At 38.9% G+C, this 143,685-nt stretch overlaps 1 protein-coding gene and 3 non-coding genes across 6 annotated transcripts; 2 read left to right on the forward strand and 2 right to left on the reverse strand.

Annotated features, from left to right (window-relative positions):
• Window positions 1-37,396: 37,396 nt before the first annotated feature.
• WAPL (WAPL cohesin release factor) lies at window positions 37,397-114,674 on the reverse strand. Of its 3 annotated transcripts, none has more exons than XM_029245236.1 (19): window positions 114,214-114,666; window positions 111,013-111,533; window positions 88,699-89,739; window positions 85,413-85,513; window positions 61,657-61,752; window positions 60,343-60,495; window positions 59,931-60,067; window positions 59,105-59,216; window positions 56,696-56,923; window positions 53,457-53,568; window positions 52,982-53,079; window positions 52,193-52,269; window positions 49,244-49,419; window positions 48,426-48,541; window positions 47,887-48,051; window positions 44,444-44,651; window positions 43,602-43,690; window positions 40,056-40,151; window positions 37,397-39,727 (listed from the first exon to the last, which is right to left on the reverse strand). In XM_029245236.1, exons 2-19 carry the CDS (start codon window positions 111,509-111,511, stop codon window positions 39,662-39,664), a joined length of 3,570 nt encoding a protein of 1,189 aa, XP_029101069.1. In that variant the 5' UTR covers window positions 111,512-111,533; window positions 114,214-114,666; the 3' UTR covers window positions 37,397-39,661. The 3 variants fall into 3 exon arrangements, with proteins under 3 accessions (XP_029101069.1, XP_029101067.1, XP_029101068.1); XM_029245234.1 differs by having other exon boundaries at window positions 39,135-39,727; window positions 85,413-85,531; window positions 114,214-114,674; XM_029245235.1 differs by lacking the exon at window positions 114,214-114,666 and adding an exon at window positions 113,354-113,466 and having other exon boundaries at window positions 39,135-39,727; window positions 85,413-85,531.
• Window positions 45,988-46,091, forward strand: LOC114883498. Its single transcript, XR_003790596.1, has one exon. It is a non-coding gene; the product is annotated as a U6 spliceosomal RNA (small nuclear RNA).
• Window positions 77,001-77,073, reverse strand: TRNAG-UCC. Its single transcript has one exon. It is a non-coding gene; the product is annotated as a tRNA-Gly (tRNA).
• LOC114883486 lies at window positions 102,218-102,324 on the forward strand. Its single transcript, XR_003790584.1, has one exon. It is a non-coding gene; the product is annotated as a U6 spliceosomal RNA (small nuclear RNA).
• Window positions 114,675-143,685: the final 29,011 nt, after the last annotated feature.

Genomic DNA, 143,685 nt, shown 5'->3' on the forward strand with positions numbered 1-143,685 from the left:
CACAGGGAGGGTATTCTGGAGTGGAAGAAAAATTACAGTTTCTTGGCATGGATGGTGGTTACAAGGGTGTTGTTTTGTTTTGTTTTGAGGTATAGTTGATTTATAATATACTAGTTTCCCACGTAAAACATAGTGATTCAAAACTTTACAGGTATACTCCATTGAAAGTCATTTAAAATATTGGCTATATTCCTTGTCTTGCAAAATATGTCCTTGTAGCTTGCTTGCTTATTTATTTAGCTGTTATTTAAATCTCAAAATATTTATGCTAACTGAAAGCAGCCAGATACAGAAAGATGTCATTTATATAAAATGCAATGTTGGGCCTCTCTGATGGCACAGTGGTTAAGAATCCTCCTGCCAATGCAGAGGACATGGGTTAGATCCCTGGCCTGGGAAGATCCCACATACCACAGAGCAACTAAGCCTGTGCGCCACAACTACAGAGCCTGTGCTCTAGAGCCCGTGAGCCACAACTACTGAAGCCTATGTGCCTAGAATCCGTGCTCTGCAACAAGAGAAGCCACTGCAATGAGAAGCCCCCATACCGCAATGAAGAGTAGCCCCTGCTCGCCGCAACTAGAGAAAGCCTGCACACAGCAACGAAGACCCAAGACAGCCAAAGATAAAAACAAATAAATAGTTTTAAAAATGCAGTTATCGGCCTTCCCTGGTGGCGCAAGTGGTTGAGAGTCTGCCGGCCGATACAGGGGACACGGGTTCGTGCCCCGGTCCGGGAAGATCCCACATGCTGCGGAGCGGCTGGGCCCGTGAGCCATGGCCGCTGAGCCTGCGCGTCCGGAGCCTGTGCTCTGCAACGGGATAGGCCACAACAGTGAGAGGACCGCGTACCGCAAAAAAAAAAAAAAAATGCAGTTATCTTTTATTTATTTTTAACATCTTTATTGGAGCATAATTGCTTTACAATGGTGTGTCAGTTTCTGCTGTATAGCAGAGTGAATCAGCTGTACATATACATATATCCCCATTTCTCCTCCCTCTTTTTTTTTTTTCTCTCCTCCCTCTTGCATCTCCCTCCCACCCTCCCTATCCCACCCTTCTAGGTGGACACAAAGCACCCAGCTGATCTCCCTGTGCTATGCGGCTGCTTCCCACTAGCTATCTATTTTACGTTTGGTAGTGTATATATGTCCATGCCACTCTCTCACTTTGTCACAGCTTACCCTTGCCCCTCCCCATGTCCTCAAGTCCATTCTCTACGTCTGTGTCTTTATTACTGTCCTGCCCCTAGGTTCTTCAGAACCATTTTTTTTAATTCCATATATATGTGTTAGCTTTTCTCTTTCTGACTTCACTCTGTATGAAAGTCTCTAGGTCCATCCACCTCACTACAAATGACTCAATTTCATTTCTTTTTATGGCTGAGTAATATTCCATTGTGTATATGTGCCACATCTTCTTTATCCATTCATCTGTCGATGGACACTTAGGTTGCTTCCATGTCCTGGCTATTGTAAATACAGCTGCAATGAACATTTTGGTACATGACTCTTTTTGAATTATAGTTTTCTCAGGGTATATGCCCAGTAGTGGGATTGCTGGGTCATATGGTAATTCTATTTTTAGTTTTTTAAGGAACCTCCATACTGTTCTCCATAATGGCTGTATCAATTTACATTCCCACCAGCAGTGCAAGAGGGTTCCCTTTTCTCCACACCCTCTCCAGCATTTATTGTTTGTAGATTTTTTGATGATGGCCATTCTGACCGGTGTGAGGTGATACCTCATTGTAGTTTTCTGTTTTTTTTTTTTTTAAAGGAAGATGTTAGGGGTAGGAGTTTATTAAATAATTTTTTTATTTTTGCTGTGTTGGGTCTTCGTTTCTGGGTGAGGGCTTTCTCTAGTTGTGGCAAGCAGGGGCCACTCTTCATCGCGGTGTGCAGGCCTCTTATTGTCGAAGACTCTCTTGCTGCGGAGCACAGGCTCTAGACGCGCAGGCTCAGTAGTTGTGGCTCACCAGCCTATTTGCTCCGTGGCATGTGGGATCCTCCCAGACCAGGTCTCGAACCCGTGTCCCCTGCATTAGCAGGCAGATTCTCAACCACTGCGCCACCAGGGAAACCCTGTAGTTTTGATTTGCATTTCTCCAATGATTAGTGACGTTGAGCATCCTTTCATGTGTTTGTTGGCAATCTGTATATCTTCTTTGGAGAAATGTCTATTTGGGTCTTCTGCCCAATTTTGGATTGGGTTGTTTTTTTGATATTGAGCTGCATGAGCTGCTTGTATATTTTGCAGATTAATCCTTTGTCAATTGCTTCATTTGAAAATATTTTCTCCCATTCTGAGAGTTGTCTTTTCGTCTGGCTTATGGTTTCCTTTGCTGTGCAAAAGGTTTGAAGTTTCATTAAGTTCCATTTGTTTATTTTTCTTTTCATTTCCATTTCTCTAGGAGGTGGGTCAAAAGGATCTTGCTGTGATTTATGTTATAGAGTGTTCTGCCTATGTTTTCCTCTAAGAGTTTGACAGTGTCTGGCCTTACATTTAGGTCTTGAATCCACTTTGAGTTTATTTTTGTGTATGGTGTCAGGGAGTGTTCTAATTTCATTCTTTTACATGTACCTGTCCAGTTTTCCCAGCACCACTTATGGAAGAGGCTGTCTTTTTTCCATTGTATACTATTGCCTCCTTTATCAGAAATAAGGTGACCATATGTGTGTGGGTTTATCTCTGGGCTTTCTATCCTGTTCCATTGATCTGTATTTCTGTTTTTGTGCTAGTACCATACTGTCTTGATTACTGTAGCTTTGTAGTATAGTCTGAGGTCAGGGATCCCGATTCCTCCACTCTGTTTTTCTTTCTCAAGATTGCTTTCTCTATTCAGGGTCCTTTGTGGTTCCATACAAATTGTGAAATTTTTTGTTCTAGTTCTGTGAAAAATGCCATTGGTAGTTTGATAGTTATTGCATTGAAGTTGTAGATTGCTTTGGGTAGTATACTCATTTTCACAATATTGATTCTTCCAATCCAAGAACATGGTATTTCTCTCCATCTGTTTGTATCATCTTTAATTTCTTTCATCAGTGTCTTATGGTTTTCTACATACAGGTCTTTGGCCTCCTTAGGTAGGTTTATTCCTAGGTATTTTATTCTTTTTGTTGCAATGGTAAATGGGAGTGTTTCCTTAATTTCTGTTTCAGAGTTTTCATCATTAGTGTATAGGAATGCAAGAGTTTTCGGTGCATTAATTTTGTATCCTGCAACTTTACCAAATTCATGGATTAGCTCTAGTAGTTTTCTGGTAGCGTCTTTAGGATTTTCTATGCATAGTGTCATGTCATCTGCAGAGAGTGACAGTTTTACTTTTTTTCCGATTTGTATTCCTTTTATTTCTTTTTCTTCTCTGATTGCTATGGCTAAAACTTCCAAAACTATGTTGAATAATAGTGGTGAGAGTGGACAACCTTGTCTTGTTCCTGATCTTAGAGGAAATGTTTTCAGTTTTTCACCATTGAGGACGATGTTGGCTGTGGATTTCTCATCTATGGCCTGTATTATTTTGAGGTAAGTTCCCTCAATGCCTACTTTCTGGAGGGTTTTTATCATAAATGGGTGTTGAATTTTGGCAAAAGCTTTTTCTCCATCTATTGAGATGATATGGTTTTTCTCCTTCAGTTTGTTAATATGGTTTATCACATTGATAGATTTGTGTATATTGAAGAATCCTTGCATTCCTGGAATAAACCCCACTTGATCATGGTGTATGATCCTTTTAATGTGCTGTTGTATTCTGTTTGCTCGTATTTTGTTGAGGATTTTTGCATCTATGTTCATCAGTGATATTGGCCTGTAGTTTTCTTTCTTTGTGACATCTTTGTCTGGTTTTGGTATCAGGGTGATTGTGGCCTTGTAGAATGAGTTTGGGAGTGTTCCTCCCTCTGCTATATTTTGGAAGAGTTTGAGAAGCATAGGTGTTAGCTCTTCTCTAAATGTTTGATAGGATTCGCCTGTGAAGCCATCTGGTCCTGGGCTTTTACTTATTTATTTTTTTTGCGATACGCGGGCCTCTCACTGTTGTGGCCTCTCTCGTTGCGGAGCACAGTCTCTGGCCGCGCAGGCTCAGTGGCCATGGCTCGTGGGCCCAGCCGCTCCGCGGCATGTGGGATCTTCCCGGCCCGGGGCACGAGCCCGTGTCCCCTGCATCAGCACGCAGACTCTCAACCACTGTGCCACCAGGGAAGCCCTGGTCCTGGGCTTTTATTTGCTGGAAGATTTTTCATCAGAGTCTCAATTTCAGTGCTTGTGATTGGTCTGTTTATATTTTCTGTTTCTTCCTGGTTCAGTCTCGGAAGGTTGTGCTTTTCTAAGAATTTGTCCGTTTCTTCCAGGTTGTCCATTTTATTGGCATATTGTTGCTTGTAGTAATCTCTCATGATCCTTTGTATTTCTGCAGTGTCAGTTGTTACTTCTCCTTTTTCATTTCTAATTCTATTGATTTGAGTCTTCTCCCTTTTTTTCTTGATGAGTCTGGCTAATGGTTTATCAATTTTGTTTATCTCCTCAAAGAACCAGCTTTTAGTTTTATTGATCTTAGCTATCATTTCCTTCATTTCTTTTTCATTTATTTCTGATCCAGTCTTTATGGTGTCTTTCCTTCTGCTAACTTTGGGGTTTTTTTGTTCTTTCTCTAATTGCTTTAGTTGCAAGGTTAGGTTGTTTATTCGAGAAGTTTCCTGTTTCTTAAGGTAGGATTGTATTGCTATAAACTTCCCTCTTAGAACTGCTTTTTCTGCATCCCATAGGTTTTGGGTCATCGTGTTTTCATTGTCATTTGTTTCTAGGTATTTTTTTATTTACTCTTTGATTTCTTCAGTGATCTCTTGGTTATTTAGTAGTGTATTGTTTAGCCTCCATGTGTTTGTATTTTTTACAGATTTTGTCCTGTAATTGATATCTAGTCTCACAGCATTGTGATCGGAAAAGATACTTGATATGATTTCAGTTTTCTTAAATTTACCAAGGCTTGATTTGTGACCCAAGATATGATGTATCCTGGAGAATGTTTCATGAGCACTTGAGAAAATTGTGTATTCTGTTGTTTTTGGATGGAATGTCCTATAAATATCATTAAGTCCATCTTGTTTAATGTATCATTTAAGGCTTGTGTTTCCTTATTTATTTTCATTTTGGATGATCTGTCCATTGGTGAAAGTGGGGTGTTAAAGTCCCCTACTATGATTGTGTTACTGTCAATTTCCCTTTCTATGGCTGTTAGCATTTGCCTTATGTATTGAGGGGCTGCTATGTTGGGTGCATAAATAGTTAACAATTGTTATATCTTCTTCTTGGATTGATCCCTTGATCATTATGTAGTGTCCTTTTTTGTGTCTTGTAATAGTCTTTACTTTTAACTCTATGTTGTCTGATATGAGAACTGCTACTCCAGCTTTGTTTTGATTTCCATTTGCATGGAATATATTTTTCTATCCCCTCACTTTCAGTCTGTATGTGTCTCTAGGTCTGAAGTGGGTGTCTTGTAGACAGCATATATACAGGTCTTGTTTTTGTGTCCATTCAGCCAGTCTATGTCTTTGGTTGGAGCATTTAATCCATTTACATTCAAGGTAGTTATCGATATGTATGTTCCTATTACCATTTTCTTAATTGTTTTGGGTTTGTTATTGTGTTTTCCTTTTCTTGTGTTTCCTGCTTAGAGAAGTTCCTTTAGCATTTGTTGTAGAGCTGGTTTGGTGGTGCTGAATTCTCTTAGCTATTGCTTGCCTGTAAAGATTTTAATTTCTCTATCAAATCTGAATGAGATCCTTGCTGGGTAGAGTAATCTTGGTTGTAGGTTTTTCCCTTTCATCACTTTAAAATATGTCCTGCCACTCCCTTCTGGCTTGCAGAGTTTCTGCTGAAAGATTAGCGGTTAACCTTATGGAGATTTCCTTGTGTGTTAATTGTTGCTTTTCCTTGCTGCTTTTACTATTTTTTTCTTTGTATTTAATTTTTGATAGTTTGATTAATATGTGTCTTGGTGTGTTTCTCCTTGGATTTATCCTGTATGGGGCTCTCTGTGCTTCCCAGACTTGATTGACTATTTCCTTTCCCATATTAGGGAAGTTTTCAACTATAATCTCTTTAAATATTTTCTCAGTCCCTTTCTTTCTTCTTCTGGGACTGCTATAATTCAAATGTTGGTGTGTTTAATGTTGTCCCATAAGTCTCTCAGATTGTCCTCAATTCTTTTCATTGTTTTATCTTTATTCTGCTCTGTGGTAGTTATTTCCACTATTTTATCTTCCAGGTCACTTATCCGTTCTTCTGCCTCAATTATTCTGCTATTGATTCCTTCTAGAGAATTTCAAATTTCATTTATTGTGTTGTTCAACATTGTTTGTTTGCTCTTTAGTTCTTCCAGGTCTTTGTTAAATGTTTCTTGTATTTTCTCCATTCTATTTTCAAGATTTTGGACCATCTTTCCTATCATTACTCTGAATTCTTTTTCAGGTACATTGCCTATTTCCTCTTCATTTGTTTGGTTTGGTGGGTTTTTACCTTGCTCCTTCATCTTCTGTGTGTTTCTGTGTCTTCTCATTTTGCTTAATTTACTTTGTTTGGGGTCTCCTTTTGCAGGCTGCAGGTTCGTAGTTCCCTTTGTTTTTGGTGTCTGCTCCCAGTGGGTAAGGTTGGTTCAGTGGGTTTTATAGGCTTCCTGGTGGAGGGGACTTGTGCCTATGTTCTGGTGGATGAGGCTGGATCTTGTCTTTCTGGTGGGCAGGACCACTTCCGGTGGTGTGTTTTGGGGTGTCTGTGAACTTATGAGTTGAGGCAGCCTCCCTGCTAATTGGTGGGGTTGTGTTCCTGTCTTGCTAGTTGCTTGGCATAGGGTGTCCAGCACTGTAGCTTGCTGGTTGTTGAGTGGAGCTGGGTCTTAGCATTGAGATGGAGATCTCTGGGAGAGCTTTTGCCGTTTGATAATACATGAGGCAGGGAGGTCTCTGGTGGACCAGTGTCCTGAACTCTGCTCTCCCACCTCAGAGGCTCAGGTCTGATACCCAGCCAGAGCACCAAGTCCCTGTCAGCCACACAGCTCAGAAGAAAAGGGAGGAAAAAAGAAAGAAAGAAAATATAAATAAGTATAATAAAATAAAGTTATTAAAATAGAAAAAAATATTCAAAAGTAGTTAAAAAAAAAAAAAGGAAGAGAGCAACCAAACCAGAAAACAAATCCATGAATGATAACAAGCACTAAAAACTATACTAAAAAAAAAAAAAAAAAAAGGACTGTTAGAACCCTAGAACAAATGGCAAAAGCAAAGCTATATGGACAAAATCACACAAAGAAGCATGCACATACACACAAAAAGAGAAAAAGGAAAAAAATATATATTTTTTTTTAAAAAAAAAGGAAGAGAGCAACCAAATCAATAAACAAATCTACCAATGACAATAAGCTCTAAATATTAAACCAAGATAAACATAAAACCAGAAACAAATTAGATACAGAAAGCAAACCCCAAGTCTACAGTTGCTCCCAAAGTCCACCGCCTCAATTTTGGGATGATTTGTTGTCTATTCAGGTATTCCACAGATGCAGGGTACATCAAGGTGATTGTGGAGATTTAGTCCACTGCTCCTGAGGCTTTTGGGAAGTCTGAGGTCTTCTGCCAGCATTCAGTAAGTGTTCTGTAGGAGTTGTTCCACATGTAGATGTAGTTTTGGTGTATTTGTGGGGAGGAACGTGATCTCCACATCTTACTCCTCTGCCATCTTGAAGGCGCCCCCTGCAATGTTACCTTTAGTGGAAAAAAATCAGATTAGCGGTTGCCTAGGGATGGGAGGGAGGGAGGTGTGAATTACAGAGGGGCATGAGAAAATTTTGGGGGGTGATGGGTATTTTTTTTATCTTCTTTAAGCTGATGCTTTTCTGGGTATTTATGTCAAAACTCAGTGAACTGTACACTTTAAATATGTGCAGTATTTTGTATCTCATTTGTACATCTGTGAATCTGTGAATAAAGCAGCACAGAGCGAATGGTTATTAGCAGTGTTTCCTGGTCTTTTCCACAGCCCCTGGTGCTATGGAAAGTCCATCCTCCTGGTCCCACTTCTGAGTCCTCCATGAAGCACCAGGATAATTGTGCTTTCAGCAAGGGTCCCGGGAATTCTCATGCTTAGGCAAGTGGAGAAGCACTGGTATGAAGTGAGTGGTAACTGAGAAGGAGGTTTCCCTCATGTTGACCAAACCATCATCAGGTGAAGCCAAAGGAAACTACTACCAGTAACAGCCAGGGGAATACACATCTTTGACTTCCTAGTGTTTCACACAAGTACATGATGTTAACACCCATATAACAAGGGTTTCTCTCCAGCTTCTCCTTGAAGGAACTTCCCCAGCCCCCCAGCCTCTTCTCTCATTGGATTAATTGGGAGAAAGCTAAACTGATGCGTGCAATGACTCTCCATGAGAATCCATGTTATTGCAATCCCACTACTGGGCATATACCCTGAGAAAACCATAATTCAAAAAGAGTCATGTACCAAAATGTTCATTGCAGCTCGATTTACAATAGCCCAGAGATGGAAACAACCTAAGTGTCCATCATTGGATGAATGGATAAAGAAGATGTGGCACATATATACAGTGGAATATTACTCAGCCATAAAAAGAAACGAAATTGAGCTATTTGTAATGAGGTGGATAGACCTAGAGTCTGTCATACAGAGTGAAGTGAGTCAGAAAGAGAAAGACAAATACTGTATGCTAACACATATATATGGAATTTAAGGAAAAAAATGTCATGAATAACCTAGGGGTAAGACAGCAATAAAGACACAGACCTACTAGAGAATGGACTTGAGGATATGGGGAGCAGGAAGGGTAAGCTGTGACAAAGCGAGAGAGAGGCATGGACATATATACACTACCAAACGTAAGGTAGATAGCTAGTGGGAAGCAGCCACATAGCACAGGGAGATCAGCTTGGTGCTTTGTGACCGTCTGGAGGGGTGGGATAGGGAGGGTGGGAGGGAGGGAGACGCAAGCGGAAAGAGATATGGGAACATATGTATATGTGTAACTGATTCACTTTGTTATAAAGCAGAAACTAACACACGATTGTAAAGCAATTATACTCCAATAAAGATGTAAAAAAAAAAAAGAAGGTCTGTGCTTAGCATTTCATCTTCAAGGGTATTTGCTGGTTTCTGTGGAGAAGAGGTACATTTAATGTTAGGTAATGCATGTTACAGTTTTTTAATATTTATATAAAAGTAGTGATATGATTGGAAGTCATTAAAAATGCTCTTTTTCTTATTACTTGGTCAGGGACGTCTTTTGAGATTCAGTGAGCACTGCAATTCCTCATATATGACTTTTTTGTTATACCGTTTATCAGTTTTTCTATTTTTTTCTTCATTTGTTGTATGCTTTGTATGTAACTGATTTTAACTCTTTGTCTTAGCTATGTTTAAAAGATATTCTTCCACCTATCACTTACTATAACCTTGTTTCTGGTCTCTTTTTTCCTTTATGGCAGCTGTGTTTCTTTTTTTTTTTTCAATAAAGACTTGAACTTTTTATTTAGCAAGATTGAAATTACACAAAGCATGCATTCAACCTAAGAATTGAAAGCAAAATTTTAAACATTGGAAATGGAGGAGAAATTTAATATGGAAAGCCTAAAAAAACCAATTGGAAAGCAAACCTCATGCTTGATGGATACAACTAAATGCTGGTTCTTGGCAAAGGAAAGTATTGTTTCTATTTGGACATAGATGAACCCTGTCAAGACAATAAAAAATTAGTTTATTATAAGACAAAGAATACTCTACCAAAAAAGGAATTATAAATAAGGTAATGAACAGCTTCATAACTGTATACCTGACATGTTAGGCTATGTGGATAATTTTATGGAAAACAAAGGTGACTAAAATTAATCTAGAAAGGACTGAGACTTCAAACAGACCACTTTCTTAAAAGAATTTTAAAAGTTGGTCACAAGTTCACCTAGAGATGGACTGAAAGCTGATTATTTTGAGCTTTTGGAAAGTTTGCAATTATTTGACAAAGGTAGCTTTACCCTAGCCCTGGCACCCATACAAATCCCCACAACAAAACTGGGGTCTTGATTAAGTGAAAAACATAAATGTAAAAATTCCTAACAACATATAGTTTATTTTATACATAGTAGTTTGTGTCTCTTAATCCTTTTCACCATCTTGTCCCTCCCCCGTCTCCCCACTAGTAACAGCTAGTTTGTTCTCTATATGAGTGAGTCTGTTTGTGTTTTGTTATATACATTCGTTTGTTTCATTTTTTTAGATCCCACATAGAAGTGATAACATACGGTATTTGTCTTTCTCTGTCTGACTTATTTTACTAAGCATAATATCTTCCAGGTGTATCCATACTGTTGCAAATGGCAAAATTTCATTCTTTTTTATGGCTGAGTAGCATTCCATTATATATATACTTACATATATATTTATATATTTTTTACATATATATTTTATCCATTAATCTCTTGCTGGACACTTAGATTGCTTCCATATCTTAGCTATTGTAAATAATGCTGCTATAAACATTGGGATGCATATATCTTTTCACATTGGTGTTTTTGTTTTCTACAAGAGTTTCCTTTTCTACATATCCTTGCCAACATTTGTTATTTATTGTCCTTTTGATGATAGCCATTTGGCAGGTGGGCAGTAAGATCTCATTGTGGTTTTGATTTGCATTTCTCTGAGGATTAACAATTTTGAACATCTTTTCATATGCCTGTTGACCACCTGTATGTCTTCTTTGGAAAAATGTCTATTCATATCTTCTATGTACTTTTTAATTGGGTTTTTTGGTTTCTTGACCTTAAATTGTATGAGGTGTTTATATATGTTGGGTATTAACCCCTTATTGGTCATATCATTTGCAAATATTTTCTCCAGTTCAGTAATCTGTCTTTTTATTTTGTAGATGGTTTCCTTTGCTGTGCAAAAGCTTTTAAGTTTAATTAGCTCCCATTTATTTTTGCTTTTGTTTCCTTTGCCTTAGGAGACAAATAAAAAAAAAATTGCTACAATTTAGGTCAAAGAGTGTTCTGCCTGCTTTCTTCTAGGAGTTTTATGGTCTCTGATCTTACAGTTAGGTCTTTAATTCATTTTGAGTGTATTTTTGTATATGGTATGAGAAAATGTTCTAATCATTCTTTTACATGTAGCTGTCCAGTTTTCCCAGTGCCTCTTTTGTCGTAGATTAACTGACCATATATTCATGAGTTTATTTCTGGACAGTCTATTCTGTTCCATTGATCTATGTGTCTGTTTTTGTGCCCGTACCATACTGTTTTGATTACTGTAGTTTTGTAGTATAGTCTAAAGTCTGGGAGCATGATACCTCCGTTTCTGTTCTTCTCTCTTGAGATCGCTTTGGATATTTGGGCTCTTTGTTTCCATAAATTTTAGAAGTATTTGTTCTAGTTCTCTGTTTTGATGTTTTGATAGGGATTGGATTGAATCTGTAGGTTGACTTGAGTAGTATGATCATTTTTACAATATTAATTCTACATTCTTACAATCCATGAACACAGTATATCTTTCTATCTGTTTGTGTGGTCTTCAGTTTTTTTCATCAGTGTCTTATAGTTTTCTGAGTAGAGGTCTTTTACCTCCTTATATTTATTCCTAGATATTTTATTCTTTTTGATGTGATGGCAAATGGGATTGTTCTCTTAATTTCTCTGATAGTTTGTTCTTAGTGTACAGAAATGCAACAGATTTCTGGATATTAATTTTGTATCTTGAAAGTTTACTGAATTGATTGATGAGCTCTAGTAGTATTTTGGTGGCATCTTTAGGATTTTCTATGTATAGCATCATGTCATCTGCAAACAGTAACAGGTTTATTTCTTCCATTCCATTTTAGATTCCTTTAATTCTTTTTCTTGTGTGATTGCTATGGCTAGGATTTCTCATACTATGTTGAATAAAAGTGGCAAGAGTTGGCATCCTTGTTACTGATCTTAGAGGAAATGTTTTCAGCTTTTTACTGTTAAGTATGATATTAGCTGTGGGCTTATCATATATGGCTTTTATTATGTTTAGGTATGTTCCCTCTATGCCTACTTTCTGGAGAGTTTTTATCATAAGTGGATGTTGAATTTTGTCAAAAGCTTTTTCTGAATCTGTTGAAATGAATGTATGATTTTAATTCTTCAGTTTGTTAATGTGGTATATATCACATTCATTTGCAGGTATTGAACCATACAAGGTTATTCTTTTCGTAATCATTCACTAACCTTCCCATTTGTTTTGTGTCATTTTCTATACATTGGATATTTGATACAGAGTAAGAACTTCTAACTCCAACACCCAAGGCTACAGCCCACAGAGGCAGAGTCTGTCAGGTAGAAAAAAGGAAGGCTCCAGGGATCTCTAGTTAAGGCAAGGTTGGGAAATGGGTCCCCTGCTACCCATACTGGAGACTCACTGCAGGGAGCGCTGTAGGCACACTGGAATCAAGGAAAGGACTGCAGTTTTTTGACCTAACTCCTGGGAAGCCCAGAGGCCTCTCCAGTCCAACTCAGAACCGGAGAGCAGACAGTGAAGAGGGCGTCGGGGCTCTGAGCTCCGCAGCTGGTTGACGTAAGCCCCAGGGTTGGACAGGCAGGCCTGGGCACGTGGCCCTGAGCACCCAGAGAACTGGCCTGCAGCCAGGCACAGGAGGGTGGAAATGTGCAGTTCACTGAGCCCCAGCCAACAATCTGGTCCAGGAGGAGGCGGCCCACCGCCCCCACCACCCCACGGCTGGCTGACTGCCAAGCTCTGCTTGTCCCGGTGGCTCCTTTGATTGGGCTGATGCCGATGGCAGTTGCCAACCTCTCGGACTTCCCCTGCAACCCGCTCAGGCGGACCCCAGCCTGACTTGGGCTCTGGACCTGTTTGCGCTGGTTGGGGTCAGCCTCGCCACCCCGCAAGTTCCCCCACACCCACATCTTCCAGGCTCGGAGGAAGGGCCAGTCGATCCAGAGAGGATGGTGGTGCAGGGACAGAGGAGGTCAAAATTGGAGCTGATGGGCTCCCCTAGGGACTGTGGGGAGTGGGAGAGGTGGATCTTCCCTTGACTGAAGGCTGGGAGCATGAGGCCATGGGTTTGAATGGGGGCCAAGGTGCCAGCACCTCCTAAGGCCCCCAGGGGAAGGAGCAGAGCAGGGTGAGGTCCGGGGAGGTGGTGCCTACGCCAGGATGTGTCACTCTGCCTACCTACTTACCCACGCAGTGACACCTGCGAATCCTGGCCCTGTGCCGCCGGCCCCAGGGTGCTGACGAGACCCCAGGAGAGGTCAGACAAGGACAAGGTTAGGCAGGCGTGGGGCCTAAGCTGGCTGTCAGCAGCTGCCAGCATCAGCCTCCTCTCCAGGTAGCCCTTGGGAGGCTTGCTCCTCCTGGGGCCTCTGATTGCACCCCTGGGTGAAGAGAGCTAAGTGGAGGGGACATCCAGCTGGCTGGGGTCAGCAGTGCAGTTTCCTCCGCAATCTAGCCAGTGGAGAGATGCACGCAGGGACTGGAGCCCTGGACTTGGAGTCCACCAAGGGCAATCTCCTGCCCTCCTTACTGCTCCTTGTCAGCTTTGAGCTGGTCTTGGGGGTAGAAGGGCGAGTCAGCCCGGCTCCACTGCCTTCGGGTGCTGACAGGAGGGAAGGACACACCAGTGTCTGCAGTGAGAACAGAGGGGGCAGTAGATGGAGCAGGGGAACCATAGGAGGGGAAGTGACAGATGGCACATGAGGCATGGGAATCACAGGACAGCCGGCAGAGGACTGATGCACACGTGCTCCTGAGGGCTGGTCACCACTACTGAGATGTGTCCTAAGTTCCCTGTGTGTCCATCCCTAAGGGACCTGAGAGGTTCCTTGTTCTATGCAGCCTGCAAAGACCTAAGGAGCATGGGCAGGGCAGATGGAGTAAAGCACAGGAGCAAAGGCTTCTGGGGACCAAAGTGTGAGCACACCAAGACCCAAAGTAAGTACAGTTCTGATCAGTTCGGGTCACTTGTAGCTGAGAGGAGAGAGGAGTTTGAGAGGTGATGAAAACAAACCATGGGAGTCCTTGAATGCCATGGGGAGATGCTCAGACTCCAGAGGGGATGGGCAGCCATGGCCAATTGCAAGGTTGGGCAAGGCAGATTCAGAGCTAGGTTGCAGACTGATGTATCTGGAAGCTGGGGAAATGATTCACCTAAGGGTGAGCCTAGAGACTGGTTTGGCACCAGCACAAGAGCCCTAGTGGGACATGAGAAGGACCTGAATGAGGTGGTGGAGATGGAAAAGCAGGGGGTCAGTGTGACAGATGCTGTGGAGGCCAGCATCACAAAGATTGATATGGAAGAGATATGGGTTAGGCTTATTTATTTAATCATGTGGACAAGCCCATTCAGGCTGCAAATAGTGGGGAAAGGGATGTCTTCTATAAGGTCCTTGTCTCTCCTTTCTGAGACTCTACCCTGTTCTCCACGGTTCCAGGTTTCTGTTCCCTGTGACTTCATTCTGCAGTGGTCCAGGGTTGCCATGGCACCAATTCTGACCTCTTATCTCTGTGACCTGAAAGTTCCAGTGCTGCACAGTTATGAACAGTTTGGGATCTTGACATGGGAATACTTGTCCAGCATTGAACTACGTGTGTGTTGGGTCATGTATCTACTCTTGGGTGGGGTCACCCAGGGCTGCCCCTTCTTGAGCTTTGGCAAAGCAGATTAGATCAGAAGTTGAATGACATGTCTAGTAGAAATGCTGAAGAGAAGCAATCAAAAGCAATAGCAGGGAAAGTCTATTCTTATTGAAATACGTTGCTGCATCTCACTGAAAGGAAAATATGAGAGGGAGCATTTGATGAAGTTCAACACCAGGTCTTAACTTTAAAAAAGTCTACATCAGAGATTGTTGTCAATGGGAAAATGTTAAAGTTCCTTTAAAACTAGAAATATGTAAAGGATGACCACAATCACCACCTCTATTCAATATTACATTGGTGATCCTAGCCAATGTAGTAAGAGAAGAAAAAGAAAATGTATAAAAAAATGGAAAGGTAGGGCTTCCCTAGTGGCTCAGTGGTTGAGAGTCTGCCTGCCAATGCAGGGGACGCAGGTTCGTGCCCCGGTCCGGGAAGATCCCACATACCGCGGAGCGGCTGGGCCCGTGAGCCATGGCCGCTGAGCCTGCGCATCCAGAGCCTGTGCTCCGCAACGGGAGAGGCCACAACAGTGAGAGGCCCGCGTACCGCAAAAAAAAAAGGAAAGGTAGAAACAAAATTGTCATTACACAAGTGATATCATTGTCTAATAGAAACCAAAGAAATCTATAGACAAACTATTATGTTAATAAAAACTTATCTAAAAATCAATCACACTTCTATACCTCAACAGTAGTTAGAATAAAATCTTAATAATAACGTATTTTCATTAGGAACAAAAAACCCACAAGATATCCATGGAAAAATCTTACACAAGATGTACAACACCAGTATGAAAAAAATTTCTTGTAATACATCAAAGACCTAAGTAAATACAGGAGTATACTATGTTCTTAGGAAAACTCAAGATTGAAAGAGGTTAATTTTTCCCAAAATGACTATTCATAGAGTCAATATATTTCTAAACAAAGCCACAATAGGGTCTTACGAGGAGCTTGACAAGCAGATTCTGAAATTTATCTGGAAAAGCAAAGGCCTAAGAAGAGTCAGTTAGCCAAGACATAGGGAGGAGGAGGATGAAGGACCTGCTTTACCAGGATCAATAATTATTATAAAGCAGAATAGACAGCCTAGAAAGCCTCAGGAGAATATGAAACCTTGATATATGACAAAGGTGATGATGAAGACTATATTAGTTTCCAGTGGCTGCTGCAACAAATTACCAAAGACTACGTGGCTTAAAGCAGCACAGATTGAATATCACATCATTCTGGAGGTCAGAATTCGAAAATGTGTCCACGGGGCTTTGTTCCTTTTAGAAAGAAGCTCTAGAGAAGAATGTATTGTTATTCCTTTTCCAATTTCTAAAGACGCCTGCATTCCTTGGCTTGTGACCCCTTCCTCTGTCTTCAGAGTATATAACTCCATCTCTGACCTCTGCTTCTGTCCTTGTATTTCTCTAAGTCTACTCCTCCCTCTTATGAAGATCCTTCTGATTACATTGGGTTCGCCTGCCCACGTAATCCAAGTTAATCTCCCATTCTCAAGATCCTTAACTTAATGAATACCTGCAAATTCCCTTTTGCTATAAAAGGTAACACATTCTCAGGTTCCAAGGATTAGGAAGGTAGACATCTTTGGGGAACCATTATTCACCCTACCACAAAGACCAATAGAGAATGAAGACATATCAAGCTAGGACAATTTGTTATTCATATGGAAAAAATGAAATTGATATTTGTAACACAGAAGTCAATTCCAAATCAAACACTTAAATGTGAAAGCAAAGTTTAATACTTTTAGAAGTTAATACAGATGAATGTCTTTATCAACTTGGGTAGAGAATAGTTTACTAAACAATATTTAAAAATTCTGGGAGTCCCCTGGTGGTCCAGTGGTTAGGACTGGGCACTTTCACTGCCATAGCCCCAGGTTCAATCCCTGGTCAGGGAACTAAGATCCTGCAAGCCACACGGTGCAGCCAAAAAAAATTTTTTTCTAATCATGAAAGAAAAGATTAATAATGCAACTACATTAAAATCAAAAACTTCTCTGTTAAAAGACACTATAAAGAAAGTGAAGAGTCAAGCCACAAACTGGGAGAACATATTCACAACATATATAACCAACAAAGGAATAGTATTGAGAATAAATAATTATAACAATCAATAAGGAAATGATAACCTAATAGAAAAATGGATTAAAGACCAGCGGTCCATAAATATGCTCCAGCTTATTAGTAATGAAGAAAGCGGAAGATGACAATGAGATACCATTTTATATCCACCAAATTAGAAAAATTTTTAAATCTGATAGTTCAAAGTGTTGGAGGAAATATGGAGCAATGGGGGCACCTTTAACTGCAGGTGGAAGTATAAATTGGTACAACCACTTTGGAAAACAATTCGACAGTATTTTGCAAAACAGAATATGACCACATTCTATGAGCTGTGTATTCCACTCCTTTGTATATACCCTAGAGAAACTCTTGCACAGGTGCACAAGAAGATATTTGCAAGATGGATCCTAACAGCATTCTTTGAAATAAAAAAAAAAAAATACTGAGAACAACATGGATGGGCTAATGCATAAATAAATTGTGGGGGAAAAAATCACGTAGAATGTTATCCAACTGTGAAAATGGATGATCTGCAACTACATGCAGAAATAAAGATGAATCTTGGAAACATAAAGTGAGTAGGAGGAAAAAAGAAAGCCTAAGAAGACAACACAGTATAAGGGACTATTTTTATAAATCTCAGAAACAGACAAGTGGAGCAACATGTTGTTTAGGGATACATCCATATTAGGTAACACTATTTTTAAAAGTATGTGAATGATAAATACAAAATTCAAGGCAGGAGTTATCTCTGAGGGAGTAGCAGGGAGGGAGTAGTTGACTTGAAGGTCAAGCTGCTCCAAAGTAGGGGTCATGTTCTAGATCAGAAATTTGGGGTGGGTTTGCAGGTATTCATTTTATTATTATTATAATTTACATATTCATCACATTTTTAAAAAGATAAGTCCTGGTTCATTAAAAGTAAATACTTAGGTTAAGCAAAAGATAGCACTAATAGGCAAGCCAGCAACTGGGAGAATAGATTCACAACACATCTATCTGACAAAAGAACACCTACATATCAATAAGAAAAGGAAAAACAACTCAGTTAAAAAATGGGCAAAAGATTTGAACAGACGCTTCATAAAGAGGCATCCAAATGGTCAATAAGCATTTGAAAAAGTGCTCAACCTCATCATTCATGTGGAAAATGCAAATTAAAACCTCAGTGAAATATCACTACATACCAGACAGGGTAGCTAAAATATAAAAGTCTGACAGTATTAAGTGCTAACAAGGACATGGAGCATGCTTCATTTTCAGAGGGAGAGTAAATCGTTTTATCCACTTCAGAAAACTGTTGGGCATTATCTACTAAAGCTAAACATATGCTCAACCCAATGAATCAGCAATTTCACTCCTAGGTATTTACCCAAGAGAAATGAGTGCATATGTCTACAAATATGTAGGAAAATGTTCATGACAGCCTTATTCATAATAGCCCCAGACTGGAAATGACCTTCATGTTCATCAACAAGGTATATAAATGTTGGTATATTTGTACAATAAAAACAAATTACTGATACAGCATGGATGAATTTTCGACGTTATGTGGAGCAAAAGGAGTCAAAGACACACATGCTGTGTATTTCCATATGTCTGAAGTTCAAGAACAGGTTAATTAATCTGTGATGATAGAAGTCAGAGTAGTGGTTACCTCATGGTACCTAGGAAATGCATGAGGGAACCTCTGGGATGATGGATGTTCTAGATCTGAGTGGTGGTTACATGATGTATACATATGCACATTTTATAGCATTGTACAATTAAGATTTGTGTAGTGTACTTTATATAGGTCATACCATTAAAAATTTTTTTTTCTAGTGTCCTCTTTCAACCAGGTTTCTCCTCCCCAGCATGCCCTGTATAAGAATTTTGGAACCTTTGATATTTTGCCTGAGGAAAGCCACTTGAATCACAGTGAGCAAAGACAGCAAAGAAACTGAGTATTATTAGGGGCACAATATGGCTCACAAGATAAACAAGAAACCAGCTGACACAGTTGAGAGGAATGTATTTTGTTGATGGAATGGAGATAAGTAGGACAGGAAAGCTGACTGCCCCATGAATTCATTTGTTTATTCAACAAATACTTTTTGAACTTCTGCCATGTGCAGACATAGTGCGAAGTTCTCCTCTAAGGATCAGGCCATCTTGTTTATCCCTTAGCAATAGAACTAGCTTCATCTTCCCCTTCATAGTTTGTTTCCCTCTGTACCTGCCTCATTCTGTCACCTTTTCACCCTCTTCTCTGTGTACTTTTTATGCTCCCGAGTTTAACTTGCTTGGATTCAACCTTGGGCTATGAATCTTTCCAACTTAGGCCGTTCCTAATAAGGGTCTGTCTCAGTCAGCTATAGCTGTGTCACAAAGTACACTCAAACTTGGTAGCTTAAAACAACAGTCCTTTCGTCAGTTATGATTCTGTGGGTCAGAAATTTGAGCTGGGCTCAGTGGGCATGGCTTCTTCTCCACATGGTGTCATCGGGAACGTCTCAACTAGGGCTTCCCTCTTCTTAACAATGCCTGCTCATGAGGCATTACTTTAATACATCATCTCCTTTCCCATTGAGGTCTTGTGAAACCTTCACATAATGGCTGCCACAATCCCTAAAACAAACATAAAATCACGCTAAACCAGGGCCCTAGGCTTTGCGTCAGCATCAGATGTCCACTGTGTGTCTAAGAAACCTTGGTTAAGGAGACACACAGAGGTATTATCCTTTCTGTAATTAGGAGACTAAGATTCTTTATTTTATTTCTTTCACGAAAGAAAACTTTACTTTGGGTGAACCCATGAGTGGACAGTTAACTCAGTCTCCTCTCTTGACGCTGTTCCCCAATACACCCAGCTTCTTCCTGGATATCTCATTCAGGCTACATCTTCAAAAAACCAAAGTATTAGTAAAAAATGTAGATGGAGCAAAACAGAAATAAATGTCAAATACTGCACAGATAAAATACATCAGTCAGTCTTCTAACCCAGCAGATTATTTCAGGAAACATCCATGGAGCTCAGCAGGACATAACTGCCCTTCAGAGCTTGCAGACACAGGGAGCATTGCTGGTACAGGACAGGCTTAGAGAATTGGGTTACAGCACTGAGTTAGCCCTTATCTGCTAACTGTGATCCTGGCCTTCTCCAGGCTGCAGTTCCTGCCAGTATGACAATTACTGAGGGAGTGCACAGGAAGCCCCTAGCACCATACATAGCACCTTGTAGATATTGGCTTTTACTGGGACTACTGGAGCAGCCCAGCCCTGCAAACAGCTGGCCATGTCCAACCACTTTATCGACTGTCATGGAACCAGGCCCTGGTAGGCTCTCCCCACTCGGCACTGCCTCTTCCAAAGGAGTTGTTCATTTTCCTACCACATGAGGCTATATACTCCTGTGGCTCACCCCTAGTGGGTCCAGCACTGGCGGGTCATTTTACCATGTAGAAGATTTGATTAAAACATCATTGTATTAATTTGATGTAGCATGTAACGGAGCTACACACTGCATGATAAATAACTCATTAACTTCCAAGCAAGCCCTAAAGTTAATTTTCATTGCTTTTTACCATCATACTGCCTTGAAAATTAAGAGTTAGCTTGTTCACACTTTATAAAGTCCTCAAGCATAGACTTAGAACCCCATAACTGAAACATCAGCTCTTCTGGAAGTATCTAAATATTGAAGGCTGTGCCAGGCACATCCTAGGTGCTCAGTAAAGGTTAGCAGTTTATATTAAAACGTCCCTCAAAATGTCATCCTAGGTTGGAGAGGCAAGGTGAGGTAGTCATTGGAAAATTAACAGGTGCTTTAAAAAGATGGTTTACTTTATTCCATTTTAGTTTCTCTTGAATGTGGTTTTGCTCTGTCACTCCAAAAACCCTAAAAATAAATGCTGTGTTTAATATTAGCCCACTTAAGCTATTTCTGCATGGCCATGGGAGATCGTGCAGTAATTCATGCTTACCGTCTCAGAAACGCTTCAGTGATGCAGAGGTTAAAGGCAGGAAGCGGTTTATGCAGTGTCTGGCATAGATATAGCGAATGCTCAGTGTAGGTGAATTATTTTTATGAAAACTGTGCTTACATTTTCACCTTGAATGACAGCAACAGAAAACAGAAAAAGCTGGAGCAGCAGTATGTGCTTAAGTAATGTCTGATTTGTACTGTCTTATTTTCCATGATGTGCTGGATGGCTAGAGTACTGACAACTACAGTACTAAAACCCTGAACGTTTATTTTTGTTTCAGTTTAGTCACCAAAAATTATTTGATGCTCCACATGGCTAATCATGCAAGAATTCACACTCAAGTACTTCAGAAACAGTTCCATGGTCTATAAAGGTTCAACTCAGGATGTGGGTTCCACCCTGAAGACAGTCCCAGCTACCATTCACTTTACTTTATAATTTAAGTTTTATCTCTGTCAAAGTAATATATGTATGTACCTTAAAAAGTCAGAAGTTTTACAATGAAGATGCTTACAATGAAATGTAACAGTTCCCTTGGCTTTCCTCCAACGCACCCTCATCCCCGTTCCCCAGAAGTACCCACATCCTGCTCTTTCAGCTGTTTCTTATGCCTGTTACTTCCTTATTTCTTTTTTTTAAGTTTTTTAAAAAAATATTTATTTATTTATTTGGCTGTGCCAGGTCTTAGTTGCAGCATGAGAACTCTTAGTTGCGGCATGCATGCGGGTTCTATTTTCCCGACCAGGGATCGAACCCGGGCCCCCTGTATTGGGGAGAGCAGAGTCTTAGCCACTGGACCACCAGGGAAGTCACACCTCCTTATTTCTAAACAATATGCTTGTACTGCTATTTCTTGGTATTTTCATCAACTAGCCACCCTGGAAGACTCAGATTCCCTCTCCTATGGCCCCCGCCCCATATTTACCCTTCCAACATATCTATATCACAAGTTTTGGTGAAATCAATATTCAATATTCATAATAACAATTGTGTAAATATTACTCCCAGATGAGCTATATATAATATACCTTGATTACATTTCTTTTCTTGTGTAACTTTGGTTACCTCTAAGTTAATAATTTGCTTAGTTTTCTAAGTACCTGTCTTTAATTCATCCCAAATTGCCAACTGACATATAAATTGCTTTTCAGCACATTCAAACTAATGAGGTATCCAGCAGCCTAATTTTTTTTTCTTAACTGTGTCCCTCCTGGAGTCCTACTGCTTCTAATTACTCTCTTCCTTAGGACTTTAAATGGTTTCTTCTTTGCTGTAAGAAATCAGAATTTATTTTAGAAATTGGATGAGAGAAAAATAAAAAGTTATTTTAAGCTAGTTTCATCAGGACCCTGAGCATTCAAACATGAATAAGCCATGCTTCCTGCCCTCAGTAAACTCAGCGTGGATGGGGGAACCCATGAAACAGAAAGATGCAGAGACCCTTGCAGGGGATACAATGAGAGGTCACCCCAGGTGGGACAGCGTGGGTGCTTACCTTTGGAATCAGGCAGTTGTGGGTTTGAATCCTGATTCTGCCCCCTGTGGGACCTCAGGTAACCAACCTGACCTCCCAGAGCCTCAATTTATTTCTCAATGAAATACAGATACCACTCACCCTTCCAGGATGTCGGAGAGATTATATCAGAGAAGAGACATGTGAAAGCACCGAGTACCACGTTGGACCCGTAGCAGTCACAAAAAACTCTCTAAATAGAATCCAAGCTTCACATACCTTAGGATTTGTGCCAACGTTAATTTCATATTGCAGTCATCCTCCCCAAAACCACCATACAAACTTTGGGCTTTTACAGTTTTGTAACTAGGGGAGTAAAAAGCTCAGTTTTACTGGAAGGTAAAACCTTTGTTTCAGTTCATCCCCATTTCAGAGCTCGACTCAAGTTTTGTGTGTCAGACATTCTGGCGGTGGTTGTGAGAAAAATCGCCCCAGTAAAAATTCTGATGTTTCATATTCTAAGAGAATTATAAGGTTTCAAATCAGCCATCAGGGAGTATTACTTGAAAGCTGAAAAGTGCGACTGCCCTATGGCGTCATCCTCAACTTGGCTCTTCATCGGAGGGTCAGGTTTCTGCTGCTCACAGGCCTGCTTTCCCTCCCAAAGTCTTAATCGTTTATCAGCAAATAGTGGTCCCATTCTCATCACATCCTTGAACAGAGTTGTTTTGAGTTGCTTCTGCTCTTGATGTTTTAAAACACTTTAAATACCTTAAACAGACTGTTATTTGGAAATCGACTCTGTTTTCAATAGTATTTGCTTTTTTCCAAGGATCAAGACGTTCATTAAAAAGATCTAAAAATCATTCCCAGTTTTGCATTAAGCTATTCATATGATGCTGGTTGAAATATACAGTACCTGTTAACCTCTCAAGGACTCTTAGTTGCATGTAACATGTTTATTATATTTACTGCCTACGTCTGGCACTAAATAATGATAACTTGCCCCCACAAAGCTCAAGTTTCCACTGAGCTATTAGGACTATTTGAACTAAGTTGAGGTGGTTTGCTGGGATGCTCTTGAATGTAACCAGATCACCATTTAGGCTCAATATTTAGAATCCTCTGCAGATAGCTACTAGGTAGCAGTGGCAAAAATACCAGCTTTATGTCTGTTCATTTGATTTTCTGGCCTTTCAAATTTATTTTTAATACATATGAAATGAATAAATATGTTCTTATTTAAAAGAAATCCAAATCGATACCGATTAAACAAAGTTCACCCTGACATCTCCCCTCACCTCATCTTCCAACATAAAAATCATTGTTATCAGTTTGATAAGTAGCCTTCCAGAATTTTTCTGTCTGTGCACTCATAAGCATATCTAGATATCATATAAATATGTACTCTAGCTGATTCTGATGCACTGTACGTATTACTGTGCAACTTAAATATCCCCCTAACAATATGACTGAGATCGTGTCAGTAGAAGAATGATCTTTCTTCCCACAGATGTATGCTATTTCAGAGATTTGCCTATGTAACGTTTATGACGCATAATCCTTTTTAAAGTTTCACTGTTGGGGCTTCCCTAGTGGTGCAGTGGTTAAGAATCCACCAGCCAATGCAGGGGACACAGGTCGGAGCCCTGGTCCGGGAAGATCCCACATGCTGTGGAGCAGCTAAGCCCGTATGCCGCAACTACTGAGCCTGCGTGCTAGAGCCAGTGAGCCACAGCTACTGAAGCCCACGAGCCTAGAGCCTGTGCTCCGCAACAAGAAAAGCCACCCTGGTTTTCCCTGGTGGCGCAGTGGTTGAGAGTCCGCCTGCCGATGCAGGGGACACGGGTTCGTGCTCCGGTCCGGGAAGATCCCACATGCCGCGGAGCGGCTGGGCCCGTGAGTCATGGCCGCTGAGCCTGCGCGTCCGGAGCTTGCGCTCGGCAACGGGAGAGGCCACAGCAGTGAGAGGCCCGCGTACCGCAAAAAAAAAAAAAAAAAAAAAAAATGGAAAAGCCACCCTGATGAGAAGACCGCGCACCACAATGAAGAGTAGCCCCCATTCGCCGCAACTAGAGAAACCCCACGTGCAGCAATGAAGACCCAACGCAGCCAAGAATAAAATAAATTTTAAAAAAAAGTTTCACTATTATTACCTGGGGACAAGGAAATCCCTCAGGGCAAAAGTGATTGTGAGTGCTGGATTCTTCCTTCTCACCTCTTTGTTAAGCCAAGTAATGATTCACTAGCCTGTTAGTTCTTCAGTGCTTTTCTTAAAAGGTTTAAAAGAATTTTTTTTGCCAGCATTTTAATTTGTCTTCAGCAGGATGGTTTGAACTCTTCTGTTGGCTGTTCAGTTTTTTTAAATTCTTATCTACTATATTGCTAAACTATCTTTTTATTTCTAACAAATTCTCTATGGATTTATTTGGATTTTGTATTAGACAATCATATCTGCAAGTGGTTTCAGGTTTTCTTTATTTTCAACTTCTATGTCTGTAATTACTTGTCATCACACTAGCTAGGACCTCTAAATAATGTTAAATAGAAGTACTGACATTGGAAATCCTTATTTTGTTACAGACTTTAAAGAAAATGCTTCTAGGATTTTACTATTAAGATACATTTCTGGGGCTTCCCTGGTGGCGCAGTGGTTGAGAGTCTGCCTGCCGATGCAGGGGACACGGGTTCGTGCCCCGGTCCTGGAAGATCCCACATGCCGCGGAGCGGCTGGGCCCGTGAGTCATGGCCGCTGAGCCTGCGCGTCCGGAGCCTGTGCTCCTCCACAGGAGAGGCCACAACAGTGAGAGGCCGGCGAACCACAAAAAAAAAAAAAAAAAAAAGATACATTTCTGTAGATTTATACTAGATACCTTTGATTGTTTCAAGGAAATTCCCTTCCATTCCTACCTTGCTAAAAGATCTTTTTTTCTTTGAATATTTTTGAATTTGTTTTGTTAATATTGAATCTTCAAATAATTCTTTCAGCTAGTCTTTCGATTTATTTTGAATATTATTTGAATTTAATTAAATGCTTTTTGTGCATCCACTGAGAAGATCCCACGGTTTTTGTCATTTATTAATGTGAAGAGTTACAGATACTGATTTCCCTAATGTTAATTTACCATTGCTTTCCTGTGATAGATCCAACTTGGACATGTTCTGTATTTTTTTAATAAATTGCTGGACTCAATTTGCTAACATGTTTTAAAGGAATTTAGTGTCTATGGTTTTCAGTGGGAGAAGCCTGCAATTTCCTTTTCCTTGTTGTCCTTGTCTTATTTTGTTATCAGTGTTATATGGACTTCTTCGAGTATTTAGGCAAGTTTCCTCTTTTTCAATGCTCTAGAAGAATTTGTGTAAAATTGGAACTGTTTATTGCTTGGAAATTTAGTGGAAATAACTTTCTTTTCTTTTTTTTTTTTTTTTTTTTGTGGTACGCGGGCCTCTCACTGTTGTGGCCTCTCCCGTTGCGGAGCACAGGCTCCGGACGCGCAGGCTCAGTGGCCATGACTCACGGGCCCAGCCGCTCCGTGGCATGTGGGATCCTCCCGGACTGGGGTACGAACCCATGTCCCCTGCATCGGCAGGCAGACTCTCAACCACTGCACCACCAGGGAAGCCCAGAAATAACTTTCAAAACCATGAACTTTCTGTTATATATGTTATGGAATTTTTTTCTTAATGTTGATTTCTTTAGAAGTTATAAAACTCTTCTGCTTTTCATTTCTTTTTGTGTGTTTTGTTCACTTAATTTTTCTGATTTGATAATGTCTCAAGTTATCTATTTCATTAGCATATATCTATTCAGAGTATTCGGTTAATGTCTTTTAAATCACTATCTCTGTACTTTTGTATTTTTATAGTTAATTTTTAAATGTGTACTTTATTTCTTCCTTCTTGGTCAGTATCCCCAAAGTTAGGTTACCCTCTTCAAAGAATCTATTTTTGGCCAATTAAAAATTTTTTTTCTATTAACTTCTTTTTTTTTCACTTTAAAATGGTTAAACTGATACTTTTATTTTATGCATGTTTTCCTAAAATTAAAAAAGAAGCTATCAAGAAAGTAAAAAGACAGCCCACAAAATGGAAAAAAAAATTTGCAAATCATATATCCAATTAGGGTCTAGTATCCAGAATATAGAGAGAACTGTTACAACACAACAAAAAAAAGAACAAATAACCCAGTTTCAAAAATAGGCAAAGCAATTCAATAGACAGTTCTCCAATGAAGATACGTAAATGGCCAACAATCACATGAAAAGATTCATGTAAAAGATTCTTGTATATGAATGCAAGAGATTTTGTGCATTAATTTTGTATCCTGCTACTTTACCAAATTCATGGACTAGCACTAGTAGTTTTCTGGTAGCATCTTTAGGATTCTCTATGTATAGTATCATGTCATCTGCAAACAGTGACAGCTTTACTTCTTTTCCGATTTGGATTCCTTTTATTTCTTTTTCTTCTCTGATTGGTGTGGCTAAAACTTCTAAAACTATGTTGAGTAATAGTGGTGAGAGTGGACAACCTTGTCTTGGTCCTGATCTTAGAGGAAATGGTTTCAGATTTTCACCATTGAGAACGATGTTGGCTGTGGGTTTCTCATATATGGCCTTTATTATGTTGAGGTAAGTTCCCTCAATGCCTACTTTCTGGAGGGTTTTTATCATAAATGGGTGTTGAATTTTGTCAAAAGCTTTTTCTCCATCTATTGAGATGATCATATGGTTTATCTCCTTCAATTTGTTAATGTGGTGTATCACATTGATTGATTTGCATATATTGAGGAATCCTTGCATTCCTGAGATAAACCCCACTTGATCATGGTGTATGATCATTTTAACGTGCTGTTGGATTCTGTTTGCTAGTATTTTATTGAGGATTTTTGCATCTATGTTCATCAGTGATATTGGCCTGTAGTTTTCTTTTTTTGTGACATCTTTGTCTGGTTTTGGTATCAGGGTGATGGTGGCCTCGTAGAATGAGTTTGGGAGTGTTCCTCCCTCTGCTACATTTTGGAAGAGTTTGAGAAGGATAGGTGTTAGCTCTTCTCTAAATGTTTGATAGAATTTGCCTGTGAAGCCATCTGGTCCTGGGCTTTTGTTTGTTGGAAGATTTTTCATCAGTCTCAATTTCAGTGCTTGTGATTGGTCTGTTTATATTTTCTATTTTTTCCTGGTTCAGTCTTGGAAGGTTGTGCTTTTCTAAGAATTTGTCCATTACTTCCAGGTTGTCCCTCTTATTGGCATATAGTTGCTTGTAGTAATCTCTCATGATCCTTTGTATTTCTGCAGTGTCAGTTGTTACTTCTCCTTTTCATTTCTAATTCTATTGATTTGCATCCTCTGCCTTTTTTTCCTGATGAATCTGGCTAATGGTTTATCAATTTTATTTATCTTCTCAAAGAAGCAGCTTTTAGTTTTATTGATCTTTGCTATTGTTCATTTCTTTTTCATTTATTTCTGATCTGATCTCTATGATTTCTTTCCTTCTGCTGTATTTGAGGGTTTTTTGTTCTTTCTCTAATTGCTTTAGGTGTAAGGTTAGGTTGTTTGAGTTGTTTCTCGTTCCTTGAGTTAGGATTCTATTGCTATAAACTTCCCTCTTAGAACTGCTTTTGCTACATCCCATAGGATTTGGGTTGTTGTGTTTTCATTGTCCTTTGCTTCTAGGTATTTTTTTATTTACTCTTTGATTTCTTCAGTGATCTCTTGGTTATTTAGTAGTGTATTGTTTAGCCTCCCTGTGTTTGTATTTTTTACAGTTTTTTTTCCTGTAATTGATATGTAGTCTCATAGCGTTGCGGTTGGAAAAGATACCTGATACGCTTTCAATTTTCTTAAATTTACCAAGGCTTGATTTGTGACCCAAGATATGATCTATTCTGGAGAATGTTCCATGAGCACTTGAGAAGAAAGTTTGTTCTGTTGTTTTTGGATGGAATGTCCTATAAATATCAATTAAGTCCCTCTTGTTTAATGTATCATTTAAAGCTTGTGTTTCCTTATTTATTTTCATTTTGGATGATCTGTCCATTGGTGAAAGTGGGGTGTCAAAGTCCCCTACTATGATTGTGTTACTGTCGATTTCCCTTTCTATAGCTGTTAACATTTATTTGCCTTATGTATTGAGGGGCTGCTATGTTGGGTGCATAAATAGTTACAATTGTTATATCTTCTTCTTGGATTGATCCCTTGATCATTATGTAGTGTCCTTCTTTGTCTCCTGTAATAGTCTTTATTTTAAAGTCTATGTTGTGTGATATGAGAATTGCTACTCTAGCTTTCTTTTGATTTCCATTTGCACGGAATATATTTTTCTATCCCCTCACTTTCAGTCTGTATGTGTCCCTAGGTCTGAAGTGGGTCTCTTGCAGACAGCATATATACAGGTCTTGTTTTTATATCCATTCAGCCAGTCTATGTCTTTTGGTTGGAGCATTAATCCATTTACACTTAAGGTAGTTATAGGAACATACCTATAGGAACATACCTATAGGAACATAATAGGTATGTTCCTATTACCACTTTCTTAATTGTTTTGTGTTTGTTATTGTGTTTTCCTTCTCTTGTGTTTCCTGCCTAGAGAAGTTCCTTTAGCATTTGTTGTAGAGCTGGTTTGGTGGTGCTGAATTCTCTTAGCTTTTGCTTGTCTGTAAAGGTTTTAATTTCTCTGTCGAATCTGAATGAGATCCTTGCTGGGTAGAGTAATCTTGGTTGTAGATATTTCCCTTTCATCACTTTAAGTATGTCTTGCCACTCCCTTCTGACTTGTAGAGTTTCTGCTGAAAGATCAGCTGTTAACCTTATGAGGATTCCATTAAATGTTGTTGCTTTTCCCTTGCTGCTTTTAATATTCTTCCATTGTATTTAATTTTTGATAGTTTGATTAATATGTGTCTTGGTGTATTTCTCCTTGGATTTATCCTGTATGGGACTCTCTGTGCTTCCTGGACTTGATTGACTATTTCCTTTCCCATATTAGGGAAGTTTTCAACTATAGTCTCTTCAAATATTTTCTCAGTCCCTTTCTTTCTCTCTTCTTCTTCTGGGACCCCTATAATTCGAATGTTGGTGAATTTAATGTTGTCCTAGAGGTCTCTAAGACTGTCCTCAATTCTTTTCATTCTTTTATCTTTATTCTGCTATGCAGTAGTTATTTCCACTATTTTATCTTCCAGGTCACTTATCCGTTCTTCTGCCTCAGTTATTCTGCGATTGATTTCTTCTAGAGAATTTTTAATTTCATTTATTGTGGTGTTCAGCATTGTTTGTTTGCTCTTTAGTTCTTCTAGGTCCTTGTTAAACATTTCTTGCATTTTTTCCATTCTATTTCCAAGATTTTGGATCATCTTTACTGTCATTACTCTGAATTCCTTTTCAGGTAGACTGCTTATTTCCTCTTCATTTGTTTGGTCTGGTGGGTTTTTACCTTGCTCCTTCATCTGCTGTGTGTTTCTGTGTCTTCTCATTTTGCTTAATTTACTTTGTTTGGGGTCTCCTTTCTGCAGGCTGCAGGTTCATAGTTCCTGCTGTTTTTGGTGTCTGCCCACAGTGGCTAAGGCTGGGTCAGAGATCTTCTGCCACCGTTCCGTAGGTGTTCTGTAGGAGGTGTTCCACTTGTAGATGTACTTCTGGTATATTTGTGGGGAGGAAGGTGATCTCCACATCTTACTCCTCTGCCATCTTGCAGCGCTTTAGCCCAAGCACAGTCAGGAAGCCAGGCACCTTTAGCCTCAGTTTGTCAGTTGGGGAAAAAAGGGGAGGTGAAGACTCACTATCCTCTTCCTCTAGCTGGAACTGCTTCGCCCCCGGGGGCTGTCTCCCGGGCGCAGCACAGCAGAGCCTAATGCCTGTTAACTTCTACTTATCAAAGGTTTATTCTATTGCTGTTCTATCTTTAAAGTGGAAAGTTTGTCCTTTAGAGTTTTCAGTCATTCTGTTTTTAAAATATAAACATTTAAGGTTAAACGTTTATCCCTAGTATTGTTTTGCTGCTTCTTATGACTTTTGATATTTTATTTTTGTCATCATTTAGTTCTAATTTTTGAAGAATTTCCATCATAATTTCTCTAACCCATAAATTATCAGGAGGTTTTAAACTTTCTAAAAAAAGATTTTTTCATTTAACTTTCTGTTATTTTTTTCCAGACTAATTGTTGTGAATGTTTTCACCTTAGACTTGTTTTGCCAGTTCTACAAATTTGTATCAATTGATTCATGCTATATGTAAGTTTTTTTTGTTAGGCTTCTTCCACTCAGCATTATAAATATGAGATTTATCTACATTGTTGATTGAAAGAGTAGGTCATTCTTCTTTATTGCTAAATTCTGTTGCATAAATAAATCACAATTTGTTTATCCATTGCCTGTTGATGGATGTCTGTGTTGTTTCCAGTGTTTGGCTATTGTTAATAAAAAATGGCTATGAACATTTTTTCACACATTTTTCTGTTGAATGTTTTCATTTCTCCTGGACAAAATGGAAATACTGAGTTGAAAGAGAAATGTATTTTTAATTTTACAATCACATCCCAAAACTTTTCCAAAGTGGTGTTATGACTTTACATTCCCACCAGCAACATTAACAAAGTTCCAGTTGCTCATTTGTGCCGACATTTAGTGTTATATTTGGTTGAATTTTGGCTGTTCTGTTGAATAGAGTAGTATCTCATAATTTAAACGTGCATTTTCCATGATTACTAATGATGTTGAGCGCTTTTAAATGTGTTTATTAATTCATACATCATCCTTTGTGAAGTACCTATTCAAGTTCATTTAAAAATTAGACTGTTTGCTTTTTTTTTGAGTTGTAGTTCTTTCTATATTCTGGATACAAGTCCTTCATCAAGCATATGATTTGTGAATATTTTCTCCCAGTCTAAAACTTGTCTTTTCATTTTCTTAATGGTGTACCTTTATGAACAGGCGTTTTTGATTTTAATGAAATGTAACGAATCAATTTTTTGGTTATTGATTTCTGTATCTTGTCAAGAAAATTCTTGCCAATCCCCAAATCATGATGATGTTCTTTCATGCTTTCTTCTAAAAGCTTTATAGCTGTTGGGTTTTTTTTATAGGTAGGTGGTACATATTTAAAAAAAAAAAACAAAACTTCTATTTGACTTAGAAATAATCACTTACAAATTAAATATTTCTAAATATCAAGGTAGCTGGCTAGAATGAACTTTAGGGTCATGTGATCTAGTAAATATTTAATTTTGAGTCAATATCTGGTATTAAAGCTAGCTTAAGCTTGTTGGTTTAATCAATACAGATATATCTTACTTTTTTTTTTTTACGTCTTTACTGGAGTATAATTGCTTTACAATGGTGTGTTAGTTTCTGCTTTATAACAAAGTGAATCAGTTATACATATACATATGATCCCATATCTCTTCCCTCTTGCATCTCCCTCCCTCCCACCCCTCTAGGTGGTCACAAAGCACTGAGCTGAACTCCCTGTGCTATGTGGCTGCTTCCCCCTAGCTATCTATTTTACATATGTCCATGCCACTCTCTCACTTTGTCACAGCTTACCCTTCCCCCTACACATATCCTCAAGTCCATTCTCTAGTAGGTCTGTGTCTTTATTCCTGTCTTACCCCTAGGTTCTTCATGACATTTTTTTTTCTTAAATTCCTTATATATGTGTTAGCATACAGCATTTGTTTTTCTCTTTCTGACTTACTTCACTCTGTATGACAGACTCTAGGTCCATCCACGTCAATACAAATAGCTCAATTTCGTTTCTTTTTATGGCTGAGTAATATTCCATTGTATATATGTGCCACATCTTCTTTATCCATTCATCTGATGATGGACACTTAGGTTGTTTCCATTTCTTGGCTATTGTAAATAGAGCTGCAATGAACATTTTGGTACATGACTCTTTTTGAATTATGGTTTTCTCAGGGTATATGCCCAGTGGTGGGATTGCTGGGTCATATGGTAGTTCTATTTGTAGTTTTTTAAGGAACCTCCATACTGTTCTCCATAATGGCTGTACCAATTCACATTCCCACCAGCAGTGCAAGAGTGTTCCCTTTTCTCCACACCCTCTCCAGCATTTATTGTTTCTAGATTCTTTGATGATGGCCATTCTGACTGGTGTGAGATGATATCTCATTGTAGTTTTGATTTGCATTTCTCTAATGATTAACGATGTTGAGCATTCTTTCATGTGTTTGTTGGCAGTCTGTATATCTTCTTTGGAGAAATGTCTATTTAGATCTTCTGCTCATTTTTGGATTGGGTTTTTGTTTTTTTTGTTATTGAGCTGCATGAGCTGCTTGTAAATTTTGGAGATTAATCCTTTGTCAGTTGCTTCATTTGCAAATATTTTCTCCCATTCTGAGGGCTGTCTTTTGGTCTTGTTTATGGTTTCCTTTGCTGTGTAAAAGCTTTGAAGTCTCATCCTACAGATTCAATGCAATCCCTATCAAACTACCAATGGCATTTTTCACAGAACTAGAACAAAAAATTTCACAATTTGTATGGAAACACAAAAGACCCCGAATAGCCAAAGAAATCTTGAGAACGAAAAACAGAGCTGGAGGAATCAGGATCCCTGACTTCAGACTATACTACAAAGCTACAGTAATCAAGACAGTATGGTACTGGCACAAAAACAGAAATATAGATCAATGGAACAGGATAGAAAGCTCAGAGATAAACCCACGCACATATGGTCACCTTATCTCTGATAAAGGAGGCAGGAATGTACAGTGGAGAAAGGACAGCCTCTTCAATAAGTGGTGCTGGGAAAACTGGACAGGTACATGTAAAAGTATGAGATTAGATCACTCCCTAACACCATACACAAAAATAAGCTCAAAATGGATTAAAGACCTAAATGTAAGGCCAGAAACTATCAAACTCTTAGAGGAAGACACAGGCAGAACACTGACATAAATCACAGCAACATCCTTTTTGACCCACCTCCTAGAGGAATGGAAATAAAAACAAAAATAAACAAATGGGACCTAATGAAACGTCAAAGCTTTTGCACAGCTTTATAGTTTTAGCTTTTACACTTGGATCTAGGAACCATCTGGAATTAATTTTTGTGTTTGGTATGAGGTGGGATCAAGATTGTTTTAAATGGATATCTAGTTGTTTCAGAACCATTTGTTAAAAAGTAGTTTCTGCATTAAATTGCTTTGCTGCCTCTGCCACAAATCAGTTGGTGATATATATGTGCTTCTGTTTCTAGGCTCTATTTGCTGTACTGATCTATTTGCCCTTATGCTAATATCACAAGGTTTTGACTACTGTAGTTTTATAGTGAAACTTGAAGTTCAGTAGTGTACATCCTTTGTTATTCAAGATTATTTTGACTACTTTAGCTCCTTTGCATTTTCATGTGAATTTTAGGTCAGTTTGCCAAGTCTTCTTTAAAAAAAAGTATTGAGATTGGACATCTCTGCCTTTTTCTCAATATTAGGAGTAAAGTATTATACATTATATTACTGTACTTTTCCTATATGCTCTTTTTCTTATTATGGTGGTTCCCATCTATTTCTAGTTTGCCAAGAGTTGGGGTTTTTTAAAATCATGAATGGGGGGGTGCATTTGGTCAAATACGTTTTCTGTATCTAAAGAGCTGATCATATTATTTTAGTCCTTTATTTTGTTAATATGGTTTATTATCTTAATTTTCATGTTAAAACAACCTTGTATTCCTTTGATAAACCCCACTTGTGATGTATTATACTTTTTATAAATAATGGATTTTATTTTCTAGTACTTTGTTAAAGCTTTTGCATCTTTATTCATAAAATTTGGTCTGTAGTGTTTTTTTTTCCCTTTGCTGTTTATTTTTTCCATTGTCTGCCTTTAGTATTAGGGATATATGGGTAAGACCATAAAAGTGATTTGAGAAGTATTCCATTCTCTGCTTTCTCAATAAGTCTATTTAAGATTGATACTCTTCCTTAAATGTTTTATGATACACTAGTGTTCTTCTGGGACAGGACTTTTATTTGTAAGAAGATTTTAAAATATAAATTATTTTCATAGATAGAGGGCAAATCAGGTTTCCTATTTCTTGAGTCAGCCTTGGTTAAGTTTTGTTTTTCAAGGAATTTGCTCATTTCACTTAAGTTGTAAAACTTACTGGCTTAAGTTGTTCATAAGTCTTTATCATCCTTTCAAAGGTCTGCAGTATCTATAGTGATATTCCATCTTTCATTCCTGGCATTGGTAACTTGTAACTTCCTTTTTCTTGATTAGTCTTGCTAAGTGTTTATCAATTCTATTAACTTTTCAAACAAAATTTTGGCTTTGGTAAAATTTCTCCATTGCTTGTCTTTTTTATTTTATTGAGTTCTGCTCTTGTTTTGACTTCTTTCCTTCAACAACTTACTTGGGTTTAATTGCTCATCTTTTTCTAGCTTCTTCCAGTAATTAGCTTCTTCAAGCTACTTTTCCTCTAAGCACTGCTTTATCTGCATCCAACAAATTTTTTTTTGTATTTTGTCATTTAGTTCAATTTTTCTTCTAGTTTTCCTTTCTGATCTGTTATTTAGAAGTGTATTTAATTTTCAAATATTATGTTCTAGATATTGTACTGTATTGCCTTCTGATATAATTCCTTGTGATCAAGGCTTCAGTCATCTGAAATTCACTGAGACCACCATCGTGTGGTCTGTCTTGGTAAAAGTTTCACATGCATTGGAAAAACTGTTCAGTGTAAATGTCCCACAAATGTCAGTTAGGTCAAGGTAGTTGATATTGTCATTCAGATCTTCTTTTCTTACAGATTTGTAAAATATATCAATTCCTGAGAGGTGTTAAAATATCAAATTGTTACTCTGACTGTATCTATTTCTCCTGTGGAAAAAGAATGTTGCCTGCCCTCAGCCACTGCACACCCCCTCTCCCCACCACCACGAGGGCATACCCTGAGGGGAATTCAGAATGGAAGAAAAAAGTTAAGATTCTGTGATCTGGATACTGGCCCTAGGTAGTTAAGATGCATATCTAAGGAATGATTTGTGAGCCATCTTCCCATACACAGAAAAGCACTAAAACCATTAGCTTGAAGTTTTTGTGATCAGCAGTAATCTTTCAATGTTTGACTACATGTTCTTTTCAGCAAAAACTCCTATGTGTTCTGGCTCCACCCTCACCTCTTTGGAGGAGTTCCTCAGAGCTATATGAGAAGCTCTCGGGCTATAGTCCTCAGTAAGGTCCCCAAATAAAACTTAACTCACAACTTTTAGGTTGTTTTTCTTCAGTAGACACTCCCTTTAATTTCAGTTTTTGCTGTGCATTTTAAAAGTTCTCCTGCTAGGTGCATAGCCATAATTGTTATTTCTTACTGATACAGATTTTTCCCTTTCCCTAATCATTATGAAATGCTTTTTAGACCTGTTAATATTCCTTTGTCTTAAAAGTCTACTTTGCCTGATTTTAATCACTCCAATTTTCTTATGATTAATTCTTGCACAATGTATCTTTTCCCATCCATCTTCTTTGAAACTATTTGTATATCCATTTTCTTTGAAATTATTTGTATATTTGTGTTTATTGTGTGACTCTTCATTTTTCAATTTGACAATCTCTGCCATTTAATTGGAGTGTTAAAATAATTTAAAATAATTACTGGTATCATTAGATTTAGTGAACAACCTTGGCTTGTTTCTGTCTTAGGAGGAAAGCAGTTTTTGCTTTTTACTTACATGTGTTTTCTATTTTTCTCATCAGTTTTTGTTACTGCTACTCTTTCCCTACCTTTGGTTAATCAAATATTTTCCAGTGTTTGACTTCGATTCCTGTAAGGGGCTCCAGCTGTTATCTTTTTGCATTACTTTTTACTGGATGCTTTAGGCATTATAACAGGCATCTTTAATTGACTTCAGTCTACTAAGTATTACACTACTTTACATTAAGATTTCTGAGCCTTGTAACAGTATAGTTCTATTTACCCATAGTCTCCGTTATACAACTCTGGCAGACAGGTCCTTTTAATCTAGGTGGTGTACAGGTATGGTTTTCTATTTTTGCTCCTTGAGCCAGTGCATGGCCTTTGGAGTATTCAAATTGCAAACACAGAAGCTAAGGAAATAGAGGTTTGACCAAAACACTCAACAGTATTTATTCAATTTTTTCCTTCAGTTTAAAGACTTTCTGTATGAAATTATTTATCTATGCATCCAGTATCAGGATACCAATTAACTGACAGTGAATTGTGCAAACTTCTTCTGGTCCTTGCTTCTAATGTAAGGAAAAATCTTATTTGAAACATTTTAATGATTACTTAAGTTTATTCCATTTTTCCCCTGCTTTATTAGTCACTACCAAGATATTAATAATATGTTTTGAAACAACAATTTTAGAGATTTGCCTTTAAAGTAACCCAAACCCAATACCCACAGTGATATGAAAAGGTATTATCCCAGGTGTTTAAAATTGTTCTTCACATTTGTTCTTCCATTTCCTGATGGAGTGAAAACAAAATTGTTTGATAAAAGCTACTGTTTACCAAGACCTGTTTGAAACACTGAATGCTTCACATGTACCATCTTAATCTTCACAACACTGAGGTTAAGTACTATCCCCCATTTCTGGCTGAGTAAACAGAATAAAAGTTCAGGAATTTATTCAAAGTCCATAAACATCACTAATATTCAAAATTTATGCATGTTTTTTTACGATCTTTCTATATCCTTAGCCTGCACTCTTAAACAGGTTATATACTATCTCTATGTGGGTAAGAGGGGAAAGTAGATGGGAACTTCCAGGACAGATCCTTTCATCTAGGTCTGTAGTTAAAAGCACTGAGGAGAGGTTGAGGAACCCACTTGAGTAAATACAGGAAACTTAAAGGCTGTCAACTAAGAAGAAAACTGAAAAACTAAAAAGCAGCTCTAAAAACTCAAACGCAAAGAAGTCTTGGGTCATATTCAGAGGAGCAAAAGGATTAAAGCAACTTAATAAACACACCGAGGGCATGACTACTCAACCAGAAAACTACCATCCCTAATACGTGAGTTGCTCAGTTGACATTACATTCAGATGAGTATTATTAAAAACATGGGGAGATACATAGTGTTTAACAGAAATTGGTTAAATTTTTATGTGCATATTCAAAGTGTGAAACTCACTTAAGTGACACATCATGTTTCCCATTAGTTGGCTATATCAAGTTCGTGAGACTTCCTCCTCCAAAATAGTTCAATAGATTTATGTTAAAGACAACATGTGTATTGAAAGTAGCAATTTTATTTGAGTTAAAATTATTTACAAAAACCCAAAGACATACTTCATGAAACTGGTACAAACTAGTTTTTTCCTGCCATTGGCTTTTGCTCCAAAGATCACAGCTGAGAAATACTGTATAAAATAAAAATAGGATTGGATTCAAAAAAGTACTCTACCTTCTAATTTCCGATTGATAGTATTTACAGAAATATTTACAATGGAAAAAAAGGTTACTTTAAAACTTTAATTTGCAAGTCAGCCTCAAGTACCCTAAAATGCAGAGTTCTCTGAGGGTTAAAAACACACAAATGCACTGCGGTTGGTGAGGTGATTTCTCCCCCACCACTCCCCACCAAAATCTGCATCTCTATCAGTGCTTGACAATTAGTTATTATTTAAAAAACAAAACAAAAAAACTGTTAAACACTGAGGTAAATCAATTCTCAAATGATTACCAGTGTAACAGAAAAATGTAGTTCGCCCTGATTGTTCTTATCCAAATGTTTTATAATATCCCTTACCATCTGCCACAAGTCAGTTTGATCAACACTAAAAATCTCTTCCTAAATCCAATGAGTAATAAATATCAGTGTATTTTAAAATAACTTAACTAATTCAATTTTATGGATATCATTTACCAGTAAGCTTTTAAAATAGTTTGCTAAGCTAGCTTTTATACTCAGGGCAAATACAACCTCAATCTTTCCCAAGTTACACTGGCATACTATGCTCTTAAAAGGTGATGGGTGGGGTTTGGGGTGGGTAGGAGGAAGAAGAAAACAATTTGACTGGAATCAGTTACTTCCTTATAGATTTCCCAACAATCTGCATTATCAAAAATAGGAAGACAATAAAAGGCAGCCACTGCATTAAAAAACATTACAGGTGGCACTGATCCAAGAGCCCCAATTTGTCACTTTATACAAGGAAATAACAAAGTCTAAATGGGTAAAAATTAGACTTTCAGCTATTTTCCCCAATACACACCAAACTAATATTTTTATGGCTTCAAGTTTTACAAATCCAATGAAGAAACATAACTACCTGAAAGGTATTTTAATGTATTAAACGAAATCTCTGGAAAGCCTGTATTCAGGCCTGATCAAGAAAAAAGAAAAAATGTATTAACCAGTGGTCTGAACAATAATTAATATAATAAAAATTTGCAGTGTTGTGAAATTAAATACATAAAATGTGTTTTGTGTGTTCCAAACAACACACTGTTCTATGAACTAAAAGAATCTGAATGAAAAAAAGGATCTTCTCTAAACCAACAATTTAAGGCTTTGCGTTTATGCATTTGATCCTGTCACTCTTATAGAAGAATATACATGTTATCTGGAAACATGAATTCTACATTGGTGTTTTAGCTTACTTATATTTACTGTACTGAACATTAGAAAATATATCTAGAGAGTTCTCCCTCAAAACTTAATCATGTTTCAAGAGCCTCCCCTAACATTAAGGGTAAACTACCCTGGGTTTGTCTATTTTGCTTCATCCTTTTAACAGGGCACATCATCTTATATTCCCTCAAACTGTTATTTGTTTTCTTGTGTCTATAGCTATGACTCATTATGATATGATAATGAATATGGTCATGGTCTCAAAGGTGAAAAATAGTTTTGACAACCCAAACCAAATCAAGAATAAAAAAATATACTATTAATCCCTTGTGTCTTTGGATTCCATCTAATTTTAAATATAGACAGTAGTTCAGGGAACAACAACAAAAAAAATTCACAAAATTATTAAAAGCTTTATTTACGATCGGAATCATTCAACAAAAAAGCAAAAGCAAATGAGCCTGAAAAAGGAACTAAGCTGTTGTCTAGAATGTCCCCAGAACATTCGATACCTCAGTAGCTAAGCTGCCTTTGCACCTGGCTGGCATGACAACAGTGGCTCAACATACACAGCAGTTGCACTAACAGCAGCACAAATTTTCCCCTTAAAACTTGCCCAGAATAAAAGCAAGAAAACAAGGGGAGAGTATAAATTCTGCCAAAGTGTGTTTAAATACTGTGTGGAACTGTTAACAGCCTGAACCTTTTCCCTCATTTTTGATAGTTGCAGATTGATGTAGTAACTGTCATTTAGCAAATGCAGAATGCATGACGAAGAAGAAATCAGGTGGCCTTAAAAATCCACATATGAATGATACTGATGAATGTTCTTGGTATATCTTCAAGGACTTCTTTCGTGACTTTTCTTTGTCTAAGAATAGCTCCAGCATTACCGAGCACCTGAAGCAAAGGTAAAGCAGCTAGCAATGTTCCAAGTATTCAATCACTCTAGAGATAGATTTCTGGCCTGTGGTTCCAACAGCACACTGAAAAGGGGAGGATTTGAGGTCGGGGGCGGGGGAGAGGAAGTAACAATTAATATTTATCAAATTTTCAAAGGTATTGAATCAGAGCTTAAATTCTTTAGCTTTACTAAACCAAACAAACACTATGAATCAAAACAGATTAAATTGTGGCTTTGATAATACAGTATCAATATATTTGGCCATAATAATTCAGTTATCTTAAAGAAACAGAACACAATTATTAAGAGAATCATTTTTTTTGCTTCTATTCACTATGGCCAAATATTTGTATTTCTACTGTCATTAATGTATCATATTTAAAACCACAGAAGCTGCAATAGCCACTTACAGTAAGATTCATGAAGCTCAGGAATTTTTTGAGCATCTCTGTCATTATTGAAAAGTCCCCTTCTGGCAGATACTCACGCACAGTGGTCACATTGATCTGAGGAAACATGGAAACATTGATCAGGTGACAGAAAACATAAGCTTGAACCTTGCACTGTGTTGTTGGTTTTGGCACACACACCCTATTTCAAACTTCTACAAGGTCCTTGAACTCCTTGTAGATAGTAGTTCAAGGACCTATGTGATTTCCTTTTCCACACTCCTTAATTCTGTAAGTGTGTGTGTCCATTCCCTACTCTATCCCATTCTCAGAAAGAAAGGAAAAAAGGTAAAGCTGACAAAGGCTACAAAGAAACGTGTGCATGTTTACTTTTGTAAATGCACAGAAAGATGCCTGAAATAACAAAATGCACTGTTGAATGTGTGTGTTGGGGGGGTGAAGGGTGGTGGAGATGGAAGGAGATGGAGGGAGAGGGAAGGAGTACAGACTTAGAATGTATCCAAAAAGCTGCTTAAGGAATACAAAGAAAAAGATCAAAGAAAATTCTTAGTGTTCCTATGTAGGCTACGAATTAACTGTATCTTTCCAAAGATAATGTAATATTATCTATGAGAAGGAAAATGTAGGCAATGCCAGGAGAGAAGATTAAAATGTTTCCCTCCATTATTACCAAGAAGCAGCCAAACTATATATAAACCAATTTGTTGTAAGAAAAATAGATGGCCTGCTTTAAAAACTGTTTTATTTCAATATATTTTTTAAATGCTTTAAGCATTTTAAGCATAGCTCTTCTAAGGAGGCTCACCTATAATAAAAAGCACATACAAAAAAATGTTGTCCCGAGTTTTGGGCCACAAGATGGGGAGGAAGTGGGAAGCTTCCGATTTGACTTTTGCTGATGGAGGCAGGGGAGGAAAGAGTACATATTATCTCTTAGGAAATTTGCAACCAATCCCCTCCTTCCAACTTTAACTGCTACTGAGTTAGATCTTGGAGCTAAAATCTTTAAAATACTTATATTTTTTAAATATACTGAAAAGTGGAGAGTATGTTATAAGGGCAATAGCTATGGTAACTAACTGCAGAGGTAAAGGAACGCTGGATTTAATAACATCTTTAACCAGTTTCTAGGAAAGGGACATGATAGCACAGTGGTGGGAAGAACAGTGGCTATGTTGTCTATGAAGAGTGCTCAATAGAAAAGTGTACTTCTATCATTCAGAATAAATGATTAGATCCTAGATTTTGAGTGAAAGCCCTCAACAACCCAAATCAAATCCTTTTCTATCAACACACTACAGAATACAACATAATAAGTAGCTGAGGCATAGGAAGGAGAGCCTGAGCAATTTTTTTTTTTTTGGCTGCGCTGCATGGCATGTGGGATCTTAGTTCCCTGACCAGGGATCGAACCCGTATCCCCTGCATTGAAAGGTGGATTCTTTACCACTGGACCACCAGGGAAGTCCCTGAGCATTTATTTTTAAATAGTGTGCAGCAGGTATAAAAAGAAAAGGTGTGAAATGGCATGGCCTATTTGGGAAATTTAGAAAAAGTACCCACAGGGTATGACAGATTTTAATATTGGATCAACTATACTTCAATAAAATAAAATTTAAAACAAGAAATAAAAATTGGAGAAGCATTTAAGTTTGGAGTCTTACAGCAGTAAACAAAGTCATCATTCCCTAAATGATGGTGAGTCAGGAAAGACTGATGAGAGGGGAGTTACATGATCAGATGTGCTCTTAAGGAAGTCAGCTATGGTGGCAGTGTGCAGGATTTCAGGAATGGAGAGTGTCGAGAGCAGCAAGGACGGAAAGACCAGAGAGAAGACTGACCACTGCAATGCACCAAGATGTATAGTGGGTAATGGAAAATGACACCAGAGTCTCCTGGGCTTCCTAAGCATGTTGTCCTTTACCATAAAGCAGCACTTAACTGCATATAACCACCTGCTTTCTTGTCTCTCCTCCACTTAAACATTGGGCAAACCAGTTTCTTTCAGATTTTGTGGCATCAGCTAGCTCTTTGGGGTTAATCATAATGATTCCCAAGGCAACAAAGACATCCTGGGCTCTATGAATTCACAATATTGTTTACAACCTAAGGAACTTCTCTCTTCAGAGACAGGAGAGAAATAGACAAATAGGAAATTATTAACATGGGAAAGATGGCCCTAAATAAATCACACCTGATAATTAGTTAATTTTAAGAATGATTATTTAAGAAAGAACATGATTGAAACCAGGTGTATACAAAATACAATACCTAAAAATCTTTAAATTTAAATAGCATACCCATTGTTTTTTTCTTTTGAGGGGGCGAGGGGGGAGTCTTCCTCCTTCCTTTTGCTTGGTATGTGTTTCTCATTTGTCCTTAAATCTCCGGATTTTAAGGAAATAAGGAAAAGAGCTGAGCTGAAGAGATTCAGGAAAAGGAATAAAGATTTGCAGAGACTCCAGAGCCACAGTAAGAACTCTGGTCTTGATCCTGAAAGCAGCTGTGCCAGCAAGGGCCACAACGAAGTGGGCTACTGTGCATTTAGATCTGAGCTTGTCTATAATATAAATATGGAAGAGATGAACAAGAAGGATTCAGAAAAATGCACAGGACTTAAGGCAGACAGATACAGGGCAATGCAGAAAACTCAATGGCAAAAATGAGGATATAAGGGTAGGCTGATAGAAGCCCTTCATGTCATAATTATGTTCTTCTAATCCTCCTATACAATACATCTCCACTCTTTCTTGCGTCCTGAATGCCCTTGCTTGTAAGGGGAAAAAAAACCTCTTCTTTTGTAAAATTTGGCTCTTCTACTGGGCCTTTACGTTAAAAAAAAAAAAGAAAAAATCCACATGTCCCCGATTTTAAAGCAGACTGAACAGCCAGAACTGTCCACTTTTGTGCTGATCCAGCCCAATTGTGTAGACACTCACATGCTTCTCGTAGTTACATAATGATGATCTAAATCTCACAGAGTAATCCCATTTTCCCGGCCAGTGAGTAGATCAAACAAAATCATGTGAGCTAATGTTGGCCAAGGTAAAGGGAAGTCTACTTTTTGCAGTGGGTATGGAGAGGTCCTAGAGAAAAGAAACCATTGCTCTTACAAAGAAACAAAGAGGCCACGTTCTTCTGCTGGACATTATTTAACTAGATGAGACACATAGCCAGAGTCAGCATAGGGCCATGAAGAGAGCTAGCAAAAGATAAGACAATATGCAGAGGACAGCAGAGTTTAAAAATAGAAATTATGAGTCCTTGATGATATCACTGAGGCTAGACTTTTCCACCTTAAGTCAGTTGAGTGCAGGTTTTATACGATGTTCTTTTACTTCAACCAAAGACATGTGAAATCATTCCTCCATCAATCTGGAACTTACTCATCAAACCCAATATACTCTTACTTTGAAATGCACCTTCTAAAGCTCACCAAATATATGAATGTTTTTAGCATGAGGGGAAATAAATAATAATTAGGTAATGATGTGAAGTGATCGCAATGGAATCCTTTTAAGATACATAAAACAACACTGAACTTACTGGACTCTCCTGGCAGAGACACCCGAGAAGTAGTGCTGTGTATGAGGCCACAATGCAGTCCTCCATGTGTTTGCCAGCATGCTGAAGGGCTGAAAGTATTAAAACAGAAAACCGTAACAGCACAACCAAAAAAAACCCCACAAGAAAACAAACGCCCCCAGGAAACCAACTGCTGAACATCAATAAATGGTGCTAGGAAGATGGGATATCCACACAAATTAACAAAAAAATAACACAAGTGGAAGAGGGACCTTAATTAAAAGCTAAAACCATAAAACTTTCAGAAGAAAACACAGGACTAAATCTTTGTGACCTTGGGTTAGGAAATGGTTTCTTAGACACAACACCAAAACCACAAGTGACAACATAAAAAACAGGTTAAGTTAGACTTCATCAAATTTAAAGCTTCACCATCAAAAAAGTGAAGACAACTCACCGAATTTACCTGCAAATCATGTACTTGATAAGAGTCAAGTCTCTAAAATACACAGAATTCTTAAAACTAAAACTCAACAACAACAAAAAAAGACAACCCAATTTAAAATACGGGCAAAATTTCAAAACTCTAAAAACCTTCAGAGGTCATATTATTTGGCTGCTTCTCTTTACAGATGAGTAAAGAACGAACCAGGGAGGAAAAGCAAACCTCCCCCACACTGCACATATACCTTCCTCACTGCTAGGAAGGCAATGAAGAAGAACTATGAAAAAGCAAAGCTTGTCTGCACTGAACTAGAGAGGCCATAAAATAGCAAGATTATTACAACACATGAATTAAAAGAAAGTCTTGCAGGGAAAAAACCGCATTACTTTTTTTAATACACCAGTCAAAATAAATATACCTTTATTGAGGTCAAGTTCTTCATCGTCCTCCTCCTTCTTATGTTTCTCTTCTGTACCATCAGTCTTTTCAGTTGATACCCACTGTATTTCTCCACTTGTTTCTTGCCACTCTCCACTCTTATCATGCTGAGTGGTGGGAGCATCTTTGATCAATTCATCTGTTTTACTTTCTGCCAACTGTGCTGCTCGCTCTCGCTCAAGGAATAGCTGATAAACATCATTTTTGAAGATCATTAAAAGGATCACCAACCAACATGTATGTACCCAAATATAAGGCTCTATTTGCTTTTAAACATCACTAACTCTAAGAAGCATGCTGTTTGGTAAAAAGGGTAAGTATCAATAAAAGCCTTCACTCTACGTCCAACTGAAGGCCAAAACAAAAATATAAATGCCACTGGGGTTCAATCAAGTGCGATCTACTGATGATGCATACATTGTTTTTAAGGATGAAAATCTTAACTCCTTCCCTTAATTTAGATAATACTGACAGGAAATTCAAGCAAAAACTACAAATTAAAGGTTAAAATTAAAAGAGTTAAAAATTCTTTAAACCTAAGCAGCCTGGATAAATTAACTGGAAGGAGGGAAGGAAGGACACTGAATAAAGCTACATATTATTGGGGAAAAGCAACATAGCTTCTTTAAAAGAAATTGAAAGAAATAAACAAGAACCAGTGAAAGTAAAAGGCCAGTTTTCAGAGAAAGACTCAGAAGTGAATCTCAACTAGTATTATTAACAATAGAAGTACAGGGTGTGGAGAAAAGGGAACCCTCTTGCACTGTTGGTGGGAATGTAAATTGATACAGCCACTATGGAGAACAGTATGGAGGTTCCTTAAGAAACTTAAAATAGAACTATCATATGACCCAGCAATCCCACTACTGGGCATATACCCTGAGAAAACCATAATTCAAAAAGAGTCATGTATCATTGCAGCTCTATTTACAATAGCCAGGACATGGAAGCAACCTAAGTGCCCATCAAGAGATGAATGGATAAAGATGTGGCACATATATACAATGGAATATTACTCAGCCATAAAAAGAAACGAAATTGAGCTATCTGTAATGAGGTGGATGGACCTAGAGTCTGTCATACAGAGTGAAGTAAGTCAGAAAGAGAAAAATACTGTATGCTAACACATATATATGGAATCTAAGGGGGAAAAAAAAGTCATGAAGAACCTAGGGGCAAGACAGGAATAAAGACAGACCTACTAGAGAATGGACTTGAGGATATGCGGAGGGGGAAGGGTAAGCTGTGATAAAGTGAGAGAGTGGCATGGACATATATACACTACGAAATGTAAAACAGATAGCTAGTGGGAAGCATCCGCATAGCACAGGGAGATCAGCTCGGTGCTTTGTGACCACCTAGAGGGGTGGGATAGGGAGGGTGGGAGGGAGGGAGACGCAAGAGGGAAGAGATATGGGAACATTTGTATATGTATAATTGATTCACTTTGTTATACAGCAGAAACTAACACACGATTGTAAAGCAATTATACTCCAATAAAGATGTTAAAAAAAAAAAAGTATAGTGCTCACTTCAGCAGCACATATACTAAAATTGGACCAATAGAGAGATTAGCCTGGCACCTGCACAAGGATGACACACAAATTCGTGAAGTATTTCCATACTTTTTACAACTAGAGATTATCATACTAAGTGAAGTAAGTCACAAAGAAAAAAACAAATACCATATGATACCACTTATATGTTGAATCTAAAATATGACACAAATGAACCTATCTACAAAGCAGAAACAGACCCACAGATACAGCGACAGATTTGTTGCCAAGGGGGAGGGGAGTGGGGGAGGGATGGACTGGGAGTTTACGGTTAGTAGATGCAAACTATTACATATAGAATGGGCGGACAACAGGTCCTACTGTACAGGACAGGGAACTATAGTCAGTGTTCTGGGATAAACCATAATGGAAAAGAATATGAAAAAGAATGTATATGTGTAACTGAGTCACTCTTCTGTACAGCAGAAATTAACACAACATTTTAAATCAACTATACTTCAATTAAAAACAAACAATGGAAGTACAATTGTCAATGAAGTATACACCAAAAAGTCTAAAAGGGAACACACACTAAAATCTTTTGCCTTCACTTACTTCCCTGTGCTGATACAGTGTTGAATGCACAAAAAGCATTTCATATATTTGCTGATACGATTTGGAGAAAATCCCAAGTTACTAATGACAACTACCTGAAAACTAAATGCCAAGTAGATCTCAAAAACTTGCTGAGTATATACAAGAGTGGTGTGTAAACTTTAATACCCTTAAGAAAATAAAATTTAAGCTTTATATAAAGCAATATTTCTTAAAATTGGGTTCAAGGATCCCTAGGGGAACACAAGATCCTTTCAGGGAGTCGGTGAAGTCAAAACTGCATTCATAAGAATATTAAAAGGTCAACTGACTTCTTTCATTCTCTCATGACTGTATGGTGGAGTGTGCCAGAATCTACATGCTATGTGATTATGTTATTGCTCCAGTGGTTAATAGAATGAGTGCCTGTATTTTACGCTCTTCTCTGTTTTGATTTATAATTTAGTAAATATCAATAGATAAAGCACACATAAACAAAAGTTCTTTGGAGTTCCCAATAATTGTTAAGAGTATAGAGAAGTCCTGAGATCAAAATGTTTGAAAAGAGAATGATGGGCTTCTAGTTATGACTCAGGAAAAGATCCAAGTTGTTGAAGATTACCTCAAGACACAGTTCAAGCACTTCTAGTTTCAAAAAGGCCAAAAGGATTAAAGGTTAGCAAAGGCTTCAGAGAAAAATGAAAAGAATGGTTCTCTATCACTTGTGAACATGTACAAATTGTCATTTAAGAAAATTACAAAGGTAGCTAGGAACTGGCAAAAAGTAAAAACTGTAATGCCCAGCATTGTCAAAAAACAAAAACTCACATACGGTTTGGGGGGGGGAGTATAAATAGAGGGGAGAGGGAGTGTTTGGTTTTTGGGGTGGAGCGAGTTGGAGACATCAATTTTAAAACACATATTCTGACACAATTCCTAAGCCAGGAAATTATACTTTGAAAAGTACGTCCCAATATTTAGTTGCACACAGTCCTGGGCACAGATCAGACCACTAAGTAAATGCTGGAAGACTTGAACCAGGATAGCGCTAGAACTTAATTCCTAATTTGTTGTTAATAATCTACCTTTGATTCATAAACAAATATGCCTTGTTTCTGCTTTTTGCTAACAATGTCTAACAAGTGATTATAGTAGTTGAAAACAGTCAGCAGAGAAGTAATGGTATACATTCTAACCCAGTGTACCTCTCACAGAACTGGTGAGAGTTAGAGAAAGGGGGAGGGGAGGTAGGGGGGAGAGAGAAGATGCAACTGATCAAGAAATTGGACAGATGCAACAAACTGAAAGTGTTAGGTTTTAAATTGTTGCTTACCTGCACTAACGCCTGAACTGCGTGAACTTGTCCAGCTATCCTTAAACTATCATCTCCTTCTCCACTACAGAAGGAAGAATCAAAAGAACACGATGTTTCCATGTTGACAAGACAGTGCCGATTCCGAGCACTATACTCCACTAGATTTATCAGTAGACCTAAACCCTATAAAAATTAAAACGTGCATGTTACCACAGGGAAGAATTAAAAGCAAATGAACACAATATACATAACTCTTACTGGCAGCCAAAAAACTAATCAGTGCTCTACCATCTACAAAGTGGTTAAAAACCAGTATATGATCTTCCCAAACAAAGATTTCACCACTTTTAAAAGTCACCACTTTTAGTTCTTACACTTTTTATTTTTACACAGGGCCCTTCATAGCTCTTCTGTACAATAAGAGGTATATTCATAAGGAATCAATTGAAACCCACAACATATTAAACAACTGGTTCTTAAATCCAAAACTAAGATGAAGTTTTTATCATCTTAATAGATCAAGTACTCATTTCTGAAACAGTCACACTTCAACTCACCAGCACTCGAATATCAAATCTCTGCTCCTGAGGTAGGTACTTTGGAACCTGAAGCACACAGTTCATCGCTGTGCCAATCAAGCCATCCTGTTCTCCGGTTTTGGTGCTGCCCCATTCTAAAATGGAGAATGGGAAGAGTATGAAAATTGTTACTGATTCTTTATGACAACCAATACTTATTAACATGAATATTAAAAGTTAAAAACATGTATCTTGAAAAAAAAGTATAGCTATTCCTTTATTAAAATACATTGTTGATTATAATATTTCTGAGCCAAGCTACCAAGCTGGTTCTAAAAATATCAACTCCTAAAAGCAGTTAAATCTATACATGAATAAGTGAATTACATGATGGCAATTTAAAAATCACTACATCAAGACAAGAAACAAGGGAGAGGCTTCCCTGGTGGCACAGTGGTTGGGAATCCACCTGCCAATGCAGAGGACACGGGTTCGAGCCCTGGTCCAGGAAGATCCCACATGCCACAGAGCAACTAAGCCCGTGTGCCGTAAGTGCTAAGCCTGCGCTCTAGAGCCCGCAAGCCACAACTGCTGAGCCCACATACCATAGCTACTGAGGCCTGCGCACCTGGAGCCCATGCTCCACAACAAGAGAGGCCACCACAATGAGAAGCCCACACACTGCAACCAAGCGTAGCCCGTGCTCACCGCAACGAGAGAGAGCCCATGCACAACAACAAAGACACAACACAGCCAAAATTAACAAACAAAAGAGTTAAAAAAAAAAAAAGGGATTAACTTTCTTAAACATGTAATACAATCTATCATTGAGAATATATGTAGAAAATATGACTTACCATTATCATTAGTTAAATTGAGCAACACCCCAATGATGGCTCTCATGCAGTCTTCCACTGCTTTGCCCACGTGATTAGTTACATTCTGGTGAGGCAGAGGCTTACTGTCAGGTAAGCATATACTGTTCTCAGCACGGTTATACTGCTTAATCAATTCTTCACAATGCTGTAATGCTCTTGAAGAGAAGACAAAATACAGACTATTATGCTAAACTAAAATAGTTACACTAAGAATTTCTACCTACTTCGACCTTAATGTTTTAAATCTGTCATAAGGACCACCCTGGTGGTCCAGTGGGTAAGACTCCGTGCTCCCAATGCAGGGGGCCCAGGTTCAATCCCTGGTCGGGGAACTAGATCCCACATGCATGCGGCAACTAAAGATCCTGCGTGCCAGTACTATGACCCGATGCAGCCAATAAATAAGTAAATAAATATTTTTAAAACAAAGAAAAAAGATAAATCTGTCATAAATGCTGCCAAATTAATTTTTTTCTACCCCAAAAGTTATATCAACTATCCAGTCATGTACCAAACATGTCTGATATCAACACCAGGTGCTCAATTTTATTTTGGGAAAACCTGATAATATAAATTTTTCTAAGCAAAGTTAAAATTATAAAGTCAATGCAGAAGTTTATAACTATACTACCTACAGCTGTCCCCCATTTTACCAATCTCTCCAACATAACAGAACTACCACTACCCCACTCCAAACAAGGTAAAACCTTTAAAAGCTAACACTGGACACTTCTGAATTTGATTTAATGTTTTTCCTTTAGAATGTAAGCTCTTAGCAAGTAAAGTATATTATTTATATTAACATTGCATAATAACCTTATGTAAATGGATGTTAAATACTTCATAAACATCAGAGCAAATCATTTTTTTTAACATGAGGTCATTTAACTGACATGTCTCCTGGCAGACATACAAGGGTACCAGATACATCCAAGGACTCTCAAGATGCTACCCAAAATAACAAGGAAATGTAATTTTTAAGTGGGTCTAGTATTTCTCAAGACTCTCTTTAAATCACTAAGTCCATTAACTTAAAAAAGTCTATGAGAGAATGGGGTAAGCTGACTCTGTCAGTTGATTCTTCATGTATTACATACCACACAAAACCCTTAAAGAAAACTGTACTATACCTAATCCCCCTCTAGCTGCTCCTTAAAACACATCCTCTAGTGAGGAAGGTGTTCGTGTCTAACCTAAAATAATTTGTTTAGATGTTTGAGGATGTTCGCCAGAATTACCATGCCGTTACTGTTAACTGCCTTAAGTAGCACTGAGCTAAATCTGTTGGGAGGTGAGGGGAGAACAGTATACCATTTAATCGTTCAATATGCTATCCCTGCATTTATCAGGGTTCTACTGAAAGTTTCAAAAAGTCTTTCACAAACATCCAATTCTGACGTCTACTGCCACTTCTAAGACATCTGACACAAGTTCCTAATCGCAAAGGTTCCTAACCTCCTTTTAGAAGTCCATTTGTCAGGGGTCATGAAGTATACAGGAGACATTTTAAAAATAAATAGATTTAACTTGCAAGAATACTCTTTGGTGAGCGAGGGTAAAACATGGTAACAAAACAACAACACATGCCTTAAGGATACTAACTGTGATACAAACTTTAAAGAGATGGAGGGGAAACCTACAGATTAAAAACAAGTCTATTGGAAACTAGAGACTATTAGAAATTTGAGACTATGGGAAATTTGAATCCTGACTGGATTTATGATAATATTAAGCAATTAATAATTTTTAAGAGATGAAAATGGTATTGTGGTTATATTTTTTAGAGTCCTCTTTTAGAGATTATATACTCAAGTATTTATGGATGAAATCTGTAATTTGCTCCAAAATAATGTAGAGGGGGGAATGGATAGGGTTATACATGGAAACAAGACTGGCCAATGTTTGATGATTACTCAAGCTGCATGAAGTGTACACTGGGGTTTATCAAACTATTGTCTACGTTTGTCTCTGTTTGAAATTCTCCAAAATAAGAACTTAAAAAACAGATAAACTTGAGTCAGGCTGTAGTGGACCTTTGATACTATACTAAGGACTTTGAACATACATCCAAAGACAAGGGATCGCAGAGATTAGGAGTTTGGGATTATTTTTACAAGACAGAAATCTGGGGAAAGTTAAACTCCTGTGGTATTATGTTGGAGAGGCTAGAGGCCAGAGTACCAGGGCAGAGGTATCAAAAACTAAAATAGACATATTAGGAAGAAGCTGCTGTAATAAGCTAGAACCAGGACTGGAGACATACTTGGAAATTTTACACACACTGAGTGACAGCATTAGCCTAATGTCAAGAAAGTTGGGTGGAGAGTGTGAAATGGAGGAAGCTACATATAGATCTGGGGAAACAGGTATAAATAAACAGTAGAAGGCAGCTAGTAAACTTCATTTACAATAAAAATAAGGACTAATGCTTAGTGTTTACTATATGCCAAGCATTGTTCTAGACTTCACATATATATATAAAAACTCCTTAATATATATTGTATATAATATATATTATATACAATATACAAAAGATAGTTTAAAAATTTTTAGAATTAAAATATTATTTAAAATACACATTTAAAATATATATCATATATAATTTAAGATACATTAACATATACTAATTCTTTTTATTGCAACAACTACCTTGGGTGGGTAGATACAATTATTACCCCCCTTCTGAGGAACCTGTAAGTATTCTTGCCCAAGGATATAGGGCTGAAGTTCTGAAGCTGGGATCCAAACTCAAGTTATTCTGGCTTCAGAATCTGTACTCCTCTAACTTTTGTACTATACTGCACCACTTCTGGTTCACAGAACTTGACAGAAAGAAGTACTTTATGGAGGAAGGTGATACAATGGCACTTCCTTTATGGTCAATCCAAATGCTTTAAATAAATAGCATGACATTTCAGAAAAACTTACTTAGCTGATGAAACAATGAGTTGTGAATCTTTATATGCTATCAAGTAGCTTTGATTCTCTGGATTATGCACCGTTACCTAAAAGGGAAAATTTTGAAGTTTTGTGGCAATCCATAACATTCATTCATTCACACACAACACACAGTGCTCTAAAAGACATAAAGATGAGGCATAATTAGCCCTTGTCATCTAAGGGAATAACAACCCACATGTTCTAAATTTAAAATAATAGAGCTATAGCTTTACTACAGAATCTAAACACCACTGTTATAACTGCTTGCTCATAATTAATATATTCTGTACTATACATTCACTGTAATGAACTACCAAGCACTTTAAATGTCAGAAAAGAGCAATCACTAACTTAATAAACTAATATTTTAAACTACTTAAGTAGATTCATTTAGAATTTTAAAAAATTAGATGTTTATCAAATGTACCTGACACCCTAGAAAAGGAACAATTTCAATTTCATCTGTGCCAGGAACTTTTCATTCACACTAGATTATTTTCCCATAGATGTTTCATAAAGTACCTAGCTAATCCAATCTGGTCAACACACAGTCTATGCATCCTGAAATTCACCGGCAGAATAAATTCTAATCTACACTGAACTGGGTTAAGTCATTCATAAAAGTCAAAGAACAAATAGACTGCATTACAGTTACAATTTCAATTTGGATTAACAAAAGTAAAACTCTAGGGATATGTAATATAAACTATGACAGTCTCACATACAGAGTCACATTTAAGATTAAATAATTTTCTCCAAATAGTTGTCCATACTTACACTTTCTAAGACTCGTAAACATCTCTCTGCTCCCCATAATGAGGCTACTAGTTTCTCTTCATCTTCATCTTTACTTAAATGATCCACACATTCTTTCACTAGGAGAAAAGAAATGGACATAAATTAGCATGTCTCACCACTTCAATACTTACCCCCTTTACTAACATTAAAAGCCATCTGTACACATGCTATGAATATGCTGGAACCTCTCCGAACACTGTTTATTCTAAGCTTTATAGTGTGAGATGCTGAAATTTACGAAAATCTGATTTATTATAATTATTTTATTTCCATAATTCCCCAATATCAAACTGTTAATGGCCTTTCCTTTAAAAGTTAAGAGATTTTCAAGATGCTACGAAAAGGAACAGACCTTTTCAAACTGATGCAATTATTCTTTGAAGTATGTAAATAGAATATTTTCCGCAGGCTTCAAATAATATATAAAAATGTTATACGTGTGTGTATATCATACCTTTATCTACAATATGATCCAGACCACCCAAAAGCCGTAGTTCTTCTTTAAACCAGTCTCCGGCTCGTTTAGAAGTAAGGGACAGTAATGTCTCCATAGCTAAATGCCCAGTCTGAAAATCAAAAGCACCATTAATGAATACTGACTCTTAGCAATAACTCTGAGGCAACACTTCTAGAGACTGCTTTTTTTAAAAAGCATACTGCATGCTACCAGCCCACAGTAATACAGAAAATGCTTTTTTAAATAAAATTAAACATTTAAATTCTTAAGCTGAAGAAATGTTTTTAACCATTGGGTTGTTTTCAGAGAAAATCCATTATTTAAAGTAGTCTATCACTTGCCAGTTCAATAAAATATATACTGGTACCATCATATAAAGACTCAAGGGCAAATTGAAGGGTACATGTATTTTAACTGCAAATCAATACATTGGATTAATTTACCACAAAGGCTGTAAAAAGTAATACTGTAGGAACAAGGTGTGGGTGTGTCTAAATTTTTGTCTGTTGGTAAAAACTGGTATCTTATTGCTTTACTTTGCATTTTTCTAATTATAGCAAATGAGCTTGTATTCATATATTTATCAGTTAACTGTATTTCTTCTACTGTAAGTCCCGTCAAATATTCTTTCCTTATTTTCTTGCAAAGTTGCTTGTCTTTTTCCTGTTGTTGTATACATTTTCTTATGTATTCTGAACAAAAATCCTTTGTTACTTTTAGGGTTTCAGATTCACCAGTTTTAAACTTTATACTACAGGGTTATTAGCAGCTTAGATATACATAATGTGGCCACCATGACAAAATTATGTATAAATAATGATTCAGGACCACCACTAGAGGAAGCATAGAACAGTCAGAGCCATATTTATAAACCAGTTTAGGTTTTTCCTTCTCTTTATTTGCCTTTAATTATTAATCTTACTTTTTACTGTATTTCTTTTAAAAAACATAAAACCACCCCCCAACAATGGGCAATTTGGTTCCTGTTGCAATAAAGGAACTTTAGTGTAACAAAAGAAATGCTTTAATTAACAAGGCTGAAAAGACCTGGGTATCTTCCCAAAGCTTTTTCCTTTGAAAGATCCAAGTTTACATTAAGTCTCCCTGGCCTATTTGGAACTGAATATAAAATAGATATTCAGAAATGCAAAAAACAGACCTTAACAGTGAAAATCTTCCTATTACTGATTTAGAAGAGATTTTATTCTGTACCTTATAGATTTTACTCTATACTTTAAAAAGAACAAGGTTGATATCCAAGGTGACAAATATATAACTAGAATTCAACACTACAAAAACAAATTAAATTTTGCTCAATTCTCATTCTAAGTCCCTGAAAGAGTAATGTAATGAGATCAGTACAGGCAGGTTAGCACATGAGTCACAGAAGTGAAACTGAAGACTAATGAGGCTTTCTTTGCTTAGGAAGATTTGATGTTAATATAGCAAAGACTCATAAGATTTTATGCAAAAAAGGGACTTGACTGTTTGTTTCTATAGGCATAAAAAGGACTGTTTGATATTTTAGGCTACATTCACTATATAATAAGCTAGTAATAGCCTACAATTCAAACATTTTATTTGAAACTGGAATAGTCCTCAAAGCGTTAAAGCACAACCAAATCACTAATCAGAATGCTATTCAGCAATTGTGAGCTCTCAGTTATTTGAATTATATTTTAATATAATATTAATGTTTTAAAGTATCTTTCCATGGCACATCAGGAGAAGCAATGTATTTCAAGGAAGAGGTTGAGCAATTAACGAAACAAACAAAATTAATGTGTAGGAGATAGTCACTGTATGACACAATGTCTATTGTTAAAATTTAAAACAAACACAATATCCAAGAATAGCTGAAGTTGGGGTGGGGGGAGGCAGGCATCCTAATATTAGCAACTGTGTGTTCTGGTTTTAATCATGTGAGTTAACTACTTAACACAGTATAACAAAGTTATTATCTGGTGTTTACCATCCTAATAAATTCCACAAAAGATGGAGAAACTTTAATGAACAAGTTTCCCATCATGTTATTTAAGAGCGAATGCCTGGAAAGAATCTAAATGTTCAATAATATGGGAGATGAACTAATAATAATGATTTTTAAAAGCTGTATTTGTTCTATTATGCAAATAAAAATTATAGGCTCAAATTTATTTTATAGCATTAAAAATTAGTATATGTTGTAAAATTGTTAAAAGTAAATAAAAATTATGAATATATTTTAAAAGCAGTATACAAATAGTTTGGTGAGGTAGAAAGATTGTTTAGCCACACTTTGAGCATAACAGCTATTTTCTAATTTTAATAAGTGAAAGTACTGAATACGTGTCCATTTTGTATCCTGCTTTTTAATGTTAACTTGCTTTACCCCTCAACCCTCCACTCTACCTGAATCTATTCCCTACTCTACCTTAACTAAACAGAGCAATAACCCTAAGTTCATATGTGGGTAGCACAAAGCATTCTGTAATTTTCTGAGGCAAATGTCTTCAGTCGTCAGTTTAGTGGGCAGTCGAAAAATCAATGTTTATATAGTTCAGATGTTGGAAATATCTGAAAGTCAGGTATATATAAATAATCTTATTTTTTCAAAACGACAAGGCCAATTCATCTTCTACTGGCCTACTAGTCTTTGGGGATTCTACAAGTTAAAAAAAGCCAGAGGAAAGTAGAACTAAAATCAACCAAAGGCAACATAGTCATCTTGAACTTAGGGAGTTGTATTGAGCATAAGGGTAGCCATGGCCATGACCCTGAGTATGAGGGACACTGCTTGACAGAAGGGCAGGTGCCTAGGAATCTTCCGAGTCTTGGTGCCTTGCAGCAGTTAATCAGACATCGTAAGATACTATGGAATAAATGAATACTCATTGAAACTGGCTCTTTCTGAAGATCCTTTAAATCTTTATTCCTGAAACCCACAGAGGGTTAAAAATTCAAGTTCCTAATAGCCTAAATGTAGTTTCTACGCTGGAAAAAAATTTTTTTCAAAAGGGAAGGATTAGGCAAAACACAATAAAAAATTTACTGGGAAAAGAAATTTAAATACCAATGGGCCAAGTTTAGGAATTTCAGGCAGGGAACAGAATTATGCTCAGAGCTAAACCTTAGAAGAATTTGCCAAATTGTAAACCAAGAGGTTAAATGATTTGTCCAAAGTCACACAGCTGCTGTGACAAATTAAAAACTTTCTGAAAGTAATTTTCATTTTACAATAGAAGGAAGGAACCCACCGTTATATTTTCTAGATCAAGGTGCTTGTTGTGTACAGTTTCACAGAGCCTTCGAATTTTTTCTTTTATTTTGTTCATGTCTTTTTCATTCAGCAGCTTAGCTGAAGAAGCATCTTGTTCCAGTTCTAGAAGTCGAATCATTAGATCTAGGCTAGCTCTATCAAGATCCATGTTCAAACGATCTCTACTCAGTATGTACATGAGGGCAGCTGTACAAAGGGACAGATTCTTCAACGGACCCCCCGCAAAAAAAAAAAAAAAAAGTTAATGTAAGCAATTAGTGACAATTTCAGGAAACAAGACTATTTTGACATTTGTTCACATGTTGGAAACCTTGAAAATGTTTTATTCAGTGAAAACCTCACTCTTAAAATATTCTAGGGAAATGTGAATTAAATAAATACATAAATAAAGCACCACTGCTTAAGATTTTCCTTTCTACAGACCCTCCCTATATGAACGCCCCAGAGCTAGAAGCATTTAAGTGGAATTACATGTTTTGGGCCATTCTGTGCTAAATGAAGAGTTTACAAAACCTTTTTTCAGCTATATAATCCTATTTTACAATACACTTCACTCTTTGTCCTTTATGATATAGTAAAGTCAAATTTCCATTTAAAATCAATAATGTAGGGACTTCACTAGTGGCGCAGTGGTTAAGAATCCGCCTGCCAGTGTAGGGCACACGGGTTCGAGCCCTGGTCTGGGAAGATCCCACATGCCGCAGAGCAACTAAGCCCGTGTGCCACAACTACTGAGCCTGTGCATAACTACTGAAGCCCGCGCGCCTACAGCCCATGCTCCACAACAAGAGAAGCCACCGCAAATGAGAAGCCCACACGCCGCAAGGAAGAGTAGCCCCCGCTCGCCGCAACTACAGAAAGGCCAAGCGCAGCAACGAAGACCCAACACATCCAAAAAAAATAATAATAATAATAATGTAAATGTGTTTTAAAATCTGTATCAGAAACTTATTTTTTTCTTGTAAAAATAAACACAGCTGGGTTTGTGTCAATACATAAAACTAGGATGCTCAAATAAACATATTTAGACTCATTTCTTTAAAATAAACCTATCAGGTCTGGTTGAACCAAGTAATTTTTTAAAAACCATTAATATAATGTGCTCTCAAAATCATTCAGATCTGGTAGTTAGCACACTCTGCTTATAATAAAATCTCCAAGTACTGAAGGTGATATAGGTAAGCATTAATATAACAAAGAGGTCTATGTTTGAATATTCCAACATTTGAGATATTACTTTTTTTCCCTCCTACATATGTATTTATTTTTATTGAAGTATAGTTGATCTTACACTTATTTCAATGCACAGAAACACAATTAACTATCTAAAGATTTAAACTTTGAATCCCCAAAATTCAGACTAGGTGACTAATTAAATGCTTACAGAGCAAAATATATTTGGAAATAAGGATGTCACAGTACAGGCCTTAGGAGATCCACCGCCCCTAAGAACACACATTAATGCCTTGGTCCTCTCATAACTGCATAAGAAAGCAAATTAATTCTTAGTTCTCTTCTCCCTCATTGTTTTGTACCTGCTACAACTTGGTAATGGAGTTATCCTCACTCGGGGTTAAGTACACTGCTTTCAGTTTCAGAAGACTCAATATTAGATTATGTCACCTAATCTGCACTTGGAACATAATTTCCCTGAACAAAAATATAATAAAGCCATCTCAAAATATCACTATTGATGATTAATAATGATTTTTTTCTAACTTTGAAAATGTTAAACCCGATTTTTATATGTAAATATGCTTTATTTTTAAGTGTCAAAGTCATAATGAAAATGAGGATATGATTCCATTTCACAGTGGGATTCAACATCCAGACAGAATGCTAAAAAAAAATTAATATCAAAACTTTTTTTTCATGCTATTATTATCAAAAACTAGTAAAAGATTTTTTTTCCAGTACTTTCTGATTTGAGGAAATCAGTACTTACAGAATTAAATATCCAGTATGGCATGGTATGTTAGCTACAGTATCCAGTATGGTATGGTATGGTATGTTATATAATGGTTAATAGGATATACTGACAAGTTAAGGAGGAAAAATGTCATGAGAAGATAATCTTAAATGATTTATTAAGCAAGAATTCTGGCATTAAGCTCTAAATATTTAGCACATAAAACTAACTCAACCCATAATGAGAAATATTTACAGATGAATATCCAATGAAGGTTGTTTTTTTTTTCCTATTTTGGTCATGCCACACAGCTTGTGGGATCTTAATTCCCCGACCAGGGATCAAACCCAGGCCCCTGGCATTGGAAGCTCAGCATCCTAAGCACTGGACCACCAGGGAATTCCTGAAGGTATTTCTCAGTAGCCAAATAAACTAGAATTTTAAAATAATGCTTCTCAATCCCAGAAACTTAAATACCTGATGATGCTGGGAATCATCCAAGGTTTTAAAGACCATTGCTACCATTCCATGTGCTCTCAGGTGCATTCGAAAACTGGGCATGGCACATTTAGTAGCCAAGCTAATAACACTAGAAGAAAATAGACTAGGTTAAGGGGGCTGAAGTTTTTTTATTTGCGTAATACCAAAATAAGCAAAAGGGTGCTCAGGGGTGGGGGTGTATGTGTGTCAAAGCATTGCCCATGCAGATCACAATATTAAAAACACGGGCAAAACAAGTTATTAAAAATTTACTGATGTGATTAGGTATGCTATATAAAAAATATGAATAACCCATGATCATCTTCAGTGTTTTCCTTACACTACTACCATTAAATGAAAAGCAAAAAATCTCAGCTACCTTTCATAATGCTTCTGATCCATAAAGATTATAAATATCTAATTGGACATATTCCAAATGACTGGATAACTCAATCAAACCAAGATATTCAATCCATTACAGTATGTAAAAGATGATCCAAATCAAAACATGCTTAAATTAAATCAAATCTATCACTTGCATGTGTAAAATCTGGGGCTAAAAGTACTTAAAAGATTCTTTGGCATAACACTCTTTTAAGCATCTGGAAACTGAAACCTATGCTGTGCTAAAATGCTGTATCATCCAACTTTCCTTTGTGCAAGTAGAATCAAGTCCCTTAAAAGAAATCAATCACATTTTAACATCACTGGCTATAACCTACACCTATGATAAGAAAAATCACAAATGTTTGGCTCTAATGAGCTAGAAAATTTTAATGAGAAAGCATGCACACAATTTTCAAATATAAAAATAAGATCTTACCTAAGGCAACGTGTGTTTAGAGGCTGAGTGCTCTTTAAGCCACTTAACAAGTACTCAATGTCATCAGTGAACTCTTGATTTTCACCAAATTCCACCACATCATTGAAGTGCTTCACGTGCTGAACAACAGTATACAACTGCCAAGAAAAAAATATGTCCACCTCTTTTGTAACTATGAAGTAGCATATTTAAATATTTAAAGCACTTGCTATGCTTTATTTAAAAGTGTATAAAATAGTTTATTAGATGGCAACCAAAAGAAATGTTTTAAAAACATGGGTAGTAGTAGGACAAGGTAAGTTTGTGGTTCAAAACTGAGTATCAGTGTACTGGTATGTGTTCAAGATATTAAAAGGCTAAATTACATACGAAATTCTATCCACGTGCAGTAAAACTGTATATGGCTGCTTACTTCTTTGTCTTCTTTTCTGCATTTCAGTGCAGTAACTATATCTTGATAGGGCTGAGTAGGTATTGTCACAGTTTTTATCACTTTGGGTGGTGGTGCAGGAGCCTTAAAAACTCCATCATCTTTTTGATTTTGCTCCTTTGAAGACAGCCTCACCTATTAATAAAGGTATTAAATTAGTTGTTCTAAATAAATATATAAAAATAGTAACATCTCATCTACTTGGCAAATTTAGCTTAAGAGTAATAAAACCCCTATTCTCCCCCTCAAAGGTAGGAGGAGGCCTCTGAAAGGTCACAAGGGATACTTTAAAATTCCATGCACTACAAGATAAGACTCATATGTGTTTTATTCACAAAAGAACCACTCAGGAAGTTATTCTGGTCTCTTTAACTTTACATTTCATACAATTTGTTATCATCTCCAGGACCATTACAAGGAATAAAGAACCACCATTACATACATAAATAGCATTGATAAGCAGCTCAGGATAGACAGGAAAACTACAATAGATAGACAAAATAATTTTTTAAGTACAGGAGTCCATAGTTTGGGGTAGGGGGAAAAAGCCATAATAAGAGCATGGTATATAATTACTAATATACACAATAATGGTTTAATACTAGTGAAAGAAGTTTAATATATCAAGAAGACAGGGAACTGTACATTACATTTTAGAATGATCTCTATCCCTATTTTTTGTTGTTGTCTATAAAGAACCCATTCCTTGATAGCTCCAGATGACTGAGGTGTCACCATTAATCTGTAAGTATTAATGCATGGTCCTACCAGTTATTCTGAAAAAAGTAATTTGATAAGAATCTTTTTCAAATGTGTTTTGAATTGAAAGGTATTACTGGAATGCAGGAAAAAGTTCTGCTCTGAAAAACAAATTAATCACTCAAATACACTTTAAGATCAATGTAGGATATAATTTATAATATAGCTTTTAATCATTAATACAAACTTGAAATATGTAATTTATAATATAGCTCTTAACAGTTAATAAAAACTTCAAATAATTTACCCTTAAACACTAAATACTATAATTCCATAAAATGTCAGGAGTGAAAAAAGTAGTCCAATATTTTTTAAGGCTTTCATTTATAACCGAGCAACACCAGAATTTCTGTTATCCTGTCCACAATCCTTACTTTTCCAATGAGTTAAACTAAAGCCACTAAATTTTAGTGAGGAAGTTGAAAATAAACTGTTAAACAGAAAAGCCAGAGACTTTCAAATTATGAATGAAGATAGCAACTGCTTAATTTAAAATTCATTACACAAACATGAAATTAAAAAGTACAGTTCACTTACTGTGACACTCTGAGGTTTTACTGCTGGTGGCCCAGGTAGTTCTTCTGAATCTGGATGATTCCAATGCCTGGCATTATATACAGCTTTTGTAGGAGACTAGAGAAATGAGAAAAAGATCAACTGTTTCCATCTTACTTTGCATCCTTATAAAATTACCTTATTTTAAAACTAAAACTAAAAATCATATAGAGTAATTTAAATACATAAACATACATCCTAGACAGAGCAGGATAAACAATATCTGGCTTATACTCCCACCATGCTCCCATGCCGATGGCAGACATGGAGTCACAGTGCTATTCTGACACAAAATCAACAATCAGTGTTCCGGACAGTTATTACCAACCAAGAAAAGAAATTAAACCTCTTGCCAGGCTTATATTAACTTATAATTATATTAACTAATCAATATAGTTAAATTCAACCTGTTTATTCCTCATAACTGCTGATTCATGCCCCACGTTCTTCCAACACTGAAAATAAGGCAGGTTATGACAAGGGATAAAAGTCCTTATTCATTTAAGTGAAACTGGTGAGTCCAGATGAGTGCCGTTATTGAAGTTTTCAGGTTTTATAAAGGTAACTATGGTATGTATAACATATTACATAACACACTGGAATCTAAAGCAGTACTATATACTAAAATACATGCAAATGTATAAAAATTCACACTGGGTGGGATAAAGATGTAAATTGCCCCACCCCAGTTCAGATTAGTTTGCTGCCAAATCAATATACTATAAGCTTAATGAAAAAAAACTTTCAGTTTTAACACGTTGAATTTCAGAATTGAGGATAAATAACTGTGAGCCTGCATGATCAAATCATAGGATTAAATCTGTATAAAAGGAACAAATCCTCACTTTCAAAAGGGGACTAATTAAATAGACTGACATTTTCTCCATCCTTTACAAAAGTGATATTAAATTATGTCCTTTAAACTTCAAATAAATAATCTCATTAGAAATTTTTTGTTTTTAAGAGTGTAATTAATTAATGATCTTCATACTTTCAGTACTACATAAAAAAAAAAGAGTACAAGAGAAACATACTTCAAGACTGGCCAAAAATCTGCATTAAAAAATTAACCATCTTCCCTTATTAGCGGCAGTGAAGTAACATAATTGGAATTAAGCATCGTACAAAGCTATCTTTTTATACAAATATTATCTTCAAAATAACCATGCTGTGACAAAGACAACAGTGTAAGCTCCAAAAGAACTGGTTTTTCAAAAGATAAAGTTTAAACTGACTCACATATTAAATTTGTCAGAAAATCTTAACGCTAAAAGGAATCTACTGTGAAACTTACATAAAGCAGTCTCATTTGTATTGTGTATATCAACGTATTATTCTTATATATCAGGTTAGCATAAAGTAATGCAGCATTAGTAATCTAAAGCAATTTATGCACTCATGCAATGACTTGATCAGGCCCCCTAAGGCACAACCGTACAGAGCAGACTGAACATAAAATTTTAAACCTAGCTGTATTCCTTACTATTTTCCTCTCAAACATTATCTATATAATCTACATGCCTGCTAACTGTTAGATCCCCCATTTAAGCAACCTCTAATCCCCAAAGCACAGCCATAAGCTCAGGAAGATAACAGACTTTTGAAAGGAATAGGTGCCTCAAGGCTTAAGCACTTTACTTAAAAGCACTGATTTCAGGTAACAAACCATCTTTTGGATAACAAAAAGGTTATCTGGTTCCACAGGTAACAATATAGCACAGTCAGGTCAACGTTCTAAATTAAACAGACCCTGGAGATTGGGACTGACATATACACACTACTATATATAAAACATAACTAATAAGGATCTACTAGATAGCACAGGGAACTCTACTCAGTACTCTGTAATGGCCTATATGGGAAAAGAATCTGAAAAAGAGTGGATATATGTATATGAATAACTGATTCACTTTGTTGTACATCTGAAACTAACACTGTAAATCAACTATGCTCCAATAAAAATTTTAAAAAGATTAATACCAAAAAATATATATAAATTAAACAGACCCCCTTCCAGTTAATTGTGAGTGGCAATATATACCTAACAGTTATAAAGGAGACACAGGAACCAGATGGTCCAGATAAATAGTAAGCTCTACTACTGCCTGTTACTAAACATCTTTCTCATCTGTAAAATGGGGTTAATAACAGTACCGACTGTAAAGGGTTGTTGTGAGGATTAAATGAATATATGTAAAACACATATTAGAGTGCCTGAAACAATATGTGCTATACAAGTTTTATTGCTGATAATTCAAGTTATAATAATTGTTATGTGATGATGTGCAATTCTGAGTTCAGCATCTTCATAAAAAGAATTGGAGTATATGGTCTACCCACATAACAGAGGACTGCAATAAAAGGGATAACTGACATGAACACACTCTGTTAACAAATACTATTATTACAAAAAGTAGACTGGGATATACTGTTCTAATTCATCTCAAAAGTAATTGAATGATATGCCTGATAAATACAGAGGCAAAAATCCTCAACAAAACACTAGAAAACTAAATTCAACAGCACATTAAAAGGATCATACACCATAACCATGTAGGATGTGTCCCTGGGATGTAAGGATGGTTCAACATATGAAAACCAACTAATGTGATACACCACCTTAACAGAATGAAGGACAAAAATCACATAATCATCTCAATTGGTGCAGAAAAAGTATTTAACAAAATTCAACTCTCTTTCATGAAAAAATCACTCAACAACAGGAACAGAAGGAAACTGCCACAACATAGAGGTCATATTTTAAAAGCCTGCTGCTAACATCATACTCAACAATGAAAAACTGAAAGCTTTTCCTCTAAGATCAGGAACAAGGCACGGATGCTGATGCTCACTGATTCTACATACTAGCAAAAGTAATTAGGCAAGAAAAAGAAATAAAAGGCATCCAAATCAGAAAGAAAGAAGTAAAATTTTCTCTATTCACATATATAATCTTGTATATAGAAAACCATAAAGATTCCATTAAAAAAAAAACCCTGTGAGAACAAATAAATGTATTCAATAAAGCTGTATGATACAAAACTCATTTGCATTTCTATACACTAACAAAAAACAATCAAAAGAGGAAATGAAGAAAATTCCATTCACAGTAACATCAAAAAGAATAAAATACTTAGGAATAAACTTAACCAAGGAGGCAAAAGATTTGTACACTGACAACTACAAAATGTTGAAAATAAAGGCACAAAGAAATGGAAAGACATCCTTTGTTCATGGATTAGATGACTTAATACTCTTAAAATGGTCATACTACCCAAAGTGATCTACAAATTCAATGCAGTTCCTGTCAAAATCCCAGTAATAATTTTTACAGAAATAGAATGAACCTAAACTTCATATGGAATCCCAAAGGACCCTGAATAGCCAAAACAATCTTGAGAAAGAACAAAAAAACCAAAGGCCCCACACTTGCTGATTTCAAAACATTACAAAGCTACAGTAATCAAAACAGTAGGGTACTGACATAAAGACAAATATATAGACCAACAGTACAGAATAGAACGCCTATGAATAAATCCGCATATATATGGTCAAATGATCTTCACCAATGGAGACAGTCTCTTCAATAAATGGTGCTCGGAAAACTGGATATCCACATGCAAAAGAATGAAATGGGACCCGTATCTTATACCATACACAAAAATCAACTAAAATGTATTAAAGACTTAAACATAAGACCTGAGCTAAAAACTCCTAGAAGAAAACATGGGAGAAAAAAATACGTAACATTGGTCTTGGCAATGACTTCTTGCCAAGAAGCACAAGCAACAAAAGCAAGCATAGACAGGTAGGACTACATCATAAAAAGCTTCTGCACAGCAAAGAAAACAATCAAGAGAGAAAAATGCAACCTACGGAATGGAAGAAAATATTTGCAAACCATATATCTGATAAGGGATTATTATCCAAAATATATAAGGAACTCCTATAAGTCAACAGCAAAAACAAACAAAACAAAAAACCCTGACTAAAAAATGGGCAAAGGACTTGAACAGAAATTTCCCCAAAGAAGAAATGGCCAATAGGTATACAAAAAGATGATCAACATCACTAATCATAAGAGAAATGCAAATCAAAATCACAATGAAATATTACCTCGCACCCATTAGGATGGCCACTAGCAAAAGAACAGAAAATAACAAGTGTTGGCAAGGATGCAGAGAAATTGGAACCCTCATGCAGTGTTGGTGTGAATTTAAATAATGAAGCCATTATGGAAAACAGCATGAAGGTTTCTCAGAGAATTAAAAGTAGAACTACCACATGACCCTGCAATCCCACTTTCAGGTATTTATTCAAAGGAATTAAGAGCAGGATCTCATAAAAATATTTGCACTCCCATGTTCAATGCAGTATTTTTCACAACAGCCAAGAGGTAGAAACAACCTAACTATCCATCAACAGATGAACAAAGAAAATGTTACATATCCATACAACAGAATATTATTCAGCCATAAAAGAGGAAAAAGGAAATCCTATCATATACTACAACATGAACCTTCAGGATGTTACCCTAAATGAAATAAGCCAGTCACAGAAAGACTTTAAAACTGCATGATTCCACTTATGAGATGTCTAGTCAAACTCATAAAAACAGAAATGGTGGTTGCCAGGGGCTGGAGGGAGACTGAAGTAAGAAGTTACTATTCAATGGGTATAGAGTTTCGGTCATGCAAGATGAAAAAATTCTAGAAATCTGTGGCACAATACTGTGCTTACAGTTAACAATACTGTACACTTAAAATGTTCCTAAGAGGGTAGACTTCATGTTGTGTTTTCTACCACAATAAAAAAAAAACTTTGAAAAGGCTTTGAAGCTTAAAAGTATACAGAATAACTGCATAAGTTATATTCAAAAGACACATTCAATGAACATTTTGTTTACTCTGTTGAACTAGGCAGCTTAGTAAATACTATTATTTTAAAAGTTTTTACAAGGTTTTGCCATTTTAATGCTAATGATTAATCTAAAAGAAAGTGAATCCAATAAGAACTGTTCCTCAACTATTAATTATTTCTAAGTTTTACAAGGTTAATATAGAGTTTACCATCGGCAGCAGGAGATGAAGATACACCCTACTATCTAAAAATTAAAATAAAAAATAACATCTGGATGTGGCTAATACATACACATGGGGTGGGGGGTGGTGGCAGAGGTTAAGTTATGACAACACTGACCGACTCTGAGCTCTTCACATCATTCCAAATGGTATAACAATTCCACATGCACCTAAGTGAATTGTATATGGAAACAATACAACACTACTATGTCACATAATAATGTCACTCAGTGAAAGTGACTGTGTACAGTATCTGCAAATACACCAGATAGCAATCAACTTTTCATGGAAAATGAAATCACTCCTATCATTCAGCAACCTAGCTGAGCTTTAACTGGGTCATTCTGATTACACCACCAGGCTTATCTGTAATTCTTGTTAATTTTTTTCTGGTTTAAAAAGCAGATGCACCATATTAACCAGATTCCTTAACTTTTCTGTGTTAAAAGATCTGTGGATTCTGTTTCCTCTGAAATGTAATGGGAAGAATACTTAGAACAAAAAAAGCAGAAAGCTCTTAAGACTACTCTAACATTCTAAAGATTTGCAATCATTGTAGCACATTTCAGTCCTAGTAATCTTAAACATACTATTCTCTTCTTTCAGTTCTCCAGGGGCATGACAAACAAGAACCTCAAATGTAACACTGTATTACAGCTAAGGAAAAAATATGCCGGTGACAGACCCATAGAGCATTTATCCATGAGAGAGAATCCAGTATCTACAAAAACAATGGATAAAAACTGGTTTTTACAATTATAATGCCAAGGCTGTGGTTAACAGATTGGCTTGTTAAATCACAATTATAAAGCAGAGGTAAGAAGAGTTCCTTCACGAAAAGCTAAGAAGAAATTACAGTATTATGTTATCCTTTATTGAGCTGGCTCTCAAAAGGGAAAAAAATTGGAATAACCGCTCTTAAGCCATATGAATTTTTTAACAGTACCAAACGTATTTCTGAGTTTTAAAGAGTACTGTGCATACTGTGTACTAAAGAACAAATATAGTAAGCCGATTAGAATTCATCCAGCCTTACCCACACAAGGATGTCATAACTGAATTGCACTCCCACCAGTAATTCAATCAGCACGTTCTAAAACTAGAAGAGTTCTGAAAAAGCAAAGTGCCACAACGCACCACTGTGCGTGCGTGTGTTTGTGCACACGCGCAGTACTTTAGTGGCAATTCAAAAAGGGAAAATTAATCTGGATTTGGCTCTTTAAAAAAATTGTTAAGTTTTTTTTTCCCCCCTAAAGATGGGCAGTAGAAGCAGAGGGAATTTGAGGAAGAAAGTTTTACAAAGATTAGGGTACCTTTTAGCTCTTTAGAGCTTTCTTTTAAGCATAATCATATAATCTCAAATTGTCTTAAACTATGACCAAAAAAGCCTTAAAGTAAATTTCCATAATTTGTTAAATATTCAGGGCATTAAATTATATGAGGAAAAACTGCAGCTATCCCTAAACTAAAACCAAGAATGTCTGTACTGCTAAGAACTAGACATTTAGAATATGTTAAGATAGAGCACTATGCAAAGAATATAATCCAAAGGTATACGGGAGAAGTAGAGCTGAAAATCTTTCTTTTCTGCCTGATTCAATTAAGTGCTACAGATAAACCTTTCAAAGATACAGCTGCTATTTTTATGAAGAAACTGTCAATTCCTATCCACAAGAAGAACAATACACCTACTACTCAGTTGTTTTAACTTCAAAAGTATTTATATCAATATTATAAAACTTTATAAAAGCAAGCATTGCCACATCAGAATATCACCTTGAAATAGCATAACCTGAACATAAGCTCTAAAAAAGTCCAGGTAACAAAGCATAAAATCCAATACTTGGCCCTTTGTGAAAACTAATACAACTAAGCCTACAATTCAACAATTGTTAAATAAAAAGATACTAGAATGAGCCATGATGAAAAATCGGCTGAAATAAGCATCAGTTTTACAACTAAAAATGTCACTAAATGTAGAATGGACCAGTTGTATTAGGGAGATGATTTATCAAATTTAGAAACACGAAAAGAGAAGCTGAAAATATCTTGAGACACCTATGGGTAGATAGAGAATGTTCATTCTCCCCTTCGTTTTCCTCTTAAGAGTATTTAGCTGGACGTATGCTTGCCCTGATTTTCCAACATCTCTTGCTACTTGTGTGGGCACATGACCAGGTTCTAGTGAATGAATGAACAAAAAAGTAGGGTACACCTTCTGGGTCCTGGCCTTCTAGGGATGGTTCTTTGCCTCCCCTTCCCGTTCTTACTATTTGTACTCTTCAATACTCTAGAGATGGTAGGAAATCACCCACAGAGGAAGGGGTCTCTGACAATACAGCAACTTGAAAATAGTCCAGAGATAAACAGCCAAGGTCTGATATGCCACAGAAAAATAAGCTACCTATTAAAAACTAACTTGAGATTTCTTTCACAGTAGTTGAGGCAAATGCTACAACTGAAATTAGGACTAAATAATGATAGGGATGTGCTGAATATATAAGATTTTGCCAACACTGGATTTGTATATATATAACCTACACACGTATAACCTTAAAAGAAACAATTTGAAGGATATAAAGAACATTTAAGAGAAGAAGGAAAAAACCAAGGAAAAAAACAATCTAAAGCCAACTTTAAAAAAAAAAAGTGTAAACATATATATTCTGAGGAAGATCTATGAACTCACAGGGTACAATTTCCAAGAGTTATTACTAAATAAAAATTTAAATAGAAAGAAAAGTGCACATACAGATGCTACCTTTTATATAAGAAAGGGGGAAGATAAGAAAATTTGTGCTTATCTTTATAAAAAGAAATACAGAAAGGATAAAGCAGAGAAGTCCCTACCAGGGTGAGTGATGGGCTAGAACATCACTCAATGAAGTGACCGTTCATTGAACTTACCTTTTGGTATAGTGCTGACTTCTGGAAGCATGCTAATGTTGTACATATTCAACCAAATAAATTAAATAAATGAGAATGAAAGGGAAAAAAAACCTAAAAGTGAAAGCAAACCAGAACACATAAACCTACTCATAATTCAAATGAATAGCAAATACAATGAAGGGAAGATAGGAAGAAAAGACAAGCAGACAGAACTCATCTAAATTACTTATGAACACAGTATTTGACTTTATACCTTGGGTCAGTGGCAGCGTAGGGTAGGGCAAGTGCAGGATTACAAATAAATCCTAAACACAGTAGTAGAGTTATTTATTGTAGTGGAATGGACAAAGCAATTCTCAAACTATTTTAGATGTATTATAGATTTGAGTAAAAGTGTTGATATTGCTGGGAGTCAGGGTTAAGACAGAAGGCAAGAAAGAACCCTGTAGGGATGGACTAATATTGAAGTTAGTGTGAACTCATGATTTCTAGAACAGGTACGTGCATATGCAGGAATCTATATGCATATACATGAATGTTTCCTATCTCCATCTATTACTAAAAGGGCCAAGAAGTGATGACCACATCTACTGCCCAGATCTTGGTCTCTAGTACCATTCCCCACTAAAGGGAATGGAGACTTCTCAGAGAATGGGCTTAATTCCAGGGCTGGAGCAGAGCAGGTACAATATGAATCTGGAAAACTGTGTTATGTCAATAAGTAAGAAAATGCCCATAGAATGATGGGGTATGTCACAGTGACAGAAGAGCCAGACTAGCCAAATCAGGACAAATGTACCTCCAAAATAAATAATGAATTCTGAACCATTAAAGAGGCAGGGATTCGTAAGTCCATACTGATAAAAGAAAAATAAAACAACCAAACAATAAATGGGGAAAACTGACTAAATGAATATTTTGCAAGTGGCACAGCAAACACTTTATCAGGAAAGCATCATCATGTATATTAAATCTAAGAGTATGAAGAACAAGGTATTTGAATAGTCTCTTCAAAGACTGCTTTTTAGTTGCATGGGGAAGAAAATAATTATACAGCAGAGGAATAGACAACCCCTTAACTGGGTGATCATAATTAACATTCTCCAGAGGTGGCACGCTGAAAAGAATACCTCATCACTTACCCAGTATCCCAGCCTAGAATGAATAACCTGAATACAATCATGAAGAAACTTCGATTAAACCAAAGTGAGAAGCTTTTTTTTTAAAGGGGGATCAGGGGATGTCAATGTCATAAAAGACAAAGAAAGACTACAGAAATGTTCCTGGTTAAAAGAGACTAAAGACACAGCTAAACAGCTAAATGAATGACAGCTAAATGAAATACCTCACCCTAGACTGGATCCTGTAGCAGAGACGAGAAAATGCTACAAAGGACATTACTGTGTCAACTGACAAAACTGACACAACAGATTAGGTAAAAATACTGGAACAATGTTAAATTTACTAAAGATGATTACTGTGATGTGGATATGTAATTGATTAGGAAGTACACACTGTATTTAGGGTAAAGGGCTAATTATATATATAAAAATATATATATGAACTTACCCTTAAATATTCAGAAAAAATACATACGTATGAATATACATACAAAGAGAAAGAACAAATGAAAAAGCGAATATTAATATAATATTCATAAAGAATGTTTGTTGTACTATTTTATTTTTGTAACTCTTCCGTAATTTTGAAATTATTTCCAAGTACAAACTATTTTTTAATTATTTCCAGATAAAAAATATTAAAAATCTTTAAAAATTCTCTCAGAAAACTTGTAAAATAGAAAAAGTATAAATCATCATTCTATCAGTTAATATTTTAATTTCCATGAAACAACTAAATCAAATTCAGACAATGGTTAAATTAAGAAATCAAAGAGTAATAAAAAGATGAATTCAAGTTTAATACAGGCAATCCTACAAAATGGGAAGGGATAAAGATATTCTTCTTTTAAGTTCTTAAATCAAATGTTAATTAAACAGCCCATCAATAATAAATGAAATAGCAATACTTCTTAGCTGAGGCACAGAAAAAGATGAAAACATAACCCATACCTGGTGCAAGGGTAGTAAGAGTTTTCTGTTTTTAATCTCCCCTCCTAAAAAGCAAACGGGCCACTGATAATCTTCTTTGCCCTGGCTTCTAAGAAGCTCAAAGTTGTATTTGTGGTAGATCCCCAGGAAATCCATCAAGACAAAAAGGCTTGAATTTTGGCTTCAACTCATCTATTCCTTACTTTTTCTTAACACAGTTTCCTCATTTATTTTCAATCTGGTTCTACCAAATTTGTCTCTGTTCACTATAAGAACAGACCCAGAAACAAGACAGATGACAGAATTAGGAGACAAAGACACTGAAAATAACTGTAACTATATTCCACATATGTAAGAAAGTAGGGAAAACAACTGAGTACGTTAAATAGACAAGAAAGATATAAAATAGACCCAAACTAAACTTTCAGAGATGGGATTAATAGCTGCTTAGATGCTGTAGAAGAACCTGAAAATGGGCAACAGAAACTATCTAAACTATCTCCAAATGAAACCAAGACTGAAAAAATTAAAAAGATGGAAAGAATGTCAGCACACACTGGGACAAGTTCACCCAGCCCAATAACTGTATGAGAAAGTAAAAATTAACTCCCTTCACAGATAGTACTTTGCCCTGAACCTCTCAAACACTGTTTCTTTTAAATTTTACCCAAACTCCCCAGTTCCCCCAAAATCCTACAAAAACTTTTCTTTGGTAAGATGCCCCTTGGTTTCTCTGCTGTGCAGTATCCTTTATTGCAATATGTCAATAAGCCTTATTCTGTCAGACTACAGGTTATACGTGTTGATTTTAGGCTGATACAAGCGAGACAAGTATATTAAGAGTCCCCAGAGGGGGACAGAGAGCCAAAAACTATTTTAAGAATATTGGCTAAAATTTTCCCAAATTTGACGTTTACCAATTTTCAAACATAAAAAAGCCAAACATTTAGTACTATATGAAGATTATTTGCTGAAAGATACTTCCAAAAATCCTAGAAATAAACATTTATGAACACCTTCTGTATCTCAGACACTAAGAATTTAAAGGTGAAAAAATATATGGTCACCATCCCCCAAAAACTCCCAATATTTTACATCTAATGTTAATTTATGGTCATCATTAGCATAAAGTCATAAGACTATCAATTAAAGAAAGTTCAGCAAAGAGTTTTCTGGATGTCAGAATCCCAATGAACTCTAAATAAAATGTACTACAAACTAGAAAACCAAATTCCAAACTATAAACAACCTAACACACACACACACACACACACACACACTCTCTCTCTCTCTCCCTCTGTCAAATGTTTGTTCGAGTTCCCATGTTCTTGATTAACCCATGGCTACATGTTCTCATTTCAAACTTCACTTTCTGGGAAATAAGTTATAGTGAAATATTTTGAACTTTCAAACTTTAAAGGAACCTGAACTACAGAAAATAAAAAGATTAATGGTGCTTTTATTCCTTATTAAAATCCTTCCAGAAAAAAATATTACAGGAAAAAAAACCACCTGAATTAGATCTCATAAAGAAAATAACTTACACTTTCCTACATCTTTATAGAATACAGATCAATGACTTAAGTACCTGGTTCAATGTTTAAGTTAAATACTACCTATATAAAAGGAAGACAGATACTCCTGCTTTGGAACAAACATAATGAGTATGAAATACTAAGACTACTCAAAAGTTTCCGTGGGGAAAAAACATTCTACCTCACTTTCTAAGACACTTACTTATTTTTCTCCTTTTTATATCCCCAGTACCTAGTACTGTGAAATGCAGGTATTATGTAAAAACAATGACAACGAAAAGTCAACTAAAACTGACCCTCTTCCATACCCAGGCTCAGCCAGAACACGCTCAGCTTCAACAACTTTTTGACTCACCAACCTGCTTTTTACTTTTACACTTTGGCCAGCATCCCTCATCAGCAGACCAATGGCTTACAGTCTCTCTTTTTTTCAGGCTTCACATTTATCTATGTCTCAGGTTTCTAGTCCATGAGACTATAGTGAATCTCATACTGCTATCTCGATGACTGGATCACAGGATGGTCAATGAATCCCCAGACACAGAACAAAGGTAACCATGAGTAAAACAATTTGACAGAAAAATAAGCTGCTTCATCAGAGTGAGTTCTAATTGCTGGAGAAGGATACTATAAAGGAACATCTGTTCTTGGGTGAGAGGTGGAACTACCTGTCCTTTAAAATCTCTTCAATTGTAAGATTCTGTTTTTAAGTTGACAACCTATATATATAAACTCATTTTATAAAACAAAAAAAAATGAGTTTACAAAACTATAAAAACTATACTTAACTTTAAAACTGCAGCTTTATACAATTTTAACTTTTGAATACAGCTAAATATATAACCATAATTTATACTGATAATCAAGTTTTAATTCAACTGCCCATAAACCCACTATCCTATGTCATATTGAATGACAGGAGGGAAGAGGAAAAAAAAGTCCAGAATGTTCTTTTGAGAATCAAACAAAAGACAGAACCACATGGGCCCAGCATTAAACCACAGGGAAATGATGAAAGTGAAGCTATAAATATTTGAGAACTGAAACTGAGATTGACATTATGGTTAGTTTCATCAATGACCCAGCAAATAGTCTTAACGGGCAAAATAAGATGGCCAAAGCCCAAGGTAAAATATAACCCTCCAAGCACAGAAGGTTAGTTGGGATGATTATACAGATAATCCCTTAGGAAGAGAGCAAACTGGCAGCAGCTGAATGGAAAGCTAGAAATCAAACAAAAAGCAGGGCAGGCAGAAAAAATGATTTAAGCTTATCAGCACATACGGCGTTGGCCAAAAAGCTCCTTCAGTTTTTAAGTAAAAATAAAAGACACATTTTTCATTTTCCCCAACAACTTTATTGAACAACGTATTCACTGTTTTGTTCCACTACCTTCTGCCATTCTTCAGGCAATTTCATAATTCCATCTTCCCAAAACTTTTCATCTTTCTGAGCAAAGAACTGTTCCAGGTGCCTTTTACAGTCTTCCAAGGAATTGAAAATTTTTTCCATTAAGAGAATTTTGTAAAGACCAAAAAAAATGGAAATCCGAAGGTGCAATGTCTGGTGAATATGGCGGATGAATCGGAACTTCCCAGCCAAGCTGTAACAGTTTTTGCCTGGTCATCAAAGAAACATGCGGTCTTGTGATGGAAGATTATGCGTTTTCTGTTGACTAATTCCGGATGCTTTTCGTCCAGTGCTGCTTTCAGTTGGTCTAACTGGGAGCAGTACTTGTTGGAATTAATCGTTTGGTTTTCCAGAAGGAGCTCATAATAGAGGACTCCCTTCCAATCCCACTGTATACACAACATCACCTTCTTTGGATGAAGACCAGCCTTTGGTGTGGTTGGTGGTGATTCGCTTGCCCCACAATCTCTTCCATTCCACATTATTGTACAGTATTCACTTTTCATCACCCATCAGTTTGTTTTACAAACGGAACATTTTCATTACAATAAGTAGAGAATCGCATGTGGAAATATGGTCAAGAAGGTTTTTTTTGCTTAACTTATGTGGAACCCAAACATCAAAGCAATTACATAACTAAGCTAGTGAAAATTATTTTCAGGGCTTGATTTGGATATTTTGATTATGTCGGCTATCTCCCACGTGGTATAACGTTGATTGTTCTCAATTACTGTCTCAATTTGATCACTATCAACTTCAAGTGGTCTACCCAACTGTGGAGCATCGTCCAGCGAGAAATCTCCAGCACAAAACTTTGCAAACCACGTTCGACACCTTCGATCAGTCACAGCACCTTCTCCATACACTGCACAAATCTTTTCGTGCGCTTCAGTTGTGTTTTTACCTTTCTTGAAATAATAAAGCATAATATGCCGAAAATGTTGCTTTTTTCTTCCATCTTCAATATTAAAATGGCTACAGAAAAATTCACCAATTTTGATTTTTTTTTTTTTTTTTTGCGGTACGCGGGCCTCTCACTGTTGTGGCCTCTCCCGTTGCAGAGCGCAGGCTCAGCGGCCGTGGTTCACGAGCCGAGCCACTCCGCGGCATGTGGGATCCTCCCAGACTGGGGCATGAACCCGTGTCCCCTGCATCGGCAGGCGGACTCTCAACCACTGCGCCACCAGGGAAGCCCCTGCTGTTTTTTTTTTTAAATGCACACTGATATGACAGTCACATACAATCTAACAAAACTGTTTCAAATGAAGTTAGTGACAACTAAGCACTACTAGAGCCATATTATGGAAAAAAACTGAACGTACATTTTAGCCAACCCAATATGTGGCAACTACAAATAATGGGATTCAGGGAAACTGTAGCCAGTGATCAGAAATAAGATGGCACTGAAAGAAAAAAAAAAACATTAAAATTATCAAATGATCAGGACTTCCCTGGTGGCGCAGTGGTTAAGCATCCGCCTGCCAATGCAGGGGACACGGGTTCGAGCCCTGGTCCAGGAAGATCCCACATACTGCAGAGCAACTGGACCCGTGCACCACAACTACTGAGCCTGCACTCTAGAACCCACGAGTCACAACTACTGTGCCCGCGCACCACAACTTACTAAAGCCTGTGTGCCTAGAGCCTGTGCTCTGCAACAAGTGAAGCCACCACAATGAGAAACCCGCGCACCACAACGAAGAGTAGCCCCTGGGCTTCCCTGGTGGCGCAGTGGTTGAGAGTCTGCCTGCCGATGCATGGGACACGGGTTCGTGCCCCAGTCCAGGAAGATCCCACATGCCGTGGAGCGGCTGGGCCTGTGAGCCATGGCCGCTGAGCCTGTGTGTCTGGAGCCTGTGCTCCGCAACGGGAGAGGCCACAACAGTGAGAGGCCCACGTACCGCAAAAAAAAAAAAAGAGTAGCCCCCGCTAGCCACAACTAGAGAAAGCCCGCGTGCAGCAACGAAGACCCGACACAGCCAAACATAAATAAATAAATAAATATTTTTAAAAAAATTATCAAATGATAAAACCACATACAGAAACAACAGGTACTTAGGCTCAGGTACTTAAAACCAGGTATGTTTCAAGCTAATGCCTCAAACTCTATCTTTACCTTTCTCCCTTGCAAGTGACAACTTTTCTGAGTAATCATTTCATATATGTTCTTACCAGAAGTTTACTTTACCTCCTCATCTTCTTTCTGCCACATGTGTTTACCCAGCCAGCCCTCAATTCTGTTATGAACAGAATTCTTTATATACCTGGTGAGGTGTTGGGGAAAATTCTCACAGCCAGCAAGCTTAAAAAGTTAGTTTTTTGTTTTTTTTGGCTGCACCACACAGCTTGTGAGATCTTAGTTCCCTGACCAGGGATCGAACCTGGGACCCCAGCCATGGAAGTGCAGAGTCCTAACCACTGGACCACCAGGGAATTCCCAAGTTAATGTTTTCTAACATGGGAAGATAGAGGGAAGAGGAACCTCTTGGCTGGTGGCACTAAAGCTGAGGAGATGGCCTGTGTGGTCAGGAAATTGGCTATATACAAGAGGACTGAGCAAATACGTAAATGTGTTGAGGATACTGGGAACCAGATTCCTCACTGTCGGCAAAGAGAAGTAAAATGTGCAAAGTGGGAAGGCTAGAATAAAACATGTGGTGTTGAACTAGAATTGGAGGTATCAGTATGAACTCATGGTTCTAAATATACATAGATATGAAATAAGTATGTCTGTGTGGTGGCGGGGGGCGGCGAAGGAGAGAGGAAGAAAATGCATATATTCACGTGTTTCCTTGCTCTGTTAACTCAAAGAAGGCCTAGAAGCAATGACACCCCAGAAGAAATGACCATACTTTGCGACCAAATTTTATTTTTAAAGATCATTCTCCACTAAAAGAAAACAGGGATCCTTGGAGGAATGGTTGATTCCACAACTGGGAATGTGCATCACAAGCCTTGAACATCTTTGTGTGTCATTAGTAAGGAAATGCAAAGTGGTGGGCCATGTTAAAAGCCAGTTTGAAAAACCACGAACAAGGCCAAGTCTAAGAAAATCTGAGTATCGAAATAATAATAGTACTATCGTTTAAATAAATAACAGTAACAAATGACTGAATAAAACAGAAATCCATGTTCATACTGACATAAAGAAATTTATAAATACTTAAATGAATATATAATGAATATATAATATATATACTACATAATGAATAAATAAATACATATATTCTACTAACAACTAGAGAAGGCAGGATGTAATTAGAAAAAAAAATTCAACAACCATCATAGTAAAGATTGATTCAGGCAAAAATCAATGCTAAAACTAGTGGGTAAAAGTTTGATGAGGAGTTGAGGAACCTGACAGGCCTCAAGGGATAGTTAACATCAATAGCAATGGTACAAAGTGACATTGTGCGCCACCTGGTATGATGCAGTAAGAACAGAGCACCTCTTTTGAGGTATTTCCACCAAATACACAAAACCTAAATCTAATCGGGAGGAAACATCAGACAAGCACAAATTGAGGGACATTCAACAAATAACTGATTTTAACTCTTCAAAGATGTCAAAGCCATGGAAAAACTAGGAAAGACACAGATGTTCCAAACAGAAGGAGGGTGGAGACTTATGACAACTAAATACAACATGTGATTCTGGACTGGATCATGGGTTCTTTCTTTGGGAGATGTGGGGGAGGGGGGAGTAATGTGTGATTTGTTCTGCTATAAAGGCCATTAATGAGACAATTGGTAAAACTGAATGGGATCTGTGGATTAGACTGAATTATTATATCAATGTTATTATTAGCTTCCTGGTTTTGATGGGTATACTATAGCTATAGAGTAGAGTACTCTTGTTTTCAGAAAGTAAAGACTAAGGTATTTGGGAGTAATCAGCATTAAGTCTACAACTTACTCTCAAATCATACATACACACACATACCCCCAATGAGAGGGGAGCCCATTTTGACCCCCATAGGACATTTAGTAATGTCCAAGACATTTTTGGTTGAAATGGAGGCGCACAGAGCAGGGGAAAAGAGGACTAGCATCTGGTGGGTAGAGGCCAGCGATGTTGTTAAATATCCTCCAATGTACAGGGCTACCCTCCACAACAGCTTTATTCAATCCAAAACATGAGCTAAGAAAGCCTGATAGGTAAGGAGGAAAATTTGCCACTACAAGACGTGGGCCACCTCTCTACCACTCAGAAATGAGGTCATTAGTGCCTTTAATCAGAATGCAGAAGACCCAGATACTCCCACTGACCTATCAGCTACAGGAGGGTATTTCTATTATAATGGAGAAATGGAACAACTGCTGAGTACATTTCCTATGGCCACCTACCTAGTGACCCCTGCCTTTCCTTTTTCTCTGGAGATTTGGGGGATAACCTACATAAAACTCCTTGGAGAACTGAGCTTATCCTTTTTTACATCGAAACCATGAATCCTGATTTCTCACATATGAAACAAATCTATTCTTTCCACTCTGTTAATCTATAAATGCTTAAAACTTTGATCCCATTTATTTCCTGTATTCCTTTATACTCATCAAAACTCAATACGTTAAATTTCCACTATTTCTGTTTCTCAATGGTTCTCTCCTTTTAAACAACTCTTAAGTAGTCTTTTAGCTGTCTTGAAGACAAATGGATGACCTATTTATTTTAAGAGCTAGGGATTTTATACTGCTTTAACTTCTTGCTGCTCTCTTCCTGAAGGAGGCTTCTAAATTCTTTACCTAGATATTTTCATAAGGATACATAACTTCCATGGGATCTAAAGCATTTTTTATTACTTTTTACTAAAGTACTATAACACTCTGGATCAAAGTCTCATTTTTGAATCTTACTGATCCACCTAAATAGTAGTAGTATCTAAGTGAAAAAATTCTGACACAATTCCACTTAAAGAGGGTTTTGGGCAAATCTTTCAATAGGAGGTTTAAAAGGAAATTAAAACATTTACTGAAGCCTCTTTGGGGATTAAATCAGGACTATTGTTTTAAGGCAGGCTTTACTTATATTACATCTTTTAAATGAGTTCAATCTCATAGCTCTTTTGGTTTCATAAATTAATAATGATTTTCTTAATTTTCCTCTGACACTATCCATCAACAGTAAATAGGTCTTCTGCCTGCCTGGTTGCATGACCTGATTTACTTTAGGCCGGAGAGATTCCTTCGTAATCGGGTCAAGTACATGTACACTGCTGCCTCCTAAGTTGTGTTAGTAGGAAAGAAATATATCCAATATTAAGTTTAAAACTAAGTTTAAAAAAATGAACATAAATAAGTACATATGAACTTGAATACTGAATTGACATACACAAGATAAAAATTACTTCAAAACTCTTGAACACATTACTATGACTTCATCATTAGTGAAATAATCTAAAGACAAAAAGAACTGGAAAGAAATTTTAACTTCACTTAGTGTATTTACTCTTCATAATAATATTGGTGTTATAATTTAAAAAGTAATGTGTGCTGTACAATAAAGCAAGAAAGCTAAGTACCAAATTTTGAAATGTTAAATTTGAAATGAAACTATCAGTATGAACTCAGTTTATTTTTCAATGTATTTCATAGCTCTGTCCAGTGAAAGAGCCTAGAAGCAATGAACACACCCAGCACTTAGTTCTGGGTTTCTAAGTACTAATCCCCACAAAAAGAACCAAGGATCCTTGGATGGGTCCATGATTGAAAGCACAAGATAAGTCCAGGTCATCTTTTGTGCAGAAAGCAAAAGAAAAGCTCAAAGATGATGGGTCTATATCAAAAGGACACAAGAAATGGCTTGAAATGGTTTACTCTGGCCAAATCTATTATAAATACATTTAATAAGTAAAAATTATTGAGTCTATAGAGATAGAAGTTCGGGGTTGGGATGGGGAGAAAGAAAACTCCTTTTTACAAAATTCCAGTTATTAAATGTAGAAGAAATCGCAATTAGAAAACTCACCATTCTGTAACTGTCAGTGTAATAACTGATGCAGGCAAAGATCAACAATGGATGCTAAAATTATGAGGTAAAACAATAATGGGGAACAGAATATTCACATGCTGCCAGAGTCACACCCAGAAGTTTACTAATTAAATTATAAAAGGAAAAACATACTTTTATTTTGGGGACATCCAGTGGTCACAACCTTCAATAGGTGGTCAAACAATTTTGAGTGGAACAACCAGGTATTACATACCTTCCGATGTGATGCAACATACACAGTATTACTTTGAGGCATTCTTGCCAAAATATGTTTAACCTCAGCCTAATCAAACGCAGAGACTTACTTCCAGTGTTCTATGACACCATACTACTTTAATATAGTGGAGTAACAACTTACATCATCAGGAAACAATCAGATAAATTCTGAATGTGAAACATTCTACAAGACAGATATCCTGGGCTCTTAAAAGCAAAAAAAAAACAACAAAAAACTAGTGCCATGGGGAATTTTAAAAAGATGAGGAGACTACTCAAGATTAAAGAGACATAACAAGTAAATGATTATAGTTTGGGGAGAAAAACAGCACTAAAAGACATTTTGGAGACAGCTGAGGAAAACTGAATATGGCCTGGACATAGGATTATATCAAAGAATTACTAATTTTCTTAAGTATTACAATCATATAACCACAGTTAGGTATGAGACTGTCTTTTCTCTTAAGAAATGCATGCTATCTCAACAACTTTCAAATACGACAGGAAAAATGTTATATAATACACACACACACACACACACACACACACACATGAAGAGAAGAGAAAAAGGGGAAGAGGAAGGGGACTGTGTGTAATTATGACGATTTGGTGGGGGGGTGGGGATCAATCTAGATAGAGGAATATAGTTATTCAACACATTTTTTTACACTTTCTGTATATTTTAACTTTTTATAATAAAAAGTTGAGGTGGGAGAAATAAAGTAGAATGCTTTAAAGGACTCAGGAAACTCTTCCAGGGTGTCTACAAAGACAAAACCATTTTCACAATAATAATATGTTGTTTGCCTTTTTCACTTCGTTGATATTTGCAGGGATGGTGCAAAAGCAATGCTGGGCAAAGCTGTTGGTGTCTTAGCATGAATCAAGGCAGGGGCTCTGAACTGTATATAAGTAGTCATATTCTTCACTGCTACACACTTCATAGTTAAAAAATAAAATGCCAGTTTCACATAAGAAAAAAGCCCTTGATAAAGGAGTGAAAATTACTGATTAAATCGTAACCCTAAGTGCACTAATGGTCTATGTGACAAAACGAGTGTGCCTAAAACACTTATGTTGCATATAAAGTGTGGTTGTATCAAAAAAAACCACTACTGGCTCAAGTTTCAAGCTGAACTAGCCACTTTTTGTCTGAACACCATTCTTTACTTAAAAAACTGACAAACTATGCTTATACAGACCTGGGTATTATGCAGACATTTTCTCAAAAATGAACAAAGTAGGCCTGTCATTGCCAGTCATTTTCCCTGAAGTATTTTCTGCCAATGAAAAAATTTCAACTTTTAAGCAAAAACTAAAATTCTGGAGAACTGTGAACTTGATAGCTTCCCAATACTTAAAAGACTTTTCTAATGAGTTTGACAGTGATATTAATATTTTTGATACTGTATAATGAAGTGTGTCACCACTGAAAGATTTAGATAAATCAGTCTAACCAGTATTTTCCAAATGACCAATGTATAATGTTACAAAGCATGCATGTGTAAAAGATCCATTCAAAGGCAAGACAGACCAACAGATTTTAATGCAACATTATGAAAGGTTCACTGGCACGGTTTTAGACTCCAAGTTACAACTAATCTTTAAGAAGCTCCTGGGGTAGGGACTGTCCTCGTGGTCCAGTGGGTGAGACTCTGCGCTCCCAATGCAGGGGGTGCCTGGGTTCGATCCCTGGTTGGGGAACTAGATCCCACATGCCACAACTAAGACCCAGCACAGCCAAATAAATAAATAAATAAATAAATGGATGGATGGATAGATAAATAAATAAATAAATATTAGAAAAGAAAAACTCCCGGGCTTCCCTGGTGGTGCAGTGGTTAAGAATCCGCCTGCCAATGCAGGGGATATGGGTTCGAGCCCTGGTCCGGGAAGATCTGACATGCCATGGAGCAACTAAGCCCATGCGTCACAACTACTGAGCCTGCGCTCTAGAGCCCACAAGCCACAACTACTGAAGCGTGCACGCCTAGAGCCCATGCTCTGCAACAAGAGAAGCCATCACAGTAAGGAGCCCACGCACCGCAAGGAAGAGTAGCCCCCACTCGCCGCAACTAGAGAAAGCCTGTGCGCAGCAACGAAGACCCAACACAGGCATGCATGCATAAATAAATAAATAAAATTATTTATTTATTTATTTATTTATAAAAGAAAAAAGAAACTCCCATTTTTTTCAATTTTGGTGTAATGTCAACGAAGAATGTCCATAATTATCTGAAAAAGCTACTTAAAATACAACTACTTATCTATGTGAGGCTGGATTTTCTTCATATTTTTCAACTAAAACAATGAAAAATACTGAATATAGAGGATATAAGAATCTAGCTCTTTTTAAAAAAAATTTATTGAAATATAGTTGATTTACAATGTTAGGTTAATTTCTGCTGTACAGCAAAGTGACTGTTATATATAGTCTTTGTCATATTCTTTTCCATTATGGTTTATCACAGGATACTGAATAGAGTTCCCTGTGCTATACGGTAGGATACTGTTGTTTATCCATCCTAAACATACTAGTTTGCATCTGCTAATCCCAAAGAATCTACCTGTCTTTTACTAAGCCAAACTTTATAAAGAGATTTGCAAAAAATGTACAACGCTACTCTTCTCACTACTTTTTTTAAGAAAATAATTCTCGCTAAAATGTTATATTAACATGTAATGGGTTACTGTTAAGTGAATTATTAATAAGTATCTTTGAAATATGTTTTCACTTCCAATTTGATAAATAACATATATAATCAAAAGCTTTCTGGGATTCTTAATAAAATTTTAAGAATGTGAAGTAATCCTGAGACCAAAAAATGTATAACTTTTACACTAGAAATCAACACATGCCATACACAATTTTATAAACCAAAACCTCACCTAAGCATTAAGGGCTATAGCCAGTATACCACACTACCCTGGCCCCTGGCTCCAGAGCAAGTTAGCTCTGTTGAAATGAGCATTAAGCATTTTTTTTTTCTGGTGGGGGGTGAGCACCTGGGGCTGCAAAAGTATAACACAATCACTCTGAAAAGATTCCTAACTGGCTGTTTACAGAGGTAAAAGAATAAAAATAAAACGAGGCCAGATAATATGGACACACTCATTCTTTAGTTGCTTAAAAGTAGTTCAATCTACAAAAAATGTCAACAACTTCTAACTGCAATTTTCAATAATAAAACTGTTTAACACTATACAAGCTATTTAAGTAAAGGAATTTTTTTTAAAAAAAGGTAAAGTCAAGCAAATTATTTTCAATACCTATGCTGGACCATATTAAAATGACTTATATAATGCATAAGAATGAAGTTGGACCCTTAACTTACACTATATACAGAAATTAACTCAAAATGGATCAATGACCTAAATGTAAAACCTAAAACTATAAAACCTAGAAGAAAACATAGGGAAAAGGTACATGACATCCAATTTGACAATGATTTCTTAGATATGACACCAAAAGCACAGGTAACAAAAGAAAACAATAGATAAACTGGACTTCACTGATATTAAAGCACACTACCAAGAAAGTAAAGAGACAATTCACAGTATAGGAACATCTATGTGCAAATTATGTATCTAATAAGACATTCATATATAAAGAACTCCTATAACTCAACAATAAAAAACCAAACAACTTGATTCAAAAATGGGCACTGAATAGACATTTCTCCAAAAAAGATATACAAATGTCCAGCAAGTACATGAAAAGATGCTCAACATCAATAATTAGGAAAATGTAAATCAAACCACAATGAGATACCATTTCCCACACATTAGGATAGCTATTATCAAAAAAAAAAAAACTCAGAAAATAAATGTTGGTGAGGATGTGGAAACATTGGAAACCTTGTGCATTGCTAATATGAATATAAAAATGGTGCAGTCAAGGTGGAAAACACTTCGGCAGTTAAACAAAGACCTACCATATGTCCCCAAAATTCCACTCTTAAGTATCCAAATCAATTGAAAGCAGGGACTCAAATAGCCAAAAAGTGAGAACCACTCAACTGTCCATCTACAGATGAATGGATAAACAAAATTTGGTGTTCAGCCATAAAAAAAGAAACATTCTGATATATGTTACAACAGGGATGGACCCTGACAACATAATGCTTAGTGAAATAAGCCAAGTACAGATAGACAAACATTGCGTGACTCCACTTATATGAGGCACCTAGAATAGGCAAATTTATAGAGACAGAAAGTAAAACTGTGTTTACCAAAGGCTGGGAAGGTCAAGGTGGAGTTATTGTTTAATGTGTACAGTGTTTTTGTTAGAGATGATGAAAAAGTTTTGGTTATAGGTAACGGTGACGGTTATGTAACACTATGAATGTATTTAATGTCACTGAATTGTACACTTGCATATAATAAAGACTATGTTATATATGTTTTACCACACTTCAAAAAATGGTTACAATGCTTTGAAACAATAATTTACATATATCCTTTGAAAGACAAAATTTAATTGCCATGATGTTTGCTAGTAATTTTTAAATAAAAAAAGAGTTGAGCCCTCCAACAATAATACAAATCACCGATAGTGCTTTACTTACCCGCTTGGGGCCACTAAAAATCTTTCTGGTATTTTCCTTTGATTTATCTCCTTGTTTATTTGGGGGCTTCTTCACACTTTCAGGCACACCAGGCAAATCCTCTGTAAAATCCAAGTTTTCTGAAATGGTAATCAAAACTAGCTAGCTTTCTATTATTTCAAATTATCTACCAGACAACCTATGAACATTTTGAGGAGAAAGAAGCATATTGTGGGGAGAAAAAAAAAGGAATAAAAGCACCACAGAGTTGACAAAATACTCCAATGATATTAAGTCTCATTCTCCCGTGCTCACTCCCTGCTTGTCCCCTACTCTAAAAGAAAATCAGAAACCTAGTTGCTGTGTATGTGCTCCAGCTTCACTGACAAAATCAATTCTTTTCCAGAATAATTTGTTCTTCAAAGTTCATATAACTGCTAGTTATCTATCAACATTAACACTGGCATGGTCTAGTTTAAACACACACACACACACACACACACAAACACACACACACACATCATCAGGTGATATGCACCTGTAACATTTTTCTAGAATTTAAGTACACTTAATCATGTTGGCCTTCAAAGAATGCCTGCTTACATCTGAAGAGGCCACATTTTTAAAAAAACCCAAAAAAGGATATAGCTATCCTTGGCAAGATACAGAATGACCTAGTACAATGTAGTTCAGTGGTCTGTGGTACTCCCACAAAACTAACCAAAGGATTACACTAATTTCCAAATGGCTATATTTTTTTCTAGCCTAAACGAAAACAAAAAAGAAAAAAATAGGAAGGGGACTTCCCTGGTGGTCCGGTGGCTAAGACTCCACGCTCCCAGTGCAAGGGGCCCAGGTTCGATCCCTGGTCAGGGAACTAGTTCCCATGTGCATGCCACAACTAAGAGTTTGCATGCCACAGCTAAAGATTCTGCATGCCGCAGCTAAAGATCCCACATGCCGCAACTAAAGAGCCTGCACGCGGCAACGAGGATCCTGTGTACGGCAACTAAGACCCGGCACAGCCTAAATAAATAAATAAATATTTTTTTAAAAATCGGAAGACTTGGGCTTCCCTGGTGGCGCAGTGGTTGAGAATCTGCCTGCCAATGCAGAAGACCTGGGTTCGAGCCCTGTTCTGGGAAGATCCCACATGCCACGGAGCAACTGGGCCCGTGAGCCACAAATACTGAGCCTGCGTGTCTGGAGCCTGTGCTCCGCAACAAGAGAGGCCACGACAGTGAGTGGCCCGCGCACCGCAATGAAGAGTAGCCTCCGCTCGCCGCAACTAGAGAAAGCCCTCGCACAGAAACGAAGACCCAACACAGCCAAAAATGTAAATAAATAAATAAAAATGAACTATCAATTCCCCCCCCCAAAAAAAAGGAAGACTTTTCTCTGTCCCAACCCTTAAAAATGTTTGCTGTTTCATACAGTGTATGAAGACTCAGATTCCAACTTTGGATATATCAATCAAACAGTCTCTCATTTTTAAACATTATTTGGTATCAACATGACGTTTTTCAAAGGGAGCCTAATGATTTAGGATAACTTGCTATCAAGGTTAGGATAAGAGCTAAGAAGGCTGTAGCAGAACTGGAGCTCAGGTTTCAGTACATAATTACTAACCATCTTCCTGAGAAAGCAAATGTAAAGCTGTCTACCCAGTCATATCTCAAGTGACTAGCAAGGCTGCAGCAAACTTCAGTTCTTCAGAAGCAATTCAACACAACGTTGAATTCTGAAAATACTCTTATTTTTTTGCAGTGGGGAGTAAGGTGGGCTCCTAGGGGCTACTCCTGTGTAATTCTAGCTTTAGCGATTCTAATCTAGCAAACCTATTTTTAGGCCAAATGAAGCAAAATGGTAGGTAGCCTCAAGTATGATACACTCTATAAGAAAATCTATATGTAAGAATACTATGGGATCTTTAGTTGCAGCCTGTGGGCTCTTAGTTGTGGCATGAGGGATCTAGTTCCCTGACCAGGGATCAGAAGCCAGGTCCCCTGCATTGGGAGCATGGAGTCTTTTTTTTTTTATTTTTTTTTTATTTTTGGCTGCACTGGGTCTTTGTTGCTGTGCACGGGCTTTCTCTAGTTGCAGCGAGCAGGGGCTACTCCTAACTGCTGTGCGTGGGCTTCTCATTGCGGTAGTTTCTATTCTTGCGGAGCATAGGCTCTACGCGTGCGGGCTTCAGTGGTTGTGGCTCACAGGCTCTAGAGCACAGGCTCAGTTGTTGTGGCGCACGGGCTTAGTTGCTCCGCAGCATGTGGGATCTTCCTGGACCAGGGCTCGAACCCGTGTCCCCTGCATCAGCAGGTGGATTTAACCAACTGCGCCACCAGGAAAGTCCCAGGAGCGTGGTGTCTTAAACACTGGACCACCAGGGGAAGTCCCTACTATGATAGTTCTAATTCACCATAATGACTCTTGTTCTATGACCCTAAAAGGACAAAAGCTCTAACAAGTAAACTGATACAGGAAAACTGTATTTGGTTAAATACAAATAAATATAACCTCTGTATCCCAGAGGCTTTCACATACTCTTCGTCGCTCAACAGTCAATCCACTTCACAAAGCCCTTGTCAAGTAGTGACTTACTCATAGCAAAGCTAACCTATTTCTTTTGTTTGTCTCTCAGTGGAGACTATCAACTCCTCAAGGACTTCAAGTCATTACTGGTCCTACTACCTTAAGGGACAAATTAATTTTTCACTGATAAGAGTGTATAAATACTTAACTAGCACTTTTTAATTTTATTAAGTCAACTTACGAGGATGATTCTTAAGATTTAATCTTAACTTCATAAATTTAAGATTTCTTTAGAATGTTTTTTAACATTTATTGATTAGGCTTTTTTATTTTAATTTTCTAATACTTCCCTCATTACAACCACCTAGTATCAATATAGTTCTAGATGACCAAAATCTATCCTTATGTTTCCATTGCATTTAGTTTTTCAAAACTGAAATATCAAGATGTTCATTATCCCTACACACACACACACACACACACACACACACACACACACACGGACACACACTAAAATTCTCAAGTGCTAATGGTAGAATTAAAATACAAATATGAAAAGACTCCCCAATTTACAAACTGGTTCCTTACAAGGTGGGACTTTATTAACATTTAAATGCTGTTATCTTTGGATAAGGTAATCTTTGGCACTAAATAGGTACTCCTATTAAAATTAAATGTAGTAACAAGCTAAAACTGAGTATCCAGGAGGAAACTAAGTAGCTGTTACTTAAGCCTGAAAAACACGTTTACTTGTAGTTTTTTTTTTAAGTCTTACCTGCATTATTAGTACTAGACTGACTGTCCTGGGAATTATCACTGCTTTCTGGAGGAGGCTGCAAGGAGGGTGATGGAGCCGTTTTAGATCTTTTTTTGTTTGTCTTTCTTTCCACTTGACAGTCATCATCTTCATCATCTTCACTTTCACTGAGATCATCAAAGCCAAAATACTTAATTTTGTAATTAGAACTCCCAGAACCTCCTTCATCACCTCCTGTCTCATCATGATCTTCAAAACCAAAAAATTCAAGTTTAACATCTTTTTTAGATTTAGTATTACTAGGTCGAAATCTAGTAGTGGTCTTAGACGTTGCAATATCTGCTTTTTTTCTTAGCCGGCCAGCTTCTCCCAAATCTGCAGGAGTTGATGCAGTGAACTCATCCATGCTGCGTTCCATAGTATCCTGTATGGTAACATTACAAACTGACAAGCAAGATGGATGTAAAACAGTATAATCTCTAGTCCGTCCAACCGTCCCTCTAAAACTGGTCCCACAACTTACACTGCCTTTTTTTGCCTGATTCAGGCCATCTTTACTTGATTCACTGTTTGCTTTGGCTAAGCCCTGACTGGTGCCATCCATTAGCTTATCAAAATTCGATGCTCCTTGTGAGGATTTTGCTTTATTGGCCCTACAATACGTCCTACAGTTGCTTGGCCTAAGAACACTTTGCATGATGTCTTCCTCAATGGCTTCATTTAGATTTTCCAACCGATTTTTAAAATCCTCATCCTTCATCTCCAAAAGAGGATCACTATCCAAACTTAAAATACAATCTTCTGATCTGCTATCTTCAAAGTCATTATCCCATTCATACAAACCAGTTCTTACAGATCCCTTGATTGAAGATGTTTCTGATGGAGATTCTGACCTTCCAAGCTGGGAGTTCCAAGTATCATTTGTTTCTTTGATTTCATCAGCTTTGTATCCAGAAGCCACTGTTGTTTCTGCATTGGGTTTCTTAGTACTGTCTTCAGCATTTTTGTAAATATGGTGACTATTTTTTTCATGTTCTTCACTAAAGTTCTCCACTTTATCTATAAAAATGAAAAATAAGTCAAAGGATAAAAATATGAGTGACAGCAATATAAAAGTTAACAAATAAAAGGGACATTTGGTTAATTAATAGTACAATTATGAAATAATTGCAAAAATTTTAAATTGTGAAAAAAATAAATGTTTATATATCTGATAATTCCCCTTCCAGTATACAGCTCTCATGTCTTCCAGTGACCTCTCCCTAGGCATCCAAGTCCCTTAAAATTGTTAACCTAAACTCAAGAGATTTCAGCAGTGTTAAACAACAGGATCAATTCAGAATGACATATAAATAACTCATCCAAACCTTCTAAGACATACTATGGATTTTTCAAATAAAAATGTTTAATCACTGTAAAGCAATTATACTCCAATAAAGATGTTTAAAAATTATTTAATAGAACCTTAACAATGTAACACAATTAATGAAAACATTCTGGCAGTGTCTATTCCTCTGGGGTAGGGTTGCCCATATGGCATGCCAGCTCTGTCTAGAAACCTGTTCCAGGGTCAGGTTTCTTTATTTCTGCTTTCCATTCTTTTTTCTAATGCTAAAAGCCATACAACTTCAAGGCTCTTTTTTTTTTTTTTTAAAAAACAGTGGCTCTGATACCTAAGTTACATGGCTACAGTGGTTATTTATCCATATCAGCCAGTGGTAAATCTTAAATTGCCTACTCATTTTGTACTTGGGAAATTCATTTTTGTTGTCTTTAATTTTATCATCAGAAATATTTTTTAAATTTTTCTAAATGAGATGGAAATGTGATTCAAACTGGTACTACAATTAATTCTCCAAGCACTTGTTAGTAGGAAAAGTCGGGTTAAATGTTTATGCCAGGGGCTTCCCTGGTGGCGCAGTGGTTGAGAGTCCGCCTGCCGATGCAGGGGACACGGGCTCATGCCCCGGTCCGGGAAGATCCCACATGCCGCGTATCGGCTGGGCCCGTGAGCCATGGTCGCTGAGCCTGCGCGTCCGGAGCCTGTGCTCCGCAATGGGAGAGGCCAGAACAGTGAGAGGCCCGCGTAACGCAAAAAAAAAAAAAAATGTTTATGCCAAATAATAAAATTACCAAAAAACAAAACAAGACAAAAAAAACCTACATTTAAGAAAAGTCATTTACAAATCTCAATTAACAAACCATCAAATAAAAGCAAAGGGATGCTTTACATGAATTCACTGTACAATTTTTAATGCTACCCAATGGGTATAAATGTAATTTATATTTACCTACCTCTACAAGGCAACTAATTTATAGGTATACCTGTTTTATTCTTGGATATTTTCCAACCAAAGGCAAGGAACTATAGTTTTCATAATCTCAGAAGTACCAAATCAGTAAGTATACAATACTGAAAAGCGAAGAATTAAAAGCTGACTCTGGCATCCGATACTTTCTTAAAGGGGCAGAAGCTAAGCCAAGTTTAAAACCAAACCTGAAGAAATGATACCACTGCTCTTATAACAAGTGGAAAGAGCACTAGTAGTTGAATTTGGAGACTTGTGTTGCCCTAACCAACTAGCCCTACAGAGCTCAGGCAAGACCCTTAACTTTGGGCGTTTTCCTGAGGGCTTCAATTTCCTCCTGTGCTCAAAAGGGAAGCCACTGACCCATACTACTTTACAGCATTATTAAAGGAATTATTTGCTAAAAAATGACTATGGGAATGCTTTGTATGCCTAGCTATACAGACGTCTATGAGATGTCACTAAATGTTATACCACACCACTTTTATAGTTACATAGCATTCTACTGTCTTAATGTCACAAAATTTAAGCTGTTTCTAATTGTTTTATGTAATAAACATCCTTCTGACTTAAAAAAAAAAAGGTTATGTTACAGTAAACTTTATTACCCATGTTTTTAAAAATTACTACTTCAAGTTTTACTTACCACTCCCATTCCCCCTAAAGTCAGAGAATATGTGTTGTTTTAACAGTTACTATTCTCATGGGCTGCCTTTCATATGTAAATCTAACTGTTGTGAGTATACCTTATAAATTTAAGTGCAAAGAATAATAAAGAGCCTTAGAGAAAGAAGTATTGTCACTAAAACTTATGTCACTAGTAAATACAATTTATTCATGTATTCAATTATATAGCATAAACAATCCTACAGATGAATTATTAAAGTATATTATATAATTTTTAAACTTCAGAAATACACTGCACAGATAAAAACTAATTTAATCAACAGAGTTCTGCACAAGAAAAGCTATCTAAGTTTTCCACAACAGTATTCTGATATATAAAATAAATACTTTCTACAGTCCTTCATCATTTAGGTCTTCAAGAAATATTCTTAACTATACCTTCAGAAGAGAAAGCAAGGTTATCTTGTCCTAAAATGCAAAATAGCAATTACTTCCAACTGCCCTCCTTCCTCAAACATCCCAGCTTCCTTGTCAGATAAACTCACTTTATATCTCAAAACATCAAGGGTGGGGAGGGGAAATAAAAATGAGTTGGTTTTTTTTTCTTTTAAAATGGCTTTTATTGAGACACTTTTAGGGCTTCTGCAACACTTCTACTTGGAAATCTTCTTTATTTCCAGTTTTAGGTGGCTAAACTCTTTTCTGTATGCCAACAAGGCTCACTCACACCACCTTAGCAAGGAAGCATACTCATCTATCTTTGCTCAAATGTCCAACCTGGTATGCCCCCACACCTCTTTTTTTTTGTAAACAGAGAAGATAAATATCAGTATTTACTCTGTTTTAATCTAAACCAGCTATATAAACAGTAATGTATTTCTAGCAAAGATAGCAGTTTAGGAGTTAAATGGATGAGTGCCAGCTCTGCCACTTAGTGGCTAAAATGACCTTAGGCAAGTCACCTTAACTTGGGACAGGGACTTCCCTGGTGGTCCAGTGGTTAAGAATCCACCTTTCAATGCAGGGGACTCGGGTTCAATCCCTGGTCAGGGAACTAAGATCCCACGTGCTGCGGGGCAACTAAGCCTGCACACCACAACTACTGAGCACGCAGGCCAAAACTAGAGAGCCCACGCACCACAACTACAGAGCCCATGCACTCTGGAGCCCACACACCACAACAAGGAGCCCACAGGCCAGAACGGAGGATCCCACGAGCCGCAACTAAGACCTGACGCAGCCAAAAATAAAATAAAATAAACAAAAAAAAAAGAAGTTGGGACAATTTCTTCATCTGAAAAAACGAGCTAATAAAATCTGTCTCAAGGACAAGTTGAACAGATAAAAGAAGATAATGTATCTAAGGATATATGCAGGTTACAGAACATCACACAAATGCAAATTATCATAGCTGTTACAACTCTGCCACATATAAAATATATTTTTAATAATCTTTTAGTGAGACATTTCTTAGTGGAATTTAACCTGTATGTTCATCAATATTCCCTTAGGTCCTGTGTCTATCAGCTTCAAGCAAGGAATCCAAAACTACATTCTAAGGCCTACTGTTCTTCCTCAGCCTAAAGGGTGAAGATTGGATAAGTAGAAAGTTTTTAGCAAAAGACTTAGCCTAGCGCCATCTGCAAAGATACTTAATAAATGCTTTTTAATATCACTAGATTTTAGTATCACTGGATAGGTACTCAATCTTTTGCATATTCGGTATTACACAAGGGAGGGAATTTAGCATAATAAAGGCTATGTGGAATTTGAGAAACATGGTATTGAACCACACAGCTAAAACAATAACTAGATGTGTAAAAATTTGGCAAGTCGAATTTCCTCTCTGAGCCTCATTCTGCTTATCTAAAAAACAGTAAGCAACCTCACATTAAAGATTAATTAAATGCCTATTATTCCCTTAAGATTCTTAATTTTGAAAGGAAATAGATGATTCCCTTAAAAATAAAAACACATCAGTACTTGCAATAATATGAGTATATATGGGTTTATGCAGGAAAATAATCAGGTGGGATAATTTAAGGCTTCCATGCGTAAAGTGAACTCTGAAGCATTTAAAAAGTGGGAAGGGAGGTTTGATCAGAGATTTATGAAATGATTTCATGGGTTCTGCAAATCTTGTGACACTGTGTGAAAAAAATGTCTGTGCACACATTTTTCAGGGAGAGTATCTATAATTTTAGCCGGTTTTCAAACATTCCAAAATACATTTTTTAATTGGTAAATGACAAGAGAAGGAGCAAAATATCTGTGGGAAACCAGTATATGTTAATTGCAGAATTTCAAATCTCTATGGGAAGGATTATTCAATAATGTGTACTGGAACATCTTGTATCTTTAACCATAAAGCAAAAGAAATTTCATCAAAATTAAATGTCCATATATACACTACCAGACATTAAGGTAGACAGCTAGTGGGAAGCAGCTGCATAGCACAGGGAGATCAGCTCGGGGCTTTGTGACCACCTAGAGGGGTGGGACAGGGAGGGTGGGAGGGAGGGAGACACAAGAGGGAAGAGATATGGGAACATATGTATATGTATAACTGATTCACTTTGTTATAAAGCAGAAACTAACACACCATTGTAAAGCAATTATACTCAAATAAAGATGTTAAAAAAAAATTAAATGTCCATTAGAAAACCACTATTTAGGGAATTCCCTGACAGTCCAGTGGTTAAGACTCCACACTTCCACTGCAGGGGACACAGGTTCGATCCCTGGTCAGGGAACTAAGATCTCACATGCTTCAGTGCAGCCAAGAAAAGATTAAAACACACACACACACACCAAAAAACGCTATTTAAGAGAACTACCATACCAGAGAGAAAGAGAAAGAGAGTGAGAGTGTGTGTGTGTGTGTGTCTGTGTGTGTGTGTGTGTGTGTGGGTGGGTGGGTGTGGGTGGCCGGGGCAGGGTGGGGGGTTGATTACAACTATGTAAAGAATGCCCCAACTCAATAAGACACCCAATAAAAATTTAAAATAGGAAAATGATCAAGAGACTTGGACTTGACCAGTCACTTGATAAAAAAGGATATTCAATAAACATATAAAATATAAATATATTAAAAGGCACTGACATTCATTGGTTATTAGAAAGATGCAACTGAAACCATAATGAGATGCTACTAAACAACCAACGAAAGAGTTAAAATTCACAGTGCCAAGTATTGCGGAGGAGGTAAAGCAACTTCAACTGCTCAGAAGGGAAATGGGAACAACCACTCTGGAATTATCTACAAAAGCTAAACATAACAGTTATCCTATGACCCAGAAATTCCACTTCAAAGTACTTACCTAAAAGAAATGTATGCATACATGCACTAAACGACTTATTAAACTTAACCATATGAAACTTCCACTTTTAAAATAATCAAGTATTAGCAATTCCACGTGGTTCAACATAAGGGGAGTACATTTATGACGTCATTCCAAAACAAAGAAATATAAATATCCATTAACAGTACAATCAATAGTGGTCTATTAATACAAAGAAATACTGCAGAGCAATAAAAATAAATAAAACTACATTTCTGTAGGAGTATATCTTAGTACAATCACTACAGAGAGCAATTTGGTAATACTTTTTAAAATTAAAAATGTACATATGAAAGAAATAGACTGACCCTGAAGCAAGCTGTTTTATTTACTCTACAAATAACTCTCCATGAGTATGAATAACATAAGCAACAAGGAACATTGTTTCCTGATTTCTGCTTTCATAAACAATACAAATACCTATCAATAAAGAACTAACTAAATTATCATACAACCACATGTCTGAATACTATATAGCTGTCAAAAAGAATGAGGCAGGTCTACAGATATGGTTGCCCTTAGGGAAAGGGATGACAGAAGGATAAAGGGAAAGTCTTCCATACCTCTTGAATTTTATATTGTCTATAGTCTATTCAAAAGCCTTAAAAGTAAAAATTAACCAAAAAAACAAAAAAAAAAGTAAAAATTAACAAAGGTACATATTAAGTACCTTAAACTGTAACAGTGATCCTACAGTTATCTTTTTTTGGAGTGCTGAGCTGTTAAAGAATTATATTTATGGGCTTCCCTGGTGGCGCAGTGGTTGAGAGTCCGCCTGCGGATGCAGGGGACACGGGTTCCTGCCCCGGTCTGCGAAGATCCCCCATGCCGCGGAGCGGCTGGGCCTGTGAGCCATGGCCGCTGAGCCTGCGCGTCCGGAGCCTGTGCTCCGCAACGAGAGAGGCCACAACAGTGAGAGGCCCGTGTACCGCAAAAAAAAAAAGGAATTATATTTATGTATGAAATACAGTGTCTGGAATTTGCTTCAAAATAATCCACTGTTGAAAGGGAGTAGGTGGTAATAAAAATGAAATAAGACTGACTATGAATTGATGTTTATTGAAGATGGATATACACAGACACCTGTGTAACTGTATGCTAGTCTGTATATACAAACAGCATATACACTACCTTCACCCTTCTTAGAAGAAAGTGAAGATATTTCCTTTCACTTTTCACCAAACCCATCATTATATAAAGAAAAGGCAGCCCAGAGAGGCCAATGACGACAAAGGCTGCCAATTAAACCAATGACCAAGAGATCTCATAAAAAGAACCATACCAAATTCTAATACATATTACACTACCTCTAGTGGTGGCTGCTGAAAATTGAAATACTAAAGCAGATAAACCATCTTAACCCACATTAATATAAGAGGTCTAGATGAGATGAAGAGGTTAAAATCTAATGTGTTGGGCAAATTGCAGTGCGTATCACCTGATGTGCTAAATACTAAATTTAAACAAAAACCTCTGACTTCTAAGGCGACTGTACAGATGATAGAGAAGTGGCTTTGGAGACCATGACCCATGAAATACAGTTGAGATACTGAGAAAAGTTTAATTTGTGTGTGGGGGGGGGGGGGGGATGTGCCACCATTACATGGCAAGCTGCCTCTAATTTGAGTGGCTGTCATGCAAAGAGAGAACAAACTTATTCAATGTGTAGAAATCATTCAAATTCATAGAAACTAAAAGGACTGTTGAGCATTAAAGGTCAATTAGAGGGACTTCCCTGGTGGTCCAGTGGTTAAGACTCTGCGCTCCCGACGCAGGAGGACCGGGTTCAATCCTTAGTCAGGGAACTAGATCCCGCATGCCTCAACTAAGAGCCCACAGGCTGCAACTAAAAGATCCTGCATGCCGCAACTAAAAGATCCTGCATGCCGCAACTAAAGATCCCACACGATGTAATGTAGATCCTGTGTGCCACAACTAAGACCCAGCACAGCTAAATAAATAAATATGTAAATATAAATAAATAAATATTTTCTTTAACAAATCAATTAGCGCTGTCCAATGAAGGGGATGCCTAGGGAGGAGAGTGTACTTCCTTGTCATAAAAGAAGTATTTGATAAAATGGAACTACATCAAAACCAGTAACTTCTGCTCTGCAAAAAACAGTTAAGAGAATGCAAAGACAAGCCACAGAGTCAGAGAAAATGTCTGCAATAAATATGTCTGATATAATACTTGTACCCAGAATAAAGAACTCTCAAAATTCAGTGAGAAAATAAACAACCCGATTAAAACTGAGCAAAAAAATGTGAGCGGATGTCACCAAAGAAACTATACTGTTACCAAATAAGTACATGAAAAATGATCATTAGTCATGAAGGAAACGCAAAAGGCTGATTTCCTTAATATACTAAGAATTCAGGGCTTCCCTGGTGGTGCAGTGATTAAGAATCCGCCTGCCAGTGCAGGGGACAAGGGTTCGAGCCCTGGTCCGGGAAGATCCCACATGCCGCAGGACAGCTAATCCCGTGCACCACAACTACTGAGCCTGCACTCTAGAGCCCGCGAGCCACACTACTGAGCCTGCATGCCACAACTACTGAAGCCCACGTGCCTAGAGCCTGTGCTCTGCAACAAGAGAAGTCACCACAATGAGAAGCCCATGCACCGCAATGAAGAGTAGCCCCCTCTCGCCGCAACTAGAGAAAGCCCGGGCGCAGCAATGATGACCCAGTGCAGACAGAAATAAACTAATTAATTTAAAAGATTTCTATGAAAAATATATATATACTAAGAATTCTTACACATCGATAAGTCCAATGAACGTCCCAGCAGAAAAAGCAGGTAGAGACACATAAAAGCAATCAATAGAAAAAGAAATAGAATGAATTAATAACTTATGAAAAGACACTCAATTTCATTCACAATTAAAAATCAGAGTACACAATGTTATATAATAATTATACTTCAATAAAGCTGGAAAAAGTAAAACAATTGAACTATACACTTACTAAGGCCTCAGTGTGTGCCCAGTACTGTCCTAAATACTTTCCATCTATTAATTCATTTGATCTCTTAGCAACCATCTGATGTAGGTACTATTACAAGTTCACAAGCCTTTATCCACAATTCTAACATCTAAAAAGCTCTGAAAACAAAGTTTTCTCATAATGCATTTTGAAGCAAAACCTGACCTCACCTAAGTGAGGCTACTGATAGTATTTTTTCCTGAAGAAACAGCTATCTTGATTAGGCTGCTGCCTAGCCCCTGACGGGTGTTAATGTAAAATACATACACTTTCTAAATTCCAAAATAATCCTAATTTCAAGACAAATCTGGCCCCAAAGGTTTCAGATAAGGAAATGTGAAGCTGTATCCCATTCTGCAGATGAGGGACGGTAGATTTCAGTTAGTAGACAGTTGACAGCCACATAGTTAAGTGGTGTTTATTGTCTGAAAAATAAAGCAACTTTTTAAAGAAAACAAAAACACTGGAAGCAACCCAAAGGTCTGACAACTACAAGGAACTGGTTAAGAAATTACAAAACATAGGGAAATTGACACACCATGCAGCAGTATTTTTAAATAAAAAAGGGAGGGAGGCCAGAAAGAAAATTTTCATATACTGACATAGACTTATTCCCAAGATATATTAAGTGAAAAAGCAAGGTACAAAACAGCACGTTATCATTTTGTAGATCTAAATACACACACATATATGCAACTGTTTGTATTGCTTGTAGGTGCACAGCATATGTCAGAAAGGGTAACAAAATTATGAATGGTCGATCACTCCAAGAAGAGCTGGGACAACTGGAGAAAGGGGCTGGGAAGCTTTTAACCACTATCATTTTGTACCATGTGCAGATAGATTTTTTAAATTTTTAAAACATAAAGATGTATATATTCTAAAGCAGAAAAAATTAAACCCCCAAAATAAACATTTTTTTTCTACTTTCAGCTAGACAAAGTCCAAAGTTAGACAGAATGATCTGCTAGAAAAAAAAAGCCACACTGTTAAGTGGGAAATTTGGCAACATCAATTGAATATTTAAATGTATATGCTCTTTCAATTCTAGATGTTTCAACTTCTAGAAACATCTTCTGCCACTATACTGACAACATGACTCTCAAAAACATAAGTAGAATGATGTTCCAAGTAGCATTTATTTGTAATAGCAAATGACTATAAACAGCCAAACTACCCCTAAGAGACTAAAGTATGGTACATCCATATAATGGAAAACCATGAAGCTGCTAAAAAAGAACAGGGTAGATTTATAAATACTGATGTGTACATCTTAAAGATTTTTCTGTGGTTTTTTTTTTTTTGCTTTACGCGGGCCTCTCCCGTTGCAGAGCACAGGCTCCGGATGCGCAGGCTCAGCGGCCATGGCTCACGGGCCCAGCCGCTCCGCGGCATGTGGGATCTTCCCGGACCGGGGCACGAACCCGTGTCCCCTGCATCGGCAGGCGGACTCTCAACCACTGCGCCACCAGGGAAGCCCTTTCCGTGTTTTTTAAGGCACAATACACTATACACACACAGTATACACAGATATACATCATGCTCCCATTTATGTGTTTGTTTTTAAGGATACACAGATTTATATGCTGTGCATATTAAAGATTATGAAAGTCTATGTAAGAAATTGTTAACAGCACTTGCTTCTGTGAAAGAGAACTGATTTTTCACTGTCAATGAAGGTATGTGGCTATCTATCAAGGGCACTTAAGAACTCACAGGAAAAACATGGCACATCATCCTCAGTGGATCAGTTTTACTCAAAGATGTGGAAGGTAAAAAGTACTTAAAAAGTTAAGCATTTCAAGTGGTAATTTAAAATGTTTTTATATTTTATAAATCATACCTATCAAACACACAGCCCACATGTAATTTTAAAGATAAAACAGTAAATATAAAACAACTTCAGGGACTTCCCTGGTGGTCCAGTGGTTAAGAATCTGCACTTCCACTACAGGAGGCACGAGTTCGATCCCTAGTCAGGGAACTTAACATCCTGCATGATGCACAGCATGGCCAAAAAAACTTCAAAAGCAGCATTCAGCTGGGCCCACTACACAGAGCAGTCCAAGTCAACTCAACTTCCCCTCAGTCCCCATCAACAACAGCCCATGGAGAGCCTTACTGCCCACTGCCATTGCCCACCCACACACCAAGAAGCTTGTCTGCTCCTGTGGCCTCCCGCTCAAGCTGCCTAACTCTGCCCACCCTTGCAGAAGAACAGGGAACCACACCCACATACCCAAGCCAATCCTCAAACTGTAGGCCACCCTGACAATTAACTCTTCAAACTAGATACACAGACCCCTGGAGTTACACAAAGACCTTCCAAAACATATACAGGCACAATTAAGTTTTAGGGACATTGGTTTCTAAATCCCCATCTTCCTCATGTACTCTGGTCCAAAAACTGATCTACCAACCCAACCTGGGATTAATCATTCTTATCCCACGTTACAAATAATGGCATATCCCTCACCTACCCCTAATCTATGATACACTGCTCCTACTCTGGCATGACCTATAAAGAAATAATGTGATACATTATTAGCTTCTGTGCTTAATAACTGAGTAACTCTAATGTCTTCGTAACAAATCCTTTGCATGTCAGGTGGTTCCAATTATTGCTTTCCAAATAGAAACTACCATAGCAAAACTCTCTCCATTCTTATTTTTGTCAATATGGTATCTCAACATTTACATGTATTAAAAAATAGGAATAGATTGATGCCAAAGACTTCATAATTGTAGCAATAATATTCATCCACATATACATGAGCTAATTGAAAAAAGGTGCCACGCATATCATTAAGAGGTGTACTTCCAATAAACTTTGCCTTTAAGACTCACAGCAATCACATTTGATCAATTATACGCTAATAATTGTGGTCATAACTTAATCTAGAAGAATTTTTAAATACTTAAAGCATCAGAATCACAGAAAATTCTTAAAAGTTTACATTTAAATTTATAAACATATTTTTGTACAAAGAATTATGAAAAGATGACCGTTAAAAGACATATTCAGGGGCTTCCCTGGTGGTGCAGTGGTTGAGAGTCCGCATGCCGATGCAGGGGACACGGGCTCGTGCCCCGGTCCGGGAAGATCCCACATGCCGTGGAGCGGCTGGACCCGTGAGCCATGGCTGCTGAGCCTGCGCTTCCGGAGCCTGTGCTCCGCAACGGGAGAGGCCACAACAGTGAGAGGCCCGCGTACCGGGGGAAAAAAAAAAGACATATTCAGGGGGCTTCCCTGGTGGCGCAGTGGTTGAGAGTCCACCTGCCGATGCAGGGGACACGGATTCGAGCCCTGGTCCGGGAAGATCCCACATGCCACAGAGCAACTAAGCCCGTGCGCCACAACTACTGAGCCTGCACTCTAGAGCCCACAAGCCACAACTACTGAGCCCACACGCCACAACTACTGAAGTCCGTGCACCCTAGGGCCCGCGAGCCACAACAAGAGAAGCCACCGCAATGAGAAGCCTGTGCACCGCAACGAAGAGTAGCCCCCGCTCGCCGCAACTAGAGAAAGCCCGCGTGCAGCAACAAAGTCCCAAAGCAGCCAAAATAAAGACATATTCATTAGGATCAAATTCTAAAGGGCAAGTGGGATAGAAATACAATTTCAAAAAGGATAAAGGGTGCTGTAAATCTTCTGGCTGTTAAAGAAAAACTTGTTTTTTTTTTTAATGTATGAAAGTGAACAGCAAATACTTATGTATTTGTAAGCAAGAAGGTGATTACAATAAAAGACAGGATAGCAATTACTTTGAGGTGAAGGAGGGGACACAAGGAAGAGCTCTGGAGTGGCTGGCACTCTTCTGTTCCTTGATGTGGGTGGTGGTTACAACAGTGCTGCTCTTATAATAATTCACTAAGCAAAACATGTATTTCTAGATATTTTATTATATTGTGTGATTTTCTGTATCTGTGTTTTATTTTACAATAAAAAAGTTAAAGAAATCACTATGATACCTATTGCATGTCAGTTTTATTTTAAAATGCCAATATTTACAGGAAATTATATTATTTATTATTTTACAGAAAATGTATATCCTTTGCAATCATTTCAGTATTTTCGTGACCAGCAATCCACACCTAGGTACTTGCCCCAAGAGGAATGTGGACATATCTCTACACAAAAACCTAAATGGAATTGTAAGCAACTTTATTCATAATCGCCAAAAACTGAAAACCCAAATGTCCTTCAACTAGTGAATGGATTGTGGTACGTACAATGGAATACTAGTCAACAATAAAAATACTGATACAGCGCTCGCTTCGGCAGCACATATACTAAAATTGGAACGATACACAGAAGATTAGCATGGCCCCTGCGCAAGGATGACACGCAAATTCGTGAAGCGTTCCATATTTTTGGCATGGACATATATACGCTACCAAATGCAAAATAGATAGCTAGTGGGAAGCAGCCGCATAGCACAGGGAGATCAGCTCGGGGCTTTGTGACCACCTAGAGGGGTGGGATAGGGAGGGTGGGAGGGAGGGAGATGCAACAGGGAAGAGATCTGGGGACATACGTATATGTATAACTGATTCACTTTGTTATAAAGCAGAAACTAACACACCATTGTAAAGCAATTATACTCCAATAAAGATGTTAAAAAAAACCCTGATACATGTAACAACGTGGAATACTCTTAAAAGCATTATGCTAAATGAAAAAAGCCAGACTGAAACTGCTACATACTCTATGACCTCAGGTATATGAAATTTTGGAAAAAACAAAGCTGCAGGGACAGAAAACAGATCAGTAGATCCCAGGGTTGGTGGTGCGAGAAGGGACCCACCACAAAGGAGCATGAAAGAGCTTTTGACAAGGGGGAAGTAGTCTCTATCTTGATAATGATTACCTAATTGTGTACATTTCCACTTTTTTTTTTTTTTTTTTTTTTAGATATTGCACCAGTTATCTTCTACTTGCCCTTCCAGATCTACTCTCCACCCTGATCTCAGCCCCGGGAGGCTGACCTGTAACAAAGTTTCCTTACCCTCAGGCTTCCCTCGGGTTCCATCTATGAGGAGCCTCAGTACAGAGGAGGGAAGGAGCAGAGTTAGGTTCAAATACTTTATCCTCAAGCACCCTCCTTATGAGGCCCCTTCAAAAGAAGGATACTGCTCTTCTTAAGGTGGCCTCTAAATGGCTCAATTAATCCCTTGCCCCTGTGAAACTGGGTGATAATAGCTTCACTGCAGCTAACCCAGGCTAGGCTTTCCCTAACATTCCTCCCACACCTTTGTAAATAGCCTAAAATCCTCCTGGTTTGAGCCTAACTGGGGCATGCCATGTTTCCAAGTGCGACCTTGACTGATAAATCAAGATGAAAACTTTAAAAATATATGAGAAGGCAAATACATCTTGTCATCTACCTCCTCCTGTACTCTAACACTCAAAATGTACCTGCACTTCTTTCCCATCTCCTAATCCAACGACCCACTAGCCCCACCTCCCCGTACCTTTTAACTTTTAAGTCCAGAGTATTCAGGCCTCAGTGACAAGCAAACTCACACACACCTGGGGGTCATGCCCTCTATCACCTCCTTGTCCTAACTGAAACCTAAGGATGCTACTTCTCCTGCAGTGCCCTCTAGTATCTCAGAGAAGGATGGCTTGCCCTTTATAAAACTATTACTACTCCCCACTCTTATAAAAGCCCATTCCTTTGAGGCTTGTGCCACCTAGTTACCCTCTAACATTCCTCATATCTGTCATCTAACAACCTTATTCTTCATTAAAGGATTTTACACAAAGATTTATAATCTACCCCTCCATGCCTCTTTCGCTATCATCCTGAATTCCACCAAATTCCAAACCCCTAACCTCCCAGTTCCTTAATCTTCTCCCACCAACAGTCTTCTACATTCCATCTGAGCCACCAGTTCACAGTTTCATCCAGGAACTGGTCATGTCCTAAAATGTTTCAACTTTCAAATATTAAAAAATCAGATAACCCATATTTTAATCACTACCAATTATCCAACTTGCTTGTTCCAGTAATCCTATTCTTGGCTTTTATTTAATAAGACTCTCAGTATACTGACCTCTCTTCTCTCCTTTCTCCTACCCACCCACCCTGTCCAGTTAGTAAACTTTAAACTGCACAGTCCATCATTTCAGTCACTCTCTGGTTGATAACCTAAATTCTTTCTTCTCTATCTGTTCATTCCATATCTACTCAGACAAAATGCCAGTCCAGGGTAATTCTCATTATTCTATCCAATATTCTGTATTTTGTGCAGGTTCTGGCTAATAGGGCCTACTAAAGAAGAGGAGGAAACACACATACTCAATGGGGAGATCAGCAACCATGAGTTTTCAGTGATACAAACTTCAACTAAGGCACCAATAATGTCCAGAAATTCTACTTTCTCCCTAGACAGCTCCCTCCTTTTCCACTTTCTGCAACATCTATTTGAACCCTTTGCTCCTCCCCTCCAGCCACCACATGCCCATCCTTTTTTCTATCTCCCTTTCAGAGATGGCTTCTTTTGCCACTTTATGGAAAGAAAGAAAAAAAAAAAGAAGCTTTTGTTCATAAACCACCTCATCTTCCATCTTCCCATTAAACTCACATTTTCACCCACCTTTCCTCCTAGCCAAGAAATGCAGCATCCCTTCTCCTAAGACCACTCTCCCCCTGGGTTTTGGATCCTACGCTTCAAGGCTCCCTTGTGTAATCAAACTTTCTAGAACCCCTCATTTATCTCTAGCTGCCCCTTTTCTTCTCTCCTTCAAACATCTTTAACAAGTTGTGTACACTTGCCAACCCCATTTCCTAGCTGTGTACTCACTGCTCAGACCACTTCTATCCAAGCTGTAAAATCCAATGCCTGCTTTGCAGTCCTCATTTTCATTGATTTTACAGCAGGAATTCCAATTCAGTAGATCCTTCATGAAACACTTTTCTGTTGGGTTCTATAAAATATCACTCACATGATTTTCCTTCAGGTACTCTAGCTTCTCCTACTCAATTTCCTTATCTAGTTTTTCTTCCTCTTCTCTCCATCCATTAAGTATTGCAAGTTCTTCACAGTTCAGTACTTCTCCTTACATTCTCTGTAATGACTTCTAATCCTGTACTTTCAAATAACATTTATATGCTGATTCACAAATTTATCATCGCTAACCAAGACTTCTTATCTAAGTTCCATACCAGCAGATCCTGCTGCCTCTTGAACATATCTCACAAATATCTTAAACTCAATGTATCCAAAACTGAACTCACGAACTTCCCCTCATAAATGTCCCCTTATCTCAATGAATGATACTACAACATACTCAGTTGCTCACATCAGATACCTGGGATTCATTCTTGATGTCTCCTTCCTTGTAGCCCACATCACCAAGCAGGTTCACTTTTATCCTTTCCCAGTGCACCAGCAGGTCTCAAGTCAAATGTCAGTCTTGCCCCCAGGCCTCACTCAGACCAGGTAAATTAGCCTATATTTCACAGCATCCTGTATTTTTCTGTCATTTTCTGCAGAAAATGTTTGTCTTTATTCAATCTGTCTTATTCTTTATTCAATCCATCTTGCCCACTAGAATGTGAAAAAGCAAGATCTTGTTCATGGACATACACCCAACACCCGGCATACAGAAGACACTGAAATTATAGCTGGATGGTTGGAAGGAAGGCATCCCCACAACTACTTATGAAAAATTCATCCTCCTCTACCACCAGAGGTCTGGAAAAGTTGAGGACTATTTCCTAAAGAGTCAGGGGCTGAACCATAAAAATATACAGTGCATCATCTTGTTCTAAATTCTAAGAATATGGAATACATGTTGAAAATGCTCTGAAAAACAACAAACATTACAAAAATGTGTTGCCATTGTTTTAGAAATACTTATTTATCATAGCCAGCAGAAGTCAACAGTTCCATCCCTAGAGGACAGAGACTATGCTTACGGTTTTCTTGTACCAGCTCATGGCTGGTATTCAACCTGGATCTGAGAAGAAACTTATTAGTGATTACCTGCACTTGTGTTACTGCTCAAACCCTAAGAATGAACCTCCTTTCACAAAGAAACTCCTTTACAAGAAACTAAAGCTCTACTTTAAAACAAAATGTATTTACTTGAAATTACAGTGTCTCTCAGAATTTGCATATTGTTAAATTTCCATACAGAACAAAAAATTAACAAACAGAAGATACCTATTAACTATAAAAATAAGGTCAGCTTTCTTCAGCAAGTATTATAGGTAGTTTGGCCTCTATTCTTATTAAAAAGAAAATTACTTAAACAGAGGCAAAAGATAATCCATAATTTGTTGTCAAAGTTATTTCCAACATCAAGAGAAAACTCATTGTATAGTGACAGTCTGTTAAATATAAAGCTTTAAATATGATAAAATTAAGTTCACTCACATCAGAATACAGCAGCACTGTACGAAAATAACACTTTGGATGTTTCTCAGATCTTCCACTTAATAGTCCAAGTTATTCAGCTTCTCTGAACTATGCTTTACCCCCTCTAAAATGGGAATAACACCTGCCTTAAATAGTTGTGATTAAAGAGCAACTGATACATAAAGGGCTTAGAACAAAGTAACAACAGGCATCTTCTCCTCTTCTCTCTTTTTTTTTTTTTTCTTTTTTGGCCAGCTTTGCAACTTGCAGGAGCTTAGTTTCCCAACCAGGGATCGAACCCGTGCCCCCTGCAGTGGAAGCGCAGAGTCTTAACCACTGGACCACCAGGGAAGTCCCTTATCCTCTTCTCTTAAAAGAAGCTGATTTCAGGTATGACAGGTATATTCTATATGACAAATACATTCAATATCTAAATGAAGGCAGGTAACTCTTGCTGATGCTGTACTTGCAGAATTCTTTAGTAATCCTTATTAATCACCTGTACTTTATCCAATGAGTAGATGACAATCTCCTCTCAGGTCACAAGTTCCTGGCCTACTTTAAGCTTTCAGGACGAGAACAATTCATTTCCCTTTCTAAAAACCATCTTCAGTTCTAAATCAAAGTTGCTAATTTCCTGACAGTAACAGCCCTCTAACTTATACAAATACTCAGTACAGCTTTAAGCAAATGGAAAAAATTTTATTGGCTACAAAGACAGTCATGCAAATTAAGAGCCTATGCCATAGTTATCTCAATATTTGGCAGGAAATGTAGACTGAATCCCAGCTGGCTAGCAAGGAAAGTGTGCCAAATAGAAATACAAGTCTTTACACACTTTATTCTGGAGCCCAGATTAAAAACCTGTAGCAGAAAGCACAAAGATGGAAAATAGAAGTAGCTGCATATAAAAGGCAAGAGAAGCTTTCTTTTACCCCTAATGCACATAGCCCTGGATTCCAAACTTTATAAGAATACTCCAAGATCTCTCAAAAGGTCAAAGTTTTAGGCCCTGCTAAAAGTCATTTTTAAGTGTTGCACTTGTTTGAGGATTCACTGGCTTTAATGATAACTGCAACTAAAGTATCTACAGATAAAATAACAAATCCTGAAGCTGCTTTAAAATAATCCAGGAGAAGGACTTCCCTAATGGCACAGTGGCTAAGAATCCGCCTGCCAATGCAGGGTACACAGGTTCGAGCCCTTGTCTGGGAAGATCCCACATGCCGCGGAGCAAATAAGCCCGTGCGCCACAACTACTGAGCCCTCGCACCTTAGAGCCCGTGCTCCACAGGAGAAGCCACCGCAACGAGAAGCCCGCGCACCGCAATGAAGAGTAGCCCCTGCTCACCCAACTAGAGAAAGCCTGTGCTCAGCAACAAAGACACAACGTAGCCAAAAATAAATAAATAAAATAAAATAAATTTTTAAAAAAAATCCAGGAGGCAGAGAGAGTAGTGTCTACAATAGATGGGACAAGATTTGCCATATACTGACAACTGTTGAAGCTAGAAAACAGGTACATGACGTTCCTTTTAATATTCTATTTTTGTGTGTCTGAAAGTTCCACACTAAAAAGTTTTTTTTCTTAAATCAAGGTTAGGATGTTTTAGCAACTCAGTCCTTCCCTGCAGTTCTCATTCAGTTTGTAATCTTGCTTCTGGTTCCCTTACCCACCAAGCACCTATTTGGAAAGTAGCAACCATCATATTTTATCATGACCTCATTCTGGGTTTCCTCTTCAAATAAGCCATAATCTTAAAAAGCACTATCTGGTATGAAGTATTTAAAACAAAGAATTTTAATAGTACCTAAAAATTAACCACATACTACCCCATAAAGAGATCTACTTTAAAACTTAATGCCAGGAGATATGATATAATAAGTCTGAGCTTGGATAAGTCCTTTTCACTGATGTGATATAATTCTGCAGCAAAAATGGTATGAATGAGCAGGAACATTCCACTGGAAGGATACCAAAGAAACTGCCTTGTGCACTTTGAATAGAATAATCATAAAATTTCCTGTACATGACCTGCAAAGAATTTCTGAGACCAAAGTAGGTGTACAGCACTTTTATCTGAAGTCCAAAATTTTATCATTCTCAAAAGATCTCTAATTCAAAAAAGGTTTAGGAACCACTCTAGATTTACAGAGACTCCTTTTATCAAAACCTTAGGTTTGAATTTCTAAACTTCAACTAAAATCAGAAGGTTTTCTGAATGATAGCAAAGGCAATGACAATCTGACAGACATAATGCAAGAAAAGAGTCTAGGCACAGAGAAATGCCCAAATTTTAGAGAAGACGGGCAAAAAAGGAAGCTCATAACGTATAGAAGTATTCTCAGAACTATAACCAACTTATAAACATGAACTTATACAGGGTTTATAAGAACAATAACTTTTACATCTTAGGGATAGGATAAGACCATGAGAATTAAATGCACTCCTTCAAAGTTCCCTTCTTATCCTACAGCAAGCTACCAGGGTTGCTGCAGCTCTGGATGGGCGAGGGAGAGGAGAAAGTAAGAAATATTTATAGTGCTACACCATTCCCTTTCTACTAAGGGTGCCTTGCGAAGAAAGAAGGAAGAGGAACAAGATGTTCTTGAACATCTATTTTCTCTATTTTAGTATGTATTTTCCCCTCACAAACCCACTATAATGGAGTTTGGATTTCCAGTCAGTCCACAGTATCAGCACCAGAACTACAATTTAGCTACATTATACTGGGAAGCTAATACCTCATTTCTACAGAAAATTATGTTTCCAGTTCCCAGTGAACAACTTCAAATGGCACTCTGGATATATATAGATGTAACATGAGCAAAACTATATAAGCAATTGCTGCCTATGAATATTTCACTTCCAAGTTCCTGTTCCCCCTGTACCTAAACATTTATCCTATTGATGATACCCTCTGCCTGCCAGTGATGCCCCCCTCTCCTCCAAAGACAGCACTTGGGGAAGGTTGTGTCTGCGCACCTTGACCAGTTTCACCACTTCCCCAGCCTCATCTTCCCTCCTCCAGCCTATCTGTCCCATACTGAGGACTAGACACTGGATAACTGACTGGAACAGCATTCCCAGAGCCTGGCACAGTGGAGGACAAAGAGTAGGTGTGCATTTTGAAAAAAATCAATAAATGAATCTCATTCCAATTCTGCCACTACCCAAACTTGGACTGTTACTTAACCTTTTTGAGTCTCATCTATAGAACAAGGAAAGCTGAATTAAAGTTCATTTTGGCTCAATGGTTCTATGATTAGAATACACTTTTAGGAGTTTATCTGGAAAACAGCTTTTATGCTCTGTTTTCTAATGAAAATTTAACCTAACCTTAATTTATGAACAATGCTTCAGCAGAAATGTAGGAAAAGGATAAGAAGAGCCAAATCAGAATTAACCAGGAGGACCAAGGGAATGACAGTAACAGCTGGCTCATCCTCTCATCCAAGGGTGAGAAAAAGAGCGAAAAATGTTCAGGATTTTTTGTAAAACTATGCAAGGCAAAGTATTTGAGGTGCCTTATAGTAAGCCCCCAAAGGACAACTTCCTCTACAGAATTCCGAAATAGGAAAGTTTTGTCTTTACCTCCTTCTAAAATATGAGCTCTCTGTAACTTTTTTTTTTTAAGGCCGCGCAGCATGCGGGATCTTAGTTCCCTCACCAGTGATCGAACCCGAGCCCCTTGCAATGGAAGCGCCGAGTCTTAACCACTGGACTGCCAGGGAAGTCCCTATGTAACCTTTTATTATCACTAAATTTTGCCAGGAAGTCAAGAACTAAGGTTTGTTTTAGACCACAGTGCGATCCTTATCCTATTGCTGATAAGGCACGAAGGCTGTCTCCCTTGCCATCTCCAATCTAAGCTCTTCAGTCTTTTAGTTAATTGCACTTTTTATCATTTATTATTGTAAGTCTTAAATCCTTTACATAAACGAGTTAGGGGCTTCCCTGGTGGCGCAGCGGTTGAGAGTCCACCTGCCGATGCAGGGGACACGGGTTCGTGCCGGGAGAGGCCACAACAGTGAGAGGCCCAAGTACCGCAAAAAAAAAAAAAAAACGAGTTAGGGGTACAACTGATAAAATACATTGTTTTAAGAACAAACACTAGATGCCAGGTTTACAAATTAACATTTTAAAAATACAACTGGTTTTGTGGATGAAAATCTATTAATACAAGTTGCTACTGGCACCAGACTCCAAACTAATTTCAATTTGCTCAATTCTTTGTTTCCACTCCATACTTCCTTAATCTTCCTAGTTTTGGAAGAAAGTCTAACACTCCTAAACTTAATCCTCATTGTAAACGCTCATCTCAGTTTCATTATCAGTAACCATCCAAATCCTCCACAGTAATAGAAATGAGATACTGTGCAATCCCAACACAACAAAAAGATGTTTCTTACTTCAATTGGAGTTAAGGATTAATGAAAGATCACTCCCAAAATGTACTGTGGGTACAGTCTGGAAACATTAATTTCCAAGTTGCTTAAGTAAAATTTCAACTCCTAATTGGTTTCTTTAATTTCTTAAATCTCTTCTACAAAATTATCTTTGGTCCCCATTAATTATTAATGCAGAAAAAAACCCCAAGAGGTGTAATATTTCAGAATCTAAATCAAAATCATTTAACTAAATAGCTTACACAAAGCTCTCCTGGCTCAGAATAAAGAAAATCAAAACTTACCTGAAGTAATTAATTTAGCACAGCTACTTCTGCTTGCATCATCGTCTAAGACACGGTTTGTGCTCTTTTCTTTCCCAAGCAAAGTATCCTCCAAACGTAAGCATTTATCAGATACAACAATGTCTTCACCCATCACATGACTAATTTTGCTATTAGTTTCAAGTACAGAAGTGACGTCTTCCAGCTGAGCAGCTTCACTAGATTCTGAATAAGAGGAACCTTTACCCTGGGCTAAATTCTTTGAAGAAACTGGTAGAGACTCATCATCACTGTCAAATCCAAAAGGATCTCCAGTGTCTTCTTCTTCCATCTTAGGTTTCTTCGGAATTTCTTGGATATCCGGTTTGAAATTGGGCCTCTTCTGTCCTAATTTAGCCATAAATGTGGTCTCTCCCCACTTTGTGCTAAGGGTGGTCCGTTTGTTGGAAAAGACTTCATCAAACTTTGAACTGCCATTTCCTCCTTTCCTACTGTATGTTTTCCCAAATCTGGATGTCATTTTGACACCTGTTTCATATTCTCTGTGAAAAAAAAAAGTAAGAAAATATATAATCACCAAATATTTAACAAGTAAATATGGCTTTTCTCCCCATATGGCTTTTCCACATTCAAGGTACAAATCTTTTAAAACGGTTAAATAAGGGGAGGGAGTATACAGAGAGGGGCTCATTTTTTACTCTACACACTTCTGTTAATCTTTTTTACAAGTACATATTCATTTGCTACTTTCAGAATAAGAAAGCCTAACAACTAACCAACTTATAAGCCAGCATTCACAAAACCAACTTATACTGGAACACTGATTTCTTTAAAAGTTTCAAATTCATCTACTTATTATTCTCATATCACTTTTACCATAAAAAATAATCTGAATAGGCTAATCACCCTTAATATAAAATCTTAAGCACAAAATGTTAATTTTTTTCAGGATTTTAGAGATGTCAAATAATTGACTAAATATAGTTCCTTGAAATTTCAGAGCACTTACTCATATAAGGGGGAAAAAGTCAGAAAAATGGTGCTATTTTCCCACATATTAGAACCTGCAGCTTTTAACCCATCCTTAAAAACCTGATTTTTGGCCTAATGTAATATGAATTATGACTTGAAAAATATTCCTTACTTGGTCATCTCCCTTAGTGCAAGAAACCATATTTCTTCTACCTTCCTTGTCTCCATAGTGCTGTGCTCATTTGCTGGAGCTAGTGAACTCCAGCATATTACAATGACTGGTCCATGGATTATTAAAAGAAGCAACAGAAACATGTAACTTTATTTTCCTCTTTGCTTGAAGATAGGATAAATTGATTCATCTGATTTATCTACATACTAAGTACTAGGACAAAAATTTCAGGACAGTAAATCAAGAGTCAAACATTTTTAAAACAAGTTAAAGTACTTCTTAAACACTATCAATCCTTATCCATTTCTTACACAATACAACAATCAGAATGATATTTTGACCTATACTTTTCAATGTTTTAATCTGTAGTTTATGTTTCCCTTTATCAACTTAAATTCTCCCAATTTATAGGGAATCCCTATAAACTCAGTTTGATATATGTATGTGTGTGTGCATATATATATTTGGTAAAGCAACTTCCCCTCTAATATTTTGGTTAGAAGCCAATTCTAATTGGACAAAATAATACTTAATTTAGTCATCATACACATCTGCTTTAAGAGAAAATAATTTGTAATTGTTTGAAAATCTTTTAACATCTCACAAAACTTTCTCCTTTGGGAAATCTATTTCCCCTTCTACTGTAGATTTACACTAAAAAATCTTGTCTTTCTTGTTAAGAATAGCTAAAAAAAACTAAGTATGTTTGGCAGGTACAAGAAACACAAAATAAGTCATTTCTTTTCATTCCTCCTCGGATGTAAAGCCCTGATCTACAGATCTATATTTACACATACACCAACAAAGCTGGAATGTTTTGGATACACTAACACGGTAATTACCTAAAAATGCTGACTAAAGGCCAAACCAAAAATCTAGACTTGGGCTACTTTAGGCCCATACCAGAAAAACTCATGGCAAAAGTGGTCCGAGAACCATAAAGCATTAACTGTTACAACTTGAAAGTCTGCAGATGAATATTTGATATTAAGGAGTGAATTATTTTAAGTTACAAGAAAATCATGCTTATGTTTTTTTAAAAAAACCCATGTCTTTAACAAATATATACTGAAATACTGATGCAATAATGTCAGTGATTCTCTAACTTGAAGGGGTGTGGAATGGAAAGTGCATAGATGAGAAAAATTTGGTTTAGAGTTAATAACTGTTGAATCTGAAAGATGAATACATGGGAGTTCATTATACAATATCCCCTACCTTTGACTGTCTTTACAGTTTTCCACGTCTTTTTTTTTTTAAAGTCACTAGACAAACTATTGTGATGGCATTATCCAAGCCTCGAGTGTAAAGTACACAGAAATTCAAAAACAAGTGTGTAGACGTATGTGACACTGTATTTTCAGTATACTTCAAGAACACAGGCTATCTTGCTCAGGCTTCAAACTCCAAAGATTACCCTAACCAAAAAGGAAAGAATGATTCACAAGTAAGTCTTTTCTGTCGGTGAGCCTTTGCCCCAGCCCAAAGCCAGGTCGAATTTTCTGGGAAGTGCGCTGGGATAAACGGTCCTCACACTTAACCCCCAACCAAATCCAGCGTCTTTCAGATCTCCAAGGGCTTAGGGGCTTCCACGACGGAATGAAAGCCGGAAAAGCCAAACCTCATCACCCAGAAATCCTCACCTGGGGGCGGCGGTGCGCTAGGAGGTGGCGGGGAGAGGCGGCCCCCCTCCCGCTGGAAGCTCACGCAACTTTTCTCCTCCCCACCCCCACCTCCCAGGAAAGGGATGTTGCTTCCGACGCCCCGGAAGCCTCTGCCACCGAATCCCCAGGGCAGTGGAAGGCCTCAGCGGCGGCCAGGGGCGGAGGAAAGACGGCAAAAAATTCCGGCCTGAAACCAACGCACTTGACCGCGCCTGGGGACGGAACTAAATCACCCGTGGCCCAGAAAGAACTCAGAATAAAAGGGAAAAGAGTTCTTCAGATCGTTCCCCTGCCCAACTTCCTCAGAGGCCGGGTGGGTGAGATACAGAGACTTCCATCACCCCCTCCCGGACCCCTGCCTCCCCCACCCTCGGCAAGCTCCGGGCCTAGGCAGCCACCCGAGACCTCACTTACCCTCGGCGCCTGGCGAGTGCTTTAGCCTCGGGCCGCCTCCGCCTCTCCCGCTCCCAACGGCCCACGGGCGGGCGCCGGAGCCCCGCGCGGGAGAACGGGGCCGGCTGGTGAGCGAAGAGAGGCAAAGGGCTCCGCCACCGTCAGAACCCGCGACTCCGCTCTCGGTAAATAGGAAACCCGGTGGAGGGGGGGGAGGAGCGGCGGCACCGCAACTTCCCTCCCCGCCTCGAGCGCCGCCGGCCGGGCCCGGGCCTAGGCCTCCCTGGCTACCGCCGCCGCCGCCGCCGGAGCTGGTACCAGAGCCCGCTACGTGCCCCCGATGGGCCGCCGCCGCCTCCTGCGCCGCCGCTTCCGTCGGTGAATGGTCAGCGCTAGAGTTTGAACAGGGCCCTGAACCATCTCAACGCCATTTGCGCTCCCGGCCCCCACCTCCTTCCTCCAACAGCGGCTCGCTCCGTCACTCCGCTTCCCACAGGCCCCGCGCGGCCGCCCGACCCCACAGCCAATCGCGCGGCTGCTTACTCAAACCGCCGCGCAGGCGCCGCGCCCCGCATGCTCCGGCGCCCGCCATTGGGCCGACCGCGGGGCCCGACGGGAGTTGTAGTCCGGGTCCGCGAGGTCGCGGCGCTGAGAGCTCGGCGCGGGAGCTGGCAGCGGGAGGAGAGGTTGCAGCGGACCCGGACGGCCCGGGCTCCGGAGCAAGTTCCAGCTGCTGGCCCTGCCGGGAGACGCAGGTGCCACGGGGGAGGGCCGGGGGCGCGGTGCAGGCAGCTGTGTCAATCGTTTCCCCTCCAGGGACTCGCCGGTGTCTGGGGACGGTGGGTTGTACAGCTGCGCCGGGCCTGCTGGGGTCGCCGCCTGGGAGCCGGGAGGCTGGGAGCTCGCGGCTCCGTGCGGCCCTCGACCCGTCCTGGTCGGTGCTGTCCCTGCGCAGTTAATGACAGCGGGAACTGGGAGGCCCGGGGAGCTGGGCAACCGATCCACGGTCGCGGCCTGGAGCGATGTCAGCTCGGCTCTTTATTGTGCCACCTGTATCCCCTCGGTCCTTACCTTCGTAGTTCTTTCTTCCTCTGTCCGTCCCGAACCCGTTAAAAGTGACCCCTGAGAATATTGGATGGTATTAAGGAATTATCGTTAACCTTGTTGGGTGTGATGACAGTAATGTGGTTATGTGAAGGAGAGAAAGGAAAAAAAAAAAAGACGAAATACTAAAAGTTTTGACAGATAAAATGATCCAGTGTCTGGGATTTATTTTAAAATAACTCCTACAAAAACTGATGGAAGGAGAATAAAACAAGCCAGTGGGGTGTTTTTCATTGCTGATGCTGTGTTATACACGGGCTCATTCCAATATCTCTACCTATATATCTGAAATTTTCCATAATAAAAAATTTAACCAGTGATTGCCTCTGGGGAGGACAGGGAGGTGGCGGATGATGGGAGATCATTTATTTTTCTTTATACACCATTTTGTGCTGTTCGAAGTTTTTTCCGTGTCAATGTATTACCTCTTCAGAAACTCGGAAAGTTTTAGTTTTCCTTTTTTGTTTTTAAGGCTGCGGAGGGAAAACCACGTTAAGAGTAGCACAATTGGTTCCTCCTAAGAGATGTACATGATTCTTTGGGCTCGGATGGCACTGCCGTTAGGTAGGCGGTGAATGGAGATCCACTTGGGAAATTAGAAAACTAATTGCTTTATTTGAAAAGCCCGCCTCTTCCTCCACAAAAGGTAATTTGCTTTTGAATGCACCGGAAGTTACCAAACTCCTCCAATATATTCGGGCAACTACAAACAGAAAAAACAGTTCAGACATCCTGTAGCCCTTCCCAACAGGAATTTAAAGTGGATTTTAGTATGGCTGAATTGTTTTGCTTTTGCACAACTGCTTGCAAAATTTACGTTCCGACATTTACAATTTCCCAATACTTGATTGTATCAAAACCAACTTTTTTCTTTTCTTTTTTTTTTTTTTGGCTTAAACAGTAGAAATTTATTTCTCACATTCTGAAGGCTAGGAAGTCCAAGATCAAGGTGCAGGTTGATTCTCTTCCTGGTGAGGACTCTCTTCCTGGCTTGCAGATGGCTGCCTTCTTGCTGTTTCTTCACATGGTAGAGAGAGATAATTTTTGTCTCTTCATTTAGTGGTTCTACCCTCAAACTAATAACATCCCAAAGGCCCTACCTCCAAATGCCCTCACATTGGGGTTAGGGCTTCACTATATAATTTTATTTTTTTCAAAACCAACTCAAATAGCTTATTCTAATGGAAGTTGTAATGAGTCTGCGTGTTCCACGGCATGTGACTTTTATTTGGGTCAGTTTTGTCTTTTTAAAAATTGGCATGGGGCTTCCCTGGTGGCGCAGTGGTTGAGAGTCCGCCTGCTGATGCAGGGGACACGGGTTCGTGTCCCGGTCCGGGAAGATCCCACATGCCGCGGAGCGGCTGGGCCCGTGAGCCATGGCCGCTGTGCCTGCACGTCCGGAGCCTGTGCTCCGCAACGGGAGAGGCCACAAGTGAGAGGCCCGCGTACCGCAAAAAAGAAAAAAAAATTGTCATAAGATCTTGTTTTATCAGTTTGTTTGAAGACTGCCAGCAGAGGTGCAAGCTGCACTTACTATAATTATTTAGATGACATGGTGGTGGGTGCTAATTAAGGGGTAATTATCATCAGAGGCAAAGGCTAAGATCAAAAAGCTGAAAGTGGTGGGGAGACAGTTGCAGGATCTTTCTGTAAAAGGGTGCTGTGAACCCTCCGGGACCAAATGATGCCCTCACAAATCTCATTATGCCCTGGCCTTGCTCGTGCTGGGCACTTAGCTGGGTCAGTGACTTTGCATGAAGCTGAAGTGGAAAAGTAAAATTTTTAAAGAAATAGCTAGTCCGTGGAGCTCCTTTTGAGGGCTTTTTGTGTGGTAGTTGTGTTAAGTAATGGAACTTAATGTTAATTCTTGCTACTCCAAGAGTGACCCCCATCATAACCAGAACCTGGAAGCCTTTTGGGTAATGCAAGAATCCTTGTCCCCTCCCCAACTCCCCTGAATCAGAATCTGCACTTTAACAGGATTCCCCCAGGTGATTGGTCCACATGTTAAAGGTTAACAAGTACTGTTTTAAAGTAAACCCATAGCATTTGACAGTATTCTAATTCTTTTTGTTAGGATGGGGGAGAACATTAAGAACCTACTATGCATCAGATATGATATCAGGCCCTTGAGGAAGTCTTCATTTGCATCTCTACCTGTTATCTTTATTTTACAAGTGAGGTAATGGAGACGTTGGCATTTGCTCCAGGTGTTGTAACTAATGAGGAAATCAAAGTTTTTCTTAAGCATTCAGGAACCATTATTACTTTCACATCTTCTTGAATCCAGTACATGATTTGAAAAATAAATTGTGTGTGTGTGTTAAGTCTGTGGAAGCTTGGTGTATGAATACCGAAAGGAGCTGTGCTAGGGCTCTCCACCCTCATGTGTCCCACACTAAAGACAGGAGAGCCTGCCCACTCCAGGGCCCCTCCTAGAGGAAGTTCAGACTGTGGATTTGCAAGCTGTACCACCACTTTACCCTTTACCTCCCTGGTTCCACTGAGGCTAACAAATGCTCTGAAGGCTCCACCCCATTCCCTTGCCATGGCCCTGAGTTCCCTACCAGAGTGAGCGAACTGGATTCCAGTGTGGATAACACATGGGCAAGCAGCTTTTTGGGTTTTTTTAATATTTTATTGCTTTTGTTTTCTTAGTTCCCTCAACTTATACTCCTGCCCATTCCCCATCCCCACCCCCCTAGGTTGGTTCTCTTCACTTCATTTGAATCTGTGCACATACATACCCAGTAGGTGCTTTTTTCTTTGCTAGAATGCCTCTATGCAAAGCTCTCAGATGTCTGATTTTTTTTCCATTAAATTTCCTATGTATTTCAGAAACTGAAAAGGATCTGAGGCAAGCGTGTACCCTTTGATGCTGCAGGCTGTCCCTGTATGCTGCCTAGAGGAGCACAGCATCCCCACTACCTTGAGTTCCACTCAGATGGACTCTAGCTGAAAAAAGAAAATCCCACAAAGAAAACTAATAGAATAATCTATTCTGCCATTGTTGTGCCTTTGTTTTAGCCCAGTCATGGGAACTGTCAGAACTGGAGTTGCTAAATAGAGCTATGCAGTCTTTTTCTGATAATGTGTAGTAAAATGTACTACAACTTATATAATTCAGTTCCAAGAACTAGAGGTCAGAAATTACCACATCGGCTAGAGGAAATTTTTCCTTTTCATGGAATGTGGAATAAAATTATAAATCATACCCTTAACGTTGTAGTGGTTGTATTACAAGATGTGGGCCCCGCCCTGCCTTTATCTCTCTGACACTCTGCAACCCTTCTCTCTGTTCCGAGGAATATTGGGCTGATAGGACTTTTTCAACTAATGTCCCCCTGACTAGCCTATTTTAAATTGTAACACACCCACTCTCAAATGTTCACTATTCCCCCCCTTATTTTTCTTCAGGGCATTTATCTCCTCATCCAACATATCACATATTTTGCGTGTTTATCTTCCGTATGAGGTTAGAGATCTTTGCCGGTCTTGTTTTCTGCTGTATCCCTTGCACCTAGAAGAGTGTGTGGCACATAGTAGGTGCTCAGTAAATATTTGTTGAATAAATGGCCCCATTTCTTTCTTATTTTAATGTAAGATTATATCATAAAAAGAAAGTGACTTGAAACTAACAACAGTTTCACATAAATTGTGGCTCCATAAGTTGATGACTGGGTTTTCCCAAGTGGGAGGGAGTGCTTTCTGGAGCTACCTTTTGTTCTTGCTTTGGATAGGTTTTCATTCTGAGAATTGAGGCGATGAATATTACTACAATCCCAATTACCTTGTTTTCTGGGATAATTGGAACATGTTCTCTGTAGATAGTGACATCCTTTGGGGAATAAACTGCTGTCTAGGTAATTGAAAGACAAAGCAAGGGAAATTCCCTGGGGACAGGCTGCCTGACAAGGGTTGGTACCCAGTCATCTCTAAAGGTCTGGCTACCTGACTCTTGTCTGGAAACAGCCCTCTTCTCCCCAAGGTCCTCACCCCTAATGCTCTATGATACCCCTCTCCCTCAACAAAAACCCTCCTGGGACTTCCCATCACGAAAACTAAAATCCAAAATCCTTACCATGGCCTATAAGGCCCTGCATGATCTGGCCCCTGACAACTATCCCTTCCCACTTTGCCAAGCCTGCCTCTGTCTACTACTAGAACCTCCCAGCTACTGCCTCAGGGTCTTTGTACTGCTGTTCCCTCCACTGGTCCTAGAGATAAGCACAGGACTCAAGCCCTCACCACTCAGGTCTTCGCTCCAGTGTCTCCTCAATAGCAACTACACTGACCATGCTACTTAAGTTAAACCCCTCACCCTGCTATCCCCACACTCCATATCCTTTCCCTCTTGTCTTTCACCATAGTAGTCATCATGTTTGTTTTACATATTAACTTGTCTGTGTGTTTCCTTCCACTAGAATATAAACTCTATGAGGACAGGGATTGTTGACTTTTCACTGCTATATGCCCAGCACACCTAGAATAGTGCCTCACACACAGAAAGCATGCTGAAAATGTTTGTGAACCAAATACCTCGTAAATTATGTTGAACTCTTCCATATCTTTACTTATTGTTTGTGTGCTTGAACTACCAATAATTGCAAAAGGTATATTGAAACCTCCCACTGTAAGAGGAATTTTGTCAGTTTCTCCCTACAATTCTATTTCTGTTTTTATGTTTTTAGGATATTTTTTTGGGCACATAGAGTTTAGCATTGTTATAACTTCCTGATGGTGTTGAAAGCTTTTTAAGTAATATGGGAGATGAACTGCCAAAATCGCTTGAATTTTCCACCCCTCCCTGTACACACACCTCTTGCAATGTGTCTTTCCAATTCCTCCCAGAATCTGGGCTGGCCTTGTAACTTGGTTCTGCCAAAAGAATGTGGCAGAAGTGATAAATAGTTCTGAGCCTGAGCCTTCATAAGCCTTGAATGCTTCCACATTCTCTCTTGGATCCCTGCCTCCACCATGAGAGCAGGCCTGGGCTAGCCTGCTGGAGGATGAGAAGCTATATGGAAAAGAGCTGAGGACACCCTATACCAGTCAACAGCCAGCAGACCCCAAACAGGCAAGCCCAGCCAGGATCAGCATAGCCACCCACCTGACCTGCAGCTGCTCACAGATGCATGTGTGAGCCCACCTGGGACCAGAAGAACTGCCCAGCTGACTTGTAGACTCATGAGCAATAGTAACTAGCTATTATAGTAAGCCTGTGAGTTTTTTTTTTTTTTTTTAGCCTGTGAGTTTTGAAGTGGCTTGTTATACAGCATAATTGTGGCAATAGATAATTGACGGTTAATGCCTCCTCATTTGGGTCGCAGCCTCAGAAAGGCTTTTCCGACTACCCAGGCAATCTAAATCTGCCTCCCAGTCTCTGTATAATACGGGTGTATTATTTTCTCAATAACGCTTATCACTCTCCAAAATGATTTGTTGACTACTATCTGTCTCCCACACTAGACTGTCAGCGGTATGATGTCAGAGACCTTGTCTACCCGCTCATCCTCAGCATCCAAGCACGGTACTGCACTGTCCAGCTGTGTGTGTCCACCAAGCACTGGAAATGTGGCTAGTCCAACCTGAGATGTTCTGGAAATACAAAGCACTGGGTTTCCAAGGCTTAGTACAAAAATTGTATATATAAAGTATCTCGATTGTTATACTGATAAAATGTTGAAATAATAATATTTTGAATATATTGTGTTAAGTAGAATATGTTATTAAAGTTAATTTCTTCTCCTTTTTACCTTTTTTAATGTGGCTACTAGAAAAAGTAAATTTGTGACCTTGCATTATATCTCTATTAGATAGACAGAATCTATAGAAGTTGCTATAGAAGTTCAGTAAATACTTATTGAAGGAAAATGTAAAAAAATAGACTTACGGGGCTTCCCTAGTGGCACAGTGGTTGAGAGTCCGCCTGCCGATGCAGGGGACACGGGTTCGTGCGCCGGTCCGGGAAGATCCCACATGCCGCGGAGCAGCTGGGCCCGTGAGCCACGGCTGCTGAGCCTGCGCGTCTGGAGCCTGTGCTCCGCAATGCGAGAGGCCACAACAGTGACAGGCCTGCGTACCGCAAAAAATATAGACTTACCAGGGAATGCCCTGGTGGTCCAGTGGTTAGGACTCAGCTCTTTCGCTGCCAAGGGCCTGGGTTCAATCCCTGGTCAGGGAACTTATATACCACAAGCTGTGCAGTGTGGGCCCCCCCCCAAAAAAGAAATAGACTTACCAAAAGAAATGAGCTCTCAAGCCACAAAAAGACATGAAAGAACCTTAAATGCATATTACTAAGAGACAGAAGCCAGTCTGAAAAGTCCACATACCGTATGATTCCAACTATATGATGTTTTGGAAAAGCAAGATGAGTTGAGATAGAGTGACTGCCAAGAGATTTACAGGAAGGGAGGAGGAGTAATGAATAGGTGAAGCACAGGGGATTTTTTTAGGGTGGTGAAACGATTCTGTATGACACTGTAACGGTGTGTGCATGATAGTGTGCACTTGTCAAAACCCATGGAGCTGTAAAACAGAGCGAACACTAATGTAAACTAGGGACTTTAGTTAACAATGTATCAATATTGGTTCATTAATTGTAACAAATATACCACACTAATGCAAGACAGTAAACTGGGGGGGTGGGGAGGGAGGTATATGGGAATTCTCTGTATTCTGTGCTCAATTTTTCTGTGCACCTAAAACTGTTCTAAAGAAAGTCTATTTAAAAAGATGAATTCACACACAGCCACCAGAATGATAATTCTAAAATATGAATGTAACAAACCACCTACCTCTTTTAAAAAAAACTTTGGTGGCTCCCCACTGTCTACCAGAAATGAGTTCACATCCATTGGCATTTGCAGTGGCGTTGACCTCCCCTCCCATCCCGCTTCCTCTCCTCTCTACCTGTATCAGACTACTCAAGAGCCTCAAGCCTTCATTGCAAGACTCATTCAGTCCCCTCTGCCTGTAAAGTCTTTCTCCCTCTCCACTTGTGGAACCTTACCATGAATCATATACCCTCTCACATAAATCAATTATCCTCTATTCCGTGTTTCCATAGTTCTCAAAAGTAGATACAGAAAACCAGCATGTGGAGTTTTGGTCATATTAGAGTTTTGTGCCTCTTTCTAGTAAGTCTGGAAAATGGCTATGATGAGTATATGTATTGGAAGTGTTGAAAAAGAATTCTGATAGCCGCAGGCAGGCTAGAGATTAATATCCTTGAGATGGAAACAGTGGAAGAACAAGGCTATTGAATGTCAGTGAAGATCTGCTTGGGCTCTCCTCCTAGGCAGGAGGCAGTGGGATATGCTGCTGGGAGCAAGATCCATCCCAACAGTGAGGTGGTGTTAGCTGACTGCCTAGCTACAGTGACAGGAGGCAGGCCTCTGGGTTGTCACCTGCTCTGAAAGCCAATCTCCCTCTGACTGCTGCTCACCCAAGCCAGGATGCCAGGGTGATTCAGTTTCAAGTATTTCACTTGCAGGGCAAACGATAGTGTGGTAGTGACATTACCGTCTCTACTGTCATGTAGTAGAGCCTCAGGAGAGCATGTGAGAAAACAGGTGAGCAGGCTTCCAGGTGCTGAGTTTACGATGCAGATTTCCCTACATCTCCTTTTCAGGGATTTTGGTTCTATTATCCAGTCACTCTGCTGATGGGAAACTTAAGGAACACTGTCAAAGATAAATGATTTGCCAAAGATCACCCAGCTACTTAGGTGTCTGTCTTTCTCCAAAGGTCACAGGCATGAAGCATGTACTATCCTGGGCCCTTAATATCAGGCCATGTAGAGGAACCCTATAGTTTTGCTGTCCTTTTAAGCCAGAGGTTCAGGCCTGCCTGGAAAAGTAAGAATCTGGTTGAGACTTCGGGGGTATTTAGAGGAAGAGGCCAGGTTGGAGTCAGGAATGGACTAGTCCTTGCAAGATAAAACAAATCTAGGAGACCCTAGGAGATATGTAATCTGTGAACACCAAGGGTAGAGGGGCAGACAGGTGTCTACAAGACCAGGCTTATTCAACAGTTTGGGGCCACAGTGCCTAGTCTTACCCAGGTGATATACAATCTCTTCCCACCTTGTCCATTGGGTCCTCTGACAGCACCCAGATGCTATCACTGGGATAGAGAGCGGGCTCCTCTACTCTAAGCTGTTCCTCCTCCCTTCCCTGTGTCCCTCAGCTGGCCCAGGGGATCCACAACTTGGGACAGAGGAAACACAGGAATTGGGATTTCAAAGAAATGCTTATGAATAACCTGGGCAGGGATTTCTTCCAGTGACAAACTCCAGCTCTTGGGTGAGAGCCCTCCTAATCTGTACATACCCCAGCCTGGCCCATAGTTTGGGCAGCTCAATATTCTCTGCGCTGAGGGACCTCTCCCAGGAGAGTGGGAAGGAATTCTTTCTTTTATGTGACTTGCTTCATCATGTATGAGTGTTGTTGGCTCTCATAGTTGAAAAATGATCATTTCTCCGTTGGGTTTTCCCAGCTTGAGGAAAAAGCTTTTGGAAGGCCAGGCAGCGCCTGCTTGGAGGGTTTAATGGATTAAAGAATGTTGAAGTTGGGCTTCCCTGGTGGCGCAGTGGTTGAGAGTCCGCCTGCCGATGCAGGGGACACGGATTCCTGCCCCAGTCTGGGAAGATTCCACATGCCGCGGAGCGGCTGGGCCCGTGAGCCATGGCCGCTGAGCCTGCGCGTCCGGAGCCTGTGCTCCGCAACGGGAGAGGCCACAACAGTGAGAGGCCCGCGTACCGCAAAAAAAAAAAAGAATGTTGAAGTTGGGGAATTGTGGGGGCCTGGCAGCGTTCCAGGACCACAATGGCGCCCTGGCGACCTCCACAGCCTCTCTCCAGCACATATGAACCCCGAGCCCTTGAAGTCATACCTGCACAACTGGAACCCCATATCCTATGCGCGCATCCCGATTTGCTCTCATCCCGAGAGGACGGGTGGGGAGTTAAGTGATGTACCTGTTCTAGAAAGAAACGTTGATGACTTGAATCATCTCATCACAAATTAATCCATGTGAAGGGATTCGAACAGTGACTGGCAGAGTGTCAGCGCTGCCAAAGTGTTCGCGGGTACTATTATCATCGCTAGCAGCTGGGCTGAGCAAAGAATCCGACAGGATGCTATTTTGGCAATAACCCGACAACTATGGAATGTGAGCAGGGAAACACAGGTCAAGTCTTTTAAAAACACCAGTTGTGACAACCCTCTGTGTCCTCCCGCTGCGGAGGCCGGGCGCGTTAGGCTCAGGCCTACGGGCCAGAGACACAGAACCTCGCGGTGGTCGGGGCTTACCCCAAGACATCCGGAATTCTAGCGGCCACTTGGCGGTGGAGCTGCGGGCGGGGATCTGGCCTGACAGCACCTGGGCGGGGCCTGGGCTTGGCTCCGCCCGAGCGCGGCGCCGCCCCGCCCTCTACCTGTGGCCCGGATTCCACCGTGCGGGTCGCGGGGGCAGAAGTCAGCGGAGCTGGGGCCGTCAGCCCGGAGGGTGCAAATAAGGGCCTGTAGATTGGGAAAATTTCTCTCTCTTGGAATCTGTGCACAAAGGAATCTTTTTAAAGCGAGTGGCGGGACTGTGTAATGATTTACCCGCGTTTGTCCTAGTACACCTGCCTCTCTTTGAGACCAACAAATGTTTACCCGGCTCCCACCCAAGCCAAATGCTGGTTTGTTTATTAATCCCAGAGGCTGCAGCCTGCTTTCAAGGAGACAGATCCAGGCCTAAGGGAAGCTTCAAAACATTAACATTTCAAATGAATGCGCTCCGTAATTGTGGGGGAAGGGTGCGGAGTGGGGGCGGGATTCCTCCGGCTGCTTCTCTCCCGGGGCTCCACTGTGCCCGGGGACCCGGCCCGGTATTTACAAGACAGAAGGCGCCGCTTGGGGCCGCCTTTGTTGTACCGACGACCTCGCGGGCACTTCCTGGACTGACCGATGGCCCGGCGGCTTACGCGGGGCTACTCGGCAGTGGCCCGGGGAGCGGATGGGGGATGATGAACGAAGGCGGGTCCTTGGGCTCCCGCGGGCGGAAGAACGCGGGGCAGCAGCCTTCGACCGAGCACACCGGCTCTACTGACCCGCACAGTGGTCGGGGGCCGCTGGGGACCGGCTAGCGGCGGCAGGATTCTCCCGTCCACCCCCAGCTGGGCTTTGACCTCCTTATCTGAGGCTTTTGAGTCCAAAAGGGCTTAGCAACGACTGGCACTGAGCCAGCCCGGTTGAAGTGGACACCCGCACCTCCGTGCCTCCCGCCCACAGCGTCCCATCGAGGTTTGGCCTGTGCAGCTCAGGAGGGAAGTGTGGGAGTGAACCCGCGGTCTGCAGCGGGTCCTGGGCGCCGGAGGCCACGCACAGGGCCCATCGGGCCACGCACCATGCTACCGGGGTCTGTGCTGCCGGATGCACAGTTCCTGCACGTTTTGCCGCTGTCCCCTTTCCCCGGCGCTCACACCTGCCTTGCTTCTTCGGTCCTCCCGAAGCTGATCAACACAGCAAATCTGAGGCCTCCGAGCCCGTGGCCTCTTATCCGCCCCCAAATCCCTGGGCGACCCCGAAGGTATTCCACAAAGTTGTAGTCGCAGTCATAATTAGTTGTGTGCGCCCTGGACTTCCTCAGGCCTTGGCTTCGCTCTGTCTCCCCTGCAGAATGAATGTTTGCACACAGAGTCTCCCGTACTCACCCCAGGCTGTGCACCCTTTTCTCTGGAATCACGGAGATATCTCCAAGAGGACCCCTGGGATTATAGACAAGGAATGAGTTGTCAATTTCGGTGAAATGAAAACAATAATACCAGTCCCCCTTCCCCCTACAGAAAGGGTTTTAGGAGGCCCCATTGAGTTAAGGCCACTGTACTTCAGACAGGGTTGATAAACTGTAAGGTCCGATCCTAGGCAGCTTCCGAGTTTTATCTCACTCTGCCCAGAAGCAACAGTGGCTCTCAACCTTTGAGAAAATGCTATGAGCTCTGTTAACCCTGTGCCCTGAAAAACACACGTGATCTCTCAGCTTTGCACCCAGTTTCAGTCTCCCGGCCAGGAAATTTGTCTGGGCCCAGGTATAAGAATCCTATTCTAAAACCCTCCCGGCCTCCACTTCCCTGCTTATTCCCTTACTCCTGTCAAGATGGCTTACTTGTTATTCCCTAGTAGGTACCTGGGCTGGCCAGCTTCAGTGTCTGTTAGCAGTGAGTTGCCTACAGGAATGCCACCCCTTGCAACTCTCCTACCCCTCCCACCCTCCACGGCAGCCACGGGTCATCACCTCAGAACTGCCACAGCAACTGACTGAACCTTCTGACCTGGAGCCAGCTGCCTCCTCGCCTTTGTCTTCATTGGGTTTGGCTCAGTTCCCATGACTGGCACACTCCTGGGACAGGGCCTTTACTTCGCTCTTCTCTGTTCCCTCTCCACCCACCTTAGTCCAGAGCTGACTGGAGGACCCCTTTGATAACTTCACCTCAGAGGTAACCTCCCAGATGCTGCTTTCAGTGGAGATGTCACCAAGGATGGTTCAGAAATCCCCAAACGGCACACAGAATAAATTCAGAAACTTGGCAGGATTCTTCTGCCTAGGACAAGCAGTAGGGCTGGAGAACTACTTTGGGGCTTCCCACATTGAGGGCTCTGCTAATATTCTGTGGGCTACTCTGAGCTCAGTGGGGTGGGACCGTCAGCAGGATGCTGATGGAGGACTGCTGTGGGCCAGGCAGCAGGTCAGGTTAGGGGTACCAAGAGCACGGGATCTAAAAGATGACAGCTACTGTGTCTGCACTCAAGCAGCACACCCTGAGCTACTCTCAAGGCTTGAAATTTCTTCCAGCTCCACCCCACTGCATTCTATGCACCTTTACTTTCCTCTCTCTGAGTACTTACTACGCTATCATTTGTTAGTTTTATCAATGCCCACCAGAGCCAGGCTGGTGCCCACCTGAAGGAAGGTCACCAAACAGATGATGGTCAGGACGACCTCCAACCCCAACTCTCAAAGGAAGCCAGGAAAGGGATTCCAAGGTTGGCCCTGGGAACTCAGGGTTTTTTCTGTTTGTTTGTTTAATTTGTGGTTTTTGTTTGTTTTAGGGTAGCAGGATATAAAAATTACACAGAGCTCTCAGCTCTTGGTTTCAAATACCATTCTCCAATAAAAGGAACCAGGGTCCCTTGGAGATATGACTCATTCTAGGGCTGGGGTAACAAATGTGCAAGAAAAACCTGGAGCATCTTGTAGTGCCAGAAAGTAAGGGAGTGCTGAAAAACAAAGCCTCACAATTCTGGGAGTGTTAAGGGGACACAGACGTCAATTGAAAGAGCTCCCAATGGCTAAAGCTGGAGCAATTTGATCAATAAAAGTAGTATTGGTGATAACCCAAAATATAAAATAAATATCCATGAGTCCATGCTGATATAAATGATTGAATAAATAAATAAATGGGAAAGAAAAGACAAATCTCCCATGCACAAGAATTTCAAATAATGCATGCTGCTGATGTGAGTTAGTTAAATCTTGAAATTTTTTTTCATAAAAGGCTGCTCCTGTGTTTTATGTTGCAATCTGACCTCAGGACAAGCTGGGTCTGATCTCTATAGTCCAGTAGTTCTCAGTCTTGGCTGCAAGTTAGAAGGTCGGGGAGCTGCTAAAACCCAAATTAAATTGGACCCCAGAAAAATTAAATCAAAATTTCTAGGCATGAAAGCCAGAGACAGTGTTTTCTAAGACTCTCCAGGTGATTCCAATGTGTAGCCAAGGTTGAGAACCATAGTTCTCGTAGTAGGTCTAGATACAGCACCGGGAGGGATTGGCCTTCTCTTGCAGGTAACTCGCTCCAGAGTCTCTAACGGGTCTTCAAGCAAGGTGACTCTTCAGACAAACGAGGCTGAGTATGGTTAGAAGTGTGAACCTCACTGCACTTTTGAGAATCCTCATCACTGCCTTGACTTTCAGCTAAAAAACAGTGAGGCTGGGGCTTCCCTGGTGGCACAGTGGTTAAGAACCTGCCTGCCAATGCAGGGGACACACATTCGAGCCCTGGTCTGGGATGATCCCACATGCCGTGGAGCAACTAAGCCCATGTACCACAACTACTGAGCCTGTGCTCTAGAGCCCATGAGCCACAACTACTGAGCCCATGTGCCACAACTATTGAAGCCCATGCTCCTAGAGCCCATGCTCCACGAGGAAAAGTAGCCCCTGCTCACCACAACTAGAGAAAAGCCCGCGCTCAGCAACGAAGACCCAATGCAGCCAAAAATAAATCAATAAATAAAATTAATTAAAACAAAAACAGAACAGTGAGGCTGTGAATTCAACTGATCATGTAATTTATCAGATTACTGCTCAAATTTTTGGTCTGACTTTTGGCTACCTCAGCCAGTGGCTACAAGAGGTGAGAGATTCTTTTAGCACAATCCCAGGTTATATGATTTCATTCCTCAAAGAATTCTCAGTCACTTTGAGCAAGTGGTTTTCCTACTGTATTCCTGAATGGAGGCAATCTCTTTCTCTGACTTTGTTTTTATGAAATAAATGTCTTCACCATTATGTGAGGTGGGTAGAAGTAAAACCATACAAAACTTAAAATTTCTGAGCTAGCTATTAACTTATGGAACAAAAACAGTGGGCAGAGGGTTCAAGGGAACTTTGATACAGTTTTTCTTCCTCAATCTATTTGCCCTGACCCTCTTGTAACAGTTATAACTGGTTTGGATTTTCCAGCTGTCATCAATTTCTCCTCGATTTTATCAGAATTTCGCTTTGTTTCCTGTGATTTTATCATATTTAACCCAAACCCTTTTCCTGTATACATTTTTTAAGGAATAGAATATTTGTAAATAAAGGTTTTTATCTTGTCTAATGTCAAAAAAATAATTATGACATTTTCTTTCTTTCCTTTAACCTCGGAACAATAGAATTATTTTTCTTTTTTCCCAGAACCATTTGAGAATAAGTTGCTGACATGATCATCCTATAATATTAAAGTGCAGCATTTCTCAACCAGGGCTCCTCAGCTGAATGACAAAAGAGGAGGAAATGATTTGAGTGACTATTTATTCCAGTTCTTTCAAGGATTGCACATAATTCATATCATTATGCTCAGGAGAGGGTTAATTCATACTACAGTATGGGTGCTTAGGATATTAGAGCTTATTTCTTTCATAGAACACAAAGTTAGGGTGTATTTCCTACGAAAAAGCAACCTATATCAAAGTCAGGAAATTAATATTACTACCATCTAATCCTCAGATCCCATTCAAGGTTTGCCAAATGGCTTAGTAAAATCCTATAGAACAATAGGATCCAGTGAAGATTGGTACATTGCTTTTATTTTATTTATTTTATTTTTTACTTTTTTATACAGCAGGTTCTTATTAATCATCCATTTTATACACATCAATGTATGTATGTCAATCCCAATCTCCCAATTCATCACAGCACCATCCCCATCCCCCTGCTGCTTTTCCACCTTGGTGTCCATACGTTTGTTCTCTACATCTGTGTATCAATTTCTGCCCTGCAAACCAGTTCATCTGTACCATTTTTCTAGGTTCCACATATATGCGTTAATATACGATATTCGTTTTTCTCTTTCTGACTTACTTCACTCTGTATGATAGTCTGTAGATCCATCCACGTCTCAACAAATGACCCAACTTCGTTCCTTTTTATGGCTGAGCAATATTCCATTGTATATATGTACCACTTCTTCTTTATCCATTTGTCTGTCGATGGGCATTTAGTTTGCTTCCATGACCTGGCTATTGTGAATAGTGCTGTAATGAACATTGGGGTGCATGTGTCTTTCTGAATTATGGTTTTCTCTGGGTATATGCCCAGTAGTGGGATTGCTGCGTCATATGGTAGTTCTATTTTTAGATTTTTAAGGAACCTCCATACTGTTCTCCATAGTGGCTGTATCAATTTACATTCCCACCAACAGGGCAAGAGGGTTCCCTTTTCTCCACACCCTCTCCAGCATTTGTTGTTTGTAGATTTTCTGATGATGCCCATTCTAAATGGTGTGAGGTGATACCTCATTGTAGTTTTGATTTGCATTTCTCTAATCGTTAGTGACGTTGAGCAGCTTTTCATGTGCTTCTTGGCCATCTGTATGTCTTCTTTGGAGAAATGTCTATTTAGGTCTTCTGCCCACTTTTGGATGGGTTTTTTTTTTTTTAATATTGAGCTGCATGAGCTGTTTATATATTTTGGAGATTAACCCTTTGTCCTTTGATTCGTCTGCAAATATTTTCTCCCATTCTGAGGGTTGTCTTTTCGTCTTGTTTATGGTTTCCTTTGCTGTGCAAAAGCTCTGAAGTTTCACTAGGTCCCATTTGTTTATTTTTGGTTTTACTTCTATTACTCTAGGAGGTGGATCAAAAAAGATCTTCCTGTGATTTATGTCAAAGAGTGTTCTTCCTATGTTTTCCTCTAAGAGTTTTATAGTGTCCAGTCTTACATTTAGGTCTCTAATCCATTTTGAGTTTATTTTTGTGTATGGTGTTTGGGAGTGTTCTAATTTCATTCTTTTACATGTAGCTGTCCAGTTTTCCCAGCACCACTTATTGAAGGGACTGTCTTTTCTCCATTGTATATCCTTGCCTCCTTTGTGATCGATTAGTTGACCATCGGTGTGTGGGTTTATCTCTGGGCTTTCTATCTCGTTTCATTGATCTGTTTCTGTTTCTGTGCCAGTACCATATTGTCTTGATTACTGTAGCTTTGTAGTATAGTCTGAAGTCAGGGAGTCTGATTCCTCCAGCTCCGTTTCTTTCCCTCAAGACTGCTTTGGTTATTCGGGGTCTTTTTTGTCTCCATACAAATTTTAAGATTTTTTGTTCTAGCTCTGTAAAAAATGCCATTGGTAATTTGATAGTTATTGCATTGAATCTGTAGATTGCTTTGGGTAGCGTAGTCATTTTCACAATATTGATTCTTCCAATTGAAGAAAATGGTATATCTCTCCATCTGTTGGTATCATCTTTAATTTCTTTCATCAGCGTCTTATAATTTTCTACATACAGGTCTTTTGTCTCCCTAGGTAGGTTTATTCCTAGGTATTTTATTCTTTGTGTTGCAATGGTAAATGGGAGTGTTTCCTTAATTTCTCTTTCAGATTTTTCATCACTAGTGTATAAGAATGCAAGAGATTTCTGTGCATTAATTTTGTATCCTGCAACTTTACCAAATTCATTGATTAGCTCTAGTAGTTTTCTGGTGGCATCTTTAGGAGTCTCTATGTATAGTATCATGTCATCTGCAAACAGTGACAGTTTTACTTCTTTTCCAATTTGTATTCCTTTTATTTCTTTTTCTTCTCTGATTGCTGTGGCTAGGACTTCCAAAACTATGTTGAATAATAGTGGTGAGAGTGGACATCCTTGTCTTGTTCCTGATCTTAGAGGAAATGCTTTCAGTTTTTCACCATTGAGAATGATGTTTGCTGTGGGTTTGTCGTACATGGCCTTATTACGTTGAGGTAGGTTCCCTCTATGCCCGCTTTCTGGAGAGTTTTTATCATAAATGGGTGTTGAATTTTGTCAAAAGCTTTTTCTGCATCTATTGAGATGATCATACGGTTTTTATGCTACAATTTGTTAGTATGGTGTATCATGTTGATTGATTTGCATATATTGAAGAATCCTTGCAACCCTGGGATAAATCCCAATTGTTCATGTTATATGATCCTTTTAATGTGTTGTTGGATTCTGTTTGCTAGTATTTTGTTGAGGATTTTTGCATCTATATTCATCAGTGATATTGGTCTGTAATTTTTTTTATAGTATCTGTGTCTGGTTTTGGTATCAGGGTGATGGTGGCCTTGTAGAATGAGTTTGGGAGTGTTCCTTCCTCTGCAATTTTTTGGAAGAGTTTGAGAAGGAAGGATGGGTGTTAGTTCTTCTCTAAATGTTTGATAGAATTCACCTGTGAACCATCTGGTCCTGGACTTTTGTTTGTTGGGAGATTTTTTTTTTTTTTTTTTTTTTTTTTTTGCGGTACGTGGGCCTCTCACTGTTGTGGCCTCTCCCATTGCGGAGCACAGGCTCCGGACGTGCAGGCTCAGTGGCCCTGGCTCACGGGCCTAGCCGCTCCGTGGCATGCGGGATTTTCCCGGACCAGGGCACGAACCCATGTCCCCTGCATCGGCAGGTGGACTCTCAACCACTGCGCCACCAGGGAAGCCCTGTTGGAAGATTTTTAATCACAGTTTCAATTTAATTGCTTGTGATTGGTCTGTTCATATTTTCTATTTCTTCCTGGTTTAGTCTTGGAAGGTTATACCTTTCTAAGAATTTGTCCATTTCTTCCAGGTTTTCCATTTTATTGGCATACATTTGCTTGTAGTAGTCTCTTAGGATGCTTTGTATTTCTGCGGTGTCTGTTGTAACTTCTCCTTTTTCATTTCTAATTTTTTTGATTTGAGTCCTCTCCCTCTTTTTCTTGATGAGTCTGGCTAATGGTTTATCAATTTTGTTTATCTTCTCAAAGAACCAGCTTTTAGTTTTATTAATCTTTGCTATTGTTTTCTTTGTTTCTATTTCATTTATTTCTGCTCTGATCTTTATGATTTCTCTCCTCCTGCTAACTTTGGGTTTTGTTTGTTCTTCTTTCTCTACTTCTTTTAGGTGTAAGGTTAGGTTGTTTATTTGAGATTTTTCTTGTTTCTTGAGGTAGGCTTGTATAGCTATAAACTTCCCTCTTAGAACTGCTTTTGCTGCATCCCATAAGTTTGGTTTTTTTGCTGTACGCGGGCCTCTCACTGTTGTGGCCTCTCCCGTTGCGGAGCACAGGCTCCGGATGCTCAGGCTCATGGGCCATGGCTCACAAGCCCAGCCACTCCACAGCAGGTGGGATCTTCCTGGACTGGGGCACAAACCCGTGTCCCCTGCATCGGCAGGTGGACTCTGAACCACTGCGCCACCAGGGAAGCCCTCCTCATAGGTTTTTTTTTTGTTTTTTTTTGCGGTACGTGGGCCTCTCACTGTTGTGGCCTCTCCCGTTGCGGAGCGCAGGCTCCGGACGTGCAGGCTCAGCGGCCGTGGCTCACGGGCCCAGCTGCTCCGCGGCATGTGGGATCCTCCCAGACCGGGGCACAAACCCGTATTCCCTGCATCGGTAGGCGGGCTCTCAACCACTGCACCACCAGGGAAGGCCCCCCATAGGTTTTTGATTGTCGTGTTTTCATTGTCATTTGTCTCTAGGTATTTTTTGATTTCCTCTTTGATTTCTTCAGTGATCTCTTGGTTATTCAGTAATGTATTGTTTAGTCTCCATGTGTTTGTGTTTTTTACATTTTTATCCCTATAATTCATTTCTAATCTCATAGCATTGTGGTCAGAAAAGATGCTTGATATGATTTCAATTTTCTTAAATTTACTGAGGCTTGATTTGTGACCCAAGATGTGATCTATCCTGGAGAATGTTCTGTGCGTACTTGAGAAGAAAGTGTAATCTGCTGTTTTTGGATGGAATGTCCTATAAATACCAATTAAATCTATCTGGTCTATTGTGTCATTTAAAGCTGTCTTTCCTTATTTATTTTCATTTTGGATGATTGGTCCATTGGTATAAGTGAGGTGTTAAAGTCCCCCACTATTATTGTGTTAGTGTCAATTTCCTCTTTTATAGCTTTTAGCTGTCACCTTATGTATTGAGGTGCTCCTATGTTGGGTGCATATATATTTATAATTGTTATATCTTCTTCTTGGATTGATCCCCTGATCATTTTGTAGTGTCCTTCCTTATCTCTTGTAACATTCTTTATTTTAAAGTCTATTTTATCTGATATGAGTATTGCTACTCCAGCTTTCTTTTGATTTCCATTTGCATGGAATATCTTTTTCCATCCCCTCACTTTCAGTCTGAATGTGTCCCTAGGTCTGAAGTGGGTCTCTTGTAGCCAGCATATATATGGGTCTTGTTTTTGTATCCATTCAGCAAGCCTGTGTCTTTTGGTTGGAGAATTTAATCCATTCACGTTTAGGGTAATTATTAATATGTATGTTCCTATGACCATTTTCTTAATTGTTTGGGGTTTGTTTTTGGAGGCCCTTTTCTTCTCTTGTGTTTCCCACTTAGAGAAGTTCCTTTAGAATTTGTTGTAGATCTGGTTTGGTGTTGCTGAGTTCTCTTAGCTTTTGCTTGTCTGTAGAACTTTTGATTTCTCCATTGAATCTGAATGAGATCCTTGCCGGGTAGAGTAATCTTTTTTTTTTTTCTTTTTAAGGCTTCCTAAAGTATATTTTGGTGTTTTTTTTTTTTTTACATCTTTATTGGAGTATAATTGCTTTACAATGGTGTGTTAGTTTCTGCTTTATAACAAAGTGAATCAGTTATACATATACATATGATCCCATATCTCTTCCCTCTTGCGTCTCCCGCCCTCCCACCCTCCCTATCCCACCCCTCCAGGCGGTCACAAAGCACCGAACTGATCTCCCTGTGCTATGCGGCTGCTTCCCACTAGCTATTTACCTTACGTTTGTCCATGCCTCTCTCTCGCTTTGTCACAGCTTACCCTTCCCCCTCCCCATATCCTCAAGTCCATTCTCTAGTAGGTCTGTGTCTTTATTCCTGTCTTACCCCTAGGTTCTTCATGACATTTTTTTTTCTTAAATTCCATATATATGTGTTAGCATACGGTATTTGTCTTTCTCTTTCTGACCTACCTCACTCTGTATGACAGACTCTAGGTCCATCCACCTCACTACAAATAGCTTAATTTCGTTTCTTGGCTGAGTAATATTCCATTGTATATATGTGCCACTTCCTGTTTATCCATTCATCCGATGATGGACACCTAGGTTGCTTCCATCTCCTGGCTATTGTAAATAGAGCTGCAATGAACATTTTGGTACATGACTCTTTTTGAATTATGGTTTTCTCAGGGTGTATGCCCAGTAGTGGGATCGCTGGGTCATAGGGCAGTTCTATTTGTAGCCTTCTAAGGAACCTCCACACTGCTCTCCACAGTGGCTGCATCAATCCACACTCCCACCAACAGTGCAAGAGTCTTCCCCTCTCTCCACACCCTCTCCAGCATTTATTGTTTCTAGATTTTTTGATGATGGCCATTCTGACTGGTGTGAGATGATATCTCACTGTAGTTTTGATTTGCATTTCTCTAATGATTAGTGATGTTGAGCATTCTTTCATGTGTTTGTTGGCAGTCTGTATATCTTCTTTGGAGAAACGTCTATTCAGGTCTTCTGCCCATTTTTGGATTGGGTTGTTTGTTTTTTTAATTGAGCTGCATGAGCTGCTTATAAATTTTGGACATTAATCCTTTGTCAGTTGCTTCATTTGCAAATATTTTCTCCCATTCTGAGGGCTGTCTTTTGGTCTTGTCCATGGTTTCCTTTGCTGTGCAAAAGCTTTGAAGTTTCATTAGGTCCCATTTGTTTATTTTTGTTTTTATGTCCATTACTCTAGGAGGTGGGTCAAAAACCCGGTACGGTAATCTTGATTGTAGGTTCTTCCCTTTCATCACTTTAAGTATATCATGCCACTCCCTTCTGCCTTGTAGAGTTTCTGCTGAGAAATTAGCTGTTATCCTTATGGGAGTTCCCTAGTATTTGTCATTTTTCCCTTGCTGCTTTTAATAATTTTTCTTTGTCTTTAATTTTTGCCAATTTGATTACTATGTGTCTCGGCATGTTTCTCCTTGGGTTTATCCTGTATGGGACTCTCTGTGCTTCCTGGACTTGGGTGGCTATTTCCTTTCCCACGTTAGGGAAGTTTTCGACTATAATCTCTTCAAATATTTTCTCTGGTCCTTTCTCTCTCTCTTCTCCTTCTGGGACCCCTATAATGTGAATGTTGTTGCATTTAATGTTGTCCCAGAGGTCTCTTAGGCCATCTTCATTTCTTTTCATTCTTTTTTCTTTATTCTGTTCCACAGCAGTGAATTCCACCATTGTGTCTTCCAGGTCACTTATCCATTCTTCTGCCTCAGTTATTCTGCTATTGATTCCTTCTAGTGTAGTTTTCATTTCAGTTATTTTATTGTTCATCTCTGTTTGTTTGTTCTTTAATTCTTCTAGGTCTTTGTTAAACATTTCTTGCATCTTTTCGATCTTTGCCTCCATTCTTTTTCTGAGGTCCTGGATCGTCTTCACTATCATTATTCTGAATTCTTTTTCTGGAAGGTTGCCTATCTCCACTTCATTTAGTTGTTTTTCTGGGGTTTTATCTTGTTCCTTCATCTGGTACATAGCCCTCTGCCTTTTCATCTTGTCTGTCTTTCTGTGAATGTGGTTTTTGTTCCACAGGCTGCCGGATTGTAGTTCTTCTTGCTTCTGCTGTTTGCCTTCTGGTACATTGCTTTTAGTTTTCATGTCCTTTTAATCTCCTTCACTCTGGAACAATTCTTCAGTCTTTCCCTAACCTTTGTATCCTTGATATTTTGGGAGATTACAGTTCAGTTATTTTTTTTTAGCTCCCAATTTAGATTTGTCTGCTATTTCCTCATGATTAGATTTGGGTTATCACTGAAGTGATATTGTTTCCTTCTATTTTCATCCAAACAGATGGTGCATGATTTTGATTTGACACATTGCTGGTGATGTCCACTTTTTTTTTTAATAGGTTTTTTTTTTTGGCCTCACCACATGGCACATGGTATCTTAGTTCTCCAGCCAGGGTTCAAACCCGTGCCCCCTGCAGTGGAAGCTCAGAGCCCTAAGCGCTGGACCGCCATTTTGACCACTTAAGTAAGAAAGTGTCTGCTGGGCCTTGCCACTGTAAAGTCACCGTTTTCTCCTTGAAATTAACAAGTATTTTGTGGATATTTTGAAACTCTGTAAATATCCCATTCGTAATTAATTAATTTGTTTATTAATTTATATAGACTCATGCTTTCCTATTTTATTTTAATGAGTTGTACTTTCTTAATGTCATTTCTTTTGACTGGCTCAAATTGTCCCAGATTTGGCCAGCAGGAACCCCTTCATGCTGGCTCACAGGTCCTTTTGACGCGTCTCCAACATTCTTTGAGCAATCCTTGCCTTCTGGTACAAAAAGATGTTTCGAGCTCATCTTGTATATTTCCTGCTCTAAGCCTGGAATCTGCCATTTCTCTAAGGAACACTGGTTCTTTTTTAGGAAAAATGGTATTTCTGGTTGCTAGGTATGCTCATTGCTATTAGGATTATCCTCTTCCAGGCCCCCTAGACAGCAATAGGAAACACACACACACACACATCTATCTATCTATCTTATCTAGAAAACCATGAGTTAACATTCATACCTCCGACACCACAGGATTTATGTTATTTTTCTCCCTTTCTATATTTGTAACTCAGTCTTCTGACAGTGAGAAACTCCAGTTATCCTTAATACACTTACTCACGTGCTCAATCCCCTGTATGCAAACTATCTTCCACCACTGCTCCCACCCCCACACAGACACAGATGACTTCCTCAAACACAGTTGGGCTCTAACTCCCCACACCAGTCTGTCTCTCCACATGGATGTCTTCTTCACCCTGCTTGGGCTCTGGAAACCCAGGCCAGCTTCCCCTTTGTGCGTACGCCCTCCTCACCCTGCTCAGACTGTGAGACCCCATACCAGGCTGTCCCTCCATGGCTTCTACAGTGGTTTTAAAATATGTCTGTGAATTCTCTGATACTCCTGCCTTCAAAAGGTGGAACCTAATTCCTTGGCTGTGGGCTGGATTTAGCGACTCACTTCTAATGAATAAAACATGAAGGAAATGATGCCATATGACTTTTTACACTAGGTCTTAAAAAGGATCACTTCTTCCTGACTCACTCTCTGGGATCACTGGCTCTCCGGGAAGCTCGTTGCCGTGTTGTGAAGACACTCAACAGCCCTGTGGAGGGCGCCACATCTGGATAGACCCACATGGAGAGAAACCAACTCTAGCACTGGCTTTCCAAGTCTGAAGTGAGCCACCTTAGAAGCAGATCCCACTCAGCTGAGACTTCAGATGATTTCAGCTCTCCACCTGTCAGGTCTGTCAGCTATGCCTCCAGATGTCATACAACAGAGACAAGCCATTCCTGCTGTGCCCTGTCTCAGTGCTTGACCCACAGAAACTGTGAGATAGCAAAAGTTTACTGTTCTCATGTACTAAATGTGGGGGTAATTTCCTATGCAGCAAGAGGTAATGAATATACTTTCAGTGTCATGCTCAGGCTATGACGCCCTCACTGAGCATCTCCTTTGCAGGGCTGTCCTACTCACCTTTCTTGGGCTCTAACACCTATGCTAGGCCACCCTCCTGTGCCCTCCACAGCCAACTCAAGTTCTGACTCTCTATGCCAGGCCGCCCTCCTATATAAATGCTCTCCTTACCCAATTCAGACACCAATACCCGCTCTGGGCCTCCACAGTTCCTTCCACTCCAGGCACAAATGCCTTCCTTGTTCTGTCCTACCTAATGCCTTTAGGATTGAATTTTTCAGCAAGGTAAGGGAAAAGAAGAAAAGGGAAAAGTAAAAGTAAAAAGAAGTAGAAGAGGAACAAGAATTTATGAACTTGTGCTTATCAATCTCTTTCCTTAAATTGTGCAGCAGAGTTCAAAGCAATGGCATCACCCATAGCCCTTAAATTCCTTGTTTCCTATACGCTGGTTTTTGGTGTCAGCCATCTGGTCCCCCAGAGCCTTGCCTCAATGGATACTTCATTGTAGGCAACCCTAAGCAATAGTTAAATTACTTATTTCATCACCACATGCCATAACTTGCAAGTTCCCATCCCTAAATAATTACTGTTAGTTACCTTTGGTACGTAACAAATTACTCTGCAATTTAGGGGCTTAAAATAACACACACTTATTATTTCACAGTGTCTGTGGGTCAGGAATCTGGGCACAGTCTATATGCATCATCTATGTCAAGGTCTCTCACAGGGTGGCAATCAACGTATCAGTTGAGGCCGTGATCTCTTCTTGATGGAGAAGGATCCATATTCAAGCGCTCTCACATGGTAGTTGAGAAGATTCAGTTCCTCATGAACTATTGGTCAGAAATCCCCATCAGTTCCTTATCATTTGGACCTCTCCAACATGTCAGTTTGCTTCACTAAAGAGTGCAGACATATGGTAGGAATGTAAATTGGTGCAGCTACTATGGAGAACAGTACGTAGGCTCCTTAAAAAACTAAAAATAGAGTTACCATATGATCCAGCAATCCCACTCCTGGGCATATATCTGGAAAAGATGAAAACACTTAATTCAAAAAGGTACATGCACCCCAATGTTCATAGCAGCACTATTTACAATAGGTAAGATATGGAAGCAACCTAAATGTCCACTGACGGATGAATGGAAAAAGAAAATGTGGTATATATATATATATATATATATACACATACATACATGCAATGGAACATTACTCAGCCATAAAAAGAATAAAATAATGCCATTTGCAGCAACATGGGTGGACCTAGAGACTATCATACTAAGTGAAGTAAGTCAGAAAGACAAAGACAAATACCATATGATATCACTTCTATGTGGAATCTTAAAAAATGATACAAATGAACTAATTTACAAAACAGAAAAAAACTCACATAGAAAACAAACTTACAGTTATAACCCAAAGGGGATAGCAAGGCGGGGATGAAGATATAAATTTTGAGTTTGGGATTAACATACATACACTACTATATGTAAAATAAATGAGGATTTACTGTATAGCACAGGGAACTATATTCAATACCTTAAGCTATAATGGAAAATAATCTGGAAAAGAATATATGTATATATATAACTGGATCACTTTGCTGTACACCTGAAACACTGTAAATCAACTATACTTCAATTAAAAAAAAAAAAGAATGCAAACATAGAAGGGAATAGAGCAAGATGGAAATCATGGTCTTTTGTAACCTGATCTCGGAAGTGATATCCCATTATTTTGCCACACTCTATTTGTTAGAAGCGAGTCACTAGGTCCAGATTACACCACAATTATCTTAACCCCAATAAGGGAAGATACCAGACTCAGATTCTCTCCATTTCCCTGAGAGTCTATTGCTTATACCTCACACCTCATATGAATTGCTGTTATATTCAGGGTTCTTCATGGCAAAATAAAAAATCAACTCTGGTTAGCTTAAGCAAAAATGGTCTCTATAGGCCTTCCCTGGTGGCACAGTGGTTGGGAGTCCGCCTGCCAGTGCAGGGGATGTGGGTTCGAGCCCTGGTCCGGGAGGATGCCACGTGCGGCTGAGCAGCCGGTCCCGTGCGCCACAGCTACTGAGCCTGCGCTCCAGAGGCCGGGAGCCACAGCTGCTGAAGCCCACGCGCCAGGAGCCCGTGCTCCACAACGGGGGAGAGGCCACCGCCATGAGAAGCCCGCGCACCACAGGGAAGAGTGGCCCCCGCTCGCTGCAACTAGAGAAAAGCCCGCACGCAGCAACGAAGACCCAACGCAGCCACAAATAAATAAACAAAAGTTAGAAAAAAAAAAAAAAGGTCTCTATAAAATTAGGGTTAGTGTTCTAAAAAGTTCTTGATATTCTCAAAACTACCATTAGGTATACAGCGAACACTTTGTGGTTTTTTTGAATAAGCTAGCGAGAGAATGAATGTCTAAATGAATGAATTAATAAATTCTCCAGTAGTAGGTGGATGTTATCTGGTGGCGTATTTAGCTTGGGAAAACTCTTTAAAAACTAAGCTTATTACTGTGAAGCTACTTTCTAAAAAGCATGATATCTATAATTACTCACTTGGGAAGTTGTCTACAATATATTTCTTGATGAAAAAAGCAAGCCCTAGAACATGAACTTGTTCTGAACAAAATTCAGCTACATTTAATCCCAAGAAGTTATCCAAGACAATCATGGTGAAACTAAAAATCAGAGATTTGGAGATTTTTTTAAAAGGATTAGAGAAGAGTAGTCTTCCAGAATACATTGGACACTCCAATCAATATTGGTGACTCCACCACACCGATGCAGAAAGGAGTTTGTAAATTTTTTACTGCCATGTCACACATCATCCCAAAGCTTAGTGACTTAAAACAATGGCAATCATTTTATTTTATTTTATTTTTCTTGGTCACCACCTAGCTCAGCTCAGCAGTTCTCGATGGTATCTCTCCTGTAGCAGTCAAAGCACGGCTGGGACCTGAAGGCTTTCTCATGGTTAGAACCTTAGCTGGGGTTTCAGCTGGATCACCTGTCTGTGGCCTTTCCCTGTGGCCTAGGTCTCCTCACAGCTAGATTCCATGAAGGAGTGTCCGAAGAGGACACAGGCAGACAGAAGCTCATCTACTTTTATGATCTAGCCTCGGAAGTCACACCATATCACTTCTTCTGTATTCTATTTGTTAGAAGCAAATTACTAGGGACAACGCATATGCAAGGGAAGGGGAATTAGACTCCACTCCCGATGGTGAGAATCTCCAAGAATTTGTGGCCATGTATTAAAAACCACCACAGGAATCATTAGGGAGATTGCTCTGGGCTCTGCAAGCAAAGGCTTCCCGGGCAAATGCAGTGTTTGAATCATGAGGAGGGCACACACCAACTTCAGGAAATACAGAGGGGGAAAGGGCTCAGGATGTGCAGCAGCCTAGGGCATGGAGGAGGAGAAGAGGCCATTCCCCGTGCCCAGTGCTGGACCTCATCCCTGGTGCCCAACTTGCCCACTCCTCAAGTCAGCTCCTTCCTGGGCAGTGTAGTCTGGCCTGGCAAAGGATGCAGACCAACCTGTTTCCCAGTGTGGTTCTGCCACCTACGAACCCTTAAACTTGGGTGAGTTACTTCTTATCTCTTTAGGGATTATATCGGTCAGGGTCCTGGCAGAAAACAGATGACACACTCTATGGGGTAATTTGAGGAGAGTTTACTAAAGGGACTATTTACAAAGGTGTGAATAAGGTGTAGAATAACCACCAGGGATAGTGTGGTCCTCTGGGAGCAGAGACTAGGGACTAGGAACAATAGGGCTGTCATCTCCCGTGGGCCTCAAGGACAAACACTGGAGACAGAGAGGCTGTGCGGAGGGCTACCCTATGGGTGGTGGGGCCCTTAGTGGCTGGACGTAGCCAGCCAGTAGGGGTTCTTCAGTGGAAACTGGGGAACAAACACCTCAGGTGCTCTGTCCTCTGTGTGCCACCTCCTGCGGGTGCTCCCCATTGGCCAAACCCAAGGGGAAGCCAGAGCAGGAAGGAGCTGGCTGATGCTGTCTCAACAGCTCAGCCTCTGGGGGGCACGGGGTGGGTGGAGAGGGCTGGGGAGCGGATGGGGGGTGTTGCGGTGCAGATGTTAAATGGAACATGAATGAAGACTGCCTGCCCGGCCCAGAGAAGACACTCAATAGTCCTTAGTTCCAACTCACTGCTCAAGAGATGTAGAAAAAGTTATGCTTCCAATCTGCAGGTCTTTACTTGGCATAAAAATGCATACAGGTGTGTCCTAACACAAAACATTTTTAAATGCATGTTTGTCATTTCCCCACAGGAAAGAGGAAAGGCAAACACTGCCTGTCTGGGAAGCATATCACAGCCTATAGCAGCATCTAGTGGTTGTTTAATACATGGGGAAATGTGAGGATCAGGATATTCCCGTCAAACCAACTGCCACAAACCTTAGTGATGGTTTGCATCCAAATGTGACAAACTTGTCTAGGACTCCTAGAATTTGGACACCATGTTTTTAATCACACCTTTCTTGGAACCCATCTAAGGATGTAACTAGGCAAAAAATGCCAGCAGGTGATTCAGGATAAATTTCAAAATCATAGTGAGATGGGCTGCCTGACAAAAATGAAAACTGATGTTGAAGAGATATCTACACTCCCCCGTTCACTGCAGCATTACTCACAACAGCCAAGATACAGAAACCACCTAAGTGTCTGTCAGCGGATGAACGGATAAAGAAGATAACATACATATATATAACAATACATAATAAAAAATAATAACAATACATAATATACATAATTCTATTATATAGAGAATACTAACCCATCTTATTCTATAATATTCTAATATATGTAAATTACATATACATGTATATGTGTATTAGTATTTATATATATATTAGAATATTATTGCATCATGAGAAAAAAGGAAGTCCTGCCATTTGCTACAACATGGATGGACCTTGAGGATATTATGCTCAGTCAGTCAGAGAAAGACAAATATGGTGTGATATCTCTTACATGCGGAATCTAAAAAACCAGATTTGAAGAAAGAGTGGAATGGTGATTACCAGGGGCTGGGGGGTAGAGGAATTGGAAGAGATATTATATAAGGGTTCATACTTACAACTATAGACAACAATACCATTTTATAAACATCAAACTTGCTGATACTAAAGTTTTAATTGTTCCCATCACTTTGAAAAATGGTACTTATGGGACATGACGAACAGCTAGCTAATGCTACAATGG

Source organism: Monodon monoceros, unplaced genomic scaffold (assembly GCF_005190385.1).
Source record: "Monodon monoceros isolate NGI ecotype Baffin Bay Population unplaced genomic scaffold, NGI_Narwhal_1 Super_Scaffold_4, whole genome shotgun sequence".
In the NCBI taxonomy this organism is placed as follows: Eukaryota; Metazoa; Chordata; class Mammalia; order Artiodactyla; family Monodontidae; genus Monodon; species Monodon monoceros.

Excerpts from the sequence above, each read along its gene's own strand:
- WAPL (XM_029245234.1), bottom strand. The coding sequence starts at position 111,511 with ATGACATCCAGATTTGGGAAAACATACAGTAGGAAAGGAGGAAATGGC. Across the intron at positions 60,496-61,656 it reads TAAAACCTCAGAGTGTCACA|GTGAGGCTGTCTTCAAAGGA; the intron begins GTAAGTGAACTG and ends CTTTATTAATAG. Across the intron at positions 53,569-56,695 it reads TTGATCTAGAAAATATAACG|ACTGGGCATTTAGCTATGGA; the intron begins GTGGGTTCCTTC and ends TTTGATTTTCAG.